General features: G+C 40.3%; 4 protein-coding genes and 3 pseudogenes across 4 annotated transcripts; 6 read left to right on the forward strand and 1 right to left on the reverse strand.

The window, feature by feature from the left end:
• Window positions 1-23,460: 23,460 nt before the first annotated feature.
• LOC137281693 (uncharacterized) lies at window positions 23,461-47,675 on the forward strand. The gene is made up of 9 exons (XM_067813100.1): window positions 23,461-23,537; window positions 30,116-30,195; window positions 30,954-31,005; window positions 31,604-31,721; window positions 32,263-33,013; window positions 35,378-35,538; window positions 35,964-39,103; window positions 40,026-40,109; window positions 47,629-47,675. Exons 2-7 carry the CDS (start codon window positions 30,116-30,118, stop codon window positions 38,963-38,965), a joined length of 4,164 nt encoding a protein of 1,387 aa, XP_067669201.1. The 5' UTR covers window positions 23,461-23,537; the 3' UTR covers window positions 38,966-39,103; window positions 40,026-40,109; window positions 47,629-47,675.
• LOC137281694 (perlucin-like protein) lies at window positions 43,246-51,776 on the forward strand. The gene is made up of 6 exons (XM_067813101.1): window positions 43,246-43,400; window positions 47,632-47,799; window positions 48,354-48,458; window positions 49,287-49,400; window positions 50,954-51,188; window positions 51,565-51,776. Exons 1-6 carry the CDS (start codon window positions 43,334-43,336, stop codon window positions 51,575-51,577), a joined length of 702 nt encoding a protein of 233 aa, XP_067669202.1. The 5' UTR covers window positions 43,246-43,333; the 3' UTR covers window positions 51,578-51,776.
• A 2,132-nt stretch (window positions 51,777-53,908) lies between these two features.
• On the forward strand, window positions 53,909-58,757 carry LOC137281019 (uncharacterized; annotated as a pseudogene).
• An 18,234-nt stretch (window positions 58,758-76,991) lies between these two features.
• LOC137281020 (uncharacterized) lies at window positions 76,992-79,161 on the forward strand (annotated as a pseudogene).
• Window positions 79,162-89,837: 10,676 nt separating this feature from the next.
• LOC137281021 (uncharacterized) lies at window positions 89,838-92,003 on the forward strand (annotated as a pseudogene).
• Window positions 92,004-93,588: 1,585 nt separating this feature from the next.
• Window positions 93,589-113,585, reverse strand: LOC137281696 (nondiscriminating glutamyl-tRNA synthetase EARS2, mitochondrial-like). Its single transcript, XM_067813108.1, has 14 exons — window positions 113,324-113,585; window positions 110,039-110,111; window positions 109,272-109,309; window positions 108,722-108,769; window positions 106,755-106,925; window positions 104,306-104,386; window positions 103,861-103,953; window positions 99,209-99,303; window positions 98,724-98,778; window positions 97,313-97,420; window positions 96,488-96,648; window positions 96,123-96,201; window positions 95,337-95,600; window positions 93,589-94,568 (listed from the first exon to the last, which is right to left on the reverse strand). The coding sequence occupies exons 1-14, from the start codon at window positions 113,552-113,554 to the stop codon at window positions 94,473-94,475; spliced, it is 1,593 nt and encodes a 530-aa protein (XP_067669209.1). The 5' UTR covers window positions 113,555-113,585; the 3' UTR covers window positions 93,589-94,472.
• A 3,980-nt stretch (window positions 113,586-117,565) lies between these two features.
• Window positions 117,566-125,729, forward strand: LOC137281699 (mitochondrial import inner membrane translocase subunit TIM14-like). Its single transcript, XM_067813111.1, has 6 exons — window positions 117,566-117,741; window positions 119,469-119,520; window positions 122,310-122,386; window positions 123,600-123,676; window positions 125,029-125,099; window positions 125,524-125,729. Exons 1-6 carry the CDS (start codon window positions 117,739-117,741, stop codon window positions 125,598-125,600), a joined length of 357 nt encoding a protein of 118 aa, XP_067669212.1. The 5' UTR covers window positions 117,566-117,738; the 3' UTR covers window positions 125,601-125,729.
• Window positions 125,730-137,515: the final 11,786 nt, after the last annotated feature.

Genomic DNA, 137,515 nt, shown 5'->3' on the forward strand with positions numbered 1-137,515 from the left:
CCATTGGGTGGCGACGGAAATAGTGTTCAGCTTTTTTCCGTGCCTTTCGAGCTTGTTTGCAGTCAAACCACGGTTTACGTATGTGTGGATTGGTAGAGGACTTAGGAATACATTCATCGGCAATTTTGTTTAGTTCATCAGAGAATAATTGTACAGAATCAGGAGCACCAATGAAACGAGCAGGATTTAGTTTGTCAGCACATAGTAATTCAAATAAAGGGCAGTTAGCTTTGCTAAAGTTCCATCGTGATGATGGAGGAATATCAGCCGGAATTGATGGTTTAAGAATGGTTGGAAAATGATCGCTGCCGCACAGGTCACTATGGACAGATCTGCATCAGTGAGGGACAAATCAAGAGATGAATATGTGAGTGAGTGAGTTTAGTTTTACGCCGCACTCAGCAATATTCCAGCTATATGGCGGCGGTCTGTAAATAATCGAGTCTGGACCAGACAATCCAGTGATCAACAACATGAGCATCGATCTGCGCAATTGGGAACCGATGACATGCGTCAACCAAGTCAGCAAGCCTGACCACCCGATCCCGTTAGTCGCCTCTTACGACAAGCTGAGTCGCCTTTTATGGCAAGCATGGGTTGCTGAAGGCCTATTCTACCCCGGGACCTTCACGGGTCAGATGAATATGTGCCTGTACCAGGATGCAAATATGTTTTCGAAGTATCATTGAATATACCAGATCGTTGTTTGAAAGAAAATCCTCCAGTATCTTTCCAGTTTGGTTTGTGTCAGAACTACCCCAAAGTGGATTATGACCGTTTAAGTCATCCATAATGATACATGGCTTCGGCAGTTGGTCATAGAGCGCCTGAAGATCAGTTTGGTGAAGATGAGTAGATGGTGGTATATATAGGGAGCATAATGTAAAAACAATGCCCAAAGTCAATCTGACAGCAACGGCCTGGAGTGTTGTATTGAGGGGAACAGGGCTGTGGATGACACCCTGTCGCACCAAAATGGAAGATCCTCCAGTAGCCCTAAATCCTGGAGGAGAAAAGAAGTTATATGAAGCATACTGCCGTATATCAAATTGATCTGTTGCTTTAAAATAAATTTCCTGTAAACAAAATGCCGATGGTTTGAAATCCTGTATTAGTAGTTGCAAATCATTAAAATTATTCTTTAGTCCTCTACAATTCCATTGAACAATGGTGTCTAAACTACTCATGGAGGCTCAATCGGAGTTCGTCAGTTGGTGTGGGGTCTACTCCCACAGACACAGGGGGAGATGGGGTGACCTCCATCTCCAAAGGGTCAAATTGATTTTGAACCTGTAAGGGGGACGACTGAGAGGAAGGCATCTCCAAGTGTTGGATGGTTCTGGTTCTTCTCGATTGCTTCTTTTCCTTTTGCACATTTTTAGATGATTTATGTTGTATTTTCGATGAATCTGTGATACATTCTGTTACAGACAAAGAATCAGCTGAAGGAGTCGATATGATAGAATCTGTCTGAGAGGCCGATGTTGAAGTATTGGATTCGACCATTTGAGAGGTCTCATCTGTGTCACCTGATGAAGTGGTTGAAATGGCTACCAATTTTCTAGCTTCAGCATATGAAATATTGCTGGTGTATTTGATATTTTGGATTTTATTTTCAAGTTCATAAGAAGGGCAAGATTTGGATGAAGCCAAGTGATCACCATTGCAGTTGGCACACTTGATGACATTTGTGCACTCAGAGAGTTCATGTGCATCACCACAACGAGAACATATCGTCTTGTTACGACAGAACTTGGCCCCATGACCAAACTTTTGGCATTTAAAGCAACGGAGTGGAGATGGTACATACACCTCAACTCCGATCCAGCTTTAACGTATTTTGCAAGGAAAGAAAGTGAAAACGTAAACAGGTAAGTGTTCAGCTTCATGATTGTGCCATCATCTTTCTTTTTAGTAAAACGCTTTACTCCGGTTACTCCCTGGCTTTTCAGTTCATTGACAATGTCATCCTTATTCATGTCACAAAGGCAACGTGTCCTGTCTCTGACTATACCTCTACTGGAATTCAGAGTTCTGTGCACTGAGACAACAACAGGTGTATTCACAAACTGTTTTAGTTTCAGCAGATTGTCCGATTGTTGTCTCCGTGCACATTCCACTAGAAGCGAACCATTTCGGAGACGTGTAACGTCCTTCACTTCTCCACAGACACCTTAAATGCCTTTAGATTTTGCAAAGGGGTTAAGTTTCAACGGAATATCGTTTGGAGATGAGATAACTATGTCAACAATATCAGAAGATCCTTCATCAGACGATGTAGACTCCACATATCTACGTTTATGTTTGGATGAATCAGATGGAATAGAAAGTGCCATGGTGTAGGAAAAGCGTTCGACATCCCTGCTCCCCACCCACCATGGAGTGTCAACGAGGACGGTGAAACCAGTCTGTACCACCAGGACTACAGGGATGTTATACTCCAGCTAATAAAAACTTGAAAAGCTATGGAATCAAACAGAAGAATGCCAGACTGGTTCGCCCTTGACACCTTTCTGGACAAACACAGAATTCAGAGGTCTTTATTGCCAGACTGGCCCATGAGCCACCGCCCTCTGGCATAGGACTCTAGGCAATTTGAAGAGAACAGGTTATGGATGATATTCATTCAAATCAGTCACAATACTTTTCACATTTGTCAATTTCAAGATGAATGTTTCCATGCTCAGTGCATGACGTGACCAGCCGATTGATAGAATCGGGCCGATTCTACCACCCGTCTAGGAGAAGTAAGGGCCAAAGTGGTGTGTTAGGCACCAGGAACACGGTTCAGGCTCCTGCTGCCCTCAACCACCAGACTACCGTCCTCCACCGACACGGGACGCAACCCACGACAAACAGGTTGCCCAATTTGGTCGCCTCTTACGACCAGCAATGGGGTGCTGTGGACACATTCTGCCCCGGGTCCACACGGGAGAAGAGCGCTTAGCGTGACCCAGCACCCACCACGAGGAGGTGGCTCTTCACGGGTGCACCTGCACACAAACTACTACTGAGCCTTCTTCAGGTAAACAGACTCCTGTATCATCATCTACTGTTTCTGTAACTCCAGTTCAACGAACAGGGACACAGAATCATCCGTCAGGAACTTCACAGCCTAAGGAAGGAAAAACTACGTTATCCAGATGTAAAACTGACTCTTCTCGAAACAATAAAACGGATAGTGTATCAAAAGGCTCTGATGATCCCATCAACCTTTATAACACGTTTGGATCACTTGAAGAGATGGATGTTTCAGAAAGCATCCCTCAGAGAACAAGAAGTTAATCTCCGAAACGTAGTGGGCGAGCAAGATCTCCAGTTCACCCACCAAGGAGATGAATAGTTCTCAGCCTTTGATTCAGTGGAACTGCAGAGGATTGAGGACTAATTTACATGAATTACAGCCATTAGTCCCAGATTGTACACCTTCAGCGTTATGTCTCCAAGAGACATATTTAAAACAAACAGATACATTTGACCTTCGTCATTTTAATGCATATCATTGTTATTCACCTCCGGGTGATAGAGCCACTGGCGGGTCATCCATTCTAGTCAGACAAAACGTTATTCAAAGCCCTGTGTCACTTAATATTAATATGCAGGCTGTTTCAGTGAGAATTGCTCTACATGTAGCGTTTACACTATGCTCTCTTTATATATCGCCGTCAGGCTGTTTCAGTGAGAATTGTTCTACATGTAGCGTTTACACTATGCTCTCTTTATATATCGCCGTCTTCGGCGTTTGCCAAAACCGATCTTCAAGCTCTATATGATCAACTCCCGAGGCCCTGTATTATAATGGGAGATTTAAATGGGCATAACCCACTCTGGGGTAGTGTAAATACAAACACTAAAGGTAAGTTGTTGGAGGACCTTTGTTCTGACAATGATTTATGTATTTATAATGATGGTTCAAACACATATTTACACTCTGGTACAGGAACGTATTCTGCTCTCGACTTGTCACTCACAAATTCAGAACTACTAAATGAATTTGAATGGTCTGTCCATGATGACCTCTGTGGAAGTGACCATTTTCCCACTATACTAAAATCTATAACTCCAACTGATGTTCCTCCATCATCAAGGCGGAATTTTAAAATGGCTTACTGGGCTTTATATGAAACACTGTGTGCTGAAAAACTTAAACCTGAACGTTTTATTGACGTTCCTGATGCCATTAAGTGCTTTTCTGGTGAACTGAACTCCATAGCTGATGAGTGTATACCACATCCCTCTGCAGTTCCACATATTCGAAAACCATGGTTCAACAATGACTGCAAACAAGCTAGGAAGGCAAGGAAAAAAGCAGAATATTATTTCCGTCGCCATCCTGTGGTGCATAATTTACATAAATTTAAAATTTTAAATGCTAAAGCACGGCGTACTTTTAAACAGAACAAACGCCAATCTTGGCAAAATTATGTATCTGAAATAAATTCTGGGACACCCATGTCCAAGGTATGGAAACATGGTCCAGAAAATTAAAGGTAAAGGTACTAAATCTACTGTCCATCATCTTGAACATGGAGATCAATTACGTACTGATAATTCAGATATTGCGAATAAACTGGGCGAAACTCTCGCTAAACATTCTTCCTCTTCTAATTATACACCTAAATTTCAACAATATCAAAAACAACAAGAAAAGAAAACTATTAATTTCAATTCTGATAATGGGGAAGATTATAATGAAACGTTTTCTATTCATGAACTCCATACTGTTCTTGATCAAGCTCATGACACTGCTACAGGAGCTGATAACATCATTATCATCTCCTGTAGCACTTACCAGAAACCTGTTTAGAGACGCTCTTATCAATTTTTGATGATATTTGGACTTCCGGGAAATTTCCTCCTTCATGGCGTGATGCCATAGTAGTACCAATACCTAAACCTGGACGTGATCATACGGATCCGTCCAATTATCGTCCGATTTCATTAACTAGCTCTGTTTGCAAGACCATGGAACGCATGATAAATAATCGACTTGTTTGGTACTTAGAAACTAATAACCTCATAACAGATATACAGTGTGGTTTCCGTAAAAACAGAAGTACTGTCGGTCACTTAGTGCGACTGGAATCATTTGTGAAAAACGCACTAATTCATAAACAACATGCTGTGTCTATTTGATCTTGAAAAGGCATGTGACACAACCTGGAAATATGGCATTTTGAGAGATTTACATGATTTCGGTTTCCGAGGTCGTTTGCCTGAATTCATAGCAAACTTTTTAAATGACAGACAATTTCAAGTCCGTGTGGGTTCTACCCTGTCTGATCATTACAATCAGGATTAGGGTGTTCCACAAGGCAGTATTGTGTCAGTCACACTTTTTAGTATAAAGATAAATAGTTTGTCAAAAGTTTTAAACGATTCAATTGATGGATCGTTATTTGTGGATGATTTTAATATATGCATACTATTGAACGGCAACTGCAGCTGTGTTTAAATAAAATAAATAAATGGTGTCTTGAAAACGGCTTTAAATTTTCTAAATCCAAAACTAATTGTGTACACTTTTGTAGAAAATATAAACCGCATAAAGATCCTGAACTGTTTCTAAATGGATCTCCCATTTAAGTTGTAAAAGAGACAAAGTTCTTGGGAATAATTTTTGACTCGCATTTAACGTTTCTACCACATATCAAATCCCTCAAAACTAAATGCCTGAAGGCACTTGACTTGTTGAAAGTCGTTTCAAATTCTAAGTGTGGAGGGGATCAAGCAGCTTTATCGATCACTGATCCGGTCAAAACTTGATTATGGCTCTATTGTATATGGTGGAGCCTGTAAAAGCAACCTAAAACTTTTAGATTCTGTTCACCATCAAGGTCTGAGACTTTGTCTTGGATCTTTTAGAACTTCATCTATTGACAGTCTCTATGTTGAGGCTGATTAACCTTCTCTTGAGCAGCGCCGTATAAAGTTAGCTTTACAGTACATTACTAAATTATACTCTAATCATTCTAACCCTGCATATAACTGTGTTTTCAATCCCCTTTAATTTTATGAGGATTTATACAACAAAAAGTCTTCTCTTGTCCCGCCTCTAGGACCCTTTCTTTCTGCTGCTGGCATTCAGCTAGAAAACATAGCTCCTTCCTGTCTTCTTTCTTCTCCTCCTTGGCAGTTGGTCAGGCCTCAAGTAGTCCTAACATTGACCACATTTAAAAAATCAGAGACTAATGAATTACAATATAAGCAAGAATATAATCAATCAAAACATAAATATAGCAATTATAGATCCTTATTTACAGATGGGTCCAAGGATGGTGGCGCTGTGGCTTGTGCCACTGTCATTGGATCCAGAACAATATCTTTTAGATTACCAGATAATAGTTCTATTTTCACAGCTGAAGCTAACGCCATATTAATAGCACTTAAATATATTCAAAGACACCCTAAACGTAAACAATATATAATCTATTCAGACTCTCTTTCTTGTCTTCAGACGATTAAAAATGTATCATGGAAACATCCACTTTTAATTGATATTATTGAATTGTATAATAATCTTGCTACTGGCCAATACGACATTGTTGGTTACCCAGCCACGTGGGCATTTCTGGTAACACAATGGCCGATCTTGCTGCCAAGGCAGCTCTCAAGAAATCTGTGACACCACTTCTTATTCCATACCCTGATTACAAAGCGAGCATTAGAACCTACATCCGTGATCTGATGCAGAAGAAGTGGGACACCCAAGTAGGCATAAATAAATTATATGAAATAAAACCGTGTATTGGTTACACCTACTTGGGCTGTCAGTCCAGATTTGAAGAGGTTAGTTTAAGACGATGTCCTATTGGTCATACACGATATACACATGCATACCTATTGAAAGGTGAGGATCCTCCGTTTTGTATCCCTTGTGATGAGAGAGTCACGGTCAAGCATATCCTGCTTGACTGTGTTGAATTCTCCTTCACAAGGGATAAGTATTATACAGTTAAAACAATTAAGGATCTTTTTACCAGCGTTAGATCTCATTTAATTATTGGTTTTTCAAAAGATATTGATTTTTTGTTTGAATTTTGAAAACTTGTTGTGTAAATAGATGTATTTTAATTATTGGAAGTTTGGATTAGTAACTTGAATTGTTGGTGGCTGTACCCTCAAAGGGGGTTGAAGTATTGTAAAATTATTGTCCTCCTGAGAGGGTACGTAAGTCCCAAAACATTTCCTGTACGTTTAGACTTCCACTCTTTTTAATCGTAGCATATGTGTATTTTTATTTTTGGGCTAGATGAGTCTAAATTGTTAACAGCTGAGGGGATGATGTAAACCCGGCTAGGGTCCATGCAGGTAGCAAAGGCACTGTAAGTCCCCATGGTCCCTAGTGTGGTGATCTACCTTCAGTTGTTGGCAATCTATAGCCTGATTTGATATTGTATTGTCCGAATAGTGATATTATTTTTAACTTTCCATGCTAGTTTTAATTGAAATTGTGATGTTCTAGTTGTTTTACTGTCCTTCGTTGACATACTATACATATATTTCATTTCAGAATTAAATGTTCTCGTCACGATATGGCTGAGACATTGCCGATGTGACGTTAAACATTAACTCACTCACTCACTCAAATACTTGTGCCCTGATTTGGCACTGAATGCGAGACAGTCACCGATAGCATGGCTGGCCTAACGAAAACATATCTAAAAACTCTGCCTGCTCAGTGTCCGTGTACACCGATGCAGGCGTCAGCGCGTGTTGCACGTTTTTCACGAATCCCTGGCCACCGTGTTCAAGTGGTGCGTTCGTGCGAATGTTTTGGGTTCGTTCGGACCTTCTGTCCAGGCGGTGTCTATGCCTGCTTGATGCTTAAGGTGAGTGAGTGAGTTAGTTTAGTTTTACGTCGCACTTAGCAATATTCCAGCTATATGGCGACGGTCTGTAAATAATCGAGCCTGAACCAGACAATCCAGTGATCAACAACATGAGCATCGATCTGCGCAATGGGGAACCGATGACATGTGTCAACCAAGTCAGCTAGTCTGACCACCCGATCCCGTTAGTCGCCTCTTACGACAAGCCTAGTCACCTTTTATGGCAAGCATGGGTTGCTGAAGGCCTATTCTACCCCGGGACCTTCACGGGTCTGATGCTTAAGGAGTCAAGTGGGAAGGTTTGACGATGTATGGAATAGAAATCTTTATAAGAGCCGATTCAGATCGAGGAGGTTTGGTAGTAGGTGGCGATAGAGTTGCTGCAACTGCCCTGTTCACTAACTTGGGTGGGTAATCTCATAGGTGGTTGATCTCCTCATGCAGCTTTATAGAACATACGTTCATAGCTCTTCTAGTAAGCGTGGAGATAATACCTGACTTCACAAACATTAACTCACTCACTCACTCACGGGATACAAGGATGTGTAGGGGCTCTGGTTGTTGGTTTCTGCCTCCATGGTGAAGCTGACTCTCGGATGGTGCTTGTTGAGGTGGTTTACGAGCTCTAGAGGGTCGTTGTCAGGTTTCAAGACAACAAAAGTGCCGTCCACCTTCCAGTACCAGCATATAGTTTGGGAAGGTGATGTGAGGAGGGCTTTCACTTCAAGGTCTGACATATATATCTCCGTAAGGATAGGTGACAGTGGTGAGCCCATCGGCAGTCCATGTATCTGCTCATATATATCGTCTCCCCATGTAAAGTATGTTCTGTAATATGGAGAGGCTGGTGTCAGGTGACTGTTCAAGTATTAAAGAAGTTGTCATCCATATACACTTATTATATTTGACTTCCAACTTCTAAATATGCCACTCAAACAAGACATGGTAAACATGTAAACAGGCCAGAAAATGTAGGAAGGAAGTCGAAAAATAATACAACTGAATTTGCCAATAAACTTGACGAAACTCTAGCAAAACATTCATCGTCTTCCAATTACCTCCCTGAGTTTCAAAACTATCAGAAACAACAATAGAAGAAAAGATTAAATTTTCCTTCGGACAATGGTGAAGACTATAACGAATTATTTTCGTTGCATGAGCTCCATACTGTCCTTGAGCAAGTTCATGATACAACAACAGGGGCTGACGGTACCCAGTACCGGCTGCTGAAGCATTTGAACGAACCATGCTTGGAAACGCTGTTAAACATATTTGATATGATATGGACTACAGAGTTTCCCAACTTCGTGACGTATTGCCATTGTAGTCCCTATCCCAAAGCCTGGCCGGGATAATACTGATCCATCTAACTACAGACCAATCTCTTTAACGAGCTGGGTCTGTAAAACCATGAAACGAATGGTAATCAATAGATTAACATGGTATCTTGAAACCAGCAATCTTCTAACAAATACTCAATGTGGTTTCAGGAACAATCGTACTACCAATGATCATTTGGTACGATTAGAATACCTTGTTAAGAATGATCTCGTACATAAACAACATGCAGCCTCGATCTTCTTTGATCTCGAGAAAGCATACAATACCACCTGGAAGCATGCCATTTTAAAGGATTTATATGATTTGGGTTTAAGCGGTCGTTTACCTCTTGTTATATCAGGCAGTTTCAAGTCCGCGTGGGTTCTACCCCGTCTGACCATTATAATCAGGATCAGGGTGTTCCACAAGGCAGTATTTTGTCTGTAACATTGTTTAGTATCAAGATAAACAGTTTAGCCAAAGTTGTAAATGATTTAATTGATGGATCACTTTTTGTGGATGATTTTAATATTTCTTGTCGCGGTAAAATGTGCATACTTATTCAAGTAATCATCTCTTGTTCCGCCTCTTAGGCTCAGAATTAAACCTTTCATTACTTCTGCCGACATTGAGCTAGGGAATATATCTCATTCCCGCCTTCTTTCTTTTCCTCCTTGGCAAATTGTTATGCCACAAGGTGACCTAACATTAACATCTCAATAAAAATAAATAAATGAATTACAATACAAACAATAATATAGTCAATTAAAACGTAAATATAGCAGTTACGAGTCCTTATTTACAGATGGGTCCAAGGACGGTGACGTAGTAGCTTGTGCCAATATGTTGCAAACACCACATAAATTCAAAAACATCCTAAACAAAAACAATACATAATCTATTCAGACTCTTTTGTCTTCAGGTCATTAAAAATTATCACGTAAATATCCACTTCAGTAGAAATTATTGAATTGTATAATGATCTTGCTACTGGCCAGTGCGACATCGGCTTTTGTTGGTAACCTAGTCACGTTGGTATTTCTGGGAATACAATGGCAAATCTTGCTGCTAAAACAGCACTCAGCAAATCTGTGACACCACTTCTTATCCCATACTGAGATTACAAAGCTGTCATCAGATCTTATATCCGTCGTAATCTCTGGTAACACTTTGGCTGAACTTGCTGCTAAGGCAGCGCTAAACAAATCTGTGACACCACTTCTTATCCCATACTGAGATTACAAAGCTGTCATCAGATCTTATATCCGTCGTCTAATGCAGAAGAAGTGGGACACCCAGGTAGCCATCAATAAATTACATGCAATAAAACCTTACATTGGTTACACCCACTTGGGCTGTCAGTCCAGACTTGAAGAGGTCATTATACGACGATGTCGTATTGGTAACACCAGATATACTCATGAATATCTATTGAAAGGTGAGGATCCTCCATTTTTGCATCCTTTATGATAAAAGAATCACCGTCAAGGATGTTTTTATTCCGTCACAAGGGATATCTATTTTAAATCACGTACTATGAAGGATATTTTTACTAATACCACTTCCCATTTCATTACTGCATATTTAAAGGAATTGGATTTGTTAAACGAATTGTAAATAGATAATCTTTATACTGGTAGTTTTGATTAGAAACTGGGCTTGTTAGTGGCTCAAAGGGGCTTGAAGTATTGTAAATTATTCTCCTCCTGAGATGGTGCGTAATTCCCCAAAACATTCGATGTAAATTTAAGTCTACCAGGTTTTTAATCCTAGTATTTATATTATTTTTTTTGGCTAGCATTTCGCGCTCTCTCTTGAAGGGATGATGTAAATCCAACTAGGGTCCCTACAGGTAGCAAAGTTACTGTAAGTCCCCATGGTCCCTAGTTTGGTGATCTAGTGACAATGGTCTAGATCTGTCTGTGAAATCTGTGAAATCTGTGAACTATGGACAACGTTCCTTTGCTTTTAATGCAGCAAAGGAATGGAACAAACTCCCGCTCTATCTCAGATAGTCGTCAACTCTTGCCTTTCAGTACATTAACTTTCTACACTAGTTTAAATTCAGATTGTGATATTCTAGTTGCTTTACTGTCCTTCGTCGACAGGTTTTATAACATACATATAGTCCTTTGTATTGTTAACTGTTCACGTCATGACATGGATGAAATATTAATGCTCGCTCGCTCACTCACTCACTCACTCACTCACTGATTCCATAATCAGATTATAAGGGTACCATTAGATCATATATACGTGATCCGATGCAGAAGAAGTGGGACACTCAGGTAGGTATTAATATATTACATGCAATAAAACCCTATATTGGTTATACCTACTTGGGTTGCCAGTCCAGATTTGAAGAGGTCATCATACGATGATGTCGCATTGGCCATTCCAGATATACACATCAATACCTGTTGAAAGGTGAAGATCCTGAGTTCTGCATTCCTTGTGATAAAATAATCACGGTCAAGCATATCTTGCTTGACTGTGTTGAATATTCCATCACAAGGGATAAGTACACTGACCCAAAAAAGAAACGCATAGCTGAAATCTCATTTTTAAAGTAGATTTGTTCGGAAAATATGGAATGGAATGACAATTAAAGTAAATATTAAGTGTTTTTATAGTCAATACAACCAAAACAGACAAACAAACACAACCTCTGGTGATTATTCGCCACACCACAGCACCTTGAAAACGCTTTGTATAATCTGCACGTGGGAAAATCTGAAAGCATTATGCACGTGCAAATGCAGGATCTCAATCTTGATTATGATGGCTATAAAAGGGGACAGGTCCTGTTGCGATTCATTCTTCGAATTTCTTTCTATGCGACGCGAAAAATGCCAAGGTTAAATGAAGAAAACAGAAATAGAGCCATTGGACGTCTGGAAGCTGGGGAAAGTCAGTCATCAGTTGCCAGACGTCTGAATGTGAGGCAGAGCACGATTTCCCGTCTCTGGCAACGATACACGCAACACAACTCGACCAGAGACCGTCCAAGGAGTGGGAGACCAAGGGTGACAACTCCAGCACAAGACCGCTACATCCGGGTGCTTCATCTGCGTAATCGGGCCGTCACTGCTACGTATACCGCTGATCACGTTCCTGGGCTGCGTAGAGTCTCTCCACAAACCATCAGGAATCGCCTAAGAGAGCATGGAATTCGACCTATGCGACCTCATGCAGGACCTGTTCTGCATCCCCATCACCGTCGTGCACGTCTTCAGTGGTGCAGGAACGTTCGGGCATGGAACCTCTTGAATTGGAGGAGGATCTGGTTCAGCGATGAGTCACGTTTTCTGCTGTACAGACATGATGGAAGGATGCGTGTTTACAGACGTCGAAATGAGAGATATGCTCGACAGTGCGTTCGTGAGGTCAACAGACACGGTGGTGGAGGTGTAATGATGTGGGGAGGCATATCTATGAACGGCAGGACACAGTTGGTGCATGTGCAAGGGAATCTCAATGCTGTACGCTACCGGGATGAAATTCTGAACCGTCCTACAATTGACGCTAGAAGGGAAATTTTCCAGCACGACAATGCAAGACCGCACACAGCACGCATTACCACGGATTTCCTTGCCAACAACAACATTACAGTTCTTCCATGGCCCTCAAAATCGCCGGATTTGAACCCAATTGAACATTTATGGGACCAATTGGGTAAACGGTTACGACGTCGACAGCCGCAGCCACAGACACGTCTACAGTTGGTGAATGCGTTGCGAGATGAGTGGAGAAGAATCCCACAAAGGCGGATACGACGTCTTATACAGTCAATGCCCAGGCGATGCAGAGCAGTGATTGATGCCCGTGGTGGTCACACCAGATACTGACTTTCTCACTATGCCATGGAAAATAGAGACGCTTAATACCACTGTGAATGATTGTATATGTCTTGACACACATTTGTTAATACCCGTGTGAATTATCATTGCTCAAGTTCCATTACTTTTTGTGCAATTTAAGTTAATAAATCATCTCTCATAACATTGGATTTTCACCTATGCGTTTCTTTTTTGGGCCAGTGTATTTCTAATCACGAACCATGAAGGATCTTTTTCATAATGTTAGTTTTCATGTAAATATTACATGTTTAAAAGAATTGAATTTGTTAACTGATATGTAAATAGGTAAATAATGTATGATTGGAAGTTTGAACGAGTAACTAAGATTGTTAGTGGCTGTATCCTCGAAGGGGGTTAAAGTACTGTAAAATTATTGTACTCCTGAGAGGGTACGTAAGTCCCAAAGCATTCAAAGTACATTGAAACTTTCCACTGTTTTTAATCGCAGAATATGTGTGCTTTAAATTTATGGCAATATTCGTGCCCATTCAACAATAACTGAAGAGATGATGTAAATCCGGCTATGATCCGTGAAGGTAGTTAGGGTGCCGTAAGTCCCCATGGTCTCGTGTCTGGTGATCTTCCTTTCAGTTGTTAGTGATCTTCAGCCTGTTTTCATTTTGTATTGTCCATAACAGTTTGTCAAATTTTACACTTCCACTTCCCTTTCTGTGATAATCTACTTATTTTACTGCTCGTTGCTGGCAGTGTTTTACATTCTAATTGTGTCCATTATGAATGTATAATTTTCAAGTCACGATATGGCTGAAATATTGCCAGTGTGAGTATAAATTTAAACGCACTCACTCGTCCGCTTCGCTTCGCTTCATGGAGGGGAATTTTGTGACACGTCAACTTGACACCTGCACGCTGCACGTTCATCTGCCTGACACCCTTTGTACACCCAGGAACACAACAGCGTCACCCCAGCACCCACCACGAGGAACTGGCTCGCCACTGGTGCCGACCTGGTTTGGATTCCCCTAACGGGTACAATGCGTGAAGCCAATTTCTGGTGTCACCTGCCGTGATGTTGCTGGAATATTTCTAAATGCGGCGTAAAATCATTGTCACACACTCATTCACTCGTTTGAAACCATTTACTGCAACTTTGAATATGACACAAGGAAACCCGTTTTTTCAGATTCGGGACAAACGTCGTTATGCAGCATGTCGTTTACATACAGCAGTGGAGCAGATCAAAATACACTACACTGGTCACAAGACTGTTCTGTGGGTTCAGCGTGCAGTCAACAATACTAGTAATTTAAATTCCTTATTACCGTATGTAATGTGAGTAGATGTGCTGTCATAGTTGGGTGAACGTGAAAAGGTACAAATGCAAGGTAGCTGTGTGTTTTGCCTAATGTTGAAGGAAGCTTCACCAGACTGGTGCGACTTAATAGGCATAAGAAGGCACATTAACCCTTCAAGAAACGTACGAGTGAGTGAGTGAGTTTAGTTTTACGTCGTTTTTAGTAATATTCCAGCCATATCACGGCGGGGGACACCAGAAAATGGGCTTCACACATTGAACTCATGTGGGAAATCGAACCCGGGTCTTCGGCATGACGAGCGAACGCTTTAACCACTAGGCTACCCCACCTCCCTCAGAAACGAACGAAAGAAGCGTTCCAACAATGTTAGAGTCAGTACACTCTTGATGCAATGTTCCGGGGACATGATACCCAGGTCGGCTGGTTTGTTAAGGATTTCGAAGTTTAAGATGTCAGTTATTGTGAACTTGTATGCATTAAATGCTTACATGTTTGAACATATCTTTCAAACGATGCTTGTTTAATTGTTGTATAACGCCGCTCTCAGCAATATTCCGGCTAAAGGACGCTGGTCTGGAAATAATAACTCAGTGGGGTTGCCGAGTGAATTAAACTGTTACCCCATTACAGCGTCCGATTGTCCATTATCTGTGAAAGCCATTTCTAGTGCCTCGAGTAGTGGGGCACGGAAACAACAAATACAATCTGTTTTAAATTGGATCGAAACACCGACGTTCGACATTCCCGTGTGACGTTCTAGGTACTAGACCATCGGGGTTATCTTTTGTTTCCTTGCTGACCCGTGAAGGTCTCGGGCTAAAATAGGCCTTCAGCAACCCATGCTTGCCATAAAAGGTGACTATGCTTGTGGTAAGAGGTGACTAACGGTGTCGGGTGGTGACACATGTCACCGGTTCACAATCACTGGATTGTCCGGTCTAGACTCGATTGTTTACAGACCGCCGACATATAGCTGGAATATTGCTGAGTGTGGCGTAAAACTAAACTCACTCACTCAATCACTCACTCACTGTGTCCTTGCTGCTGAACGTCGCACTCAATAATACATATGGCGGTGGTCCCTAATATCAATTCTAACCCGAATCTTCACGGGTACGGGGTTATGTTACACGTTTCACAGCCACCCGTCATGCAGCCACCCGTCATGCAGCCTTGTACTGTCAACTATTTGACCTTTTTTGGCACAACTCAAACAAACTTCCTTCATAGTGATCGTTCAAATACAGTTCCTAAATCCACCCCCTGCAACGTGATATTTATTACCCTTGGATAGGGTATCCTGGTACGATAAGAGGAATTACGTGAAGGTCCCTAACAATCGAGAGTGACTTTCCTGGCGATCAGGTTTAGTATTGGATTTATATCGTAGCTTGTCATTCATGAGTGTTTATTGAGGCACGTATGAGGAAAGCACCATGTTCACTCGAGTAGTGCTGTGTAAAGCCGTTTAAAACGGTACTTAACTACCCGCTAACCGCAACATAAAACAAAGAGGTGATTGTACGATTCCGACTACTCAACCAGCATTTCTCGGTGTTCTGTATTTTTTCCCAATGTATAACATTTTTTCCTCAAGGAACCAGGAGAAAAGTGTCTGAAAGGATCCTATGGTTTTGATTTTTTGTCCGGTGGTACTGACATTCTCAAATGACAGAATGTACTGACAGACCGCCGCCATATAGCTGGAATATTGCCGAGTGTGGCGTAAAACTAAACTCACTCACTCACTGTGTCCTTGTCGCTTAACGTCGCACGCAGTAATACATATGGCGGTGGTCCCAAATATCAATTCTAACCCGGATCTTCACGGGTAAAGGGTTATGTGACACGTTTTACAGCCACCAGTCTTGCAGGCACCCGTCTTGCAGGCACCCGTCATGCAGCCTTGTACTGTCAACTATTTGACCTTTTTTGGCACAACTCAAACAAGCTTCCTTCATAGTGAGCGTTCAAATACAGATCCTAAATCCACCCCCTGCAACGTGATATTTATTACCCTTGGATAGGGCATCCTGGTACGATAAGAGGAATCCCTAACAATCGAGAGTGACTTTCCTGGCCATCAGGTTTAGTATTGAATTTATATCGTAGCATGTAATTCATGAGTGTTTATTGAGGCACGTATGAGGAAAGCACCATGTTCACTCGAGTAGTGCTGTGTAAAGCCGTTTAAAACGGTACTTAACTACCCGCCAACCGGAACATAAAACAAAGAGGTGATTGTACGATTCCGACTACTGAACCAGCATTTCTCGGTGTTCTGTATTTTTTCCAATGCATAACATTTTTCCTCAAGGAACCAGGAGAAAAGTGTCTGAAAGGATCCTATGGTTTTGATTTTTTGTCCGGTGGTACTGACATTCTCAAATGACAGAATGTACTAACAGACCATCTAAAATTTCATTCATGATACTGGTAAATTTTGGAGAACGTAATTATGTAGTGTAGAAGCACATTTGTGGACCATGTAATACATCTCACTGTACACGGATGTCAAAGGCTCTTTGGAATTCAGTACATAAAGAGTATAACATGTCTGCAGGATGTGGTAATATGAGGAGTGTATTCACGTTCACGCTAATTATTTGCAATGAAGGAACATTATACATTTCAAGACACAACATACCACACCATGCATATTCCATTGTTCTCATGTGTGCCTGTGTGTTTTCGTGTGCGTGCGTGTGAGTAAAATATATATGTATTGATTTCATTAACGAACTACAATTAAAATGTGGATTATTCACCTATATAAAGCCGACATCAAGCCGACAGACGCTCCTTCACCTCCTATATGCCAACAATTGTAGCATAGGGGTGGACAAATTGTCGCCAAGTAGTTAAAAGAACTAAGAATAGAGATATTACAATTTGTAGAGTCAACGTGTGATTGTTTCCAGCAGTATGAGACCATACAGCGAATGTACTGTAAGTCCCCATGGTCCACATTATGTGGAGCTACCTTCAGTTGTTGGTAATCTAAAGCCCATTTCTATACTGTCTTGTCTGAATTTGCAATTCAATTTTTAGAGATCGATGCTAGGTTTAGTCTCAAATACTGTGATAGTTTGTTTTACTGTCCTTCATCGACACGTCCTTGGTCCCTAGTATGGTGATCTCCCATCTGGTGTTGGCGATCTATGGCCTGTTTTTATGTCCAAATGGTGATATTATTATTTTTTGAAGTTTCCACGCTAGTTTTAATACTAACTGTGATAGTCTAGTGGTTTTACTGTCCTTCGTAGACAGGTTCTTCATAATATGAATATATATTTCTTTTTAATATCACGCGTATACTCGTCACGATATGGCTGCAATATTGCCGACGTGACGTTAAATAGTAACTCACTCGCTCACTCGTCGACACGTTTTTATAATTTACCTGTATTTATGATGAATTTACAACTTGTTCTAGTCATGATATAGCTGAAATATGGCCGACGTGACTATGAAGTTTTACTCATTCATTCATAGGTTTGAGTCTGTTGTCAACATCGACGACACACTCCAGTAAACACAGGTATGTTGTTTGTTTCTCGGCTCACCCAGACATAGATAAAAGTGCCATTACCGAGCTTACTGTATATTGCAAGGGAATGTCAGATTACCATGCGTAGTACACAGTTGTTTGTGCAGTGAGTAAACTGTACACTAACTCACAATCGATAGCAAGCGCATTAAGTGCATGTTTAAAAAAAACTTGCTTTGCACGAACACACACACATTTCACTACAGCTCTTAATGTGCATTGCAGTTTACCATCAGAGGTGGATTACAGGCGCCGTCTAGACACAGGACTACACTGCATCGACTGTGAGTACTATTAACGTTTTAACCATTTCATGTTTCATTTAATTTGCTCTCGTAAATGGCATATATATGTTTGTTCTCAGAACATACAAGTGTACATCTCATGCATTTGGTCAGTTTACTTTTAAGGTGTCAGTTGTTTCCCGATGTATGCTTAGTGTGTGTGACCTCATATGACTGTGCATGTATTTGAATTACATGTGATCATAAGTGCTATATGGTATGTCGTACAGAGGAAAAACGTATTGTGTGATAGATCGTACCTGATGTCTGGTATGAGTTTAGGGAATCGAGGTATGTATATGTTAATTCGTTCTTGTTGTCTGTATGGAATACGAGAACTGAGGTATATATGTATTGATTCTTAGTTGCTGTCTGGTATGGGGTAAGGAACTGAGCTTTGTATGTATTGAATAGTACTTGTTGTCTGGTATGAGGTAAGGGAACTGAGGTATGTATGTATTAGTTCGTAGGTCTCTGGTATTGGGTAACGGAAGTGAGGAGTGTATTAATTCGTAGTTGCTGTCTGAATGGGGTAAGGGAACTGAGGTATGTATGTATTGATTCGTAGTTGTAGTCTGGTTCAGGGTAAGGAAACTGAGGTATGTATGTATTGATTCGTAGTTGTTGTCTTGTATGAGGTAAGGGAACTGAGGTATGTATGTATTGATTCGTAGTTGTAGTCTGGTTCAGGGTAAGGAAACTGAGGTATGTATGTATTGATTCGTAGTTGTTGTCTTGTATGGGGTAAGGGAACTGGGGTATGTATGTATTGATTCATAGTTGTTGTCTTGTATGGGGTAAGGGAACTGGGGTATGTATGTATTGATTCGTAGTTGTAGTCTGGTTCAGGGTAAGGAAACTGAGGTATGTATGTATTGATTCGTAGTTGTTGTCGTGTATGAGGTAAGGGAACTGAGGTATGTATGTATTGATTCGTAGTTGTAGTCTGGTTCAGGGTAAGGGAACTGGGGTATGTATGTATTGATTCGTAGTTGTAGTCTGGTTCAGGGTAAGGAAACTGAGGTATGTATGTATTGATTCGTAGTTGTTGTCGTGTATGAGGTAAGGGAACTGGGGTATGTATGTATTGATTCGTAGTTGTAGTCTGGTTCAGGGTAAGGGAACTGAGGTATGTATGTATTGATTCGTAGTTGTAGTCTGGTTCAGGGTAAGGAAACTGAGGTATGTATGTATTGATTCGTAGTTGTTGTCTTGTATGGGGTAAGGGAACTGAGGTATGTATGTATTGATTCGTAGTTGTAGTCTGGTTCAGGGTAAGGAAACTGAGGTATGTATGTATTGATTCGTAGTTGTTGTCTTGTATGGGGTAAGGGAACTGGGGTATGTATGTATTGATTCGTAGTTGTAGTCTGGTTCAGGGTAAGGAAACTGAGGTATGTATGTATTGATTCGTAGTTGTTGTCTTGTATGGGGTAAGGGAACTGAGGTATGTATGTATTGATTCGTAGTTGTTGTCTTGTATGGGGTAAGGGAACTGGGGTATGTATGTATTGATTCATAGTTGCTGTCTTGTATGAGGAAAGGGAACTGAGGTATGTATGTATTGATTCGTAGTTGTTGTCTTGTATGGGGTAAGGGAACTGGGGTATGTATGTATTGATTCATAGTTGCTGTCTTGTATGAGGTAAGGAAACTGAGGTATGTATGTATTGATTCGTAGTTGCTGTCTTGAATGAGGAAAGGGAACTGAGGTATGTATGTATTGATTCGTAGTTGTTGTCTTGTATGGGGTAAGGGAACTGAGGTATGTATGTATTGATTCGTAGTTGTAGTCTGGTTCAGGGTAAGGAAACTGAGGTATGTATGTATTGATTCGTAGTTGTTGTCTTGTATGGGGTAAGGGAACTGAGGTATGTATGTATTGATTCGTAGTTGTTGTCTTGTATGGGGTAAGGGAACTGGGGTATGTATGTATTGATTCATAGTTGCTGTCTTGTATGAGGAAAGGGAACTGAGGTATGTATGTATTGATTCGTAGTTGTTGTCTTGTATGGGGTAAGGGAACTGGGGTATGTATGTATTGATTCATAGTTGCTGTCTTGTATGAGGTAAGGAAACTGAGGTATGTATGTATTGATTCGTAGTTGTAGTCTGGTTCAGGGTAAGGAAACTGAGGTATGTATGTATTGATTCGTAGTTGTTGTCTTGTATGGGGTAAGGGAACTGAGGTATGTATGTATTGATTCGTAGTTGTAGTCTGGTTCAGGGTAAGGAAACTGAGGTATGTATGTATTGATTCGTAGTTGTTGTCTTGTATGGGGTAAGGGAACTGGGGTATGTATGTATTGATTCATAGTTGCTGTCTTGTATGAGGTAAGGAAACTGAGGTATGTATGTATTGATTCATAGTTGCTGTCTTGAATGAGGAAAGGGAACTGAGGTATGTATGTATTGATTCGTAGTTGTTGTCTTGTATGGGGTAAGGGAACTGAGGTATGTATGTATTGATTCGTAGTTGTAGTCTGGTTCAGGGTAAGGAAACTGAGGTATGTATGTATTGATTCGTAGTTGTTGTCTTGTATGGGGTAAGGGAACTGAGGTATGTATGTATTGATTCGTAGTTGTTGTCTTGTATGGGGTAAGGGAACTGGGGTATGTATGTATTGATTCATAGTTGCTGTCTTGTATGAGGAAAGGGAACTGAGGTATGTATGTATTGATTCGTAGTTGTTGTCTTGTATGGGGTAAGGGAACTGGGGTATGTATGTATTGATTCATAGTTGCTGTCTTGTATGAGGTAAGGAAACTGAGGTATGTATGTATTGATTCGTAGTTGTAGTCTGGTTCAGGGTATGAGAACTGAGGTATGTATGTATTAATTCATAGTTGCTGTCTGGTGTTAGGTAAGGGAACCGAGGTATGTATGTATTAATTCATAGGTATCTGGTATTGGATAACGGAACTGAGGAGTGTATTAATTCGTAGCTGCTGTCTCGTATAGGGTAATGGAACAGGGGTATGTATGTATTGATTCGTAGTTATCTGGTATGGGGTAACGGCACTGAGGAATGTATCAGTTCGTAGTGAGGGGTAAGGCTGAGGTATATATGTTTTAAAACTAAATAACACTATTTGGACAGTGAAATTTCAAAACAGGCTATAGATAGCCAACAACTGAAAGTAAATCACTATACTAGGGTCAACAACAAATTCAAAGAAACAGGGCACATGAAACAAGGAACAAAGAAAACATAAGTGAAAGGAGGAAAATGAAATCCCTAAACACTGGACAAGGACGCTTTTAACATGAACACAACATCGATGCAGAAAACATTCAGACAGTGAGTATTCACCTAATGATACAAACTATTGTATTTAGTTGGGACCGTATGTGAGTATTCAAATGATGTTCCCTGTTTCAAGTATAGCTATACACTAGATTATATGTTGTGACTTTTGTCTCAGTCAAGGTATGAGGAGGATATTTCATTGGTGAGCAATATGTCTGAAATATTGCCGATGTGACGTTAAGTATCCTCTCACTCACTCACTCACTCACTCACTCACTCACTCACTCACTCACTCACTCCATTTCTTGATGTAGAGTATCATGTGCTCGTTTGCAAGTGTTTCCGACATGGGCACGATTTTATTTCATAGTAGATCTGTGTCTTAAAACCAGTAAAATGCTGTATCAGTGAAATGGGTGCAACACACTCTAATATCATCGTGTATGTGATCCGGGTAGGTATGTTTGTGAAAGATCATCGGTTCTTTCTTGTATGGAGTTGGGCAACCGATATGCATATGAAAGATCAAGCGTGTTGCCTGGTGTGATCATCTGAGCCATGTCCTTGATACGATATTTTTTTGCATATCTATGCAGTCACATGGACTGTGGTATCGACTGTCACGTGTGTGTGAGCGTGAATAACTAACTGTGTTGTATTACGATCCCAACGCAATACTCGCTATTCAAATAACCCTATTATTAGTCAGTCCGTCGAGACTGCACCCTATCTCCTTTTATGTCAACATGCTACTTCGTAGGCATTGTTCACGTCAACGCCAGGAGTACTAATCAATTTTAGGTTGGAATTACAGCTCCATTGATATTAGTGTTTGCAATAGGCTTGTACGTGAATGGCGTGCTTTTGAAGCGTCGCTTTAAGTGCACCATGTTCAATAAACTAATGCTTAGTCTCTGGATATCTATAATTCTAACTGTAACAAACAAAAACCAAAACATATAAATTGTCCTGAACCTGGGGAAATCTAGACATGCTTAATGTAGTGCTTTAACATTGCAGAAGGGGCTTGGCAGTAGGGAAGACAATAAGGTTCAGTACTTTGTGATTAATTACCTGTTCAATACAATTCACAGAAAGTTACGCTCTTGAAATGGACAGAGCTAGTCCTCGAGAGTAGACAATGCCGTCTACCGATCTAATGCAACATGCTGCTTAACATGCATATTTTGATTGACATAGGAGAAAAGGACACCATAAAACTGCACCTAACTATTATTCACGATAAATTGTTCCCATACGTCGACTGCGTGTGTATTGTTATGTTTGTCAGTTCGCCAATATTCCAAACACTAATCGAGTTGAAATTATACTTCGATTGATATCGCTGTTAATAATATACATGTCAATGGCTCAATGGTGAAGCTGTGTTCAAACCTCTTGCTTGACTTAACATATTGATACATAGGGAACAGATTGGAAGATGCATAAATTATACGACCTATAGAACCTGCCACTATGAGTGAGTGAGTGGGTTTAGTCATTCGCAACACTCAGCCAAATTCCAGCTATATGGTGGAGTTAGGGGCGGTGGGTTAGCCTAGTGGTTAAAGCGTTCGCCCGTCACGCCGAAGACCAGGGTTCGATTCCCCACATGGGTACAATGTGTGAAGCCTATTTTCTGGTGTCCCCCGCCGTGATATTGCTGGAATATTGCTAAAAGCGGCGTAAAACTAAACTAAACTCACTCACTCACTCACAACTCGAGTTAATATTATGCTTCGATCAATAGAATGTAAATCTTAGGTTAAAGTTTCCTACTGAGAGACTCGTATCACCTGGGACCTTAAGGTTTGTGCTGACGTGATACTTTAGGCATGGGATAAGATTTTAAACACAAACAACTATTCCAGATTATACACTTAGGAACACAGACAGGGACCAGCGCTAAGGTGGTTAGATTTAGATGACGTGTGTACACGCACAAGGATGACATGTGAGCGTGTGATCTTATCAGGTAAGATTTACAGGTTAGTAAACTAGCACACTGCATCACGTGTCAGCATAATTATGGTCATATTTCAATGCATATTGTAACTGGCGTCCAAATCTTACTTGCAGAGGAATGAATTCTTTGGCCGTGTGTACACATTGTGGAGAGAAGCTTGAAGAGACTGAAGTGGATATTCATTCAGCTTGTAGAGAGTAAGTACGTGATTACACGATGCCATTTAGAAAGTGGTCAAATGCAACATATGTCATATTTGGGATTTCACTTTCTTAGAAAAGTACAAATTCTAGTACTTTTTTGGTTGAGTCCCATCCGGGATTCGAACCCGCACCCTTAGAGTCAGGTACCTAATCGCCAGCACACAGAGTCAGCCGCCTAGCCCGCTCAGCCAGGAAGTCGCGGTTGTTTTGTTTGTTTGTTGGTTATCACCGTACCCGTCAACTATGTAGCGGCAGTCTGCAAATATTCAAGTCTGGACCACACATCCCAGTGATCAACCGGATGAGCACCGATCCATGCATTAGGGATACGATGACACGTGTGTAACAAGTCAGCGAGTCTGACTTCCCGACCGATCATAATAAAATCATAGCATTTAGCTCCACTTTACTTTTCTTACGGTGTTAGAATGTTTGACAGATGACATGATATGTCATGGAGCTAGTACATTACGTTACGATCTGTACAGAGAAGGGCTAATCACTAGGGTAATGTATGCGAATATTTCTTAGAATGTGCTTTATACAATCACCATAGAGAGATCGTGCTTAAAGCTATTCAAGATGTATGTATACTCACGAGGGGGATGAGATTGATAATACAATGTATCATTTGTCATTGAGATTGACATTTGATGGAATAAATACCAGCGTTGGACGTGCTGTAGTTGCGTGAATACATCTAAACGATTGCAATTTTTCTATATACCTTTTATATTGTAACATTTCCCCTGAAGTATCAATCTTCTCCTGTCTCTGTGTCTAATATTTGCATGTAATTAAATTAGCCATTTTTTAAAAATGTTTGGAGAGGGGTTTTATAACTTTAACAACTTGTCCTCGATCCTTTTCACTTTGTAATAAAATACGTTCAAACAAAAGAGAATGAGCACCGATCCATGCAAGTGGGATGCGACAAGTCGAACTGCAACTGCTTGAGTGAGTGAGTGAGTTTAGTTTTACGTCGCACACAGCAATACTCCAGCTAATAATCGAGTCTGGACCAGACAATCCAGTGACCGACAACATCAGCATCGACCTACGCAATTGGGAACCGATGACACGTGTCAATCAAGTCAGCGAGCTTGACCATCCGATCCCGTTAGTCGTCTCTTTCGACAAGAATGGGTTTCCAAACCCCAATTCATACCCGAATCGCCACGGTATTCGACGGTTCATCTCAATGATTGTCATACTATCCAGTCTCTCAAATAAAGTTTGGTAGTTTGGCAAATGTTTTCGACTAATGTATAGAAACGGAGCGCAATGAGTAATATTTGAGATGCAACAGTCATCATTTATATGCATCAGACAAGCAAGAAGGAAATAAGGATAACATGAATGAACGCCGGCATTACAGAAATTAGACGCAACGTGTTAGTGTTGACTCTAACGTCGATCGTCATGTGTGACGTACAAGGGCATATATACGTGACGTACGAGGGCATATATACAAGCACGGGGAAGGGTTCATGCAGTTGAATTGACATGGACGTGGCCACAGTAAAGTGGTGACATCTGTTACAAACACAATACGGGTGATATAAAGTGAAGGATATTATCAGTTAGAGTCATAGTTATCAGGTAGAGATTCACTAATGATTTGAATTTGAGATGGATTGAAGGTAAACTGGGGCATGTACTAGGACTGAACCGCTTTGCTATTGCATCGCTCTAGCAATGATTCATTTTGCCATTTTGAATCCCATATCTGCTGTCCCCAGGCGTGATATATTTTTAAAGCTGGAATATTGCTGAAAGCTGGAATGTTGATAAAAGTTGGAATATTGCCAACAGCGAGGAACAACTGAATTCACTCCCTCCTTCATGACTATTTGACTGTCATCAATCCAACTGATATAACCGCAGACTGATATGACACCACCCTGGAGTGACATCGGCAGTGAGCAAAGGACATTTAGGTCGAAAGTGCCCATGAATATCTCGACTGAACTTTTCGTGAGAGATCTGGCCATTGCTTTTCTGTCTGTTTTAGGCACGTTGACAGATGCCGTGAAGCTGTTAAGTCATTTCAAGGTACAATGGCCACCAGCCCGAACATCCAGTTCATGGGAATACATGTTCACTATCTGTATGGCATCGACAAGGATTTAAATAAGAAAGAGAAATCTGAGAAAAGGGAGAAACGGAATTTGAAACTAACTGAACTCACAAAATATGTCTCTGCATTAAGAAATTCTAATGGTGGTTACTTACTAGTTCACATTGTAGGTCTAATCCGAAATGAAAATTACGTTGGCGCTTTTGATGAGTTTGCAGATGAAACCCTGTACAGAATGATAGAGGATGGGCGAATGTTTGAAAGCGTGTATAAAAAAGAAAGACTAAGCGAAGCGGATGGATGTGATAAGTTCCGTGATGTCATCAGTATCTATGTCGCCAAAGGCACAGAATTTTCAACAGCAGATTTCAACAGCAAAATATGCTTAGACTGGGGAATAATAAATCCTTTACCAACTACGGTGAAAAGGTTTATTGTTGAACGAAACGGTTCCAGTCACATTCCTCGTGGAGAACCTGATTTCAGATTCAATGGAAATTTTGAAAAAATTCACCTATTGCAAGAGAGTCGTGATTTACAGTTGAAAGGTTTCATTGAAAGCAAGCTCAAAGGTAACTGGAGGCAGTTCTCGGGCTACAAGAAAGCAAGAACGATATGGGATGACTTTCGACTGAAGGAGTATGTCAGTGCTTTTACCAAAAACAAGCGAGGTGGATCCTTCTTGCTAGGAATAGGGGAAAGAGATCAAAGCAAAGGCAAGTACAAATCAAAGGAACTGCTTGTCCAAGGAGTACCTCTTGAGGATGAAAATGCTTTCATGGACTACCTAAAAGAGGTAGCACGTGACGAGAGCATGGTGTGTGATTTTGATGGGGAAACTGCTAATTTGGATATGATGAAAGTGAGATGCACTCCTGTCCCTTCAGACAAGATGCAAGCAAGTACAAGACCTACACACAGTTGGAAGTACTACGTTGTAGAAATATTGGTTTACCCAATCAATGGAATGGCATTTTATGACAAAAATGGTCCCCTGTCATGCCGAATCGTCAACAACAAATGTACCCCTGTTGATGTGAAAACATGGTTCAAAAAGATTGTATTATTCAATCAAACATCGTTCAGGTGATTTACGTAGTGTCAAGAACAGAAGGAATATCGAGATCAATACAGATTGATAGACAGACATATTCTTGATGTACAAATATAATATTTGTTTCAAATATTCATCTTGAGAATATAACCGGCTTGTTTATCATGCAAAACTATGTTCCACTTGGGATACTGCTTGCGTGAGACTGAGAGAGGATTTTTGTACAATGTCTTGACGTCATTAATTACTTGGGACAATGCTATGACGTCAAAAACCTTGAAGACATCGCCCCTTCGTTTTGACAGTAGATTGTGTACAATGCCCTGACGTCATCAATAAATTGACTCACTATGCCATGACGTCAAAATCTTGATGACCAAACAAAGCTATGACATCGCTGCACTACATCTTGTGGCAGTGCCGTATTCAGAGATAACTAATGAAAAGTGTTTTTGTTCATAAGTAGAATCTCACTCTCATCTCTTCTGATATCAAATAAACACGCGTTGAAAAAAGCTATATCCTTTATATGTAACTATATGCAGAGTTGTTTCAACTCGTGTCGATATAATTGATATCATTAGACACTTGGATGAGGTTCTCAATCTGTATGACTTGTACATCCGAAGAAAACTGTCAGTACCACGCCTCTGCTTCTGTTAACGATTGTTCAGTTTGCGTTTCGTCCTTGTATTTTGTGTTTTCTGGCCATAACACAATGTCATGTTACAATAATTATCACATCATTTATGTTGAAGTCTTTGTCCGGTTTAAGTGATTATATTGGAATATCTGGCCTCGGTAATCCTCGTCTGAAAACTCAAAAATGTAGTCTTATACTGATGTTATATTTTCATGAATGTGACCAATGAAGATTTGGATTATAATTAGTCTTCAGCAACCCAAACTTGTCTTAAAAGGCCGCTCGCGAGATCTGGTGGTCAGACTCGCTGACTTGGTTGACACGTCATCGAATCCCAGATCGATGTTCATGCTGTTGATCACAGGATCGTCTGGTCCAGACTCGATTTTTTCACAGACCGATGTAATATAAATTGAAGATTTCTGAAATCGGCGTTAAACAGATAAAAAAATAAAAATAGTTTAAATTTTGACACCGATGTTACACTTTCCTTCATGGATATAATGAATTTGATTATTCAGCATTCCACCACTATTAAGCAAAGGCCACGGATATGGAATGCCTTGTTAACACAGACTTGATGTTCGATTAGCGAGGAGTATTATCCTACTGGTTATTTACACTATTTGTAGTTAGTGAGTTTGGCTTCAGACCGCTTTGGAAACACTGTTTCATTCGTACATGTAGCATATCTTGCCAGCTTTATGTGAAGTGAGTCGGGATGATTTTATATCGCTTGCAGCAATATACGAGCAATATCACGGCGGGGTACATCAGAAATAGGCCTCACATATTTCATGCACCAGGGGGATTGGCTTCAGAGTGGCAACTGAACGCTTTACCCTCAGCACTCAGCTTCGTGTGAAGGAAATGTATTAATGACATATAACTTTGGAGGAAACCACATGCATCGCCGCGTGGTTGTTCAGTGTGACTCCTAGATTCCCAACAATCGGCATGAGTTAATGGTACACAATTAGACGCATAGAACCTTAATGCCACTGTGTGTTTTTGTTAGGTATGCAAATAATTGCTCATGAGTCGTGTCTGTCTATTGTGGACTGATCTCGGTGGTGCTTTGAGCTTCGCACTTTTAATAAAAAAATGAACTGGCAACGACGGGTTGGTTTTAATTTGCACTGAAACAATTGTATACTATAAGTTATCACATCGTGTCGAGGGAAATACGGGGTTTTATCAGTCCCGAGTAAGGTTGTATTCCCCGAGCCGGAGGGACTGATAAAACCCCGTATTTCCGTAGACACGATGTGATAACGCATTTATCTATCTGAATGTTTTCACTAAATCAAAACAAAACAACTCGCATCGAATCGACTTGCTGCCATGTTGACACCAGCTGATCGTTTGACCTCAATGCACCGCACGTTACTAGAGGCTTGTCGATGCACGCTCTTCTCACTTCGCGTCGTTACCAAGGCGTAGCGGGGTGATATGACTTTCGCAGCGGGAGTATACGACTTTTATACTCCCGCTGGCGGATCGTGATGGATGTACATGGTATTTTAGCAGAGTCACGTGGACCAATCAAAACTCGACATTCTTACAGGAGGCTAGATAAATGTACTTTGTCATTTACCAGTGCAAGGAGCTTCCGGAAATACCTCATATAAGACATTTATTACACATAATGTTATGCCATCTCTTCTACTTCTGATGGGCATTACTCCGCTTGCAAATAAACCAATGCTATATGGACATTCCACGGGAATTCACATCAGCGTTGACCCGTGAAGGTCCCGGGGTAGAATATGCCTTCGGCCATAACCCATCTTGCCATAAAAGACGACAATGCTTGTCGTAAGAGGCGAATAACGGGATCGGGTAGTCAGGCTCGCTGACTTGGTTGACAAATGTCATGGGTTCCCAATTGTGCAGATCGATGCTGGATTGATGCTGGACTGGATTGTCTGATCCTGACTCGGGATCGATTATTTACGGACCGCCAGTTATAGCTGGAATATTGCTGAGTGCGGCGTAAAACTAATCTTACTCACTCACATCAGTGTTGTTATCAGCGTGACTATGTCCAGCTAGCAAATCAGTGCTATTACTTGTGAAATATCGTAGAAATCCTGGACGAATATCATCTATTCTCAGTCAGATCTGTAGTGTGTATTCAGGGCCTTACAAATACATTATAGTCCGGGTTAGAGTTGAAATCCAACAACCCATGATTGTCGTAAGAGCAACTGAGTGGATCGAGTGGTCAAACTCGATGACATGGTTGACACATGTCATAGTATCCCATTGTCGTGGATCGCTGCTGAAGCCTTTGGGCACTGGACATGCTCCAGACATGTAGCTGGAAGATTGTAAACGGTGATTGATCAGAAAAGCAAGAGGAGCATGTAACTCGATTCAGGGAATAAATACGCTTCACTGTGTGAATATGATTGTTTTATATTCGTTCCTGATCTATAGGACTCGGAAACTATATTCACTCAAAGGCCACACTGAAATATTGATGCACAGACAACCTCGTAAGTGTTTTCGTGTGGCTCCTGGCACACAATGTACTTGTAAATGACAATGGACCACAACGAATGAGCTTCCATGTTAGTTTTACAAATGACAATTAACAAACCTTTCCGACTTAAAACGTTTCATATTTCAAGTAAACCATGCACCATGATCCGAAAAGGACTGCGATATACCAGTGAAAACATCCAGCCCCATAGCTTTCCGCGGACAATGTCATAATTCAACCTTTTAACATGATGAAGAATGGTTATGCTAATGCCAATATAATTATGCACTTGATTAATTGTTTTCAGATGGCAATCGTCGCCGGCGAAAAGCTTAAACATATTGGTGAAAAACGAAGAGATGAACAAGATCAATTTGGCCAAGTCAAGTATGAACGATTGCATTCGCGTTCCTCATCTGAACGAGCGCGTTAAGTGTGGTACACATGTCTTGAAGCAAATCACGAAGGCTGGGCCACTTCCAATTTATCTTTATCTTTCCAAACTGCAGTACACAATATATGTTATTTATAGGATTACACTTTCTCAGTACTGAGTGAGTGAGCTGAGTTTTACTCCGAACTCAGCAGTAGTCCAGCTATGTGACGGCGGTCTGTAAAACCAGACAATCCAGTGATCAACAACATGAGCATCGATCTGCACAACTGGGAACCGATGACCTCTGTCAACCACGTCAGCGAGTCTCATCACCCGATCCTGTTAGTCGCCTCTTACGCCAAGCATAGTCGCCCTCAGTACTAAGAAAGTGTAATAACAGATGTAACGTGTTAGATTTACTTTCCCAATGATCCCTTCAGCGTCTATTTCTCACCACCTTCAGGGACATAGAGCATGCTCCTTTCAACCACGAATTCAAGGAGTGTCACACGGCTCTTGCTCAGAACACTATGGCTTAATCAAGCATTCCATTCAAGTGTTATGGTAGAGAAGTGATGGACATTTCACACTCTAGCTCTTCAGTGATACAAAAAGGCATGCTGCAATTCCCCATATCGATTATTATCAATGTTTCCGATATTTTCCCAGGTGAACTACAGTCTACAGTTTTTCGAATTAGTTTGTAAGTGATTATTATTCACATGCTCATGATATAGCAGGAACTGTACATCCGACTTCTCTTCTTCAGAGCAAGAAAGTATGACGCCCTGAGCTATGTCGCACCCCCATTTGAGCTTAAGGTGAGTTTTCCTTTCTTTCAGAAAAAAAGTCATCGTATCATAACAATGTACTCAGTTATATCAGATGTTTAAGCAATTAAGAGCAGTTATAATAGTTCCTATAACGGTATGACAATAGAAGTAGAAATAACAGTAGTAATAGAAGTAGCGATAACAGCAGTAGAAGTAGTGGCAGTAATTATAGTAGTAATATAGGTAGTAGTAATAGTAACAATCCTTATGGTAGCAGTAACAGTAGTGCTGATAACAGTAGTAGTAGTAATAGTAGTAGTAATACTAGTAGTAATATTAGTAGTGGTAATAGTAGAAGTAGTAATAGTAGTAATAATAACACTAACAGTCGTAGTACAAGTAGTGCAGACACTAGTAGTAGTAATATTATTAGTAATACTAGTAGTACAAAAGGTACTATTGTAACAACATAACTTGTTTTGCTGGTAAAAGCAATATCTGATGCCATGAAGGTCAGTGACGAAGACACTTTGCCAGGAACATGGTCCTGTTATCTAGCCTTACACAACAAATGGCATAATTGTGTTTCATACACGTAGATACAGACATGTCAGTGTAAACTAATTAAAGGTTTGGGTGTTTTCAGACTAACGTCTACCAGGAACCACAGCAATTCAACGCTCAAACGAAAGACTTCTTTCTTCCATCACTTCAACAGATTGGTGACAGTATCAAAGACATACGAGAATTCTACTGTCCTCGTGGTATGTTCTTTTTCTATCCACCAAAGAATGGTTGTTACTGCCAAGTTCCAATATACTGGCAAATTTAAGATTGAAACAGTACCTGAAAATAATCAATCAGTATGTCCCCATTGAATTGTGACATGTTACGGCCGCACTCTGCACTATTCCAGCTGTTTGGCAGCGGTCTGTAAATAATTCCTTCTGGATCAGACAATCCTGTGATCTACAGCAGCATCGATCTACTTCAAAAGTATCGATCTACGCAATTGGGATACTACGGTATGTATCTACCAAGCGGCGGTCTAAAAAAAACCGAGTCTGCACCAGACACAATCCAGTGATCAACAGCATGAGTATCGATCTACGCCACTGGAATGCGATTACATGGGTCAACCAAGTCAGTGAGCCTTACCACCCGACCCCATTAGCTGTCTCTTACGACAAGCATGGCTGGCTGAAGACTAATTCCAACCCACGTCGCAATCTGTCACAGTTGTAAAATGTATTCAGATGTTATTGTCAAATAACCATCACTGGCATTCATGATTTATACTTGCAGGTAAACTCAGCGTTGTGCCTAAAAACCTTCCCGCCAATCTAAAGAGGATCACGGATCAACTTGTAACTTTTCTTCAAAAAGAAACATTTTCTTTGTCCCCAAACAGTGAGCTTGTAGACACTGACAATCCAACACATGGTTTCATCTTCATCGCTCAGACATTGTGTTTTCCATTAAATATACAGTACAGTGAACTGCCATCTGATACCCACTGCGATGTTGTCTTGATGCTACCTTCTCAACCAGCATTTGTGTTGACCGTAGCTGATAAAGGCACCCCAGAAGCAAGGAAATACAATGTCAGTGTTGCTAGAGGGCTGATCACCTCCCTCAATAGGTTCACTGACGATGACTTTTCAGCAGTGTTCGGTGTTATGCGCATGTCTGATCTTGATTCACGGGATACATTTCAATCCAAGCTGAAGGAACTTGTGTATTCATGTAGTAGATTCGTTACCTTAGATTCCCTTTACATGTCAGAGTGGAAATATGATAAGCTCATTACTTCATTTTGGACTTCAGTAGCCAAAGTAGAGCCTGGCTCTCATTTTCCCGATGATGAAAGGATTAATTTCCTAACAAAAGAACAATGCACGGTACTAATAGAAAACATGAATTCCAAATACGTGTTTGTGTTGACGCTTCCAAAATGTGGTGGAACTACTCTGATGTTGGAAGTGGTCAGAAGACTTCAAAACTTTCTACCGACCTATCTCGTGGTCAAATCAAAAGAGGATACTTCGAAGTACAGGTCAGATCATTTCCCTATTTGACATGAATGAATGAATGGACATGAATGAAAGAATAAATGAATGCAAGTTTAAGGAGGCATGAGTGTGAGTGAGTGAGTGAGTTCAGTTTTACGCTGCACTCAGCAATACTCCAGCTATCTGGCGGCGGTCTGTAAATAATCGAGTCTGGACCAGACAATCCAGTGATCAACAACATGAGCATCGTTCTGCACAATTGGGAACTGATGACCTCTGTCAGCCAAGTCAGCGAGCCTTACCATCCGAGCCCGTTAGTCGCCTCTTACGACAAGCAAAGTCGCTTTTTATGGCAAGCATGGGTTGCTGAAGGCCTATTCTACCCCGGGTAGACCTTCACGGGTCAAGGAGGCATGAGGAGGATAATACCCATGTGAATCAAAATGTCCTTTGATATCATCAATACCCAATAGCTACTATTGAACCACAAACGAAACGGCTTCAGATCTCTTTACGTGTGGTATCAAGGTAGCAATGTGATAAAATAAATACAAGACACCCTATTTTGTCACAGACATAGTCATCTATTTAACGTATCATAATATACTCGGCGTCATTATTGAAGGGTCAAGCCAATTTTAATAGTGCTTGATGAAAGCGATAAATGACTTATAATAATGCTTCAAGTGAAATATCCAGTGTTTCATAACCTTTTTTCACAGCTTGGACAAAGACACCAGGTCATAATAATGAGGTTTTTGTCTTTAATCTTTAATGCCAATAAGTTCATATCACAATTGTGCCTTTTTGGTTAATTTCATTAACATGGAAAGCAGCCTGCAATTCAACGTGCATGGGTTGCAAGTGCTTTTCAAGACATGTGTGAAATGTGTAAATGATTACACGTCGGTACGCATTGTTCTGTTGCTGTTATCTGGTCAGTTTGATGGTTGAATTTGGTCCTCATTATGAGACGTTTTTTGACACCTGTTGAAAGAGGTCAAGCTGTTGCGTTCTTGGAAACTGGTCAAACAGAGCGAGAGGTGGCTTATCGATTCAATGTGAGTCAGAATGCAGTTGGTAGACTTTGACAACGATTTAGAGCTAATGGGACTGTGGAATAGTCACCAGTTCGTCAGGATAGACACGTGATTAATACTGCGTTACGTAACAGTTTCCTCAACTCTGCTGATCTCGAGACAGAACATTTCAATGTTAACAATGTAAGGATATCCAGGAGCACAGTTCGTCGAAGATTAAGGGCGTCATGACTTCAGTGTAGGCGGCCTGCAGTTCGCCCACCATTGACACCACGTCATTGGCAGGTGCGTTTGGGATGGGGTAAGCGTCATTGGCGGTAGAATCAACGTCAGTGGTCTTCAATTTTATTCACTGATGAAAGTCGGTTCAACTTGAGCTTCCATGATGGTAGGCAGAGGATTTACCGTCGTAATGGAGAAAGAATTACAGATGCAACTGTAGCCACACACAGCCGATGTGGCGGGGGGTCGGTCATGGTCTGGGCAGGCATTACCTCCACTGGTTGAACACCACTACACGTCATTGAAGGTAACCTGACAAGACAGCGGTATCGGGATGACATTTTGTCTCCTCTTGCAGGCCATGTATGGTTTCCATGCTCGACCCTCCACACTGCAAGATGACAATGCTAGGCCACACAGGGAAAGACTGGTGACGGAATTCCTTCAGGAATAGCATGTATATCGTCTGGAATGGCCAGCGTGTTCACCAGACCTCAACCCTTTTGAGCACGCGTGGGATGAACTGGGTCGTCGTGTTTACAGGCGCTATCCAGCACCAGTGGATTTTGCAGGACTCAGGATAGCTCTTTTGGAGGAATGGTATGCAATTCCACAAGCCTACTTCATGAACTTGATTAGGAGCATGATGAATAGGTGCACATGTGTCGTGGAAGCTCGAGGAGGTTACACACAATATTGACGCACTGACTGAGTAATGTTTGTTGTTTTCATTTTTGAGGGGTGGTCTATACAGCTCATGATTGTCGGTACTGTAGGAATTTTTTGTCATTTGCTTTCACTTGCTAACACAATACACCTTGATATGAACTGAATTGCTTCAATATTTGTAACTGCATGATCTTTCAATGAACTATCTACCATTTGGCCCTTCAATAATGACGCCGAGTATATTTTTTACCAATATATACTGTCTGAATTACAAACGCCCCAATCATTTCGATTTTGTAACAGGGACCTATCAAATATTAACTTCTGTGTAAATATTCAGCCATTAAAGCTGCAAACTCGATCATATTTATACAGTTCGGGCATTGTGTTGAGTTGAGTCATACAGTTGAGTCATGACCTAATGCTTTATCACTAACAATTTCTGTTCGGTACGTTCCTCGTGTACATTTGTTTCAGTTATCTGTGTACGAGTGTCTCAACGATACCCCCTTCTGAACGTCATGCCATAACACATGTCTTGGACAACAACCTCGAGGTCGAGAGAGCCGCTGTCACAGAGTCAATTTTACCCTTGCAAGATGACCAAACCATCAAAATTACATGGACCTTCTGTTCAGGTATATTTAACGAACAAAGTCATATCACAATGCCACCACAAATAAACATGTTAGATTAACGAAACAAATCACTGAGCAGTATTTTCACGTGACAATGTACCAGTACATACGGACGTACTAATGAAATGAGACACATAAACATGAAATAATGATGCAGTTTGTAGAAGACCATTAGTTCTCCCATAAACAGTATGCATTCAGGCATGTACCAGATTCCATCTATTTGCAAATTTCAAAAAATATACCTTCCCCGTGTTGAAATCTAAGGAAGGAAATGGATGGATCTGTCATGCACAGTAGTCTTTTGCAATTGGTATTTAGGGATGGTAATATTTCTTTAACTGACTATCTTGTAATCAACACCTAACTAATTCACTAGATTAATGCATTCGAGTTTATTTATGCTCACTTCATGTCTGCTGCAGACTTCATCAGACCACGAATTATGGATGAGATACTTGACTTGTTTGAATCATACCGGCATGTGTTGCTTGTTGGCTCAGCTGGTGAAGGAAAAACAGTCACGGGTCTTCTTCTACTTGAGCACTTCAGGTCAAGGGGAATACATGTACTCCATGCAACTACTGCCACTGAAATGAGGAGTGCTGTTCAAAACTCTGGGGAAACTTTCATCTTTTGCGATGACGTGTTCGGGAAATTCAGGTGCACTTTCACATTGACGTCAGATCTGGAAAATATTTTCGGTCGGCTCCAAACGAAGAGAAACATTAGAATGCTATTCACCAGCAGATGTGATGTCTACGATGATGCACGTCTGCGTTTGGGGAAGCTAAAATCACATTTTGCAGGTTCAAACGAATTGAATCTTACAAAGAGAACCCAGACAAGTGAGAAGACGAAAATGTTGGATAGATACTTAGAAGCAAGTAACAGACATCTTTCTGACATGGAGAAGGAAAATATAGTTTCAAACCCAAATACGCATGGATTTGCTCACTCGTGTCATTTGTTCGTCACTCTTGGAAAAGAAAATACAAAAGCCGGACAGTTCTTTGACAATCCATTGTCTTTCGCTGAGAAACGAATTCTACATCTTTTGAAGAATTCTGTTATGAAGTGCCTCCTCTATCTCTTAACGGCATTCAGAGGCACACTGGACTGGGAAGATCCTACCGAAGATTCTGCAGAAAAACGACGGAGGGTAATGAAACATGTTGGAGAAACATCTAAGTCTGAAGTTTTCTCTGCTGCTGCAGAGGAGCCATGCTTGTTTACAACAGAAGGTTGTGTGATGTTTTCTCATCCATCCTTCCTTGAAGTGTCGTCAAAGATTATAGCAAAATGTGACATTTCATTCATCATACAATATGGAGCTCTTGAACTGTTTGAAAATGCCAGCGATATAACAGACCAAAACTACAGCATTAACATTTCGGAAGACTGTCATTTCATCAAACTGGCAGAAAGGTTTTCTCACGAAATAAAACTTGGTGAGTTTGAAAGCTGCTGCTCACATCGACTGCTACAAAATCGAAGCTTTGTGGATCAAGTTATCTGTCGACTTCCCTCTTCGACAGAAGACATAGCTATTGAAAGGCTATTTTATTGGGCATCCAGCAATGGTTCGGATGCGATGATAAAAGCATTATTTCAGAAGTACAAACCTACACGGGAAATGTGGCACCATGCCGTCCTGGGCTGCTGTAGATGGGGCAATCATACTGCATTGGAGTACATTCTAGCCATTTTGAAACTGACTTCACGCGATATTGAAGACATCACTGAAGATGGACTGCCATGTTTGATTGTCGCAGCGAATCAGAATAACATTGAAGTGTGTAAACTTCTGATCCAACATCAAGTGGACGTATCAATCACGGATCCACGCATGGGAGCAAATGCTCTTCATTGGGCTTCAGCGGCAGGTCACTGCGATATTGTGGATCTGCTGTCAAGTCGCATATCACTTGAACGTGAAAGCAATGGTGGAGTTACGCCCTTATTTGCGGCTGCAGAAAATGGACATCTGGATGTATTCAAACTTCTGCTTCAAAAGGGTGCGGCTATCAATAAACAAATTAAAAGCAGGATTGTGTCATTAACAAATCCAAGAAACGAAGGCCGCGCATTGGTTAAACAACTAAATGTATCTGATGAAGGTTTTACACCTCTTCATGTGGCAAGCTATGAAGGACATTTGGACATTGTAAAACTTCTGATGACTAAAGGCGCTGATGCCAATTTGAAGGCTGAATTAGGACCTCCAGTAGCATTTGCTGCAAAAGCAAATGAAATGTGCATCTTTCGTCTGCTTCTGAGTGATGACAGAGTATCTTTCAGTGACGTTGTCTCTGCAGCATATGAATATGGCCGTACCGAAATGCTGAAAGAGGCTGTCCTACATAAACGGTCCCAAGCTAATGACATCATGAAAGCAACTTTGCGAGGGCAACTTGAAACTGTTAAAGAACTACTTGAGGAATCGGAGAAAGGTTTAACCTCACATGTCGAAGGATACACACTTCTCCATCTAGCAGCAGCTTTAAACCATGGCGATATTGTGGATGAGCTCCTTCAAAGACGGACTGAAGTGGACAAATCTTCTGAGGATGGATTCACAGCTTTGCACGGAGCATCTATTACTGGGTCAACTTCAGTCGTTGAAAGTCTCATAAGAAGGGGAGCCGATGTTGACCGGCTTGTTAATGGTTTCGGTCCTCTTCATTTTGCCTCAATGTATGGACATACAAATGTGGCCAGGATTCTGATAGAACATCAGGCAGATATCCATCTAAAAGGTTATCATCAGTGGAGCCCACTGCACGTTGCAAGCATCCACAATCAACCCGACCTTGTTCAGCTTTTGCTGGAGAACAACGCTGACGTACAAGCTTTGTCTACAGATCTCTCACCGCCCCTTGTATTTGCTTCATACCTCAACAATATGGACATAGCAGATATATTGTTACGTCATGGAGCTGATTTGAATCCCAGAGGGATGTCATACCACCCACTTTTAGGCACTGCTCTCTTGGGGCACCCTGAAGCTGTGAACAGTTTGTTGCAGAGAGGTGCAAAAGTGAATCATGTCAGTGCAGTTGGTGTAAGCGCTTTGCATGGAGCTGCATATATGGGGGCAATGGATATGCTCGAGTGTCTCCTTGAAAATGAAGCAAATCCAAACCTGAAACTGTTTGAAGGCATATCGCCCGAGGAGAAATCTAAAATTGCAAGTCACGTGGAGCAATGGTGCAAAAGCACCCCTGGGAAGGATATTAACTTGGGGAGATATGATGGTGGTACTGCACTCCATGTGGCTGTAGACATGGGCTACACAGACATGGTACGACTTCTGCTGAAATCGGGCGCTGATCCGAATCTTAGGAACTTGCACAATGAAAGTGCGATAGATATTGCGAGAGAGAAGAAGCACAATCTCATCCTGAGGCTACTGGAATCGTCTTAAAATATCTCTGTCGTTTACTGGACAAAGGACCAAGAAGCATCAACAATTGTACAAAGATGTAGTATATATTTTGCAGCATTGCTTTCAGAATACGATTAGCATAAGTTGTACCTTTGACGCAACAGTAGCTAATCTTTGGTAAGATATGATTACTTTTATACATTTTGTGCAGTTAAGTGCAATGTGTACAGATTCCGCGATGAGTCCCGTTTTCGTTAGAATGACTGCAAAACAAATCTGACTTGCAAAGTGTTGTTAAGTTGTGCTATGAATCGTACCTACCTGGGACGAGTGTCCTAATTTGTTCTTCGTGTACTCAGACGTTATAATGGTATCAAGTCAACGTTGAAGAACAACGTTGTTGGTTGATCTGAATGACTCTGTCATCGGTTCTGCCTTTGTGAGTAGTATGGGGGCTTTCAAGACAACCGAATGATATAGGCCAAATGATTTCATCCCAATCAGCAGATGGTACACCTGTCCATATATTTACGCCATATGTTTGTTTCTGAGCACGGAGGATTCACGACATACAGGATTGTATCGGCTGACAAATGAGCATTTCTGACGACTGTCAATATGGCCCAAGGGACTCTATTTATTTCAGCAGTCAGTTCAAAGTTGTATGAAGAGGTAGTTGTGAATGTTGTTATGATCTGGGACAGAACATCTTGTTTATTAGTGATCTTATGAATCTTAATAATCCCATATACATAATGTTATTCTCCTCATTATCAACATATATGCTCGACAAACAAACGATAGGCAACTGCAAAATATCGCCTTGACACGCTAGTAACACAGCAGATTTGAGTTACCTAGACACAATGTCTATGTAACTTGGATGGTCAGTCGGAAACACAAATAGAGCAGTTGTGTCAGAATACGTCTTCAGAGTACTAATGACGGAGTTTACACTTGCTCAATAATACCGTTTAATATCTACTGTGAAACGTTTAGGCTTACCGCTGTCCCCCTGGAAGGGTACGTAAGTCTCAAAACTTTCCAAGTTAAATTTATACTTATCAATATTTTAAACGTAGTATTTTTGTCATTTTAGATTTCTGCTACACTTTCCTATAATCGCCAGCGGCTGAAGGAATGATATAGATCCAGCTAGGGTCCATCCAGGTAGGAAAGCAATGTAAGTCCCCTTGGTCCCTAGTATGGTGATCTTCCTTCAGTTGTTTGTGATCTTTAGCCTATTTTTATATTATGTATTGTCCAGATTGTGCTATTAGTGTTTACTTCATATGCTGGTTTTACATTCGATTTGTGATACTCTAGTTATTTTACCGTACTTTGACGACGGGTCTTCTAACATCGACATATTCTGTATAATCATGTTTGTTTTTGTCACGATATGGCTGAAATATTGCCAATGTGACGATAAATTATAACTGATCACTCACTTAGGCTCACCAATGTAAATATAGCCAGCCACTTCAGGCAACTGTTCTAAACTAAATTTTGCAAAATATTTCATAGCTTTAACAGGTACACATCAACTGATGTCTTGAAAAAGACATTTGTGTCGTTGAAAAGATTATTGTCATGAGTTCAATGAATTATAAAAATAATTCTTAATAAAAATGTACACCAAATTACATTTGTTCACAGGCACAATATTTGCGCATGCGTTTCAGCAATTTCATGCATGATCCTCGTGCAGTTTCATCTGCATAATCTGTATTTGTTTTACAGTTGGTTTCCTAATCTGTCTCTCTGTCTGTGTGTGCGTGTGTGCGTGCGTGCGTGCTTGTGTCTGAGCATAACATATAGTGAGTCCAAAGTTTAGATGGGAAGTGTAGACATGGCGATGATCCTGTCAATAAATACATATACATATGGCTGTGTTTCCACATTCTTGCAAGTCTACACTGCTATTTCAAACGTTCGTGTTTCACACTAACACTGCCTGTCATTTCAAGGGTGTGCATGACAAGACCGCGGTACCTAATCATAATCACATACGGTTGTGCGGATGTAACTACGTATGTCGCTATAGCATGCGACCTCATTAAATCGCGGTACTTGATATATCCGTAATCGGAAATGAAATTCTGAACTTACGAGGTCTATTTTGTCGTGAAATGCGATTAGCATGACATTTAATCAACACATTTCTGAAACATAAATATTATAGCACGTATTTCTTGGATGGGGGTCAGACAGATTCTAGAGTTTAATGTTAATAATTTTGCTGGGGGATTCGATACACCCTGTCGGTTTCAAACAAGTAAACAAACAACAATATATGTTAGCCCGTCGATTTACATAAAAAATCATGTCTAAGAGGCGGGTCTAGCGGGTAAAACTATAATTACTGATTTGCCGCGATACTTATGCATAAACGTCGCGATACAACGAGGTCCGAGTCCGAGTCACATGAGATCACATAAAGAAAAGGCGGTTAAATGATCCTAACACACAATATTTGTACTCCTCTTAATTGTTTTCATTCAAATCAGTTTAGCTTTGGTGAAAGGTTTCGTACGTATTGTTTTCAGTCACCTTCTATGTAAGGTGTGTTTAGCTATGTAATGCCGGTACTGGAAAATGACACCAGGACAAGTCTGGACAATGAAAAAAGACTCCAGAACATATGTTCAAGTGAACATTCATGTAGGTGCGTTCACAGGTAGGTAGGTAGGTAGGTAGGTAGGTAGGTCACAATAAACATGCCAACTTAATTTTTTACTTCACTTAAGTTTGATGTAATTTCGACTTTTTAATTCGACAAGTATTCCTAAAAGGATTAGTTTGACAGCCATCTGATCCCATTCGGTTACTGCAGGTTGCCCCTATTTGTGTACACTATTGACATGTCATGGCACCCTAATTGCCTAGAGCGATGCCCATGCTGTTCATCACTGGATTGTCTGGGAGACCCGATTATCCCTATTATTTAAAAAAAAAAAGTAGAAATCCCCCATCATACAGCGGAGTGTGATGTTTAACAACAACAGAAAAAAACCCAAAAAACAAAACAAAAACAAAACAAAAAACAAAACAAAACAAACAAACCCCCCAAAAAACAACCAAGCAAAAAACAGACATAATTCTAACTTGAATACTGTGGCTGCTTGGTTTGCTTGGTCCGGTGTCATCAAAATGATGTTGTTTGGTTCATTGCATTTGGTTCAGTTTGTGCACGAGGCATACATTACCAAGCACGATTCTGCATCCTAGTCAGTAGAACAAAGCAAGGCCGCGATATAAAAGATGAATGCATTGATGGATTATAAAGTACTAGGGCTGTAACGATACATCCAGCTGTCGATGTATTGCAGTTGTTGAGTCTCCGGTAGTAATTAATCGATGGCAGAAAAGAAAAACTACAGATGCATCGATAGTATGTGTGACTATCGATAGTTTAGTAATTGGCTTCCGTTGATAAATGCGCAGCACAAAATGCGGGATATCTGGGTGTAGACAATTCAAGGAGAGAAACTATTGCAATACTATTTCAACTGCTTGGCACAACTGACTATCGCTATCGCAATAGTATGTTGCAATTGACTATCGCAATAGTTGTTTCCCTCCCTCTCGTGTTTCCCTTCCGTGTCTTTACATGACATCTTCCAGTCTTGGTTTCTGAAAGGTAAAAATATATTTATTTGATTCATTGCATTGAGCATGGAGCACAACGTACTGAAGGTGACATTACATCTGAGACAAGAGGACTGAGTAAGATACAAATATGCGAATATGAATACACAATGTTATTTAGCATATGAACCCCATGACCTAAATCTTTGAACACACAAAGATATTTAGAAAGTGATTCCCATGGCCCAAATCATTAAATACACAATGCTATTTAGAAAGTGGCTCCCATTTGTAACTTAGAAATAGAAAATTTGCAACATTTTTGCCATTCGCTGGCAGAAAATTTAGAATAAAGTTATCAGGATGGGGTGGGGTAACCTCGTGGCTAAAGCGTCGATTCTGCACATAGACACAATGTGTTAAGTCGGTGCCAGGTGCCGTGAGCTGGCTCAAATTTGGAAAAAAAACGGCTTAAATACTCTAATCATAGAGGAATTCAATGAATGTGAACTCAACCACATCGACAACATTCATGACGACATATTGCAGTACATATCTGTTACTTGGTGACGCTGACATAACACTCTGCCATACTTGTAATGTGAGCTTTCAAGCGGAGTATGAACTAGATACCGCTTCTATAATACACCACCACCCTGTTAGATAGCTAGTCTGCCATACTTCACTGATTGCCCAACAGTGAATAGAGTGCATTAGGCCATACGATATCTGATGAAGGAGATGTGTGTTTAGGACACCACGCAGAAGAACGTGCAGTTGCCGTAGTTGTATGTAACCAGTAGGAGGTGGCTGAATATGAAGAGGTTCCTATATGTACATGATATTTTCAACACTGCGATGGTCTTCCTGCTGATTTCACAATGTGAGTTTTGCGTACTCTGTGTTACAAAGTGGATATTTCATTGCGTCTGACTATATAGACTTGTTTTGCATGACTGCGCGCTGTGTTCGGTGTCTTGTTGGATAAAGGCTACACACCTGGGGTAAGGCATGTGTAGGATGGCATTCCCACGTCATGTGAGCGCTAGATTACCCTTGTCCTTAACCCAAATTCCGATTTATTCAGGTTACATGAATAATCTAAGCATTCGACTGCATGCAATATTTATTTAAGGATGTATAACAAAATGGGTGGAGTTGATTAATTGGATTTTCTAATATAAGTTATTACATCGTGTAGACTGAAATACGGGGTTTTATCACTCCCGAGTGAGGTTGTATTCCCCGAGCCGGAGGGACTGATAAAACCCCGTGATAACGCATTTATCTAGCTGAATGTTTTCACTAAATCAAAACAAAACAACACGCAACACAACACGTTTTATTGCTGCCATGTTAACACCAGCTAATCGTTTGACCTCGATGCACAGCACGTTACTAAAGGCTTGTCGATGCACGCTTTTCTCATTTCGCGTCGTCACCGAGGCGTTGCGGGGTGATGTGACTTTGGTAGTTACAGTTTATTGAGGTTTTAAGTCGGCTCTTAACGTTTAGCCAATATCGCCGAGGGGGTAGGTGGGGGTAGAATTAATAATAAATACTGGTAATAAATTAAACCACCTACCCAAAAAATGGTAAATGGAGGGGATAAACCTAAGTAATTTGGATGGGACCATGTTGGTAGGATGCCGAGAGGAAAGAGGCAAACTGGTGAGATGTGAGTGGAATGGTGCGATATTTTTGTTGTTTTTAAACTTTTTAAGAGTAGATTTTTCATGTTGGTGTATTTTGCTTTAATGATGTTATAAATGGGGTTATGTTGGGCCCCAGCCCAGTAATTGAGTGCGGTTTGGTTTATTGTGCTGATTGAAGGGATGCCTGTGAGTAGGAGGAGCGCGGATAGGGGGGTGCCAGTCCTCACCCTTAGGGCTAGTTTGAGGGCTTTATATTGAATGGAGTTTGTCTTTTGGAGGTTGGTGGGGGAGAGGGAGTGCAGGACTGGAGCGGCGGAGTCCAGTTTCGACTGTGTAAGACAATGGTATATGTTTATTAGTGTTTGTTTGTCAGCTCCGCATGTGGTGCCACGAATACATTTCATTGGATTTAGATCTTTTGACAATTGTTGACCAAATTATTAGTATGGGGAGTCAATGTTAGGTGTTGGTCAAACGTCATTCCTAGAAATTTTACTTCCATTTCGAGAATGATTTTTTGATTGTTTAAATCTAGTTTGGGGGTATATGTTTGCATATGCTGTTTTTTTTAAATAAGATGCCCACGGGTTGTTTAGACAACCCCCACTTATGGGCCCAATTTTGAAGGTGATTTAACATGCACTGGTCTTTAATTTTGTGTAACAGAAGTAGAAGAGATCCAAAATGAAATATCATCAGCAAATTTGGCGATTGTTGTTTCTGGCCACTTTTCAGGGAAAATGTCATTAATCATGAAATTAAAGAGAGTTTGTGATAGAATGCTGCCCTGGGGGTGCCGTTTTCTGGGGGATATGGGTCCGAGAGGTTGTTGTGAGTTTTGATGTGTATAAAAGTAAGTTCTTTATTTTTAATGGTGGTTTTTATGGCCAGGACTTCGAGGTCTAAAGTTGGTATATCAATTTCTGAGTAAGTTAATTGGTCTGAAATGAAGATGTCCAGCCCCCCTGAGGGAGGCCGGGGTCATTTACAGGCCGAGGGCGGTCTTTCCGAATGTAAAAAAAGCCTGGTATTTTGAAGGCATTTCTGGGGGATAATTTTGTTTCCTGTAAAAAGATTAACTAGGGGGCAATTTTGTTTTGGGTGATGAGTGCCTTAAGCTCATGCCCGTTTGCTCGGAGACTGTTGCAGTTCCATTGCATCAGAGCCATGATCGCAGTAATTTGGAATAGCAGTTTATAAAAGATCATGGGTGGGGCACATAATTTTGATAGACAGGGTAGGTATGCTAGAGCAGCTTAGTGGGGGTAATTTAGGAAAGAGTTTTGACAGCTATGAGGGGACTGGCCAGGGGCTTATGGTAAACATCGAGTTTGCGGGCAATTGTGTGTATTTTTTTGGCAGTGGGGTTTTGTGTGAGGGCTATTGTGGTTATAAATTTTACTAGGATGCTGAGGTTGATTGGAGGAGGTGGGTGGGGTGGTAGCTGGAGTGGGAAGGAGGTAGCATTTAGTGGATGTTTTAGGTTGGGTCGGTGGTTTGGGCTTGGGGTTGGGTTGGGGTTGTGTGGTGGGTTTGTGTGTGTGTGTGTGTGTGTGTACCCATTGGGATGTTTGGTGGTTGGTTTGATGAGCCGAATGGGGGAGAGGTTGGGTGTGATAGATGGGGAAGGGGGGGGAGGTTCTGGCGGGAGAGTTTGGTTGGGCGGGTTTGGTTGGGCGGGATGGGACGTGGTATGGGGAGAGGGAGGAGGTTGAGGATGTGGATGTGTTGGATGGGGTTTGTGAGGAGAGTGAGAGTAAGGTGTAGTGTGTGATGTGGCGGGGGGGGGGGGGGGGGCTGGTTGGGGCAGATCAGTGTGTTTGAGGTGCTTGTTAAGTTTAAGAAGTTGTGTCTGTTTTATGGGTCAGGTGTTTTGTTTGGCTGTGTGTCCTTGTGTTTTACAGTGTATGCAATATGTAGTGTAGGTGCATTCGGTTATGTCGTGTGTGTCTGATCCGCATTTGGGGCAAAGAAGTAGGTTTTTGCATGTGTCTGTTGTGAGGTGAGGTAAGTTTTGGAAATTCCTTTGTGGGGGTGGAGAATAGAGATGAGGCTAATAATGGTGAACTCATTGTGGGGCATGGGGGGAGGGTAGCGGATAAGGGGGTGGGGGGGAAGGGGGTAGATGAGGTAAGACTATGAATGAGATATATACAATGAGACAATTGATAAATAAAAGCATATGAGGTAAGTCATAAAAGGATATTTTGGTGATGACTATTTACAATTTATGGGTTTAAAATGGGTACATTTATGAAGGGACTTGCCCAGTGGGGAGGAGACCACAGGCTCGGCACTCCGTGGCCGCACTGGTCGGCGACTCTATAGATCGTCTCTGTTTGAGGAGGAGGTGGGTTGTTCAAAATGGCGTCACCTGTGTCAGGGTAAGGGCTGAGGGCTGAGGGCTGAGGGCTTGGGAATGTGCTCCGTTGAACATCCAATATCAGAATCCAAATGATTGTGAATGAACGATTTCGTAGCGGGAGTACACGACTTTTATACTCCCGCTCGCGGATCGTCATGGATGTACATGGTATTTTATCAGAGTCACGTGGACTAATCAAAACTCGACATTCTTACATGAGGCTAGATAAAAAGGTTTGTTACATGACCAACTAGTTTGTATACGAACAAACCAGACCTAGCACTCCAAAGCTTGCCCTTTGAATGCCATTATGAAATCATTCTATGAACAGTATTACCAAGAATACGGCAAACGTTGTAAAGAAGTCACAATTGGCACAAGTGCAGTAACATCTGCACCTCACTGCTCTAGCTGAATTTCCATCACATTACGCAGAAACACTTTATTTTTGGTTAGTACTAGAAACGTCACTGAATCAGAGCAGTAGTATATAATATACATGAGTTTCGCTATTAGTATTCCGCTATTACATGAAATTACACTCGTCCTCCTGCACCCGTTCCGCAAACATACAGACAACACAACAACATTATACCTGGCTGACTGTATAGTATTGCATTAACATTGCACTCCGACAACAAGCTACAATTACACACGTAATCAACAGTAATCTCGCTCTGACAGATCCGCACTAAAAACGTGTCCTTGAGCAGTTTTAGATATACCCAGCAGACCATTATCATAATCTCCACATACTTAATGAAGCCACAAACGACGCAGTCCATATACGGTATCGACACATACATATCACACAGTCCATAAACACCAACAACAGATACGTATCACACAGTCCATAAACACCAACAACAGATACATATCACACAGTCCATAAACAGCAACAACAGATACATATCACACAGTCCATAAACAGCATCTGCACATTCATATCAAACGGCCCATAAACGTTATCAACACATACGCATCACACAGTCCATCAACGGCAAGAACACCTTAATTGCAGTTTTGAAGGGTAAGTTGACAATCTCATACATATTTATACACTTTCCTATTTTGATATATTTCCTCTGCAGCAGCAGCAGCAACAACACTTTGCCCAGCAGGCTGGCAGAACAACGGAACAAACAACTGTTACTTCTTTACCTCTAACGGGAAAAACTGGCAATCTGCTGAGAACGACTGTCAACAAAGAGGCGCACATCTTGCAAGCATTCACGGCGAAGCAGAAAATATTTTTTTGTCAAGTATGGAATACGTTTGTTTTATGTGAAGAGTACATTTTTCTTACACATGGAATGCCGGTATAGAATGCGGTTATGACAGATATGAAATACAAGTATGATGTACATTTATACCAAGTATGGAAAACATTTGTGTCAAGTATGGAATATATTTGTGTCAAGTATTAAATGGATTTAAACCATGTAAAGAATACGTTTGTATTAGGCACTGAATACAAGTATTATGACATATATGTCAAGTATTATATATTTTATGTCAGCTATAGAATCTCATGTAAGAGTCTCATGTAAAAAGAATCATTTATCCCTTCCCTTACGACCATGACATTGGTGACCTCTCTGAATCCAGCTGTGGTCTGAATCCAGCTGTGGTCTGAATCCAGCTGTGGTCTGAATACAGCTGATTATTTTGCTTTATGTTTCGATAACAATGCTGAACATGCTGTTCAAAATCATACTGTGTTACATATCTTTAAGCACATGAAGCAGACAAATTATATTCTTTGTATAAAATGAACAATTAACGAGTGACCAATTCATATTCCCATGTGTTGAAGGTTTCTCAGCTGCGCGCATTTGGATCGGTTTAAATGATCTAATCCAAGAAGGTTCCTTTCGCTGGACGGACGGATCTGCACTGAATTTCTCTAACTGGGGATCAGGTATGACATTGCCTCAAGCCAGAAGTAACTTGGGTAGTGTCTTTCTTTTGGGTGAAATTCTCGCCGACTGAAAAGGTACTGACAGATCAAGGATCATGATAGAAACGATCCGGTTTGGTTTAAAACCAAATTACCCCATCCTGGCACATGTAAGGGACACACCTGTGGAAAACGAAAAGAAGCACCTTTGACAGTAACTTACAAACGCAAAGCGATGATGTGGAGCCTTCAATCGATCAAATAAATTGAATATCACATCATACGTGAAAGACGTTTGAGAGTTACCCCCAGGTTCAGCAAAACAGAAATGGCTCCAAATTATGTCAGTTTTCAATGTTTATTTCGGCATAGCCAGCGTAAGATAAAATTTGTATCTCTAAGCTGTAAGGCTGTGGAACGGTTGAAGAGTGTTGATAGTCATGTCCCACATACAGTTCTTCCGACCACTGTGATGTGTAAACATTTCGCTACTCCACATGGTGGTTCTCTAACAGAATATAGCGGTTTTGTTTTCAGGTTTTTAATAAATGTCAGTATACGTCCTTTCAGGTCAGCGACCCGTGAAGGTCCGGGGTAGAATAGACCTTCAGCAACCCAGGGTTGCCATAAATGGCGACTATGCTTGTCATAAGAGGCGACTAACGGGATCAGGTAGTCAGGTTCGCTGACTTGGTTGACACATGTCATCGGTTGCCAATTGCACAGATCGATGCCGATGTTGTTGAACACTGGATTGTCTGGTCCAGACTCGATTATTTACAGACCGCCGCCATATAGCTGGAATATTGCTGGGTGCGGCGTAAAGCTTAACTCACTCACTCATTTCAGGTCAGCCCGACTTCAAAGGCATAGAACAGTGCACTGGCCTGAACTATCTGAGTTTTGGAGTGTGGAACAACTTTCAATGCATCGATGAGTATGCGTATATTTGTATGAAAGAAGGTACCTATGATTTCTCATATTTCATTATTCTTATTGTAGTCTATTTTTATTGTACTTATTCATATTTACTTTTTTTGTACGTATTTGTGTACTGTTCTCTCAAACAGCCAGTTATGTCCAAATATCATTTCATATGAAAAGGCATACATTCAAGTTGACTACCGTCTATTTACAGTTTGTGTCTGCATGTAATATGGAGCATGTATCAAGATATGTATTGTGATACATTAGCATTATTGTACTATTGTAGTGTTAGCTTTACGAGAAGGGAAGTTCTATGTTTACCATCAAATGCAATATTTGTTGTTCACTGAAGATGAATTTGAAACCATGGATGCTGAGAGAATGGATGAGAGAGGAAGACAGAGAGAAGGAAAGAGAAAAGAGAGAGCAGTGAGAGTTGGATCGAGAGAGGAAGGATAGAGAGAACAAGAGAGGAAAAAGAAAATATGAGAGGGCGTAAGAGAAAGAATGAGAGATGGATGGGGAAGAAAGAAACAGAGAAAGAGATCATATTATATGCACACCATTTTCTTTTGCTATAATTACACATTACCATGAATCCAGCTTGTAATATTTCATGTCCCAACACATTGTCATTGGTGTCACGTCTGTTGTTTTAATGCTGTCATGCAATGTAACAAACGCCACCTCTGCTCTTCCAGTATCCTCACATAACATCCTGTGTGCTCCGTCTGTTGTTTTATTGTCCTAATACACTAACATGGGCGCCGCTTATATTGCTGTAAAGTCCCTAGACATTGTCATGGATTCTTCTTCTGAACAAAATGCCGCATAAATGGCGATAGGTTATCTCCACTCACATTGAATATTTAAACCTCAGTTTGTAAATAAAATTAAGAATGTGTGTTTTTTTTTTATGTAATTTAATGCTTTCGAAGATAGGATGACGTGCAGTGTTTTTCCATGCCAATACCGTAATATTTTTCGCTTCATGAAATATGTTTCGTTTTATGTACATTCAACGAGTGAAGGAGGACTGTTACTGTCGATGAGCAGCGATGAGTGTCAAGCAGTTACTCCGGGCTCAGCGTCCCTCCATTCCAGCCCGTTCTAGCAGAAATGACATGCATGTATGTATGTGTGTATGTGTGTGTGTGTGTGTGTGTGTGTGTGTGTGTGTATGTATGTTTGTTTGTATGAGTGTGTGTGTGTGTGTATGTATGTATGTATGCATGTATGTATGTATGTATGTGGAAGGTTTGAGATTAATGCATGTTTGCATTCATATATGTGAACATCGTCTCTCTGTGTATGCATGTATGTGTGCATGTATGTGTGCATGTGTTTCTCTGTTTGTATGCATGTATGCAAATATGAGAATACACACATTACGAGCAACTGAATTTTACCAAGGATGTACATGTATAAAGGAATACACTTTTTAGTGAAGTACAGAGCACTTTTGAGTACCAAGCGAACTCACGTCAGGAAAAGATCTTTAGCTGTGCAGAGCATTATTTATAGAGTGAATTCGAACCTGAAATGCCGTTCTCAAAATGAATGCCCGAGAGTCATGCTTTTGTTCTCAGACATGAGAGATGTACCTTCAACGCAATCACAGGGTACATCTGGTATACAGCACGATGTCCCTCTTTGTGCGGCCCAGATGTCAGCATGTAGAAAGGCACACCAGATACAATGCTGTTGTTGGGAGCCGGTGATGAAGCCGTCACTGTGCAGTTGGGTTGAACAATCACCAGTTGGCATACGAAGAAGAAAGTCGTCACCCACAGAACAAGTAGTCCACGTGTCATCACGCAAAGAGTGAGTGAGAGAGTATGGCCGTACGCCGATTTTAGTAATATCCAAGCAATCCCGTGGCGGAGGACATCAGAAATGGGCTTCACGCATACATGCACGTGGGGAATCGAACCCGGGTCTTCAGCGACACGAGCGAACCATAAGGCTACACCACCGTCTCAGCACACAAAGATGAGTTGTGTATATTTCATTGGTTAATACCTCTCCGAGAATTATCAGCATAAACTGTCTTTCAGTCTACTCCATCGCTGTTTCACTGCGAATGGGTCACGGTTTCGGAACTGTACAGCTTTCCGTGAGATCTCGTAAACATTAAAAAAAAACCCATCTTCAACAGACAGATACACTACCTTGAGTGTTCCGTTTCTTGTTGTTACAGGTACCACATGTAAAGAGCGGTCGAGCGGTCCAACGGTAAGGCTGCTGGACTGATGATTTCGACGTGACTTCTGACCCAGGGACGACCGAACTTGTGTGTTAAAACGTAATCTGACAACACAGTGTCAGGTCAGTGACGTCAGGGATTGGTTCAACTGGCTGACACTAGAACATCAGGACAAATCCAGTGAAATAAACCAGATGCTATATCAATGTCATTTCTTAATTTCTTCAGTCATCATTGTAAACCAACAGTGGGTGTTTCCTGCAACCTGACTGGTTAATTACCCTTGTTGAATAGTGTCCGAAATACCTGAAAACTATAGGCTAATAACCGCACATTAATACGTTGGCACTAACACGGTACTACTTTCGCTGCATGAATTTACACACTGGAGGATGATTACCACCTCAGTTTTCTTTCTCTTGGATTTTGATAGAATCTTCGAAGACGGCAAAGTCTTGGCAGAATCCTTCAAAGATGATGGGGATTACAATCCTGTGGCACATATGTATATGTGATCAGATAACAATAAAGTAATTAAAGAGTCATAAAATAATATGCAACAATGATCTTTATTCACAAATGAACTGTTCGGCAAATCCTAGGCATACCTGTACTTAAAAATATTCCAAATTTAAATTATGATTCAGGCAAAAAATAAGTCAATGATGTGTTTCTGCATATTGATCTTCCAGAGGACACCAATCAGAGCACTCCAGAAGTTTCCTCTTCCACTGGAACAACTCCATCTTGTCCAAAGAGCGTCCCTCCACAGTCCCGTTTTGCTAAGGTTGATAAGAATGGCCTGTAGGAAATAACTGATGGGTCATTATCGAAAGCAGCTGAGAGAAGTACCACTGGGGGCATAAATTCTTCTGAGGTGTGCAACGCTTAACGTTTTGTAAACAAACTTAAAGGAAGTTATATGGTAGTTAGCATCCTTCCGCTAGACTGTCACACAGCTTCTGAACAGAATTAACAAAGAAATAAAAGCAACTATAGATATTACTTCAGAATCAAAACAACTTTCAACATGTTTTACATCTGATCTAACACTGGATGATATAATCATTCTATTCTAAAATAAATAAATAAATAAATAAATAAATAAATAAATAAATAAATAAATAAATAAATAAATAAATAAATACTAATCAGTAATCATGACAAGTTACTAATACTGTCTAGGAAATCCCACTGACACAAGCCGAAGCATATCAAAACATTTAAAAAGGTTTAAATCTTACCTTTGTATCCGGTTGTGTTGATATCCGCGTCTCTGTTAGTTACACCTAACGGTGCGCTGGCAAATATTCAGCGTAAAAAATAATGACAAACTTCTCCAAAAACGCAAAGCTGACACACACGTACGTACACACATCACTGCCCTCCCGCAACAGCCGTCATCCTGCAATCCCATGCCGGAAACGAGTTTAAAGTTGAAAAGCATACTGAATGCTCTTTCACTTGTGATTCCTGTCAAGTGTTCAAAAATGAAAAGTATCTATGTAATTATGTCATTTTCCTCCCTCGTTGATTATGTAGAGTTACTTACCAATGCATTTATGTTTTATATTTAGAATGGGGCGGAGAAAGTACAAGCTGTCATTAAACAGAGTTAAACGAAGAGTTAAGCCTATCAACAAGACTGGACACACTGCAAAATGCACATTTATCCCTGAGCACAGCACGTGTTGACAATACCAGTAGTGGCCCAATCAAAGACACGTCAGAGGAAAACCACAGCGCTTTGGAATTTCAGTTATCACCAATCCACCAGACAGCAGAGGAAATCCATGGTGAATATTGCCTATGGTCCATATTCCGTGGCTGTTGATTCAGGTGACAATGTTCCACAAAACAGTTATTTTATGGATGATAATGGTTCATGTTCTGCCCATGAAATCAGTCGTGACATTTTTGTGAAAAGTGTGGCCAAAATATTCAGGTCAACTTGTCTTGTGTTCACAACTTTAACAGAGATGCAGTGTGTGACAGGTGTGGTTGTTTCATTGAGTGTACTCATCATGTTGTCAGGTCAAGTGGTTTCACAGAAACTGAAAGTGACAGATTATCAAAGCGGTACTCACGTTATCAAGATGAATCTGAAAAGAACTTAATCTCCCTCCTTATGGATGCAAATCAAAATGTGTTCAAGGCGGGGCATGGTAATTTTATTGAAGATTTCTTGAAGGTGTCTGAAAGACTTGACCTTGAGGGGCTGACATTTAAAATCATTCATGAGACAATTCAAGCCCTTCGTGTGGAGTCATTGACACAAATGAGGTTTTCGTGGCAAAGTAAATGTTTTTTGAAACTATTTATGTCTAAGTGTGGAGGGATGGCAATTCGTCTGCTCTGTGGGTGGCAGTGTATCGGATCCCTTCTTATGGAGAACTCTTTACCTGGCCATATCAACACTGAAGAGGCAGACATTATCTTGGCCATTCCAAATGAAGATGTGTTACGAAAATTTGATCCTTACAACGGCGACTGGCCGAATAGACTCCCTCGTGGATTTTGTGAAAACATTGCAGGACCTTTTGCTGAAGCAGCTAACGAAAGCAGTGTATGCATTTCACTTGATGGAATGAAGTTTACTCCTGCTCTCAAGGATGACAAGGGTGATATTAGTCTGCTTGGCAAGGAAGAAGATGGCATGACTCTGAAGATGAAGCAAGATAAATTCAACCATGAACAATCTGCAATTAAAGATTTACAAGCTTCCCTAGCAACTTTTGATCCTATTGAGTCCCTGTCGTTCAATACTGTTGTATCACAACTGAGATGGTTAGTGGCACTTTTGAGTGACCATGCCCTTCATCTTGAAGAAGAAATGACAAAGAAGCAGAATGCTCTTGAAAAGTTAAGTTGAAAAACATGGGTGGAGAACATTATAGATAATCTAAGTACTGTTTTGTAATTCAGATGATATTTGCCACATTGATGGAAATACAAGAATGTATTGACACTGGACAACAACTGCAGCATGACCTGTGTACGGAAATGGCACATCTTCATGGCAATCAATAATTCCTTAAAGATTCCCTTGTCCGTCTATCACACTTGTCAAATTATTGTACTTTGTATGATATTGATGACCTGTTGGCATCCTCAGATGATGAGAAACAAAGCCTGGCTTCCTATATTCAAGACTTGGTACCGCAGTACATCAAACAGCAGAGTTCACTATGGTTTTATCTTCGAAAGGAAGTATTGGTCACTGGCAGTGTTCTTTATTCAGCAACTGGAGCTGGGGGTTTGAAAGCTAATAGGGTACATGCATGTTGTTCAAGGAAAAGAACACGCTAGGTTTTCAGATGAAATTCAGGCAGCTATTGATCATGGGCAGAAGTATGAAAGATTTGCAATGGCAACATTTTGCACAAAATTCATGCCTGGTTTTCTGCCTCAACATGCACTTTATGAGATTGGATGCTTTCCATTAGAAAATAGAGGAGTGAAAATATTAGTATCACCAGATGGGGCAGTATGCAACACGAACACGGCAAATAGAAGCAGTTGTTGAGATCAAATGTCCTTATATAGTGCCTCTACTTTCTACTATTCCATCAAGATATTATCTGCAAGTTCAAGTTGAAATTTATGCAATGGATGATCAGTATTGTTTCTTTGTTTCTTTCAAAGAGAACAAAACAAGAGTGTTCAAGATTGACAGAGACGAAAAAATATGGAATCTAGCTAAGGTATGCTTGCATGAAACATATGGAGTACAACCACCAATAATCCCATCCAGGTTGTCTGAATCAAGCAAACTTCTCTCGGCTAAGCTCAAGTCAGCAGCTAAGACTAATCGCAAACTTGAGGCAAACTTTCATCTATTGATGCAATGAACACTGAGGAGACCATTGAACCTATTGTTCCTTTGACGTCTCATCACGTTCCACATCCTTTTGTGTCGGATTGTCCGAAGAACAATGGGAATGCTAACATAAAAGTTATGTTGTCTCTTGTTGAGACCGCATATGCCCACAACAACAAAGTTCATCAACTTCATCAGCCACAGAACTTGTAACATTAGTTGTCTCATGAAATGCAAATTCATGTTCCCTGTTGTTGTTGAGAGAAGACAAAAATGGAAAGCCACATACAGTTCTTCAGCTTCAAAAGCAGTACTGGAATGAAGTTTGTCAAAAGTCAAAGCTATCAATTCTTTCAGAAATGAAAAATGCAGGACTTGCCACGTCCTTTGATGACTTGTCTATTGTGTCAATCCCAGATTCAAGCAATGGACGTACATTGCAGTCAATCATTGTTGAAAGGAAAATCAAAGAGAGACTTCCCAGAAGCAGTTATCTAATACAGAATCGTTGAAAAACATAAACTTGTGATGGGAAAGAAACTATAGACAAGTTGGAAAGGTCCACAACAGAAGAACCAATCCCGGATGAAAATCTCATTGCAGAGCTTGAACTTCAGACCCCAGAAACACAAGAGGAAGAGCGAGAAGAAAATGTGAATAATGAACTGAATCCGCTAAACACTGATAGTGCTCATGAAATAGAAGCTATCACTAAAGTTGTCAGTGATGAAAAACTTACAATTCTAATGCATGACTTATCAAAATACCATGTTCGCTGGGAAAATAAAGGTTTAAAGGATGCAAAGAAAGTACTTCGGTAAAATAAATACGTTGTTCACTGGTCCCTCGGGGCCATGGGCTCATGTACCCTCGAGGGTTGTTTATGTTCCCCGTGCCCTGCGGGCTCGAGTTAGTCGCCTGTTACTCCAAGCATGGGTACTGGAACAAAATCTAACTGTGATCTTCTCGCCTGTTTGGTGATATGTGATCACACTGTTTGCTATCCTGCCTAAAAAAAAGAAAAAAAGGAGAAAAAAAAAGAATTAAAAATCTCATTTTCTAGCCTGTGTACAGGGAATGTCCCGCGGCTATATGACACCTTATGAGGTGACACCGCCTAAGGTTACTCACTGCTAATCAGTTCCATTCCAGTGCTCTGACAGAGAAGTTAGTTTCAGTTATACTACCACGTTGCGGGTACAAAAGTCTTGATATATGAGACGTATATATTGGGGCGTAGCTATCATTATGAAAAAAAAGCTCAGGCTTGGTTGGGCAAGTCCTCAAAACTATCTAAATATGACACTTAACAATGACCATTAAATTTAGTGGTCGGGATCAAAACAAACGTGGTTTACTGTCGAGTTCATGCTCTGGGAGCCGACCATCAGGTGAAGATTTACAATAAGCATCAATCAAGCGTACAGATTTTGTCAATATTTGCGCGTTCTTGGCCGGCGCCTATTTCATTTCGTACCTAACTACTGGTCGGTTGATTATATAGCTTTAGGACCACGTGGACCAACACAGTGACATGACTTACTATAAATAATAAGGTAATATATCGCCCAAAGGCACCAGAAGTTTCATTAGAGGTCACGACCTCACTAAATGATACTGAATCGGGTGTTCTGGTTATATAGTGCGTTTTGGTTTTATTTACGTGTTATATGTTGTTATTGTTTCCGGTCCGTCTTGATAATGTTGACCAAGTATGATTTCAGTAATTTTGAATCAGCAGCATCCAGAAATGAATTTTGTTTTCTGAGTCGGTGATGACAGGTGACAAGAATTATTGTACCTTCTTTCCATACCAACGGATGCTACATTCAGTTCATCCGATCTTATGTGGTAGGGCTTGAAGTAATAAACTCATATCAGCTTCCTGCTCGGGTATGTCTCTTTTGTCCCGTGGAGGGGGCATCTGACTTCCGATCAGAAGGTCCAAGGTCCGAATCCCATCACAGAATTCGGACGTTTTATGGCGGGTACACAAACAATCATCGATTGAAACTGAAATTCACGATCTTACGATTTTAAAAGATCGTTCGGAAGATTAGGTTTTGCTCGTTTCTTTGTTGTTTAACGTTATGTTTTGCAATATTCCATCGATGTGACGGGGGTTTGGAAATAGTCAGACAATCAGTGATTGATATCATCAGCATCTAATCAACATTTATGTGTTGTAGGTATACATCTGAAGTATGACACAGATGAAGTAAACCTTGTGAGCACACACAACAAAACGGAGGGAGACCTGGTTAACGGGACACCGTACACCAGAACTGAAACGGAAGGGAGACTGGGGGACATGCAGTACTGTACCCCTCGCCCGCGATAGCTGTTCCCAGTACTGGGAGACGAAGACCAAGGTCGGACTGGACAGAAGACTCATAGAGAACTCCATCATCCTGGAGGTTGGTGTCTGTGCTGAGGAAGAGATGGACGAAACGCCCTACGTAGCCCGTCGTCCTTATGCCTACAGTATGACCGTCGGCTACTGTACTGCTCACGAGGGTATCTGCAGGAAAACCTGGAAGGGTGGAAAGGAAGTGGTGCATCTACCTGACACCATCCCCAACACAGCAGGGTCATCACACACACTGCTCTACGGTGTTGTCTATGATGACTCCAGGAATAAGATTGTCTTCATTGATGTAAAGAAGAACAAAGTGATGTCAATGTTAGACAACGTGGACTCCAGTCAACCCTTGTGGCCGATGTTCGGGGTGTATAACCCATCTCCCCACACAGTCAGCATGCGACTTGTAGTGGGCAGCGATATCAACATGAGAGAGGACAAGAAAGCAATGATTGTCGAGACCATGGTGGTGAGTAGGAACACTCGGAGATATATACCAACGATATCAACATGGCGGGGAACAACAAAGCTGTTGTTATAAGACACTGTCATGATGTCATGTTATGACACTGCGGCCATGATGGTGACTAGGAACAGGTTGTTGACACCAGTTGTTGGCAGAGAAGAACGTTCTGGTTATTCTGTAGTGGGGGTGCTTCAGACTGATAATAGTTTATAACCTACTTAAGCAAAATGCTTCCCCCTGATTACTGCTTATCTCCTCATATTGTTGGAAATCTAGATGTTTGTATTATGGTTTAGTTTGTAACGAAGAGGAGACAGGGGTGTTCGGCCTTACTGTACACATTATGTGTAGCCCGATGCCATTGGCATCAACACGCATTAAAACAAGTCATGAATGTGAAATTTGGTTGTGGCATTAATTATATGTAAATTTCTGATTTCTGGAAATGTAAAACAATGTAAAACCTGACTTGTAAGCAGTATAGGAGAAAACACTCCTCCGAGGTTTTGGTAGACAATGTAAAACCGTAGGGGGAGGGATTACCCGACCCCGATGGTTTTACATTGTCTACCAAAACCGAGAAGTGTTTTCCCTAACATATATACCGTCAATGATGGGTAATTACAATGTAGATGATCATTTACTGAAGCTACGTAACAATAACTGAAGCACACGTGTAAAATCAATTTAATGACAGTAACTATAAGTAGATAATTCACCAGCTTTGTCGGCCTGGTGGCCGTGCCGCAGAGCGCCTGACTACTGACCTGAGACCAGCTTTGTATAGTGAGTTTAATCATGAACGAGATTTTTCAATTGATATCAAACCCTCATGTATCATTTGAATGTTGATGTTCATATAAAGTTAGAAAAAGTAAAACCTGGGAAGCGGTCTTACTAACGGAAAGTAAAACATGGGAAGGTGTCTTTCTAGCGAGAAGTAAAACTCCCTCCAAAACAATTACCTCAAAAGCGATTATTCTTGGAAAACACGAGATGACCTAATACATAGTGAGAAGCACACTTTAGATTTATTTATGTCTTTCTCTCTCACGCCTCTAGTATTCTTATATAACCTCTCTGTATTCTGTTTGAAAATAAAAACACGAAGACAAATATGGAAATTCAGAATTAGTTAATAACCACTCACATTATATCTTTCACTGAGGCATGTATCACCTTGTATCACTTTCAACCATATCATACATATATCTCAAGACGAAGGACGTTGGGGTAGACTAGCGGTTAAAGCGTTCGCTCGTCCGATTCTCTACATTGATGCAGTGTGCGAAGTCTATTTCGGGTGTTCTCCGTTGGAATATTGCGAAAAGCGGCATTGAAAATAAACCCACTCACTCCTCAAAGCGACCTTAGTCCCACAGAGAAACACATCTTGGGGTTGGTATCTCGTCATACCTGTTCACTGTCGCCGTTCTTGGTGGAAAGCTGTTTAAATTTACAGAAACTTTGAGCAGGTGGTACACCTGCACGTGTCCCGATAATTCCCGAATGCGCTCCAGGGGCTTCAGGTCTGTCATGGTGAGACAAAGAAGGCCAGTCACTGCATAATGCTAAATGAAAGCTGTCACTTCACAGTACGTGTGGATGAGGCTGGTTATCCATGAATACAGGTCTAACAGGGAGGGGATGACGTGCAAATTGGGGACAACAAAAGAGACACATCCCCAAACCAACACGAAGATGTCACCATACCAACTGGTTGTTGTTTCTGTTTCGACTGACCCGTCTTCAAGATCTGACCTCACATCATTGTTTTCCATGTAGCTTCTGATTAAACGAGTAACATTTGTTTAGTGGACATTCATTTCCCAACCAAAGGACGTACAGGTGCATCCGTATTATTTCCCATACCGTGCCATCTGATAACCTTCTTCGTAACATAGTGGCAGAAAAATTATTGAGTGAATGAGTGAGTTTATTTTTACGCCGCACGCATCAATATTCCAGTTAAATGGCGGTGGACTGTAAATAATCGAGTCTGGACCAGACAATACAGTGATCAACAGCATGAGCATCGATCTGCGCAATTGGGAACCGAAGGCATGTGTCAACCAAGTCAGCGAGTCTGACCACCCGATCCCGTTAGTCGCCTCTTACGACAAGCACAGTCGCCTTTCATGGCAAGCATGGGTTGCTGAAGGCCTATTCTACCCCGAAACCTAACGGGCTTGAAAACTATTGTATTAGGCGTTGGTAACATAATGCTTTAGATTTTTATAGCCTGTGGGATTATGGTCACGTCATGGAGAAGCTGATCTTTTTGCATTCTTCTCATTCGTTCTCGATTTCTTTTATTAAACAGCCTGAAGATCTGGTCAGGACGTAGTTAGGCACCAATTAACGATCACACAACTTAGACACACAAACAGAACCTGATTAATCTGTATCGGTTTACATGTACGATACCACCAAAGGTGAAAGCAGTTAAGGCATAACGTCGGCAACGTATCACATGTACCTACAGATTGTGTTACAGTATGTGTGTGATGTTATTCTACAGATTACCAGGCCGGGTTGTACATGTTGTAGGCTGGTAGCAAATTGTAGACATTCATTTCAACAGCAAAAAACAAAACAAAACAAAAAAAACAACAACAAAAAACAAAAACAAAAAACCCAACAAAGTGTAAGGTCTGACGCATCACAATGGCGGCCATTGTCACATTGCACGAATATCCTGGCTCCATTTGGATGGTTTGTATCTGATCTGTATCATTGACTTTTAGTATGCAATTATTGAGTTATTCGTTTTCCTTACATTATTTTCTACACGAGTTGAAATTACTTCTCATAGTTTAAATACCACTCTTAATGACGTACTCAGAATGATACGCGTTGCATACCCTGTTGTCCAGTCATAACAGCTGCTGTGGGGTAGCCTAGTGGTTAAAGCGTTCGCTTGTCACGCCACGTTCGATTCTTCACGTGGGCAAAACTATGTGTGAAGTCCATTTCTGGTGATCTTGCGAGAATATTGCTAAAACAGGAATATAGCCAAACCCACTCCAAGCATAACTGGTTCAAACGAAACAACAGTTAGAGATTCCGAGATTTTATTTGCGTAATAATTTTGAATTAATGAGTGGAATCTGTGTTGAGAAATATACGACCATGTCAGATTAACATTTCTAGCCACTTTGATACACACTGAGTATCTTGATTTATCAGTTTTACACACTTCAACTGCGACGACTTAATTGTTAAGGTTCTGTTATATACCACCTTTTACCAAGCGTTCATCCTTGAAGTTCTACACTGTGAATAAAACGTAAACTCATATACTTCTAAAGACTTGGACACTGAAACAGTAACATGCGGTTTCAAATTCAACCATATGCTCTGAAAATAACAATGAGCAAGTGAAATTATATAAAAATATACATCGGTCTACACTGATAAGAGGAAACTGGAGAGCCACGCCTTTAAATAACTACACACGCCTCAGCCTTGTTTGTCTGACTCTGCATTCAGTAGTTTTCCAGCCAGCGGTTTGAAACACAGTCTGGACCGGATAATCTAGTGATTGGCATCATGAACACTGATTAACACAACCTGGTGATTCCCAGTGCAGCCAAACTATCCAGAGACGGCGTCATGAGCAGCTCTAACAACTTTTCAACTTGTATGACCCTCTTCAGTCTGGCATCGTACCATGTTGCTGTTGACTTCAGGGCTGACACATTGACGGATATTGGGATGTGTACCCACATGCATCCTGTGATAATGTTGCACTAATATATATTTATGCATTTATCTGTGAGCAAACGAAGGTGTGCCTGTTGCATCTCTACGATTAGTTCAGCATCATTTGACAACATTTGAAATTCACATTTTCATAAATATCGTTTGGTCTAGCTGATTTATCTATCTATCTATCTATCTATCTATCTATCTATCTATCTATCTATCTATCTATCTATCTATCTATCTATCTATCTATCTATTTATTTATTTATTTATTTATTTATTTATTTATTTATTTATTTATTTCCTACACAAAAGAAACGTTAAGAGGCCAGTGCCATCAGGTAATATTTGCATGACGTCGGAGTATAATAAACATACCATCTGTGATTTTTCTTTGTATAAGACGGGAACTGGTATGGAAATTCACGTGCTGAGACCAGCGTAAGTCCTGTGTAGTCAAGCCTGTCGTCTCACAGTAGCAGTCATCATCCATCACTCGTCGATTGTGCATAAAACGAAAGCATGCAATATATTGTGATTAGCGTAAAGTATAAAGGTAAACATAAGAACGAAATGTTGCACGCCACCCTATACTGGATATTATCATCATCAATGGCGCTACAAATTAAAACAAGTGCAGTTTACAACACTCATTTAATTCAACAAAATAGTTACGAAACTCAGCAAAGTCTATTGCGATTTAAGTGATCTCTAATTTAATACGACTGTTTATTACGACATTAAAACGTCAGAAACGGCATCAATGACAATATATTAGGACATTGAAAGAACTTGGGCGGCTTAAACAACTATATATTAGGACATTCAAACAACGTACAAGCAGCATGCATGACATTGAAGTAGGACATTAAAACCACAGACGAAGCATCTGTGATAACACAATAGGACATTCAAAAAACGTACAAGCAGCATGCATGGCAATGTACTAGGACATTATTTGGGCTTTGAAGCAAAATACGTTACATGCACGATAATGTAAAACACCAGAAGCAGCATCCATAGCGTAACATTTATCATGTCGAAAGGAAAGAAGCGCTTTACACAATGTACACTTGATGTTTCTCTCACTTCCATTCTCTCAACACTCGTGTCTCCCAATTCATCTTTCATGAATTTCAAAACGTTTTACTTCAATGGTAAATAGTGAGTTAGTGAGTTTAGTTTTACGTCGCACTTAGCAATATTCCAGCTATATGGCGACGGTCTGTAAATAATCGAGTCTGGACCAGACAATCCAGTGATCAACAACATGAGCATCGATCTGCGCAATGGGGAACCGATTACATGTGTCAACCAAGTCAGCGAGTCTGACCACCCGATCCCGTTAGTCGCCTCTTACGACAAGCATAGTCGCCTTTTATGGCACGCATGGGTTGCTGAAGGCCTATTCTACCTCGGGACCTTCACGGGTCTCAATGGTAAATATAATACATACATGTTGTCTCATTTAATACATATCATGATATACGGTCCATGTCAAAATGCTTACGTAAAATGTATGGCCATCTTGAAATTCATAAGCATAATGGTTAAGCTCATTCTAGCATAGTAATCTTTTTCAGTTACAATAGACGTCAAGTTTCGTTGTTGTGGTTGCCCAAGTAACATTTACCAATGATGTCACTGCAGCAGTTGATGATGATGCTGAACCTACAACATTTATTACCATTCCAATATTGCGTTATACAAAACTGCAGCCTTACTCATAACGATTGAATACTGAAGCATGACCCCCATGCATGTAATGTCATTGTCTCAAAAGAAAAGAGGCGCCACTCAGCGTATACATTTAATATTTCTTTCGCTTCCATTCTCTCATAAATCCCGTTTATCTCGTGCATCCTAATTGAGACAGACATTATTGTATGAATGGCCATGAGGCTAATAGTACATCGACATTCATAATAGTACAATAGAATCCGGAGCGCCTGGATAGAGGGTTAGTAATTGACAGTTTCAAGTTTCTCATTACCGATGTGCCACGTTTCATGTTTTGATATTTTGCCCCCTTTTTAAAAGACTACGACCTTGGTTTTGTCGGTATTTATAGAGAGTCTTGCAAAACATTTCTAGAATATCAATTTTCTTTTGTAAATTTATGACACTGTCCCCAAACAACATTGTCGGCAAACAGGAGAATGGAAAGTGCGTTAACAGCTTCGTCAATAAACACACCACTGAGGTCACTGTTCAAGATATCTGTAACAAGTTCCTCGATATATAGAATAAATAAAATAGGTGAAAAGATGCAACCTTGTCTGACTCCTGTTGTAGAATTAAATACCTTCGATATTCTTTGCTTACTACACCGGACAGCAGACTTAACATTTGTATACATATTACGAAGTAAAGTGTTCATTTTGCCATGTAGGCCATTATTTGGGAGAACTGAAAGAATTTTCTTTCTATCCACTGTGTCGAACGTTGTCTTGAAATAGACGAAAATACAATATATAGAATTTGCCGCGTTCTTTCTGATATATCTATGCATTATAGAGTTGAGAATAAATATTTGGTCAGTTGTACTATATTCTTCCCTAAATCCCGCCTGTGACTCGGATATCACTTCTTGTATGGTAACCCACATTTTAATGCGTGATTCTGGTATGTACATGAATACATACATATGTATTAAGAATATCAAGAAGGGCAATCCCCCTGTAGTTATTCCTATGTAAGGGTACAATCAAACCCATATGCCATGATTCTGGAAGCCGACCTGTGTTCAATATGTCATTGAAGAATCGTTTGTAAAATGGCAATAGTAATGAACATGACTCTTTTAGAGCTTGTGCAGGAATACCGTCCGCACAGGGGATTTACCATTCCTAAGATGCTTAATTGAATTCAAAATTTCTTTGTCAGAGATCTCGGTACCTAACAGATCATCACGATTTCTACACGCGTCGCAGTTGCCAACGGCATGACCAACTCTCTGACATCTTTGACAAACTTCGATTTTTCAGCTAATTTGGGATTTAGGAGATCCCTAAAATAACCAAACCATATGTCGGCCTACATGTTTGCAGGTGCAAAGTTAGTTTTACAATGTCTTTTTACTGATTTCCAAAAGTCTTTACAACTTTTACTTGTCGCCGCTTTAGCAATTCCATTAGCTATATTCTTGTCATAGGTTCCTTTTTTGCCCTTGCATAATACCTTACAAGGTAATGTTTGCAGTGCCGTGTGTCATTGGTTGTTCTTTTGAACATGCATAATGGTTAAGAGTGGTCACGTATAGTTACCCTTTTCAGTTAACATACATGTTTCAGCCGGGCTTGACCAAGTTGTACTCGTCGGTGATACCGCTGTAGATGTTGTTGACGATGGTGTACCTACAAGATTTATTAGCATTACGTTTTTGTGCGGTAAAACATGTTGCAACCTTACAGAAAACGACTGCATAATGGTTTAGAGTGTCCAAGTATAGTTACCCTTTTCAGTTAACATGGTGGTCAGAGATGTTTCAGACGGGGTTGCCCAAGTTGTACTCGACGGTGATGTCGTGGCAGCTGTTGATGACGATGCTGAACATACATTTCTTACCATTCTAATATTGCTTTATATAAACTGCACCCTTACCCAAAACGATTAAATACTGAATCATGACCCTGTGCCTGTAATGTCATTATCTCAAAAGAAAAGAAGCGCCTCATACAGTATACATTTAACTTTTCGCTTACTTCCATTCTCGCAGCAGTCGTGTCTCCTAATTCATCCCTTTGGAATATGCGTCAAAACGAAAAGTAATACACAACAATATACCTGTGCTGTATTACAGAAGCCATAAACTCACTCACTGTATTACTGACCATATATCACATTATATGTTCCATATCAAAATACTTGTTTCAAAACGTATTACGTCAATGTTACAAGCAATAAAATAATGCTGCTGTATGAAATATGTATCATCATCTTACGTAACTTGTATGTAGATTCTAGTCAGCTTGAATGCTCACCTTAACATTTACATGCACTTCTTTTGAACATGCATAATGGTTAAGAGTGTTCTTGTATAGTTACCCTTTTCAGTTAACACAGATGTTTCAGCCGGGCTCGACCAGGTTGTACTCGTCGGTGACACCGTTGTAGAAGTTGTTGACGATGGTGTACCTACAACATTTATTAGCATTAGGTTTTAGTGCTGTAAAAATCTTGCAACCTTACAGAAAACGACTGAATGTTGTACAATCCCTCTTTGTTTTTAATGTTCCGTTCAGGTTTGAGACATTTGATCATCAAACGGTTCTTTACATGGAAAAGACACCGGTACGGTATCCTCTGCTGTTTACACATGGAACCTGTTCTCGATAGAAAACAAGAGACTCTGACAATCCAGTTCATGCTACTAGTTCAGGAAGCTCCCACTTGTGTACTTGAAAATGACTTTGAAGTGTTAACGGGATCCCTCGCAAGTAATTGAATGTTAGGACATTACAACACAGAAGCAACATCCATAACAATACAGGACATGGAAACCACAGAATCGACCTTCATGACAATATATTAGGACATTACACGATATAAGCAGCGAGACGATAATGCATTAGGACATTCAAACAATATACAAGAACCATGCGTGCCAATACATCAGGACATTAAAACAACGTAAGCAGCATACATGACAATGAAGTAGGACATTAAACAGGATAGGGGAATCTATAAAAATGTATCAGGACATAAACACACCAGTGCCATATGCACGATAATGTAAATACATGTAATCAGAAGCGGCGTCCATGGCACAGAATACAGTTAATTTTTCTCTCACTTCCATTCCCTCGGTACTCGTGTCTCCAAAGTCATCTTTCATGAATTTGTTTCAATACGTGTAACTTCAATGTTACAAATGATCCACTAATGCTGTTGTGTGAAATATGTATCGTGTTATACGTTCGATCACAAAATATATTTACGTAACCTGTATGTAGATTCAAAACGTATTACGTGAGTGTTACAAGTAATACACTAATGCTGCTGTATGAAATATGTATCATCTTATACGCTGGATATCAAAATGCTCATAATACGTAACCTGTATGTAGGTTCTAGTCAACTTGAATGCTCACCTTAACATTTACATGCACTTCTTTAGAACAAGCACACTGATTAAGAGTGTTCATGTATAGTTACCCTTCTCAGTTAACACAGATGTTTCAGCCCGGCTTGACCAGGTTGTACTCGTCGGTGACACCGTTGTAGAAGTTGTTGACGATGGTGTAACTACAACATTTATTAGCATTAGGTTTTAGTGTTGTAAAAATCTTGCAACCTTACACGAAACGACTGAAATATGTATCATCTTATACGCTCGATATCAAAATGCTTACACAACCTGCATGTAGATTCTAATCATCTGGAATGCTCACATCAACATTTACGTGAACTTCTTTTGAACAAGCATATTGGTTTAGAGTGTCCAAGTATAGTTACCCTTTTCAGTTAAAGGAGAAGCGAAAGATGTGTCTGCGGTCGAAGTCAATCTCGTTGTGGTTGCCAAAGTAACATTTACCAGTGATGTCATTGCAGCAGTTGCTGATGATGCTGAACCCATAACACGGCTTAGCACTCAAATACTGTGTTATACAAATCCGCAGCCTTACTCAAAACGGTTGAACGCTAACGCATGACCCGATGCTAGTAATGTCATTATTTCCATTTAACTTTTCTCCGCCTTCTGTTCTCTCAGCACACGTGTCTCCGAACTCGTCTTTCATGAATTTCAAAACGTGTTACTTCGATGGTAAAAATAATACATAAATGTTGTATTATTGACCGTATATCATGTTATATGTTTGATTACAAAATGCTTACATAAACTGTATGTAGATTCTAGTCAGCTCGAATGCTCACACTGGCATTTTCATTAGCCTCTTTTGAACAAGAATAATGGTTAAGAGTGTTCAAGCATAATTACCCTTTTCAGTTAACATAGTGGTCGGAGATGTTTCAGCCGAGGTTGACCAGGTTGTGCTCGGCGGTGATGTCGTTGCAGCTGTTGATGACGATGATGAACATACAACATTTCTTACCATTCTATATTGCGTTATACAAAACTGCAGCCTTACTCAAAACGATTGAATACTGAAGCATGACCCTATGCATGTAATGTCATTATCTCAAACGAAAAGAGACGCCTCATACAGTATGCATGTAACTTTTCTCTCACTCCCAGTCTCTCTCGGCAGTCGTGTCTCCTAATTCGTCTCTGATGGATATGCCTCAAAACAAGTTACTTCGGTGGTAAAAATGATACACAAATGCTGCATTATTGAGTTGAGATCGTTCAAGTATAGTTACCCATGTCAGTTAACATAGTGGTCAGAGATGCTTCTGCTGAGGTTGCCCAGGTTGTACTCGTCGGTGATGTCGTGGCAGATGTTGTTGACATTGGTGAACCTACAACATTCATTAGCATTCCGTTTTTGCGCGTGTCAACGAGTTACCTCGGAAAGATGTATTAGTATTCAAGTTTTGCGTTATTCACAAAATGATTGAATGTTGGAAAGTGGCCCACGTTTTTAATGCTTAAGCCAAGTTTGACACATTTATTATTGATCGATGTGCTTAACGTAAGTTAGTGACATGCAGTTACAATTCCGCTGCATGACTCGTAACGTTTCCTGCTTGGAGAGAAACCCATGACTCAAAACCTGAACATGAAAGAACTATGTTTACAGAAACTGAACGCTGATCTTGAATTTTCAATAATATCAACCACAAAATATGAGACTGAAGAATGAGCATTCAAATCAAAGTGACAAATCCCTACTGTACCTTTTGAGCAAGTATAAACACAAACGAATATGGCAGTTTTTTCATCTCATGACCTTGACCTTCGTCAGATTTATTATATGTACAAAATGTGTTCTAGTTTAGTTTAGTTTTACGCCGCACTCAGCATTATTCCAACTACTGTATATGGCCGTGTACAAAAAGAATTCCCACTTTTGAGAGACATCCACAGAAGACAAATACCTTATGTCATTAATGTACGTCTAGTGGGATTTATTATAGAGTTCTGGTCACGAATCAGTTGAAGTTGGTCATGGAGAGTTTTGGATGGGTGACCGTCTTCGGGAGTTTCGCTGCTAGAGGGTTCTAGGACTTCTGTCCTGTCCCACAATAACGCTCACTTGACACAAGTGGCCTCACCTTAGCCGAGTAAGATTGTTCAAAATTGCCTCTGTTAAAACAGCAGAGAATGGGTACCTGCTGGGACAATTCACATGACTATTAAACTTCACAGTGCCCCTGCGCCGTTGAGTTTAGTGCCTTGTAAGTGACCGTATCGTATCAATGAAAAAGTATTAGTAAAGAGTATGTGAGAGTCTCGGTCTGTTATTGGTCCTGTTCTTGTCTTCACCAGTTATTATTCTGAACGTAAAGTTAACAATGAATAAAGAAATAATACATGCATCTACAAAAATGACAGTCTACCTTTCTTAACACAAATATACATCCTCTGAAAGTCACAAGGAAAGTCATTCCACTTGCCAATACCCCGAAAGTTGATCGCAACGCAGTGCTCTCCTCCTGAGTTGTTAGGCTCACCTGAAAGCACATTTACACTCACCAAAAATCCTGAAAACAATGCATCGTGTACACAACACGTCATGCATAACAAAGCTACCATGTGGTGAAAGGCCATTCTATCATGGCTACGTGAAATGTTCGGAATTGGTCAATCAGTAAAATCAGACGGTATCAATTTTAGACGCGTTTGGCTTCAACTGAAAGTTAGAAGTTATCATTTGGGTCTAACATTCATCTTATTTCCAAACAGTAATTGATAAGTCACAAGGGTTATCTCCCAGCCATAACGTGCTACAACGTCACAGCATAAACGTAAAGAAATATCCTCTCACGATGAATATGCATTTCAAAGGTTTCTCTCAAGACACCTACCCATGCAGCATGAAAACGAACTGATGTCATTGTCTGAAGGTTCCACAAGTGTGGAGCTCAGTGGTCTGACTCGTTAATTGTTATTATGTCCCTGCAATTAATTCAAACAGTTTTATGATGAGTTTTCACTTGCCGTTACTGTATTAGTGTGTTCAGTTGTCACCCAGAAGAGAACAATTTCTGTATTGCTACAAGCTTACGATACTATGTACCTGACGCCCAGTTGGAGAAGTCAAGTGCAGACCCGTCCGTCCAGCGAAAAGAACCTTCTTCACTAAGGTCATTATATCCGATCCAGATGTTCGCAGAGGAATCAAAACCTGACACAAACATGTCAAATACACTGGTCAACCTAGATCCCAATCAGACGTGATTGTACACTGTATGCAATAGCTATAATTTGGCTGGTTTCTTTTCAAATAACTTTCCAGACGTTTATCGAGGTCAGAATATTACGTCATGGTACAGCATGGTACATATTTTCCGATACGCAATGAAAGCTTGTGAGATATGCAAGATGTGGGTCTTTTTCCGGACAATCGTCGTTAGAGGAATGCTAGTCCTGAAGAAGTGGCAGTTTGTTCAACTGAAATCTATGTAGGCAGAGAGTTGAGTCAAGGTACAGCGTGGTGTCAGAAAGTTACGTAAAATTTAAATTATGACATGTATTAAAATGGCTATTTCTTTATACAAAGTTCATCAATGTCATAATCATGCTGGACAGTTTAAATGATTCTATTACATACGTTAGAGCAGGATACTAGTGAATGAGTGAGTTTAGATCCCGATAGTCGCCTCTTGCGACAAGCATGGTCGTCTTTTATGGACACGCATGGGTTGCTGACGACCTGTACTACCCCGGAACTTCACGGGTCGGATCGGATACAAAGTAGAAATGATATATTCAGGTAGTGGTTATATAGTTAAGCTTCCATACTTGAGACATATGTATTTTCCGATTCACTATGAATGCTTGCCAGATGTGCGCCCCTTTGTTGACAGTCGTTGTTAGCGGAATGCCAGTCCGTTTCAGAAGAATTGAAGAAGTAGCAGTTTGTTCCATTGCTCGTCCAGCCTGATGGGCAAACTGAAGATGATGCTGTAGTTACAGAGAGAAAGAAACAACAAATGTAAATAGTATCTAGGTAAAACAGCGATCATCAGTAGAAAAGAGCCACTGTTTCCATACCGGCATCAATACATCAAATCATTAGCATCACAAGGGCTAAATATTTTACTGCAAAAACAGTTAAGGATCTTTTTAACACTGTTAGTTCTCACTGATTTACTGGGATTCTTTTTGGATATGTTCTGTATATAGTTGTATTTTAATGTTTAGTAGGTTCGATCGATAGTGGCTGTATCCACGAAGGGGGTTAAAGTACTGTGAAAATATTGTCCAAATAGTTTTATTAGGTTTAACTACTTTTAATTATAATTGTGATATTCTAGTTGTTTTATCTGTCCTTTGTCGACAGATTTTAATGATCTACAAATATGCCATTTTAATGTCACATGTGTTTTCGTCACGATATGGGTGACATATTGCCAGTGTGACATTAAATATTAACTCATTCACTCATTACATCAAATCATTAAGGTTTTGCTTTGCATTAAATGGCCTGCTAAAACAGCTTACTATCAGAATGAGCGAGCATAGATTTGAGTCAACGGTAAGACAGTGCACAAAATCTTGGAGTAACGTAATTTAGTCACTGCATGGCGACGTCTCGAAATATGTGCAATTTCGTATTATACCAAACATCCGCCATATTCCAACCATACAAGAATGGCCAGTTAATAACCGAGTAAAGAATACAATATCATAGGCAAGGATCCTCGCCGTCGGGATATGTAGTCATGCAAATAACTAGGATCCCGATCCACAAAGCGTTTGTAGTGATATGACGTTCGTAATAGAAGACTAACAGACAAGTCGTAAGTCTACGAATGCTTTGTGGATCGGGGGTCACCGAACTTAAATGCCGTGTCTTATCACTAGCTATCACACACACGCATACAAATATTAGGTGTCTGTAAAGCAGAGTACACAAAACTCACCTTCAGATATCAGGAAAAAGACTATCACAAGGCTGAAAATACCAGGGACAAATTTCAATACATGCATCTTTAGTGTCGCTTTAGGCGGTCTTCGAACTACCCAGACACCTCTAAGCGAGCTAAGCTCCGTGGTGACTCTGCGTGCCTCTTATTATACGGTGTCTTGTAAGGAACAAGCAGTGAAGTATGACACACTACGGGGTTGTCGTGCACGACGTGATACTGACGGTCTTTGTCGTGGAGCTGGCATTGCTCCTAGTCCTGGATAATACGATTCCGTGATTCTATACCGCATGGCAATACTGGCAAGCACTGGCCAGCTGCTGATATCGCGGCTTGTAAAGATTCCGGCTTGTTAGTATATGCAGGGGACCCACTACCCATTTGAAATCATGAACTTGCAGCAACCATGTGTTAGTTTTTACAATGAATATTTGAAGAAGCAGAGGTAGCATTTACGGTGGACAATGTTACAGGCGTATTTCATGATTGAACAGGTCCGATTACCGATAGTTAGTTGATATCGATACAAATCTACTGATGAGACATGTCTCCTCAACACTAATCAGTGGCTGTAGGCCTGCCAACTAGCGACACAGATTGCGTGTCCCTAAGCGAGTCACGATCCAGTGGATTCCCATTTCAAGTGATTGTTTTTAGTTCCTGTTTTCTTCACGATAATGACGTGCGGGACATGAAGTTCGAGTTCACGCATTACACAATCGTTAATGGCTTGCTTGTCAGCGTTATTTTTACGCTCTAATGTCCATAATTGTTATCAACTATTTATACATGGTAATGGAACGTGAAGGTGGAAAGGGAGAAGTCTTAATAATGTCTTTTCTTTAATGTTTGCTGATGATGAATCAGCATTCTCAGATACCTGCAACCAGATGCGGAGAAACATTAACCCTCTTGAAATGTTCTGTCAGGAAGCAAGTATGCAAGGTAATCATAACAAAACCAAAGTTTTTGATTTGAGAAATGGTGGTCCTTTTCGCTCTCATGAGAAGTGACTAAGGAGATCGGGTAGTCAAGCGGCTCAATGACATGGTTGACACATGTCATCGATTCCCGGTCGAGCAGATCGATGCTCATACTGTTGATCACTGGATGGTCTTGCTCAGACTCGATCATGTATTACCGCCGTGGAATGATTTAGTCCCACTTCTGGCAGTGAAATTACCACACATTTTAACTGGTCTAGCGAGTTGTCTCATTACTGGCAGTGCGATTTCCGTGAATCCATTTCTGGCAGTGTGCTGTCCTCACCGCTTTATTGACAGGTAATATATTGCTAGAAGAGTATAATACTTTATGGATGGTCAACGTCTTTATTTCTGTGATGCTTCGGTATAGCTTCTATACCACTTTCAAGCAGGAGTAAAGCAATACAGCACAGAACCGGCTTTTATACATATAACAGGGATTAAGAAAGACAACATAAGGGAATGCGTCAAAGGGGTTAACAATAACAACAAAGGGATAGGTAATAATATAGTAACAAAGCGTGGAGGCCAATGTTGAGGAGGTAAAAAAGGTATACATAGCAGATAGAGTAGGTAATAATGCAATAACAATTGGGAGGAAGCCAGTGTAGAACAAGGTATACATAGCAGATGGAGTAGGTAATAATGCAATAACAATTGGGGGGAAGTCAGTGTGGAACAAGGTATACATAGCAGATGGAGTTGGTAATAATGCAATAACAATTGGGAGGAAGCCAGTGTAGAACAAGGTATACATAGCAGATGGAGTAGGTAATAATGAAATAACAATTGGGGGAAGTCAGTGTAGAACAAGGTATACATAGCAGATGGAGTAGGTAATAATGCAATAACAATTGGGGGAAGCCAGTGTAGAACAAGGTATACATAGCAGATGGAGTAGGTATTAATGAAATAATAATTGGGGGAAGCCAGTGCAGAACAAGGTATACACAGCAGATGGAGTAGGTAATAATGAAATAACAATTGGGAGGAAACCAGAGTAGAACAAGGTATACATAGCAGATGGAGTAGGTAGTAATACAATGAGTCTGATTGGTATACAATAGGGTGGCTGATAGTGAGCTAAGATACTAAGGGTGGGGATGAAGCTGTTATAGAGGATTAAGAGGGGATTGGTGAAGTCTTGAGTCTAAATAATTTCGTAGCTGCAGGCGTTGGGTAGGTAAAGATCTGATTTTTCTACTGAAGTTCTGTGCTCTTTCAGCCTTATGTCAATGGGGAGAGTTGTCTCTCCTACACAGCTGCGGCCATAGTCACACATAAGCTTGTAGCTGCAGCCCCTGAGCTTGTGAGTGGTGTTGGTTGGTGTACATCTGCCATTGGCCTTCAGAATGGTCTTCAGTGTTTTGTCAGACCTGAAGGTCACATCTATACCGGCAGTTTTCTTGAACAGTGGACTTGAGGTAGGGAATGTTAAGGGGCAAGGAATAGCCCAGTATATTACAATACTGATTGTGTTCATATTTCATTTACAGTGGATAACATGATACATATGATATAGAGACATCAGCCAGGGTATTTGGGAGTGGAGGAAGATTCTTTCGTCGGTGTTGAAAGAGACCAGCATCGATGCTACCAAAGGAGGGTGTTGTTGCAGCTTCATCAACGGTCAAGGTTTTCATTTCATCTTCAAAGATATGTTGAATCGGTGTAACTTCTGTCCTGGCACGTGTCCTCAAGGTACTCATCAGTCGCAGAGTAGTCGGATCTTTTATGACACCGTGGTGATGTGGCGATGACGGTGCTTACCTTTCCACGGCAGCTGGTAAAGACACATTTCCAGTACGTCACAGTCTGTCTGCGATACCTGCACAGGTCTTGCTGGCCTCCTGCCTGGGAAGTGATAAACTCAACTCTCTGTAAACCAGCCATAACAGCAGTGTTACAGACAGCTAAACTCGGTTTATATATCATGTCCACTTTGCAGGTAACTTGAATGCACAAAGGGATTTAGTAGAAACTAGTCTGGTTATAAAGATAAGTAGTAGAGAAAACTAATTAACCAGACGAACAACGGGATAAAACGTGGAGAAGAGAGAAGCCAGTCTGGTCATAATATCATAAAGACACCTTACAGAGAAAACTAATTAATCAGAAGAAGAAAATGATTAAAGCTGGACAAGAGAGAAAAACAGTCTAGTCATTATTTTTCTGAAGATACTTAATAGAGATAACTAATTAACCAGAGGAACAAAGAGATTAAAGGAGGATCAGGGAAAAGCCAGTCTATTCAATGATTTTAACTGATAGGTAACAATAAGAAAAAAGTAAGTAAGTAAAGACACAAAAAATCAGATTGTTCCACTTTTTCTTATAGGGAGGTAGGGTCAAGCAGTATCTATCACTTTCTCATTCTGCCTACACAGTTGTAACCAACAGACCATGACTTGTGTTGTTTTTAGCTGTGGGCAGAATGAGAGGACACCTCCATAACAAGTGTCTTTTATTACCCTGCCAACTTCTAAATTCCTATCAAACATCTCATTGCTAAGTTGTCTCAAACATTCAGTATATTCAGTGTATATCTGCATATCTCTTGTAAGTTGGTCAAGGGTTTCATCCCACCGGTTTACATGTATTTAAGTCTCATTCCATAGTGTTCTACTGGACTGAGAACAGGACTTGGACTTTGCCAGTAAAGGAACTCAATTCTGTCCTCTTATTTGGTTTTCTGTACAACAATACCCAGGCCTTTCTGAACACATTGTGAACAGTCCATCACATTCCTTTCACTGGCAAGCAACAACCATCGTAGCATCGAACATCCATGATTGGCGACGACGCAAAATTTCAGAAACTATCAACATCAAGAGACTAGCCCCACAGGTGAGCAGATACCAAGGGGTTTACCACTGAGTGGGAAATTAATTTGACGCAAGGCTTCACCAATCACCTGCTAATCCACTGTTGCAGCGTCATCCCACCCTTCGTATAATATCTTAGCCTAATCTAGTGTTCTCGATGAGGCGAAGATGTCGGGAGGTGACTCCCATTAATAATTGTCATCATATCAATTTTGATTTGTGGAAACTATGTCATCAAACAGTCCATAGTCTACAGTTTGTGCTGAACAATCACATATCCCACCTTACACTTAAACGTTTTTATGTATGCTCAAAGATCTTTAGTTGCCGAAAAATTTACCATTTCAACATAACTCAGATTACGCCATAATGACTGGAGTTTGTCTTGTAATGATGTTTAGTACCTTTGTGTCATCACAAAGCGTCAGCAGTGAAAGTGGCACTTCATGTTCTTGCCTTTTGCCATCAGTATATTACTCAGAAACTACAACAATAATGAACAAAACTTTCCTCTCCACAACAAATATCACTAGCATAACGTTTGACGACATGTCGGTTAAAACTATAAACTGTCAAATCCCTGGACAGCAAAATCACAATGCAATGAACAGTTTGCTAACGTGAACAACCCCATAAGAAATGTACAGTTTGAGTTTTCGACGATAATTGAAAAATTATTCGCGCAATAAAGCCTGCGCTGTGAGTGAAGACCGAAAAGAACTAGAATTGACAGCTAAAAAGCGTGCCTGTTGATAAGGATATTACCTGCTGAAACGATCATTTTCCGCAATTTTGTTTCGATACTCAGGATTGAGTCGTTGCTTGACGGGCGACTGCGATAAATGTAGACGGTGTCAAGCCACTACAGAAAGATCTGTAAATTTCGTGTGCCAAATGGTAAAACCTAATATTCTTATAAAAGTGTGAAAATGCGGGGAACGACTTACGTTTACTCTTGCTCCACGTGTTCTTCTTTCACTCTCCAGAAAGGAAATGACGTTGTTAGGGTTCCTTCGGAGACGACTCCAAATTCCGTGTTGACAACGCTTCCACCCTGTGGTCATCATGCCATGTTACAACACGGCGGCCATGGTGATGAAGAGCAACACACAAAAAGCCATGGACATCGCCCTAAACATGGCTGTGAAAGAAAGTTCTGGTTATTTTATAAGGAGGATACTTTATATGAACGACAGACAATACTTTACACCCTGCCCAAGCAAGATGTGTTTGGTGTGAAGGGAATTCCTTTGACAACATGCTGGACATCGTCAACTTCCATCTAAGTCTGGAATCAACTGCCGAGTCAAATCCCCCAGAAGAAGAAGCTATGGATGTGGAAGCTGAAGTAAGGGCTTCTGATATATCTGACATTAACATATCATCAGCGTCACTGCCAACTCCAGACGACCATGATGACCGTGAACGAACTACGATTGAAACCACCATCCTCGATCCCCCTACAGCTGATATTCCAGAGAACGTCTTTACAGTCGTAGACACTGGCTCCCAGAAAGGAAAAAAAGAAGCTTGTGGATTCGTATGGATTCACATATGTCATTCGGGTAAGTACAGACACATCTTCCTAAATACATGTGTATGCAAATGTAATAGTTGATTATTAATATTTAAAATATGTTTGAAATAAAATGATATTTTTTGTTACAGAAATCAACGACCAACCGAACATACTGGCGTTGCAGTGTCAGAAACAAAACAACAACGTGTCCTGCCTCGGTAATCCAGTTCGGAGATTCTTTGAAGAGGGAAAACACCGTCATTGTCACCCACCCCAACCTGGTCAGTTGACAGTGATCAGAGTGAGAGTGGAGGTAATTATCGTGTTTGTTTAATGATTGTCCGAACTTGTTACCTGTGTAATTAATCCGAAATTGTGAAACTGAGATTAGTGTATTAACGGTTGTGTCATTGTGCAGTTGTTATATTCTGCAGGTGAAGGAAAAAGCCGTCAACAATATCTATATGTCGGGAGCCAGCATTGCTGAGGAGGCTCAGCAAAACCACGTCGATCCGGACAAGCCTGGTGGTCGTCAGAACCAAGCCACTTTAGTGAGGATGGCCAATAGAACGAGGGAGCTTCTTCGTCCTAAAGAACCTCGTTTTTTGGACTTTCAGGTACATGTTTGTTATATGGCTGTGTAAAAACTATAGTAATACATAAACATAAATATTTTTCTAGAACAACTTTGCCCTTGTGTAATGTTACTTTTCTTCTACTTTCAGTTGGATGACAACTTTTTACCTGACTACTTCTTGCGTGGTGACGTAAGAAACAAAGGCGAGAGGCATTTGGTGTTTGCCACTGACCGGCAGTTACAGCACTTGAGTGTGAGTAGGCAGTGGTTCATGGACGGTACTTTTAAGATTGTCAAAGGGCCGTTCCATCAGCTACTGACTATTCATGCTTTTGTGCGGGCTGGCAAGGACTTTAAGCTGGTGCCTCTTGTGTTTGTTATCATGTCAAGGCGGAGGACATCTGATTATGTCAAGATTTTCAAGAACATCCTAGAGGCTCTTCCGAAGAAACCAGTGAAATAGTGAAAACAATAATCTTGGATTTTGAGCTGGCTGCCTGGAAAGCTGTACGGAAGTCTCTGCCCGATATCCGTATCCGTGGGTGTTTGTTCCACATGACCCAAGCAGTTTGGCGGAAATGTCAAGAGGGTCTACAGGTACGTTCATATATATAATATATTCGTTGCATTTGACATTTGATAATCTTTATGCGTTTCATATTCACATTTTTCATGAATAATCATATTCATATGTGTATGTACTATTTCAGGTAGCTTACATGGAGGATGACAACATTCACAAGTTTGTGAGGAAGCTAATGGCGCTCCCATTTCTTCCTGCGGCTGATGTGACAAGGCTATTCAACAGAATATCGGATAGGGTTCCAGCTAATGGGATGTTGCGTCAACTCACTGACTATTTCGAAAGTCAATGGATCACCCACCCTATGTTCACCCCAAGCACCTGGTCCATCTTCAACATTGCTGTCAGGACTAACAACTTTGTTGAAGGTATACATTTCATTTCAAAATACATACATGTAGACATTATTATAATAAAAGTTACCGATATTCTTGAATAAAATAATAATACATTTATAGTAATAACCGTATGTGTTTTTCTGTTTAGGCTGGCACAGGTGGATGAACAACAAGGTGAGGGAGCAGTCGCTGGGAATTTACCGCCTGGTCCCAGAGCTATACCAGGAGGCTAAGCTCCTTCCCCTCCAGACGAGGCTCATCCAGGAGGGACGTCTGAAGGCTTATGTACGAAAGACGTCATCGGCAAGGCAAGATGAGGTTTTCTCACTGTGGAACCAGTTCAAGGATGGTGATCTTTCCTTGTCTCAACTCCTGACGAGATGTGCGGCAATTCATGGGCGCATCCATTGAGTTTAAAAAAAACTCTTATCTCAACGGTCCTTTTCAGGACCACCAAACAAACCCTAAAGAATGCTTGATAACTTGAAATAAACATCTAAACATTACAAACAATTAAACAATAAAGTCAACATAATAATAAAGTCAATAAAGTCAGTATAACAATGTTTGATATATGGTGACGTTTTAGCCCTTTAATCAGTATCCGCTTTCGCCAATTTGGTGCCGTTTTCACCAAACGATTTTGGTGCCGTTCTGCTGTGTTGCCGTTTTAACTATAACCCCCTCCTGATTACTACCGATGTCCTCATTTTGTTGCTGTCACGTAAGAAATTAAAATGCTTGTATTTTGACACCTTTCTCCACACTGGTAATGTGGAGGGCACAGGGATGTCTTGTCATGCTATGGACACGATGTGCATGATGTTGTAAGTGGCATAAACACGCGTTGAAAAAAACAAGTTATGAATGTGATGATTGATTATAACTAAACTTGTATGATTTCTAGAAATGTACAATCTAAAACCTGACTTGTAAATAATCTTCTTCACTTTTACGTTTCTATTATTCTTGTATACAAATCTAACCTCTCTGCATTCTGTTGGGAAATGAAAGCATGAACAGAGAAATAGAAATTTGAAATCAGTTAACAGTGACTTGGATATGAAGTGTGGATGAAGCTTGTTTTGTGTATAAACTAATCCAGCAGGACGTCTTCATGTATTTCTTTCTTAGGGTCAGGTGTTTTGTACAGATATTTTAGCTGGGGGATGGGGATGGGGGTGGTGGTTTGGTGGTCAGCTATTTTGCTTTTAATTTATTATTTGAAATAGGCAGGGGGTTGGAGGGGTGTGGTGGGTGTTATGTGTTTTGTACATAGAATGCGTTGGGTGGGCAAGGATCCTCGCAGTCGGGATATGAAGCCATGCAAATAACTAGGATCCCGATCCACAAAGCGTTTGTAATGATATGACGTTCGTAATAGAAGACTAACAGACAAGTCGTAAGTCTACGAATGCTTCGTGGATCGAGACACAGGTCACCGAACCTAAATGCAATGTCTTATCACTAGCTATCATTACGAGTGAAAAAAAACGCACAAAAAAGTGACCCGCTTGTAAAGAAACGACTTGTCTCAAATCTAGAGTTTGTTTGTCTCAAATCTCAAATCATTAACCTACGGATGTAGTAGCGTTGCAAAGGGTTTGTGGTCGCTGCATGGAAACACAACGAGCAGCCATGTCAGTGACCACCCGATCTCGTTAGTCGCTTCTTACGGAACTGAGGCTGGTCATGACAAATTTTTACCCCTCTTTTTGTTCCCTCCTAACAGTCACATTAATTGCATTTTCCTGAATTTGGAAACAGAACAAGAGTACAATTTGGTCCATGCGACTCAAACATGCAACCCGAGATGACTTCTGTTCAACCTAACTTCGTACGCCTCCCTAATATAAGACACCATGCAGCAACAGTTCCATCACTCAAAAACGATTACGATAAATCAAACGAAGATAGGGTGGGATCTTACATAGCTAATACCGCAACCGCAATGTGTGCACGTCATACTGCCTACGCGTTCTGGAAGCGTCAGAGTGATCATGCAAAACGGTTACAATATAAACGTGAGGGAACATAAAGTAGTAAATGCAGTCTTCTTTGTTTTAGGATTTTAATCTATGGATTGACTAGCGGTCACACGATCTTCAATGCCTTGGCACAAGTGAAAAGGTAAGGCACAGAACATCACCACCTGTTAGATTAACGTTAGAGGCGCCGATATTTGTTATACAGGCTTATATGTGCGAATCCAAGATTTGCAAGAATTTTCGCTCTAGGTGAATACCGTACCATTTGTCTTGCAGTAAAGTGGTAAATATTAAAGTCTGTATCACATCGTACCAGACTACAACAAAATGTCCGAAATACTGTTTGCTCAGAGATAACTCAGACACTCGCATACTTAATATCGGACACATTACTGAAGCAGTTCCGACTCTCTCTCTCGCTCTCTCTCTCTCTCTCTCTCACACACACACACATACATACATATATTAGGTGTCTGTAAAGCAGAGTACACAAAACTCACCTTCAGGAATCAGGAGAAAGACTGTCACAAGGCTGAAAATACCATGGACAAATTTCAATGCATGCATCTTTAGTGTGGCTTTAGGCGGTCTTCGAACTACTCTGACACTTCTAAGCGAGGTAAGCTCCGTGGTGACTCTGCGTGCCTCTTATCATACGGTGCAGTAACGTTCAAGCAGTGAAGTATGACACACTATGGGGTTGTCGTGCACGACGTGGCACTGACGGTCTTTGTCGTGGAGCTGGCATTGCTCCTAGTCCTAGATAATACGATTCCGTGATTCTATACCACATGGCAATACTGGCAGGCACTGGCCCACTGCTGATATCGCGGCTTGTAAAGATTTCGGCTTGTCAATATATGCAGGGGACCCACTACCCTTTTGAAATCATGAACTTGCAGCAACCATGTGTTAGTTTTTACACTGAATATTTGAAGAAGCAGAGGTAGCGATAACGGTGGACAATGTTACAGGCGTATTTCATCATAGAACATAGTTTTTACACCGAATATGCGAAGAAGCAGAGGTAGAGATTACAGTGTGTAAAGTTACAGGTGTATTTCATCATAGTAGAACAGGTCCGATTACCGATAGTTAGTTGATACAAATCTACTGGTGAGACATGTCACCACAACACTAATCAGTGTCTGAATGCCTGCCAACTAGGGACACAGATTGCGTATCCTTAAGTGAGCCACGATCCAGTGGATTCAAGTGGATTTCAAGTGATTTTGTTTTTAGTTCCTGTATTCTTCACGATAATGACGTGCGGGACATAAAGTTCAGGTTCACGTATTACACAATCGTTAATGGTTTGCTTGTCAGCGTTATTTTTACGCTCTAATGTCCATAATTGTTATCAACTATTTATACATGGTGATGGAACGTGAGGGTGGAAAGGGGGAAGTCTTAATAATGACTTTGCTTTAATGTTTGCTGATGATGAATCAGCATTATCAGATACCTGCAACCAGTTGCGGAGTAAGATTAATCCTCTTGAAATATTTTGTCAGGAAGCAAGTATGTAAAGTAATCATAACAAAACCAAAGTTTTTGATGGTGGTCCTTTTCGCTCTCATGAGAAGTGACTAATGAGATCGGGTAGTCAGGCGGCTCAATGACATGGTTGACACATCTCATCGATTCCAGATCGAGCAGATCGATGCTCATACTGTTGATCACTGGATGGTCTTGATCAGACTCGATTGTTTATTACCGCCGTGATGTAGGTGGAATTATTTAGTCCCACTTCTGGCAGTGAGATTACCACACATTTTAAGTGGTCTAGCGAGCTGTCTCATTACTGGCAGTGCGATTTCCGTGAATCCATTTCTGGCAGTGTGTTGTCCTCACCGCTTTATTGACAGGTAATATATTGCTAGAAAAGTATAATACTTTATGGGTAAGAACTTCTTTATTTCTATGATGCGACGTTACGGTAAAGGTTCTTATACCGTTGTCAAGCAAGAGTAAAGCAATACAGCACGGAACCGACTTTTATACATATAACAGGGATTAAGAAAGACAACATAAGGGAATGCGTCAAAGGGGTTAACAATAACAACAAAGGGATAGGTAATAATATAGTAACAAACCGTTGAGGCCAATGTTGAGGACTCAGAACAAGGTATACACAACAGATGGAGTAGGTAATAATGAAATAACAATTGGGAGGAAGCCAGAGTAGAACAAGGTATACATAGCAGATAGAGTAGGTAATAATGAAATATCAATTGGGAGGAAGCCAGAGTAGAACAAGGTATACATAGCAGATGGAGTAGGTAATAATGAAATAACAATTGGGAGGAAGCCAGAGTAGAACAAGGTATACATAGCAGATAGAGTAGGTAATAATGAAATATCAATTGGGAGGAAGCCAGAGTAGAACAAGGTATACATAGCAGATAGAGTAGGTAATAATGAAATAACAATTGGGAGGAAGCCAGAGTAGAACAAGGTATACATAGCAGATGGAGTAGGTAATAATGAAATAACAATTGGGAGGAAGCCAGAGTAGAACAAGGTATACATAGCAGATAGAGTAGGTAATAATGAAATAACAATTGGGAGGAAGCCAGAGTAGAACAAGGTATACATAGCAGATGGAGTAGGTAATAATGAAATAACAATTGGGAGGAAGCCAGTGTAGAACAAGGTATACATAGCAGATGGAGTAGGTAATAATGCAATAACAATTGGGGGGAAGTCAGTGTAGAACAAGGTATACATAGCAGATGGAGTAGGTAATAATGCAATAACAATTGGGGGGAAGTCAGTGTGGAACAAGGTATACATAGCAGATAGAGTAGGTAATAATGCAATAACAATTGGGAGGAAGCCAGTGTAGAACAAGGTATACATAGCAGATGGAGTAGGTAATAATGCAATAACAATTGGGGGAAGCCAGTGTAGAACAAGGTATACATAGCAGATGGAGTAGGTAATAATGAAATAACAATTGGGAGGAAGCCAGTGTAGAACAAGGTATACATAGCAGATGGAGTAGGTAATAATGCAATAGCAATTGGGGGGAAGTCAGTGTAGAACAAGGTATACATAGCAGATGGAGTAGGTAATAATGCAATAACAATTGGGGGGAAGTCAGTGTGGAACAAGGTATACATAGCAGATAGAGTAGGTAATAATGCAATAACAATTGGGAGGAAGCCAGTGTAGAACAAGGTATACATAGCAGATGGAGTAGGTAATAATGCAATAACAATTGGGGGGAAGTCAGTGTGGAACAAGGTATACATAGCAGATGGAGTTGGTAATAATGCAATAACAATTGGGAGGAAGTCAGTGTAGAACAAGGTATACATAGCAGATGGAGTAGGTAATAATGCAATAACAATTGGGAGGAAGCCAGTGTAGAACAAGGTATACATAGCAGATAGAGTAGGTTATAACGAAATAACAATTGGGGGAAGTCAGTGTAGAACAAGGTATACATAGCAGATAGAGTAGGTTATAACGAAATAACAATTGGGGGAAGTCAGTGTAGAACAAGGTATACATAGCAGATAGAGTAGGTAATAATGCAATAACAATTGGGAGGAAGCCAGTGTAGAACAAGGTATACATAGCAGATGGAGTAGGTAATAATGCAATAACAATTGGGGGAAGCCAGAGTAGAACAAGGTATACATAGCAGATGGAGTAGGTAATAATGCAATAACAATTGGGAGGAAGCCAGTGTAGAACAAGGTATACATAGCAGATGGAGTAGGTAATAATGAAATAACAATTGGGAGGAAGCCAGAGTAGAACAAGGTATACATAGCAGATGGAGTAGGTAATAATGGAATAACAATTGGGAGGAAGCCAGTGTAGAACAAGGTATACATAGCAGATGGAGTAGGTAATAATGCAATAACAATTGGGGGGAAGTCAGTGTAGAACAAGGTATACATAGCAGATGGAGTAGGTAATAATGCAATAACAATTGGGGGGAAGTCAGTGTGGAACAAGGTATACATAGCAGATAGAGTAGGTAATAATGCAATAACAATTGGGAGGAAGCCAGTGTAGAACAAGGTATACATAGCAGATGGAGTAGGTAATAATGCAATAACAATTGGGGGAAGCCAGTGTAGAACAAGGTATACATAGCAGATGGAGTAGGTAATAATGAAATAACAATTGGGAGGAAGCCAGTGTAGAACAAGGTATACATAGCAGATGGAGTAGGTAATAATGCAATAGCAATTGGGGGGAAGTCAGTGTAGAACAAGGTATACATAGCAGATGGAGTAGGTAATAATGCAATAACAATTGGGGGGAAGTCAGTGTGGAACAAGGTATACATAGCAGATAGAGTAGGTAATAATGCAATAACAATTGGGAGGAAGCCAGTGTAGAACAAGGTATACATAGCAGATGGAGTAGGTAATAATGCAATAACAATTGGGGGGAAGTCAGTGTGGAACAAGGTATACATAGCAGATGGAGTTGGTAATAATGCAATAACAATTGGGAGGAAGCCAGTGTAGAACAAGGTATACATAGCAGATGGAGTAGGTAATAATGCAATAACAATTGGGAGGAAGCCAGTGTAGAACAAGGTATACATAGCAGATAGAGTAGGTTATAACGAAATAACAATTGGGGGAAGTCAGTGTAGAACAAGGTATACATAGCAGATAGAGTAGGTAATAATGCAATAACAATTGGGGGAAGCCAGTGTAGAACAAGGTATACATAGCAGATGGAGTAGGTAATAATGCAATAACAATTGGGAGGAAGCCAGTGTAGAACAAGGTATACATAGCAGATGGAGTAGGTAATAATGCAATAACAATTGGGGGAAGCCAGAGTAGAACAAGGTATACACAGCAGATGGAGTAGGTAATAATGCAATAACAATTGGGAGGAAGCCAGTGTAGAACAAGGTATACATAGCAGATGGAGTAGGTAATAATGAAATAATAATTGGGGGAAGTCAGTGTAGAACAAGGTATACACAGCAGATGGAGTAGGTAATAATGCAATAACAATTGGGGGAAGCCAGAGTAGAACAAGGTATACATAGCAGATGGAGTAGGTAATAATGCAATAACAATTGGGGGAAGCCAGAGTAGAACAAGGTATACATAGCAGATGGAGTAGGTAATAATGAAATAATAATTGGGGGAAGTCAGTGTAGAACAAGGTATACACAGCAGATGGAGTAGGTAATAATGAAATAACAATTGGGAGGAAACCAGAGTAGAACAAGGTATACATAGCAGATAGAGTAGGTAATAATGAAATAATAATTGGGGGAAGCCAGTGCAGAACAAGGTATACACAGCAGATGGAGTAGGTAATAATGCAATAACATTTGGGGGAAGCCAGAGTAGAACAAGGTATACATAGCAGATGGAGTAGGTAATAATGCAATAACAATTGGGGGAAGCCAGAGTAGAACAAGGTATACATAGCAGATGGAGTAGGTAATAATGAAATAATAATTGGGGGAAGCCAGTGCAGAACAAGGTATACACAGCAGATGGAGTAGGTAATAATGCAATAACAATTGGGGGAAGCCAGAGTAGAACAAGGTATACATAGCAGATGGAGTAGGTAATAATGCAATAACAATTGGGGGAAGCCAGAGTAGAACAAGGTATACATAGCAGATGGAGTAGGTAATAATGCAATAACAATTGGGAGGAAGCCAGTGTAGAACAAGGTATACATAGCAGATGGAGTAGGTAATAATGAAATAATAATTGGGGGAAGTCAGTGTAGAACAAGGTATACACAGCAGATGGAGTAGGTAATAATGTAATAACAATTGGGAGGAAACCAGAGTAGAACAAGGTATACATAGCAGATAGAGTAGGTAATAATGCAATAACAATTGGGGGGGGGGGGGGGGAGCCAGAGTAGAACAAGGTACACATAGCAGATAGAGTAGGTATTAATGAAATAACAATTGGGGGAAGTCAGTGTAGAACAAGGTATACATAGCAGATGGAGTAGGTAATGATGCAATAACAATTGGGGGAAGCCAGTGTAGAACAAGGTATACATAGCAGATGGAGTAGGTATTAATGAAATAATAATTGGGGGAAGCCAGTGCAGAACAAGGTATACACAGCAGATGGAGTAGGTAATAATGAAATAACAATTGGGAGGAAACCAGAGTAGAACAAGGTATACATAGCAGATAGAGTAGGTAATAATGCAATAACAATTGGGGGGGGGGGGGGGGGGGGGGGAAGCCAGAGTAGAACAAGGTATACATAGCAGATGGAGTAGGTAGTAATACAATGAGTCTGATTGGTATACAATAGGGTGGCTGATAGTGAGCTAAGATACTAAGGGTGGGGATGAAGCTGTTATAGAGGATTAAGAGGGGATTGGTGAAGTCTTGAGTCTAAATAATTTCGTAGCTGCAGGCGTTGGGTAGGTAAAGATCTGATTTTTCTACTGAAGTTCTGTGCTCTTTCAGCCTTATGTCAATGGGGAGAAATGTCTCTCCTACACAGCTGCGGCCATAGTCACACATAAGCTTGTAGCTGCAGCCCCTGAGCTTGTGAGTGGTGTTGGTTGGTGTACATCTGCCATTGGCCTTCAGAATGGTCTTCAGTGTTTTGTCAGACCTGAAGGTCACATCTATACCGGCAGTTTTCTTGAACAGTGGACTTGAGGTAGGGAATGTTAAGGGGCAAGGAATAGCCCAGTATATTACAATACTGATTGTGTTCATATTTCATTTACAGTGGATAACATGATACATATGATATAGAGACATCAGCCAGGGTATTTGGGAGTGGAGGAAGATTCTTTCGTCGGTGTTGATAGAGACCAGCATCGATGCTACCAAAGGAGGGTGTTGTTGCAGCTTCATCAACGGTCAAGGTTTTCATTTCATCTTCAAAGATATGTTGAATCGGTGTAACTTCTGTCCTGGCACGTGTCCTCAAGGTACTCATCAGTTGCAGAGTAGTCGGATCTTTTATGACACCGTGGTGATGTGGCGATGACGGTGCTTACCTTTCCACGGCAGCTGGTAAAGACACATTTCCAGTACGTCACAGTCTGTCTGCGATACCTGCACAGGTCTTGCTGGCCTCCTGCCTGGGAAGTGATAAACTCAACTCTCTGTAAACCAGCCATAACAGCAGTGTTACAGACAGCTAAACTCGGTCTATATATCATGTCCACTTTGCGGGTAACTTGAATGCACAAAGGGATTTAGTAGAAACTAGTCTGGTTATAAAGATAAGTAGTAGAGAAAACTAATTAACCAGAAGAACAACGGGATAAAACGTGGAGAATGGAGGGGCCAGTCTGGTCATAATATCATAAAGACACCTTACAGAGAAAACTAATTAATCAGAAGAAGAAAATGATTAAAGCTGGACAAGAGAGAAAAACAGTCTAGTCATTATTTTTCTGAAGATACTTAATAGAGATAACTAATTAACCAGAAGAACAAAGAGATTAAAGAAGGATCAGGGAAAAACCAGTCTATTCAATGATTTTAACTGATAGGTAACAATAAGAAAAAAGTAAGTAAGTAAAGACACAAAAAAAATCAGATTGTTCCACTTTTTCTTATAGGGAGGTAGGGTCAAGCAGTATCTATCACTTTCTCATTCTGCCTACACAGTTGTGACCAACAGACCATGACTTGTGTTGTTTTTAGCTGTGGGCAGAATGAGAGGACACCTCCATAACAAGTGTCTTTTATTACCCTGCCAACTTCTAAATTCCTATCAAACATCTCATTGCTAAGTTGTCTCAAACATTCAGTATATTCAGTGTATATCTGCATATCTCTTGTAAGTTGGTCAAGGGTTTCATCCCACCGGTTTACATGTCTTTAAGTCTCATTCCATAGTGTTCTACTGGACTGAGAACAGGACTTGGACTTTCCCAGTAAAGGAACTCAATTCTGTCCTCTTATTTGGTTTTCTGTACAACAATACCCAGGCCTTTCTGAACACATTGTGAACAGTCCATCACATTCCTTTCACTGGCAAGCAACAACCATCGTAGCATCGAACATCCATGATTGGCGACGACGCAAAATTTCAGAAACTATCAACATCAAGAGACTAGCCCCACAGGTGAGCAGATACCAAGGGGTTTACCACTGAGTGGGAAATTAATTTGACGCAAGGCTTCACCAATCACCTGCTAATCCACTGTTGCAGCGTCATCCCACCCTTCGTATATTAGCCTAATCTAGTGTTCTCGATGAGGCGAAGTTGTCGGGAGGTGACTCCCATTAATAATTGTCATCATATCAATTTTGATTTGTGGAAACTATGTCATCAAACAGTCCATAGTCTACAGTTTGTGCTGAACAATCACATATCCCACCTTACACTTAAACGTTTTTATGTATGCTCAAAGATCTTTAGTTGCCGAAAAATTTACCATTTCAACATAACTCAGATTACGCCATAATGACTGGAGTTTGTCTTGTAATGATGTTTAGTACCTTTGTGTCATCACAAAGCATCAGCAGTGAAAGTGGCACTTCATGTTCTTGCCTTTTGCCATCAGTATATTACTCAGAAACTACAACAATAATGAACAAAACTTTCCTCCACAACAAATATCACTAGCATAACGTTTGACGACATGTCGGTTAAAACTATAAACTGTCAAATCCCTGGACAGCAAAATCACAATGCAATGAACAGTTTGCTAACGTGAACAACCCCATAAGAAATGTACAGTTTGAGTTTTCGACGATAATTGAAAAATTATTCGCGCAATAAAGCCTGCACTGTGAGTGAAGACCGAAAAGAACTAGAATTGACAGCTAAAAAGCGTGCCTGTTGATAAGGATATTACCTGCTGAAACGATCATTTTCCGCAATTTTGTTTCGATACTCAGGATTGAGTCGTTGCTTGACGGGCGACTGCGATAAATGTAGACGGTGTCAAGCCACTACAGAAAGATCTGTAAATTTCGTGTGCCAAATGGTAAAACCTAATATTCTTATAAAAGTGTGAAAATGCGGGAAACGACTTACGTTTACTCTTGCTCCACGTGTTCTTCTTTCACTCTCCAGAAAGGAAATGACGTTGTTAGGGTTCCTTCGGAGACGACTCCAAATTCCGTGTTGACAACGCTTCCACCCTGTGGTCATCATGCCATGTTACAACACGGCGGCCATGGTGATGAAGAGCAACACACAAAAAGCCATGGACATCGCCCTAAACATGGCTGTGAAAGAAAGTTCTGGTTATTATATATCTGACATTAATATATCATCAGCGTCACTGCCAACTCCAGACGACCATGATGACCGTGAACGAACTACGATTGAAACCACCATCCTCGATCCCCCTACAGCTTATATTCCAGAGAACGTCTTTACAGTCGTGGACACTGGCTCCCAGAAAGGAAAAAAAGAAGCTTGTGGATTCTATGGATTCACATATGTCATTCGGGTAAGTACAGACACATCTTCCTAAATACATGTGTTTGCAAATGTAATAGTTGATTATTAATATTTAAAATATGTTAGAAATAAAATGATATTTTTTGTTACAGAAATCAACGACCAACCGAACATACTGGCGTTGCAGTGTCAGAAACAAAACAACAACGTGTCCTGCCTCGGTAATCCAGTTCGGAGATTCTTTGAAGAGGGAAAACACCGTCATTGTCACCCACCCCAACCTGGTCAGTTGACAGTGATCAGAGTGAGAGTGGAGGTAATTATCGTGTTTGTTTAATGATTGTCCGAACTTGTTACCTGTGTAATTAATCCGAAATTGTGAAACTGAGATTAGTGTATTAACGGTTGTGTCATTGTGCAGTTGTTATATTCTGCAGGTGAAGGAAAAAGCCGTCAACAATATCTATATGTCGGGAGCCAGCATTGCTGAGGAGGCTCAGCAAAACCACGTCGATCCGGACAAGCCTGGTGGTCGTCAGAACCAAGCCACTTTAGTGAGGATGGCCAATAGAACGAGGGAGCTTCTTCGTCCTAAAGAACCTCGTTTTTTGGACTTTCAGGTACATGTTTGTTATATGGCTGTGTAAAAACTATAGTAACACATAAACATAAATATTTTTCTAAAACAACTTTGCCCTTGTGTAATGTTACTTTTCTTCTACTTTCAGTTGGACGACAACTTTTTACCTGACTAGTTCTTGCGTGGTGACGTAAGAAACAAAGGCGAGAGGCATTTGGTGTTTGCCACTGACCGGCAATTACAGCACTTGAGTGTGAGTAGGCAGTGGTTCATGGACGGTACTTTTAAGATTGTCAAAGGGCCGTTCCATCAGCTACTGACTATTCATGCTTTTGTGCGGGCTGGCAAGGACTTTAAGCTGGTGCCTCTTGTGTTTGTTATCATGTCAAGGCGGAGGACATCTGATTATGTCAAGATTTTCAAGAACATCCTAGAGGCTCTTCCGAAGAAACCAGTGAAATAGTGAAAACAATAATCTTGGATTTTGAGCTGGCTACCTGGAAAGCTGTACGGAAGTCTCTGCCCGATATCCGTATCCGTGGGTGTTTGTTCCACATGACCCAAGCAGTTTGGCGGAAATGTCAAGAGGGTCTACAGGTACGTTCATATATATAATATATTCGTTGCATTTGACATTTGATAATCTTTATGCGTTTCATATTCACGTTTTTCATGAATAATCATATTCATATGTTTATGTACTATTTCAGGTAGCTTACATGGAGGATGACGACATTCACAAGTTTGTGAGGAAGCTAATGGCGCTCCCATTTCTTCCTGCGGCTGATGTGACAAGGCTATTCAACAGAATATCGGATAGGGTTCCAGCTAATGGGATGTTGCGTCAACTCACTGACTATTTCGAAAGTCAATGGATCACCCACCCTATGTTCACCCCAAGCACCTGGTCCATCTTCAACATTGCTGTCAGGACTAACAACTTTGTTGAAGGTATACATTTCATTTCAAAATACATACATGTAGACATTATTATAATAAAAGTTACCGATATTCTTGAATAAAATAATAATACATTTATAGTAATAACCGTATGTGTTTTTCTGTTTAGGCTGGCACAGGCGGATGAACAACAAGGTGAGGGAGCAGTCGCTGGGAATTTACCGCCTGGTCCCAGAGCTATACCAGGAGGCTAAACTCCTTCCCCTCCAGACCAGGCTCATCCAGGAGGGACGTCTGAAGGCTTATGTACGAAAGACGTCATCGGCAAGGCAAGATGAGGTTTTCTCACTGTGGAACCAGTTCAAGGATGGTGATCTTTCCTTGTCTCAACTCCTGACGAGATGTGCGGCAATTCATGGGCGCATCCATTGAGTTTAAAAAAAACTCTTATCTCAACGGTCCTTTTCAGGACCACCAAACAAACCCTAAAGAATGCTTGATAACTTGAAATAAACATCTAAACATTACAAACAATTAAACAATAAAGTCAACATAATAATAAAGTCAATAAAGTCAGTATAACAATGTTTGATATATGGTGACGTTTTAGCCCTTTAATCAGTATCCGCTTTCGCCAATTTGGTGCCGTTTTCACCAAACGATTTTGGTGCCGTTCTGCTGTGTTGCCGTTTTAACTATAACCCCCTCCTGATTACTACCGATGTCCTCATTTTGTTGCTGTCAAGTAAGAAATTAAAATGCTTGTATTTTGACACCTTTCTCCACACTGGTAATGTGGAGGGCACAGGGATGTCTTGTCATGCTATGGACACGATGTGCATGATGTTGTAAGTGGCATAAACACGCGTTGAAAAAAACAAGTTATGAATGTGATGATTGATTATAACTAAACTTGTATGATTTCTAGAAATGTACAATCTAAAACCTGACTTGTAAATAATCTTCTTCACTTTTACGTTTCTATTATTCTTGTATACAAATCTAACCTCTCTGCATTCTGTTGGGAAATGAAAGCATGAACAGAGAAATAGAAATTTGAAATCAGTTAACAGTGACTTGGATATGAAGTGTGGATGAAGCTTGTTTTGTGTATAAACTAATCCAGCAGGACGTCTTCATGTATTTCTTTCTTAGGGTCAGGTGTTTTGTACAGATATTTTAGCTGGGGGGTGGGGATGGGGGGGGTGGTTTGGTGGTCAGCTATTTTTCTTTTAATTTATTATTTGAAATAGGCAGGGGGTTGGAGGGGTGTGGTGGGTGTTATGTGTTTTGTACATAGAATGCGTTGGGTGGGCGGCTATTTGTTTTTTCCTAACCAAGTATTGGGGGGTGGGGGGGAGGGAAGAGGCTACCAGATTTGTACAGAAAAAATCCTCATCGCTCCCCCTAGTGACAAATTATCAACGTCCCTTATCCACATCTACTGTTCATCAGCAATCTCACAGTGCCATCTGTCGTTACGCTCCAACATGTTTTGAGGGGCCAAGATGTATTGAGTTTCCATGTTTTAGGCAGCCAACCCGTATTTATGCTCCAACATGTTTTGAGGGGCCAGTATGTATCGAGGTTCCAGTGTGTTTTGAGGATCCAACTTGTATTTATGCTCCAACATGTTTTGAGGAGCCAAATGTACTGATGCTCCAACATGGTATGAGGGGCCACTGAGGCTCCAACATGAGGGGCCAATATGTATGGAGACTTCTACATGTACTGTGGCCCCAAAATGTCTGGAGGGTGGGGCTACCATGATCAGTTTTTTTTTCTCAGCAATGTGTCATTCAGAAAAGCACACATTATGTGTTGAAAAAGGTCGTAAGAATATTTGGATATTGACTTTCTACACGGAGTATTTTGTCCATCTGTGACATATGTACTCTGACAATATTTAACACCATGCTATCAGATTTGCCCTGTAACATTTACAAGATTAGTGTTCTGAGTAAACATTTCAAAAGTTGAAATATTTATTTTATCAAAGACAGATATATTTACAAACTTGATCACAAATAATTTATTTCAGTAGATATATCTTGTACATCAAATATACAAATGACATTCACTGTTTCTCCACTCTCTTTCACTCAGTCTTTAACCGCAAATATAATACTTTTATGCATTCACAATTGCACAAGTCTCAATCATGACTAAGGCAAGCACGTCAAAGTGAGGGGGTGTGGAGTAGCCTAGTGGCTAATGCATTTGCTTGTCACACCAAAGGATTCGGTTCCATTCTTAGAGGTATATTTGTGGTGTCATATGCCGAGATGGTGAATATTGTGTATATTACATATATCGTAATCAGCTTTCCATACTGGATCACACATGGTATCCTTGAAAACTACCTGGCAGTTTGTCATAACATCAGCTACAGTTGCGAATACGAATGCACTGTCAAAGTGTGTTGTGGCACCTTGTACATATCGTATGAGAGACAAGAGTGACAGCTGTCATGTGTGAGTGTGTTGTGGCACCTTGCATATATCGTATGAGAGACACGAGTGACAGTTGTCATGTGTCAGTGTGTTGTGGCACCTTGTTGATATTGCCCGAGAAGGTCCAGGTTAGAATATTGGACTTCAGTAACCCATGCTTGTTATATGAGGTGACTAACGGATCAGGTAGGCAGGCTCGCTGACTAGGTTGACACGTCATTGGTTCCCCATTGCGTAGGTCGATACTCATGCTGTTGATCACTGGATTGTCTCGTCCAGGCTCGATTATTTATAGACTGCCACAGCTGGAATACTGCTGAGTGTAGTGTAAAACTAAATTCACTCACTCAATCACTTGTATATATCATTTGTGTGACACATGAGTGACAGCTCTTGTGTGATATGGAACTTTGTAGATATCGACAGAGTAACACATGAGTGACAGTTGTCATGAGTGAGTGAGGATGTGAAGCGTGTGTTTCAGTCGCTGTACAGTGTGGTCCCTCCCTAGGGCCATCATCATGTCCACCACACGGGGCCCTTCCTGAAACAGGAACAAACAAATATCATCTATTACAGTGAGTCAGTTGACATGTATGCATCCATCCATCCATCCATCCATCCATCCATCCATCCATAACATTAATCCTCACTCTCCCCTGCCCACCAGCCCGCATGCACGCATCCCTGCATGCAGTCCATGAAGATCTGGGTTACAATTGGTCTTCAGCAACCCATGCTTGTCGCGCAAGGCAGTGGTCAGGATTAGGTGATCAAGCTTGCTGAGTTGTTGACACATGTCATCACATCCGAAATGCTCATCAATGCCCATACTGATCACTGGATTCTCTGTACCCATGCACACACATTTATACATACACACAAACATGAACACATTAATACTTACGTTTGTATATACTTCCGTACATCCATGTACACAGACATACATATACACAAGCACACGCACATGCACACACAATCTTCCAGCAACCACAACTAGGTTGGGAATCGTTGTAACTTATGCCATCTTGTCTTCCTGCGCAAGACCTCAACATGATCCTTGGCCCCAGGGGCTTTATGAAATGCCTCCTCAACATTAATAAACTTTGTTGCACAAAACAGACCCTAATTAACCCATTAAGAAGTTCTTTGGGTGTTCAGAAGTTCATGCCGGGAATTGAACCAGATCTACAGCATGACAAGTGAATGCTTTAACCATCAGGTTGCCCCATCGTCTAATATCTGAGTAGATAAACTGAGAGTGATAAAAATAGACTTCCATTCAGCCTCTTTTTGTATAAAATGTTATTACCTTCAAACCACTGAGTGCCTGCCTCAGGCTATGCATGACGGGTCTAGCTGAATGTCCTTGACCTCGTGCCAGGTCCTGTAACTCCTTCTGGAGATGATCAACATCAAAGCCACGAATCACAGACAGCCGGTGACAGCAGCACTCCAGCAAGTGAGTGACATCGATGGATGCACTTTTCAAATCCTGAACAGTCTCAGTCTGAGGAGCACTCCACAGAAATCTCCAGTCTGACTTCAGAAGATCCTTCGGTTTCATAATTCTGCCCTGAAACACATATTAGGGGACTCAACCACATACCAGGTAATTACTCTTTCAAAGTAGTCGAACACTGCTATATATAAGTTGACAGCACTAAGTAAATACTTAGTGCTATCCATGGCATTATCAGTTCTGAGGATTCTACTGTCAGGTGTGATTTTGCTATCATTGCCATCATCAAATCTATGCAGAAAGTAGAAACCTGTACATATCATTCTGAAGTCCTAGTTTGATATGTTAAAATCTGAAGCTATAAAATCAACGTCAGATTCGGGTTAGAACTGATCTTCAGCAACCCATACTTGTCAATAAACAACAAACATATCAGATCCTTGTTTGAGGATGATTAGTCAAAAAGGTGTATTCACAGAATATTCAAGTATTGAATATGTTTGGATGGCTCATATGGCTCATATGGCTGAAAGCCTTGATGCTCATGCCGTTGATCATTGGGTTGTCTGGTCCACCACCATATAGCTGGAATATTGCTATAATAATATGTAGAGACAGACGTGGAACTCTACCTACCTCCTCAAAAGCACAGTCCAGGATGTTTCCAATGTACTCTGAACTGAGGATTTGATCTCTTAACGCCCCTTCACCCAAGCTGAAAAATTAAAACATTTTGATACATAGCCATAACAACAAACTGGTTCTTGTCAATTTTTGACAAGCTCATGCACAGATGTTTTGTATTATATCTGTCTATCCTTGATATACATGGATCTGCCTTAAGATGACAAAAGTTTATGGATGATCAACTTCTATATATTCACAATAGAGACATTTCAATATAGCTTCTTCTATCGTTATCAAGCATTTGAATTTCGTCACCTCTGTACCACCCACTTCTAAAGTGCCACTCAAACAAAATCATCAGTCTGTTTCCCCACCTGCGGGCATGTTCGGCCTTTACAAGCATCCGGACATCTTCTATAACTTGCTGTCTGCTGCTGCTGCTGCTGAGCTTGGCGCCAAGATGAACACGGTTTGCTTCATCAAGGAATTCAGGGTCCAGTCTCCCAGAGTTGCGACGCAGTTTCTCTAAAGAGAACTGGAACACATTCATTGCGAGAGAAATTACAACTAAACTACAACATTACTTCATCATCTACACTGATAAGACATTGTTTGAGTTACATTTGTTAAAGATACTTTCGCCCATATAGAACCAGGAAATTCACCGGTCTTTGAGTGATTGTGTCTTTGAGTGAGTGAGTGAGTGAGTGAGTGAGTGAGTGAGTGAGTGAGTGAGTGAGTGAGTGAGTGAGCGAGCGAGGGAGGAAGGGAGTGAGCAAGTGCCCCAACATGGCCCATTAGTACCTTTTAACTTCGCCATATAAATGTTTAGGGCATCACACAAAGGTGTGAACACTGAATGTACACTGCCTGTGTTACATCCTGAAACATGGGCTAGAATGAACACTGCCTGTGTTACATCCTGAAACATGCGCTAGAATGAAGACTGTTTGTGTTACATCCTGAAACATGTGCTAGAATGAACACTGCCTGTGTTACATCCTGAAACATGTGCTAGAATGAAGACTGTTTGTGTTACATCCTGAAACATGTGCTAGAATGAACACTGCCTGTGTTACATCCTGAAACATGTGCTAGAATGAACACTGCCTGTGTTAACTGCTGAATCATGTCCTAGAATGTACACTGCCTGCCTTACCTGCAGAATCATGTGCTAGACTTAACTCTGCCTGCCTTACCTGCTGAATCATGTCCTCCAAGGAATAGCCAGTAGTTCCGTCACTTGAGAAACCACCTCCCACTTTTGTCACGTAGTTCAGCACTGCTTCTGGGTAATAACCTTCATTCTACAATCACACACACATATTTATTTATTGAGTTTCTAGCCACATCAGCAGAATTTCACTATTTTCAGCCATATAATTATATAGTGACTAAAACTAATTACAAATTCACGAAAAGAGAATATAAAGGCCAGTCGATGAACCACATTAAAATCAACCAGAATATCACAGATACACATGTAAAAATGTAAATGTAAAATTACAGATGATACAACTCATCACACCAGTAGCAGATCATCAACAACGGAGATCACCATATTAAGGACATGGGCAAGTGATTGAGTGAGCATTGTTTCATGTCAGTTTTAGCATTCAGCAATATTCCAGCTATACGGAGGCAGTCTGTTAATCATCATGTCTGCATCAGACAATCCAATGATCAACAGAATGAACATCAATCTACACAACATGGATACAATGACATGTATTAACCAAGTCAGCAAGTCAGACCACTAGTTGCCTTATAGAACAAACATAGGTTGTGAAGACCAAGTGGAACCTGGATCTTCATGGGCGACTGGACTTATCAACTTTCACACCATGCACCAATTAGGGATTTTGATAAGTGCTGTCAGACAAAAGAACTGTTTAAGCAAACACAGAAGAAAAACACACAGAGTAACACATTAAAATTCATGTACACAATATTTGTAGCAACATGTTTCATGCCAAAAGGGGAATTAATAATAGAAATGTTGTAATACAGCAACTTACTTGATTACAGTAACAGTACATGTCTAAAAATGGACTTGACAACAGGTATTGACCAAATTCACCAGCCAATAATTTTTTGTCATGTGACTATAAGGCTCCCAAAAACAAAAAACATGCCCATTTTGTGAAGAAAAGTAAATTTGTTTTCACTACACACCAATAACGTTATATCAACAATAATGTTAAAATGAGCTAAAATTAGTTGTCCCTACAACCCAAGTTTACTGTATCTAGAATGGGAGAAAAGACTGGCTTTGAAAATTTCAGACTTGTCATGTTTGTTTAACACAAGAAGAGGTGGAGTGGCCTGATGGTTAAAGGGTCTGCTCATGACACTGAAGTTCTGGGATCAATTCCCTACATGGGTACAGTGGGTGAAGCCTAGTTCTGGTGTACCCCACCATGATATTGTTGGAATAGTGCTACAAGCAACTAAAATCATGCACACTCACTGACAGTTACAACACAAAAATACCAATCCCTGACGATTGGATACAATCTTCATAAACCATACATCTTAAAACCACTTTAGCATTTCTCTTTCTGCTGACTATAGATGAGGATGTCGGCGCAACAGATGACCAAACAATACCTTAAAGTGTTCCACTTGGATGTCATTTCCTCGTTTAGAAAGTTTGGTTCCATCCCTAACCAAACAACAAACATATATCCATCAGAGATTGTCATTTCAAGAAAGTGTTCTCATGGAAAATGCATGACCATCATTAATTATCAGATGCTAATGAATTGAAGTTTTCAAGTCAGGTTTTACAGACAACAAAAGATCTGTATGTCTTGAAAACTTTACATTAAAATCTGTTCATTATAACCAATCTAAACATATTTGTGACAAAAAATTTGCTTAAAGGTCTACAAATATGGCAAGATACTATAAATAGCCATGTTAAGCAAGTAAATCTGAAGAGAAGGAAAAATTCACTGCTCAATACGTATGGAAATGGTGACATAAGTTTGAAAACAAACAACAGATAGTGATAGATTTATTCCCATATGGCACATAATAACACAGTGTTTCTTGGGATGACAAGACATGTCCAAGGCATTGTAGCTACTCACTTGTTGAGAATGAGAGGGAGGTGAGCGTATCTGGGAGGGTCCCATCCAAATGACTTGTACAGTAGCAGATGTTTGGGTGTTGAGGTCTGCCATTCCTAAACAAACAAAGGCAATGCAATGACACCCTACATTCAGCAAGACATCTTATCCTCTTCTGACAAAAATCCAATTTTCACACAGTGACATGTTATCCTCACATCACAACATGCAGTCACACACTGTGACATACGAGCGGATGTCAAAATTTAGTGAGCCTAACTATGTTCGTGATGTCCAATGTTTGTGAAGTTACCATTTTATTGTGAAGGGATCATTAGCAAAATCCATATTCAAAGTTTCACATATGTGGGTAAAGTGGTTTAAGTGATATGAGTCATCACAACACGTTGGGGTATAATATTAGTGAAATAATTATAGGTACCTCTTGGATAATGCTATGTCTTCAGATAATATCATATCAAATATTTCAGAATAGTAACATGATTTTCTGAATAAAATTGATATTAACTTATCCTGACGCATGCTTATTATGCTTATCTCCTCCCTCTATGCGAAGATAGTGGAACACTTGAAATCCCTTGAAGTTCCCTTCTAATTGAAACGGACGTACAACACACTCAACCATCAGAAGCGTCCCTTTCCTGCCAATATGGTCACATGACCAGCCATGCTTGCCACTGTCTCCGAATCTCATAAGCCCAACACGAGAATTACTGTGAATTCAGCGAGTCTGAGGGAGGTGGCTGGGAGGGCTTGACGCCATGAGTTTAAAATATCAATTTTCTTCAGAAAATTACATATTCTTCTTATCCTGACTCACGTGTATTATGCTTACAGTATCTGACAGAAATGGTGGTGGGACAGGCTGCTGAGTGCCATATAAGTATTTCTAGGGCTCCATACTCCCTTTCAGGAACTATAACGGCAGTAGTTCAGTTCTATTCTTCCCATAGCCATCTGTGTGATGGAGGGGATCACATCCAGTCAAACTTGTCTTCTCTAGAAGTATTCGTTGACTGGAATATGATGATACATAGATTTATAGCTAGTGTCTAATGCAACTGTATGTCAAGATTTCTAATCAAGACCAGTCACGACCCTTCTTCATGTACCTTCATTACACGTACAGGGTCATAATCACTCATACTAGCCTGTTCAAGATGTATACATGGACTCTCAACCATTATACTCCTTAGAGTGTCTTGGTCTCGACAAGTCACGTGATTAAAGGATACGTGAAACTCAGTGCCTTTGAGTACCCTTTACTTGTTGTGCAACAACAAGTGGTCCAAACAGGTGAATGCCAAAGACTTCCTTTGTGACAATGTCCCAGAGACAGTGATATTCTGTATTCGATTTCCCAAAGAAGCCCTCCATTATAGTTGATAATGAGTAGTTTCCATGTAGAGCAGGTGTTGATGCCAAGGGTCTCGCGTCAAGTGGATTGGGGGCTTGCAGAGACTGAGTCCTGCTGCTTTGAAGGCCCTCAGTATAACGGTTCTCATCCATACTGAGAAAGTGTTGCAGGATACTTCTGTAGGTGTCTCAGTAGATAGTAGCATGAATAGGCGCTTGAAACATTGTCTGCTTGTTTTAGTTCTTTGGAGATATATTTTCAATGCTATGACTGCGCATAATGATATATCCTGTGTATCATGAGGCCCGAGCACTGAAGATAATGCCGAGATGTTGAATTGTCTGTCTGGTGGTCCAGGCAGTTGATTTTGGGCAATAAAAATCCATCTCAGTCCCTGATATACAATCTCATGATGACTTGATTCGGATCGTGTGCGACTGACGTCCAGGGAATGTATTTCTGACGTTCGTGCCGCTATTGCTAGGGCATGTAGAACACCATTCTGCATCAATCATGTCAAGCAATGTCCAGTGGAGTGGCTTATAGACATCACTGGTGAGGTGTTATAGTACAACATTGAAGTCCTAAGCTGGAGCCTGAAGTCTGTGTTGTTGGGTCTTCAAGTTTGAACGAGCATAGTAAGGCGAGTAGTTCAGGTACTTTAGTCAGCTTGATCCCCTTTTTCATGGTGAGAGCTGTGTGCCGTCAAGTATGTTGAGAGAGTAAAACCACTGAGTCCTCTGGTATGTCGTAGATGACATAATTAGTCTGCTCTTTGAGAATGTGTGGCCTTAAATGCAGTGAAGCCTTTCTTTCTGACGTATGTTTCAAACCGCATCCATGTATAGTCATATAATGTGCGGTTAGATCTACAAAAAGCTAGGGTGATTGCCTTCGCCACTCTAGTACAATATCCTTGATGTTTCAAGCAGGTTTTGATACGATCCATACTCGAAGTTGGAAGGAATTTGGATTGTTTGTTTGGTGTGTGGATGGATGAGTAGGTTCTTCCACTCTGGTAGTTACAGTGTTGGTTGTAATAGATGCTTGATGAGTACTTGGAACCAGCCTCTCGCGGGATAGTTCGACCAAAATCAGTTGACTATCATTCCATGCGTGTCTTCCCTCTTTTCTACGTGATTCCATATCTGATGAAGATGACAAACGATAACCATGTCTCCTACGACAGTGAATGCTTGCGGTTGTAGCGGAATCTATGAGTGACAGCACTCGGCAACTCGGTGGAAGGAATGTCATATATACTGTGACATGAGGATACAGCTGATGATTTCCGCAAATGAGAGCATGCATTCAATGCCTCTTCTTCATCCGATGTACCTGTTGCAGCCAATGAACCATCGTGCTGGGCAAATGTAGTTGTAGCTGCTGACTGGCATTTTCATTCCTCCTCAAAACAGCGATTCATCAAGTTCACCATATGAGTGGTGAATTGTTGTATGAAGAGGCAGTGCCCAGTGACTGTGGTGCAAGCAGCAGCTGTGCGTTAGCAGAAGTAGACGTAGATGTCTGCGCAGATAGTAGACTCTCAGTAGGATGCAGCGTTGTTGGAGGCGCAGTTAACGTCTAGCAGACACTGAAAGTTGAACTGTCTTGTGGATACTCTGTACCTCAAGGAGTAGTTGTTGACAATGTGGTTGATGAAGATCTATTAGACGTTGCTTGTTGATCCTGCATGCTGATCTGTACCTTGGGAAGTAGTAGCGGAAGTTCATCGTAGATATGACGCTTGTCGGGAGGGATGATCTCATCGCTGAAAGACTTTGGTGTAGTTGTGGAGTGTTGTTTCAGTGCAGGTCTATGAGTTGAAGACTTAGTCTCTGAGGAAGATGACTTCTTATGTTGAGATGATCCCCATTCTGATTCTTTGTAATAATTTAGATTACAGGACCAAAATTAAAGCAAAAACTTATGTCCATATTGGAACCCGAAGTGACTCCAACTGCCCTCGTCTGGCAATGAAGGAGAGAGTGACAAGCATGGCAGGTCATTTTTTTTTTATTGTGATCATATTGGTGGGTAAGAGAGGCTCCCGATGGGTGAGTGTATTGTACGTCCGCTTCAATTAGAAGGGAACTTCAAGGGATTTCAAGTGTTCCACTATCTTCCCATAGAGGGAGGACATAAGCATAATAAGCATGAGTCAGGATAAGGAAAGATTTGAATGTATTCATGTCATAATCAACAGCCAAAGATTTGGATTGCTTGATTTAGATTTAGACACAGGCTCTTTCTTAAGAACACCCCCACTTTGATCTTTCAAAAATATTGTGTCCAGATATTCAATCTGGCACTGTTTACAATACACTGGGAACTGACAATTGTGTTACCATTCAGTATATAGCTTCAACCCTTGACATCATGTATGAATAGTACAAACATCAGTTATGTCCTCATGATGAAATCATCTGGTATAGAGTGGGTAGTGGCATCCAGTCACCACACCCACCATGACATCCAGTCACCACACCATGACATCCAGTCACCACATTATGGCACCAGTCACGACACCATGACATCCAGTCATGACACCATGGCATCGGGTCACCACATCATGGCATCCAGTCACCACACCATGACGTCCAGTCACCAAGCCATGACATCCAATCATCACATCATGACATCCAGTCACCACATTATGGCACCAGTCACGACACCATGACATCCAGTCACCACACCATGACATCCAGTCACCAAGTCATGACATCCAATCATCACATCATGACATCCAGTCACCACATCATGACATCCAGTCACCACACTCACCATGGCATCCAGTCACCACATTATGGCACCAGTCACCACATTATGGCACCAGTCATGACACCATGACATCCAGTCATGACACCATGGCATCCAGTCACCACATCATGGCATCCAGTCACCACATCATGGCATCCAGTCACGACACCATGACATCCAGTCATGACATCATGGCATTCAGTCACCACATCATGGCATCCAGTCACCACACCATGACATTCAGTCACCACACCATGACATTCAGTCACCATACCATGACATTCAGTCACCACATCATGGCATCCAGTCACCACACCATGACATCCAGTCACCACATCGTGACATCCAGTCACCACACCATGACATTCAGTCACTACACCATGACATTCAGTCACCACATCATGACATTCAGTCATCACATCATGACATCCAGTCACCACACCATGGCATCCAGTCACTACACCATGGCATCCAGTCATTATACAAACACAGTGTGGTACTGTATCTTTTGCTATCAGCACGTGACACAACTTACGTCTCCGCGAAGGACGTGCGTGATCCCCATATGATGGTCATCTACCACATTAGCCAGGTGGTATGTGGGAAACTTGTCACTCTTAAGTAGAACCTGGAACACAAAATATACAACCATTCATACAATTCCAGTCATCAAAAGAAAGATACTGGTTGTTTATATATACTGGACAAAAATATTTCCGGATATATGTAAATTTTGAATGATGATCTGTTTATTTAATTTTTGATCTGATGAAATATCAATCATAAAAATACCAATATCCCTAAATTATTTTGTCCAGTATATTTTTTTTGTTATATGAGTAACAATAAGAGAGTGAGCATGGATTTGGTCAAATGTTGTCAAACACAAGCATTGAGTATCTCTTCAGAACCTATCCTGACACATTTCCCTATAAATAAAGAAAGATGTGGTAATGCAGAAGTATTTGAATGTTCCTCACCGGATCCCCCTCAGCATCAGCTAAGTTGTGTGATGTTCGTCCTTTCAGCAGGTCATCCCACGGCTCTGCTACGTCTTCAAGCTACAACACCATAAAACTTACTTCCAAAGCACTGATTAGGTCACATGCAACCAAAAAATCAAACATAATCAAACACAATTATCGCTTATTCATGACTTATAATATACATTGCTGCTTGTAAAAAAAACAAATGAACAAAATTATAAGCGTACAATCGCGATTCAAAAGTGCAATATTTTGTACTTGGGCTTACTTCCCTCGAAATGAAGCCCTCACGTGACCGAACCCAGTCATAGCGGGCAGGGTTGCACTCAAGTGCAATGACAACTCCCGATTGGCTGGTTCATTTGCTGATACGCTGAGGGCTCATTGTGTGTACGGAAAGATGATCTTTTTGATGGACATTTAGAAATATGGTGAGTCACAAGAAAGTAAAGTTCTTTATGGATAACAACTTCATTTATTGTACTTGATGCATCGTTTCAGTATGGATTCATATACTGTTGTCAAACAAAATCATGTACACTAGAAATAGTTGTTGTCCATAAAGAATGTATGTAGAGATGTTGGGTTTTGTAAATAGTTCTCTGAATCTGCTTTCAATCCAATAAAAAATCATTTCAGTAGAGATGTTGAACTACTGCATTGCTGGAAACTGTCATTCGTCCAAGGACAAACCAGGACATGAAACTGACAAGAGTTTGCACCAGTTTCTGTCAGATCCAGTCATCCAAGAAATATGGATGTAGTTTGTTTGCAACAGACATAAAAACATGTCATGTTTACATGTGTATGTATGTTTGCCTAGTTACTTAATGTGGAAGAGACAGGACTGGGATGCACGAGTCATAAATCAATTTATTTTGTTTATGTTGTATAGTCTGATAGGTGTTAAATTCAAATTGCATGTGGTCAATGATTGAAGTTGTGTATTGCATATTGTCTTTAGCAGACATATAGGTGTCAATAAACCAGACATTGATTTTTCACTGTGACAGAAGCAGCTTACCACGATCAACATGTTTTTTATTTAACGAGTAGATTATTTACTTGTTTGTGTACACAACCAAGATTAGACTACTGCTCACGATCTCATACTCTAGGCATGCATACTGTTCAAGCTCCGCCAACCTATTCTCTGTGCATGCATTGAGGGTGCAGCGCAGCATAGCTTTTGAAACCACTTTTTCCCCCAGTGCTGGTGTAAATTTAGTGAATCCGATTTCGCGGGCTTTATTTTCCTCACAATTTTTTCAATGTTATAGGTTGAATTGGCATTTTTGATGATTTGTTTTGTTAAGTGCATACCGAAAGGTATCAGAATCTGCAAAGTTGTGTTTTACGTTGCATGTGACCTTTAAGTAAAGTTGCACAACAAGCTTTCTGCCTTGTCAAGAACCGGTTAAAAAATTCCATTCCCCAACACCCGAGCAAGTCAGTTTGTATTTCAGGCAATCAAATATTGGTATCTTAATTATCCATGGGTCACTGCATAAATTTCAGCTTACAGTTTCCAACTGCAAATGAAGCTGGATTTCATTTCATATCTCCTCGAAATGCAGCTATCAAAATTTTCAATGACGATAAAGCAGTGTTATCTTTCTTTGCTCTTTATCTCTACTCATTAGATAGTCCTGTAAACATTGACATAAAATACCATGTTGATTTATTCTTTCACAATTACATCATCAGAATCATGTCTTAAAAATCAGGGCAAGTGGAAATTATTCAGGACCAGTTACTTCCTTAAAATCACCTGCCCTGGGAAAGTGGCCTTTAAGGAATCATTTAAACTCTTGCCAAGCTGACTGTTACCTACACAACTCATAGATTACCATGCATGTTAAACTGAGTGTTTGTTGCAGGCAAATATTAGCTGTGTCCAAAGTTTAACACCTTATTCTGCTGAGTGCAGGGCCCCATTCCTTAAAACAATCATATAGCTACGAGTGTTGTAAGTCTGTGTTAAAGTACAGGTTATGATCATATTAGCGTTGTAATCACTTTGTGGAATGGGGGCCCAGAAGTCGTTGAAAATTTCTTCCTTTGTTGCAATGCTCAACTAATCACATATTTTTTCTTTTATATCACCAATATCAAGTGGTAGCCATAGTGGCTGAGTGGGTTAGGCAAATGATTGTGTGCTGGCCATTAGACTGCTGAATCTGAGGCTGTGCGTTTGAATTCCGGATGGAATTGAATCCAGCAAATGATCAAGAATCTGTACTGGGAAAGTACAATCCCAAAAATACCATCAACATCAAATCAACAATATCAAAGGTCATGTCACTGATAAGGCTGTCCTGGACTGAAATGACAAATCACAGGATTCTGTCCAAGGGATGCACCTCTGCATAGATATTCAGATCACAACTGATACCAGTATATAATAAACCCTTTTGTATCTGGTACCCATTTTCTCTCTCACCTTTAACCTGATAACATAAGGTGTATTTCTTGCTAACTTCTCCTTGACCTCTGAACTTGACCACTGGCGACACCTATTGTCATACCTCGGAGTCTCTCCTCTGCGAGCTGCCTCTTTACGAACTAGTTCCAGTCTTCTTGGCGTACAGAAACAATGGTATGCACTCTCATTCTGTAACAGATATATTCTGCCTTACACAATTAACATGATCATGAACAATGATTTGTTTGTTTGATTGTTTGTTGTTTACTACCACAGTCGGCAATGTTCCAGCAATATGGCGGCGGGCTTTATATAATCAGCATGAGCTTCGATCTACGCAATTTGATCTGATCTTCACTTTGTATACACACGGCATTTGTATAGGACAACTACAACAAGTGAACTATATCAGCACAGATGTTTTACAGATGTGATTTCTTTCCTTATTCTGACATTAAAACCATCAAATTACTTCAGTAAAACTCTTATGATAGTTTTGAGGGAGTGGGGAAGGCTCTGACCTATCTTAAGCTTTGTTTGTTTGTTTTTCAATGCTGAAATCAGCAATATTTCAGGTGTATGACAGTCGAGACAAGATAATCCAGTTAGTGACATCTATTCATGTTATAGTAAATGAAAAAAATGAAATGTTTCTCAAGCATCATCATGTCACATTTATTTGTGCGCGCAACAATTTTTTATTGACTTGGCTCCATCCTGATGATCCATTTGTCCATTATAAGAATGAGTATGACTGAATCTACATGCTAAACTTCCCAAGCTGTATTTCCGAGAGTAAAAAGAAAAATAGGTGTTCCTCCCTCATCATTTTTTTTTCTATCCAAACTTAAAAGGAAATTCTTTCCACCCCGTCACGTTTGAAAAAAAATGTACCCAAGAAACATTTGATTCGTTTTAAGCAGCCTAACTTAAGTGGGATATGATGATAAGCAGCAACCAAGTAAACGAGGCGGACCACCCTATTCCATCAGCTGCTTTTAACAATAAGCTATGAACAGAAGGAATAACAATAAAATACTTGATAATTGAACCAGCAGGAGATACAACAGTTTGTTTGCAGCATTTCCTGGACTGGTGCCACATGCGTGAAATACAGGAAAATAAGAGTTACCTCCCTTTATTTCATGGCCAAAGCAGTACAGAACATACATCTTAATTACAAACCAAGCTTAACAATATTATCTTTCAGATTACCAGACATCAAATTTTAGGGGTCTGGGGGCTTTTCAACCATTTTAAGTAACAGTAGAAACACACTATAGTTGTTTTGCAGTCTGAGTGTCCATGATTACGACCCTATCATGCCAACTCATGTACAAAACATAACACTGAAGTTAAGGGTCAAGTTAGGGGTCAGCTTATCTAAGAGATCAGCTTATCTACAGTAATATATGGCATAAGACATATGCAGCTGAATACACACATGGCTGGTCAAATGTGGGACCAACCATCAGAGGGACAGAACTCTCAGCTACATCATTGTACTGGGAAGTTGTACTACACAACTGAGATTACCTAAGATGTATTGTCAATGAAAGGTATTTATATTATGTACTAGTTTCCTGTAAAATGAAAAATTTACAAGTTTTGATAGATTTAGGGCAAATCACTAGCATTTAGAGCCTATTCAAGGCTAAATAAAATTTAGGGCCATTTAGGGTCAAATGTCGACCTTTCAGCTTTTTTCCATCCTTAATAATCTCCACGGTATACAGTTATCAGGCCGTAGATGCATCCAGGGTACTAGTGAAGATTTATCATAATATAGAGCCTGAAAATTATCGAGGATGGGATTTTTCAAGCCCTGTGCCAACCCTGGTGTTAAAACTCAGTGATCAGTATCATAGAATCTGTCTATACAGGGCAATCATGAGACTGTTAGAACACTGATTACAATAAAGATATAGATTAGTCAAGAGTCCAGTTAAGACTGATTCTGTGTGCGGTGAGGTGTTGCTACTTACTTGAATAAGCACTTTGATACTTTCTTGGTAAAGCTCAATCCTTTCAGACTGAAAAGATACATAAAGAATGACCATTAACATTGTATTGCTGGAATATTTCTTAATGCACCGAAAAAACTAACTCACTCATTGCATCCAAAAAATACTTTTAAGGCTGTAAAATCCAAAAAAGTAGAAGTTGTGGTCAGAAATAGGACCTGGGTTATTATCGTACTGAAATGATGATGAAACACTGGTTGGTTTGTTGTTTAACACTCAGCAATATTCCAGCTATATGGAGGCAGTCTTTAAGCAAGTCTGGACCTGACCATCCAGTGATCAACATCATGAACATCAATCTACACTATTGGGATGTGATGACATGTCAACCAAGTCAGTGAGCCTGACCACTCGATCTGGTTAGTCACCTCTGATGACAAGAATGGGTTATCAAAGACCAGTCTAACCCTGATCTTCATACACAGCATACAGAGGATGATTGTAAATGTTTTCCATGTGAAAATGTTAGCTACTAATGGATGTTTTTTGAAAACATTCAGACATCCCGTACCTGTTTGTATGGACCGTAGTTACCTCCCTGACTGGGCCCTGAAAATTAACAGACACTGATATACTCAATTATTGGAAAAGAGCAAACCATTCAAGATTACAGAATACAGTGGAAGCTGTCTAAACTGGCACTCATCGGGTCTGAGGAAATAATCCATTTTAGAAAACGTGCCAGATTGGAGAGCTGATGATAAATGTAAAAGCCACAAATGGGACTAAGATTTTATGCCCGTGTTGACAGTTTTCCGGCATGGACAGATGCCGGTATTGACAGCTTCCACTGTATTTGAAAAGATCCCCCACTGACAGTAAACAACATTTAATAATCAAACACTAGTTAAATTCACAATGGAGACAAGTTCCCCCATATGTCAAAGATATATTCATGAGTCAACAAAAGATACTAACTTAAGTCCATGGCTTGCCCAAGTGTTTGAAACTTCTTTTATCCAAAAGAACCCTTCCAAACAACTTTTACCTGTACATGCCCACCTTGGCGAGATGACCCATGGAGATCCGGGTTAGAATTGATCTTCACTAATCCAAACTTGTCGTAAAAAGTGACCAACAGGATTGGCTGGTCAGGCTTGCTGACTATGATGACACATGTTATCAGATCCCAATTGCATAGATCAATGCTCGTGGTATTGATCACTGGATTGTCTGGTCCAGATTCAATCATTTACAGCCCACCATCAAACAGCTGGAATATTGCTAAGTGCGGCGTAAAACTAAACTCAATCATTTGGTGAGACATTTCTTACCTACCTTCATCAGGTGAGATACCTGCCCACGACAGCATTTCTTCCAGCTTTTCCACAGCCTCTGGTACTAAGCGGGTCTGAAACACAATACCAAATATGTCACACTCACAAAACAATTATCAAACATATATTGTGAATGGAACGTTGCTTCTGAAAATAGAAACAGAAGAACCAGGCATGAAAACGTAATCCTGCAAATGTGATTTATCTGATGTAAAGGGTAGTAGTCTAAGTTTATTCGTTACACTTCTACACTGGGTCTCACAAAACCTAGTAGGATGGGCATGTCAGATAACCTTTGAGTGACCACGGACTGTCCAATCAAATGCAAGAAAGCTAAATGGATTTAACCAGTCAGACAATGGCTATTGTTTGGAGTTTGGTGGGACTTACAAAATACATCGGTTACTGACAATTATCTCTCAACAAACGAAAATCTGCATTTAACACTCATATTTGACCTGCTGTATATACCCTTTTTGGTTTCTGTTGACATAGTAAGCATTAGGTAATATTTCTGCAAGTTGACATCCTTGTATATTGCCCAAAACGCTATTTTCCACAACTGTTTATTCACTGATGCAGCATGTTCCATGTGCATTGCCTGAAAACAATCGTAGGGAGGATACCATTCGGAATCGTTTAGATACAAACCTTTGTGTGGGTAAAAGTTCAATAGACCGATCCAGTCTGTCAATCAAAGATGGCCCATGCATCAATTTCGAACAATCAGCAGGCCGGGTGCGCATTTTGGATTTGTCAGACTTATTTCCGGGGTCAAACGAAGCCTCCATAGCGATGTGCTTCAAATTATGCCACTCACACTTGCAATATCTATTATACATTGCTGCGATTTGATCAGTACCTTCAACAGAACCATTTTGGTGAAGACAAAAAAATTGAGGTGGATCAAGCAATGCGATAGGCTTCACGATCAGTTAATTGTCGGCACCATCGGTCTCGAAACCTACGTCTGCTCGAAGTTGAAAATTTGCATGAATTTCCGCATTTTCGCACATGTGCAAACCCATTACCAGTTAGAGGACAACAACTAACAGTTCAAGGCTTCGCACGTATTATAAACACGGATGTTTTTTTGTAACTACAACACTGTTTTTGCTTAACGGTTTAGTCAATACTGGGCATTGATTTGGTAGGCCATAAAACTGAAACGAGACAGACGAGAAGGCCGTGACACAATGTAAATAGATCTGACAGCGATCTAATTTCGGTTAGGGATGACCAGAATTGCAAAACATGTTACATTAAAGTACAAAGTGATGGATATAGTTGCCTTCGATCTTACATATTCTCAAATTTGTCACAAATTTTATGATGTTGTCAAGTTTCAAAAGCACAATCTGAATGGCTATGTGCAGTACAATATCTGTTAATATTGCAAACTATTTGAGGAGTAATATTTTTTAATCAAAGGGACAGTGTAAGCTGATGCCTATCATGCAATATCCAAAATATGAAAAGCATTTCAAATGAGTGTCTATAAAACCATGCCTTAATATTTTGGAATTTCTATAAACAGATGTGGGTCGAGACGAAAACTATGCAAGAAGAATAGTGAGTTTCTGGAATATTGGAGGGAATTAAATAAAATTGTATTTCTTAACTAAGAGAATATTATTTGTTTTTAATTTTTGTCACAATATAATTTTTTTTCATGCTGGAGAGGTACATTGGTACAACTGTCATTTTTATTACTTCCCTGGAAATGATAGCAAGAGATCTTTAAGAATCTTGAATCCTTTAGTAGAATGGTAGAAAGGTAGTAAAATAAAAAATACTATAATCAATTATAAATAATTATACCTAACTGACATATCAGATTCATGTGGATTGAAAGCAGAACCAGGCATGCTTAGACAACACTATCCTCATGTCATGGCAGAGCAATAACATGGCACTAACATAGTTTCTTGGCTCCTGCTTTACAATGTTTTTTTTTTTAAAATAATATTCACTAGTGAGATTCGTCTGAAAGTGATTACTTGTATCGAAACTCATATAAAAGTTATTTCAACATCCAGAGAGTTTGAAAAAAAAGACAACACCAAATGCTACCTTTTGGCCACACCCTGGTCTGGCATTATTCAGTCTTGGAACAGAATAACTTACAAGCTCACAGTTAACTATTCATGTAACGGGAATGAATATTGAAACATACATTTAACCCGGATTTGTCCTCTCGGGATATGTTCTCTGATATAATATATCAGCCCTGATACAGAACCACCCCTGTTTTTCACCACTTGACGGATATCTTGATTGGCTAACTAAAAAGTGGAATCGCACTAAAACGATTAGCGATAAATTGACTGTGGTTGCGGGGAAACGAACTTCAGGCATTTTTTCATCGTTTGTAGACATTTCTGGATCCCATATAACATCTCACCATTCACTGAACTCTTAAAATTACATTGATTACTCTAAAACGAAATGAATCACTGTAAGTAACTAAAATTCTTACACCATTATCATAATGGCAGTGTGTATGTAGTATACATAATGGGTCTTACGAGATGACAGTTTTCACTTTGTAAAGTTGATATATTTCCAAATTAGGATTTCTTCACTGATTCATTCAATGTTTCATTTCCTCTACGTTCTACATTTCTACACCATACAATTCCTATCCTTCAGTAATAAAGTGGCGCTATTACGCAAGTTACATGACGCCGAAAGAAGACATATTCAACAAATCGGTGAAAGTATTTCCAAGATAAGAAAAACTGTACGACACACGCTCTTGGGATTGTATTTCGTCAAGAATAATAAACCTGCAAAAATATCAGTCGATAGGTTGAGTTTTAGGTTTTGATTTTGCCTTAAACAGTTCCGCTCAAATTTCTTGCGGAAAGGTGCGTCAAAGAAAATGCATGTGCTGTATAAACTCGATGTAGGCCTTGGCTGGAATAAGAGTTTATTCATATGAACTAACACATTATACTGACTGTGTGCTTTTCCATTTCTGGTGTTCCGTGTGGAAAGAGTTCCGCCCATATCCCCATCTTTTAACACAGTAAATTTCCACTAGGGGGAGTCCTTCCCCAGTGTAATAATATCATAACAGTATTAACACAGGAACAAGTTCATAGATTGTTCTCAATACCTGTTCTAGCACACTGAATTATATTTAGGGTGAGGTATGCATGTCACTGTCAGTAATTTTGTCTTTTTTTTATGTAGGAGGGTGGTACGGGCGGAACTGTTACCGTCCTCTGCTGTGATATTGCTGGTGTCTGGCTAAAAGCGGCGTAAAACTAAACTCACTCACCTGATCTGTGTCTTCGATTCGTAGCAGGAACTTTCCTCCTGGGTTTGACTTCGCGAACAAATAGTTGTAAAGTGCCGTCCGGAGGCCGCCAAGATGTAACATGCCGGTGGGGCTGGGTGCAAACCTCACCCGAACGCATCGCTGATGACCCAGCTTCCGCGCAGTGTGCAATCCACGTCTTAGGCAAACTGTCAGTCTCGTCACAGGCCATGCGCCCGTGAGCGCAGCCATTTTGAAACAGACAGATAAATACGGTTCATATCTAAAACGGCACTTCCTACAAAATGGCCTTTAAAACGTACGTATTGGAAATGATTCATTTAAGATATCGTAGATCTATTTAAATTACAGACACGTGACAGTATCCGGACACTTGACGTTCATGTAATTTCCACATACTATCATGTTAATTTAGCGTTGCATAAATAATTTCCATAAATCTAATTTTATTGAGATCCAAGTCAAATATTACAAATTTGTTTTAATTGTCTTACTGGTCAACAATCTCATAATTTCTCTTTAATTTTCCGTTGCTTATTTGTCGAAAGACAATAATTTAATCAACATGCGTACAGTGAACTCTCATAACATGGCGACCTGTGGAGTTTGTGCATTGTGGAACCATATTTAAGCTGATAAATGTGATATCATAAGCTAAACAGCTGTCGGGAAATTGAGCTGGAATTATGTTTCTAGAGTAGAGATGATGTTACATTTGCCTGTCAAATTTTACAAAGATCAGTCCTAAACCCACTTCATGAAAATTATTTATGTAACTGGCACGTGTCTGTACTTTTGACCTATGCCAATGTTCTGTAAGTACCAATTTGGTATGTGTTTAAGACGCTCAAGAACATTGTTTTGGTTTTCTTGATTATCACATGAACAAGCAATTTTACAACATGTTGAATTATTAACTTGAAATAAATTAAACACAAATGAGCTATCAACACAGTATTTACAATGTCTGTGAGACCGAGCACTCATTGCTAGACAGCAAGTATAAATGCTGCAATCGGAAAACCCATGATTCGACGTTATTTAACGGGTCTCCTTCACCAAGGAGCCTTTACAAAGGCTAACCTTAACTTCCATTCTTTAACATTGCACTAAGGTTACCTTAACGACTTAGGATCATCTTAGTGCTTTGTGAAAGGAGGTCCAGATTATATATTTTATGTGCAATTCATATCAGGTGTCATATACTATTCGAGATACGTCCGGTAGTTACGTTTACGGTAGTTATAGCTATAAGCAGGGATAATCTACAACAGGGCAACTTCAGCTGTGTTTAACAGAACTTTAGCCAGTTTATTGTATCAGTCGGAATTTTACAATGAATGAATGAATGAATGAATTATAGTAAGAATTAAGAGCAAGAATTATGTGAATGAATGAAAGAAATAAAGAAAAAGAATAAAAGGCGGATCAGATAACATCGGGGAAATGTCATAGTTTTCACACAACTCAAATACACCTTACCATACTTTCTTAGATTATGAAACTATCACTTTTACTTGCAAACACATTTCACCTGATAGTATATTCCGCGCATATGAATTAAAGGTGTATGTGAAAGGTGGTTTTGAGGAAATAACTTGAAATACTCAAACAACTGGGTGTAGCATTTCAATCGCGGATCAGAACAAATCGGCGATATGTCATATTTTTCCCACACCCCAATTACACCCTAACACAGTTTTAAGTAAAAAAACTATCACTGTTACTTGCACCTTTCAACTAAAGGTATGTTTCCCTTCTAGAAATTAAACGAATGTATGAAAGAAAGTTTTATTGGCACAATTTAGTCATCTTCGCGGTGAATCGAGAATAGAAGCGAGTGAGCTATTACATACTGACTTGAAACTTTACTACAAATCTACTGTCCTAATATGGACACCAATACCAATTATTTGACCTAAACTGAAGTGACAAAATAGCTAACTTAACTTTTCCATGTAGGATTTCAGTTGTTACAACGCTCAGCGAATTTAATTGGCTGTTGAGCATAAATCGGGCTCAGTCTAAGTAAACTTCGTCTCAGTGTATTTCGTTACACTACAATACTGAGTCTAACAAAACCTAGTAGAAGGTCGCGTCAGGTAACCTTTGAGCAATCAATGACAGTCCAGTCAAATACGAGACGGTTAAATAGATTTAACCAATCAGACAACGGCTACTATTTAGGGATCGGAGGGACTTTCAAAATATTCAGGTCACCAACACAGATCTCTCCACAAACAAAAGTCAGTATATAACACAATTATTTGACCTGCAGTATATACGCTTTGGGGGTTCTGTTGACATGGTTATCATTAGCTAATACTTCCGAAAGATAACATCCTTGAATGTTGTCAAAAACACTATTTTCAGTGACTGTTTACTCGCCGTTGTCATGGCAGTAGGTATGCCGTGTGCATCACCCGGAAGCGATCGTACGCTAAATAGCATTCGGAATCGTTCGGGTATGAACCTTTTCGCGATAAAAATTTCATAAGGGATGTGCGAATGTGCACTTTCGCGATTTGGTAAGCTGTGTTCTGATTGGTCAATCTCAAAGGTTACCTGACGTGACCTCCCATGAGGTTTTGTTAGACTCAATGGTGGAGTGTAATGAAAAGTACTGAGGATAAGTTTACTTAGACTGAAATCGGGCTCAATCTCAAATACTACGCTGCCCCCATATTGGCTACACTTTTTATGTAACGACCCGAGACATACGTTCAGCGGCTTTTCGGGGGGTTTCCTCTCCCTCTATATATAGTCTACCTGCTATAAGTGAGTCATCATTAGTGTAATATCATTAGATTTGTATGTTCATAAACTCTTGCAAGAACAATTTTCGTAAATGTAGTTTCCGTCGAATTGGTTCCAATACTAATCAGCCGGGAAATCATCTCAGAAACATACACATAATTTTCATTCAATTTTCCGATGAATATTGAGAAAACTACAACTATTTAAACAAGGTTTATCAGACCATTCGGGTTTAACATTCCTGTCTATGGGATAGATTACGATGAAGTTGTGCTTACGGTGCTTAATGAGATGTCACTCGATAGCTAATCAACGGAAAGATGAAAGAAAACTATGTACACGTAGATGAAGATGATTTCGAAGATGTTTGCAAAATATCAAAATAAAATGACTTCTACTCAGGTTATGAAAAGTATTCTTGCAACAGTTCATTAACATGTAAGTCTATGGAAAATTCACTCATGATGACTAACTCATGGCCAGGTACCGACGTCAGCTCTAACTGAGCACAGTTGTGCGTCTTTATTTTTGCAAAAATGCAATCATAATTGGTTACAGTGTATCACCAAGAGGTTAACAATGGTCTGGCGTCATCGTAAAGAAGAAAAAAACATGAAGACCCCCTACCGTTTTGAAGTGTATGCTATAACACTAACGCAAATCCTAGATCTTACATGGATAATAGTAGACACGTAATTCAATGACGATGTATTCATGTTTGTAAATACTAATGTAATGATAAAATGACCATCTTGGAAACTCCTCTAAACTTTATGATTACAATGTGCATGTCTGCAAACTTGGTCTTGTGTGGCTGAGCAAATGCCGCAACGACGTGAAATATTACTCACTCGCAGTATTGTTGTAGAATCGTGCCATGACGTCACAAAATATTGTTGACGTCATTTTGACCACGTAAATTGTGGAATGACGCAAAGACGTATAGTCGTTGAATGATGTTTTGAATATGGAATACAAAACCTTCTACATACAGGTTGCCCTCAAATATTGATAAAACATTGCCATCGCTAAGTGTATGACATTACTACTGTAGAGAGCTGATATACCGGTATGCTGGCTCTAACATCACTCATTTCGCTGTATATTTGAGGACTGCCTGAAGAATTACTACACACACGATTTTCATATACTTCATGACATTACATATACGCCAACAGTCAACGGAATTTGTTTACGTTAGTAGAGGTTACTTTCCGATACAGCTGGTGATAGAAATGGAGTTGGGTGTTCTCGTGCATTTGAAATGAAAGTTGTTTCAACTCTAAACAGTTAAGGATGGTGGCGGATTTGGCAACGTACTGGAGAAAACCGGATGTCGATATGTCGCAAAATGTTTGCTTATGTCAGTAGTGTTGTATAATACCTGAGACAGTATTTTCAGTCTTAAATCGTTCAATATTCCTAGCGTTATTAGAAATGAAATAACTGTGAATGAAATAACCGAGAAATGTCATTACAACATCGCGCACCTGTTACCCATATCCGGACGTGCAAGGCAATGCACGAATTGCGTGTGATAACAGAACTTGAGTCTGAGGTTGAGATGTAAACGTTTCGAGAGCCCCTTAAAAGATCAGCTTTACTAAAGGGGGTTTACTCAAGAGTAATCTGCAGAAAAAAGTCACAGTCTGTATACGATGGTAAGTGCTGAGGCCTTACTCGCAGTGTTTGTAATTTGACTTTGAGCATGAACGCAGAGGGGGAGCGTAATGCTGATAGTCAGGTACATGGTTTCAAAAGCGTTTGTTTGCCATGCCGAAGACCCGACTTTGATTACCCACATGGGTGCAGTGTGTGAAGCCCGTTTCTGGTGTCCCCTGTCGCGACTGCTTGAATATTGCTAAAAGCGGCGTAAAACTATACTCACCCAATCTTACTTTTATTGAGGTAATGTTATGCATCAATGATCTAACAGATTGTAACGATGGTAACACTGTAACAATGCAGTTTGCAGTTTGCAGCTTAGTACCTCTACCGAGGTTGCGTCAGAGAGGGAAGTGCAGGTATGTACCTCAAGATATGGTTCTGTATGTATACACAAATGTACCATGTTCTAAGCTAAAATAGTGAAAGATATACCACAACCAAGAAGCAAATTCTGGTGCAGTTGTTCCTGTACAAGTTATCATACTGATTGTGAGTGTTACGTAACTGAAATATTCATTACTGTGTTTTGTTGTTTCTTATATAATGCAATTAAGTGTGCTTAATTCAACAGTATTGCAGTTCTGATCAAGAAAATGAATGGAATGTTCAAAGGGTATATTTCTGTATTGTGATTTTGGGTACTTCCCTTTGCTTAACATCATATGGTGCACATTTGTAGTACCAACGTTGACAATGACCCCACCAACACTACGAGAACAGTACTACAAATGTGTACCCCAGATACGTTTTGTTTGAAGGAACGTACCCTAGACAAAATCACAATACAGACACGTAGATTGTGACGAGCTCATTCCCCAGGTTGCTCTTCTTGATGTGATTATTATAATAAATTCACTCTAGATTCATATTTAAAAATAGCAAAAATTATGTTACCAAAGGGTATCAACATTGTCCTCAATTGAAATAGCATACTCATATTAAATTTCATAAGGGGAGATAACTCATGCTCAGGTTTACTGCAAGATAAATGCTTGTGTGGCCAAAATATGAAGTATAAATAGAATGAAGGCAAAGGGTAATAACTGCATATCAGAAATACACACTCCTACTGTCACATCTCGTTGCATACGGTATGCACACAAACTACGGTATCCAGTCTCTTAAAGGATGTGAAACTTTCTTTGACTCTGTGCAGCCTCTGGTACCTCGTAGTAAGTTCTAACTATTTAAAATAGTGGGTTGGGTTTTATGCCACTTTTAGCAATATTTCAGCAACATCAATTCAAGGGACACCAGTGATGGGCTTCCCACATTATGTTCATGTAGAGAGTCAAACCCGGGTCTTCAGCTTGATGAGCAAGCGTTTTATCCACAAGGCTACCCCACCGCCCTGTAGCCATGTCTTGTCAGAAATTTAAAATGGCATTAATTCAATGATACTTAAGCAAGATGAACGAGAAGGTATTTTCAAAGTGTCTTAGCACTTCATAATATTTTGAAGTGAAGTTTAAGTGAGTCCGGACAAGAGGCCTGTCATACAACTGTGAAACATATGCATAAGAATCTGACCAACACATTTTGGCGCTCATAACCTTTACCAAGTTTGAGAAGAGATGCTCAATGTCTGTCATGTTTATATATGGCCTTAGTCTTTGAAGGTTCATACTCCAGTGAATGTGCACAAGCTTAAAAGCACATCCATATCTATCTGCCTGCAAGGTGCTCAGTGAACTATTTAATTATTTTATTTGTTTTGCAGTCATCAGGTCTTGTCCTAGCCGGGCTTGGCCTTGCAGCGGTTGGTTTCGGAGGTAAGTCACTGTGAAGCTATGATGCTGCACACAAAGAAATACATGAGGTGAACATTGTAAGTCGTTCACTGGTCATGAGAGGGGCATGGGTTGATGTATCCTTGATGTTGTATATGTTCCCGTCACCTTTCGGGCTCAGGGAACTTAAACAAACATTGAGGGTATATCAACGCCCCGAGGGACCAGTGGACAACATATTTATCTAATAGAACCCTTTGATGTTATTGTGGAACTGTTCGAAGCATGGGTATTGGATCATCAGCCAACCTGTATGAATAGTATGATTTGAATTTTGCATCTTGCTGTTTTTCCCGCAGGTATTTTATTTCTAAAATCGCCACAGTGTAATACCCCTTCTTGATATTCACAAGGGGCTACATTTCAACATTTTGTCAAAATTTTTTTATTGCAATGCAAGGCAAACCTTTTTGTAGCCATTGCTAGGTTTTGCAGACAAAACATGAAAAACAGATTCAGAGTTATATCCCTTACATCAATTTGCATTTGAAAAACATTGGTAATTGCCATGCATCATGAGTGATTCAATGATTTTCGAGAAGAAAAAGTACTACCACGAAGTGCCAAATGAGTTGCCACTGGCAGCAGGCTACATTGAAATTACCTTTGTTTGTTAAATGGTGTACGTTCAAAATAATAGAAGAGCATTTAACCAACTAGAAACGACATTTATGTGTGAGGTAAGAAAATATATTAATCTTGATCCAAGAATAACAACATATTTATCTTACTAAACGCCTCAATGTTAATTTTGAATTGTTTGAAACACTGGTACAAATCTTTTTGTAGCCATCACTAGATTTAGCAGACATGAAAAGCAGATTTAGAGTTATTTCCCATCCATCGATTTGCATTCTCAAAACTTCTATAATTTCTGCACATCATACATGATTCAATGTTATTCATGATAAAGAATTAATACCACGAAATACCAAATGATTTTGGCATTCCTAGCAGTGTACGTAGAAATGTTGCTTGCTTGTAAGTGGAGTGCATTGAAAGTAGTAGAAGTTAGCTCAGCCAGTCTGAAAGTGACATTTATGTGTGAGGTAAGATAATATCACACGTATGTTGAAAATGGTGTTGCAATATGATACACACCCCAGTAATATGGGCATAACATATATCCCAATTTGGGTGCAATACGATACATGAACCACAGTGTTAGGATGCAATAGATATAGAAACTTACCCGAGTGTCTTTCAGTATCAAATATATCGCCACAAGTTGAAAAAATGCCAATATCTCGGGCTTGTTGAGGATATATTTACTTTTATCAAATTCTGCCAGTGTTGTTTAATGTTCTTTCAGAAATGAGATAATTAAGTTTATACACAGATTTTGTTAATTCGCTGTGTCTGACACAGGCCTTGATGCAAGAATTTTTGAAAAGGTTTACTTATGAAGGGAAAATAAGGAAGCATATATTTTAATCCTCAAACAAAAGTGAGACGTTTTTCTTGACAGATATCACAATTCGGCAATATCCCAAGTTAAACATCGATGTTTCATGGCTTATTATATGTATCATATCGGGATATACAACAATGTAAAGATATGTGGCGCATGGATCGATGCATTCAATGCGTATCAGTGAGTCAGCTGGGAGATCTGAATAACAAACTCCCATAGTAACTCACAGGAGTTAAGCTGTCAAACACAGTTATCCAGCCGTGGACTGTCCATGACCTGCAGACCATGGTTGTTTAACTGATCTGTGACCTGCGTCTAGATTTTTTAAGTGCTATTTGCGCTAAGATAGTCTAAGTGGCATACATTAACTTATGTCTATCTTAGTGCTAAGAGATAAGACCCGTGAAGGTTCCGGGGTTGAATAGGCCTTCAGCAACCCATGCTTGCCATAAAAGGTGACTCAGTTTGTCGTAAGAGGCGACTAACGGGATCGGGTGGTCAGACGCGCTGACTTGGTTGACACATGTCATCGGTTCCCAACTGTGCAGATCGATGCTCATGTTGTTGATCACTGGATTGTCTGGTCCAGACTCGATTATTTACAGACCGCCACCATATAGCTGGAATATTGCTGAGTGCGGCATAAAACTAAACTCACTCTCACTCACTAAGAGATAGTCTAAGTGGCATACATTAACGTATGTCTATCATAGCGCTAAGAGATAGTCTAAGTGGCATACATTAACATATGTCTATCTTAGCACTAAGAGAGCTTAAAAAAATCTAGGCCAGGGCCCATAATTTTGGAGCTGTCTTAGCGCTAAGATAGCTGTAAGTGTCATTCATTAACATTAATTTATGACTGTCTTAGCACTAAGAGAGCTGTGAAAATCTAGTCCCTGGTCTCTATGCACAAGACCTCACACCACCCATTCAGTATAATTCCATAAAATATGCAAATACATCAGCATTGCAAATTTTCTTTATTTTTGTTTGCTAAGAACTGTAGCAAATACGTCCCAGACAATCATAAAAGTAAGATTATTAATTATTGCCCCATTGAATCATACAGTTAAACATGTTTTCTGTTATAACCTGAGGTGTTGAAGTAACAATTGTCTCAAATTTATTTTACCGTCCCTGACATTTATTTCCAGCCTCCTAGTCCTAAACCTTGAGACATAGTGATTGTTCATGACAAAACAAGGCCTATTACTCTTGGACATATGCATTTTAATTATATAAATTGTTTGTATCTATGGATGTAGAAAACAAGTAAGTTGGATGTTCTGTAAACAAGTAAGGCAGCAATAATGACTGCACAGTGGTGTAAAGTAACAAGTTTCACTTTTTCCAGGTCGTTATCTTGTACGTTACGGACGCGTCGCTCAACAGACACTGAAGAAACAACTAGATGCTCTTCCTCAGTCAGGTGTAAGTTAATGCTTCATGGAATTTGGGGAGTGAGTTTAGTTTTAGCAACTTTTAGCAATATTCCAGCAATATCACAGCAGAGGACACCAGAAATGGGCTCCACACATTGTGCCCATATGGAGATTCAAACCTAGGTTTTTGGCATTACAGGCATAGACCTTAACCACAAGGCTACCCCATCACATATTAATGGAGAAATGAATTGGCCAAATACTGATCATATTGTGCCAAGACAAGACATACTGTCTCTGGACACTGGTGAAGTTTCAAAGGAGTCCCATGGCAAAATGATCCTTTTCCATTTCAAAGATTTCATCAAAGAGACTCTGTATTTAGTAGCTTGAATTGACATCGATCATATCAGGTGATATTTGTCATGACAGATTATTCTTTTGTCTGCATCTTCATGATCTGACCTCTGAAGATCTGTGGTAGAATTAAGAAATACAGTTCGTTCTACCACCATGTATAGTGTAATAAAGCACACTTTCGCCCTGAACTATTATAGTTAAAGCACGAGGACGCTTACAAAAAGTGCCCATTATCGTCTGATAAAGTACTGTCGGCGCCTTTGATCATTCACCGGAGCATCTTAGGATTGGTCCTCAGTAACCAGTACTTGTAATAAATGGTGACGAACGTGATCGGGTGGTCAAGCTGGTTTCTTTAGTTGACACTTTTCATTGTATCGATGCTCATGCTGTTGATCACTGAATTGTCTGGTGCAGATTTGATTATTTACAAACAGGTGCCATATAGCTGGAATATTGCTGAGTGCAACGTAAAACAACTCATTCGCTCACTCATCCTTCATCATCTGTCTCTCTGTGTCTTTCACTATGTCCAGTCTGGTTAAGGTGCTTGTCTCTCTTCTCTCAATCTCTTTATACTTTTCCCACAAAATTCTACACTCATTCTTTTACAAGTTAATTTTCTTCTCTCACTTTGTTTAGAAAAATCTTCCACTTCAGTTTGAAGAATAGGTAAATTTGAAACATTCAAAACGTGTCAATTGCAGGAATACACTACATTTAGACTGGGCAATTAATTTGTGTTAAGTTGTTTTCCTGTAACATGACATCTGTTACATCTATCTGAACCAACAGTGCCAACAATGGCATGTTTTTGAAGAAACGTACCATACTAAATTATTAATTTTATGGTTTTGAATTGCGATTGCTGGAAAGTGATTTCAACTTTGTAAACTCCCCAGGCCTTCAGCAAGTACTACAAAGGAGGCTTTGACCCAAAGATGACCAAGAGAGAAGCTGGGCTGGTACTTGGGATCAGGTAAGCCATCACCCACTGCCTGTTGCTGTTAGTCATGTTCCCATGGTAACTGTGCGGAAATCTAAGCATTGGGCCCAGTCCTTATACATGTTGCATCACCATGGTAACTGTTCATTTATCACTATACAGGTGCTGGTGGTCATGTTAGACCCCAGCTTTTGTTTGTCTGTTGAGTAACCATGGTAACTGTGCTACTCACATCTCAGCTCCTTGCAGGCAGGTGAGCCATACCTTTTGTAGGATTCTTGTGTAACCATGGTAACCACCTGTTCAAAAATCCCATCGCTCAATGCCCAGGACAAGTCAGTTTTCATTTCGGGCAATCAAATAATGGTATCTTACTTTTCTGTGGGTTACTAGATGATTTCCACTTATGGTTTCAAACTGCAAATATACTTGGATTTCACTTCATGTCTTCTCAAATAAAAGCGCAAAATCTGAAAAACTATTGATGAAGGACAGTAAAAGCAATTAGTATATCACAGTAATAAAAAATAAAACTAACATATGTCGCTAAATTAGGATTTCAAATTAGGACAGTACGGTGTGAAAAATGCTGAGGATCGCCAAACAACTGAAGATAGATCACCATTGAAACCTAGCTAGATTTATACCATCTCTGCAGCCATTTGCAGTTTTTACTGGTATTCAGCCATAGTAATAAATATTCTGTGATTAAAAGGTGTGTAGACCAAATTTACTTTGAAAGTTTTTGGACTACACGTGGGTAAAGCTGTATTAGCTACAGTATCTAAAAGTATAGATACTCACTCGAATTTGAAATACCTACACTGTTTCAAAAGTATGGGTATCATACCGACACGGTCAAGAGCTTATCTGGAGGTCTGCATACTTGGTATTATTCCCAGTCGTGAAGTAGGAGGGGGATATAGGTTTGAGCTCCATCTGTCAATCTGTCCAAGATGATGAGAACAGACTTTCTCAAAAACATTTATAGATGGGAAACCAAATGTGGTATGTGTTTTCAGGACTTGAATGTCACAGTGTAGTTGTAAAAGGAGGACCTGTGTTACAATATTTAATGGAGTCATGGCCCTGTGATCTTCTCTTTACTGACATGACAGTAATCCTCTCAGGAGTCATTTTAACAACTTACTTTTTGCTCTTTGTAGGATGAATGAATAGTTTTCAACAGTGTTCACAATACTTTAATTTGCCAGGTGGCTGTCAGTGCTTGCTGATGCCTGCAAGCTGTAAAATCTACAGGCCCTGAATGAAATTTGCAGGGCCATGTTATAATGTCAAACCATGATGAGTCATAGATGGTTCTCAAACATTAAGAAAACTAATATGGGAAAGTTTCTGAACATGTTCCAATTTGTTACTTTCAGTCCATCTGCAAGCAAGGCCAAAATCAAAGAAGCACATAAGAGAATAATGTTGTTGAACCACCCTGACAGAGGTATGTATCAGAAGCCCAGATTCAAACACTACATGCTTCATTGTATAGTCATCCATGAAGAACTGGGTTAGAACTTAATCTTCTGTAATCCTTGCTGGTCCAAACTTGATCATTTTTTGCAAACTGCTGTTATATTGTTAGAATATTGCTGAATGCAGCGTAAGACTGAGCTCATTCTTCAGTGTTTAACATGTGAAGAATGATGACAATTTTTATGGATATACAACTTCTTTTATTCTGTGAAGGACAAAATATTTGACATATATTCGTTGTTGCAAAGCAAGTTATATTACAATCTGTTTCAAAACGTCACCGTTCACAGAATAAAAGAGGTTGCATGACTGTAAAACTTCGTTCTTCATCAACTCATCTTCTAGAATGCCCATCAAAAAAGTCTTGTTTAAGATATGATGCATTATTCTAGGTGGCTCCCCCTTCCTGGCAGCTAAGATTAATGAAGCCAAGGACTGCCTGGACAACACGCGGCCGGGGAGTTCCTGATTTCAATATGAGTGTGTATGAAGTGTGACTGTTGGAGGTGGACAGTGTAGCAGGTCACCACCCCAGATATGTCAGTATGATCAGTTTATTGTATATAGCGGGATTTGACAATAAAATATATATGGATAATGGATGTTTTTAGTTTTAATTTAGCTCTGAGTTAGTTGGGTTTTATGCCACATTCAGCACTATTCCAGTGATATCGGGGCAGGTGACACCAGAAATGGGTTTCACCCATTGCAACCATGTAGAGAATCGAACTCATCCGTGTGAGGAGTCAAACCTTTAACCACTTGGCCTGCTTACAATATGTAAACAAATGCACATATACATAAATCAGAAGAGTCTGACCTTGTGCAGTCTTTTCAGTGTGCCCTTCATTTTGTTTTTCATTGTTATGTAGATATTCTTCTGGTAATGCCCGGGAGTGTGGGGCGAGCTAGCCAAAGCGCCAGGCTATTGTTCCAGCAATCAAGGTTTCGGTTTTGGAATTGAGTCCACCTGTTACCCAGTGTAACAACCGTGGAGTTGTCGACTTTGTGTGCAGACTCTTTCAGTGTTATCCCATAAACAACCCTGTGCACTTGAAAGAACCCACAAATCCATTGGTATATGACCAGATGCTGCACACATGAATATGTGCAAACACCAAGTTGCAGGAACAGCAACCTGTAGTGAACTTGGACAAAGTAACATGACTGAGTGTCCCAGTCAACCCAGCTGTGAATTGGGTGCCTCTTTAGGGTGAAAGAGCCACAATAAACCTGGTGTGTCTGGAGGCTGCACAAGTTGTATACTCCCAAGGGAGTGGAGATTGACTTCCAATGATCCAGGGGAAAATACCAGCGCCCTGAGCAAGCACTATTAACATGGTTTTGTGCGCTATATAAATATCCTTGAATAAAACTGCGACAGACAAAATATCACAATACATATTTAAACATCAAACTTACTCCATCCCTTGCTCTGCAACATTGATGACAGCCCTGTGTAACCTTAGTAAAGAAACTTTCACAGGATCAAATCGGAATAGTGTTACACGTTTTAGGATATTTTCTCAGTGAAACTAAATCATTCAAACAATGATGCTTAATTAGATGTGTAGACACATAAAAGACGAAAGTATGGAACTCGGAAACTAGGTAGGAGGGTGAATCAGTATAAGTAAGCATAGTCTACGGGCAAACTGTAGCGCAATTATGACTGCGCAGCATAGAGAATATGACAAGTCTTCTTACATGCGAGCGAAGGGAGCAAAGCTTGGCAACGTACTTCCCTCGCTTCGGTTTAAAAAATATATTTCATGTCAAAATAAAATACCACCACCATCAAAGGTATACACCCATTTCTTGATAGTGCTGACTTGGTTGACTGGTCGGTTCCCAATGGATTGTCTGGTCCAGACTCGATTATACCTGGCCATATAGCTGGCATATTGCTGTGTGCGGCGTAAAACTAAACTCACTCACTTGTCTATAAGACTATTTCCATAACGTTGTGCCGGGCTGAGATCAGGAATTTGACTTCCAGAGTGCAGGGACTGAATTCTGTGCTCTTGTTTATTTTTCCCGTAAGCACAACAGTAGCACGATGTGGGCGAGCTCTGCCATCTTGGCTAATGAATGCTGTGTTAGGTATGGTGTGAAGGAAAGAAATAACTGTCTTTTCATTAACACATTAGATCTGTATGCACAACTCTCTGGACTAAATAGCAATTATGATAAAACAGAACTGATTTGGATAGGAATTTGTAGAAATAGTAATGCTAAAATCAGTCCTGATCTAAATCTACGTTGGAACCCAGAAAACTTTAGGATCTTAGGGATAATTTTCTCGACTGGTATTAACAAGATGATTAAGCTAAATTACGAAAGTAAGTTCTATTAAGAAACTATTAAACGATGGATGAAGAGAACTATAATCTCTCTATGTAAAATGGCTATTATCAAGTCACTGCTCATTTCCGAATTAAATGTCCTTTTTCTTACTCTGCCCAATCCACCAGGTGTATTTCGTAACAAGTTGAATAGTATGTTATTCGGTATTCTTGGGATGATAAACATAAACAATAGTTTGTAGACCAGCTGTTGAGGGTGGGCATGGCATAGTCGACATATATGCCTATGTTATACCCTGAAAGTAACATGGGTTAGAAAACTACTGCAACAAAACTATGATAGAAAGGGGAAACACCTGCTGATAGAAACACTTCCACAGTATTTAAACCTTAATCTGTTTGGCAGTGACTTTCCACGCAAGCTTTAAAAATCTATACTGAATGTTTTGTGGAAAGTCACCCTGAATGCTTTTGCCAATTATAGCAATAAAAATAAACCAAAAACCAGTGAAGATTTTCTTGGGGAACCCCCTCCTGTATAACAGGAACATAAATATAGGTGGCAAATCTTTCTACAGAAAAAAAATCAAGAACATGACATAACAATAACAATGAGAATTTTATGACCCTTACACAGTTTTGTCATAAACATTACAATATCAATTTTACCGAATTTCATGGAATTTTAAAAGCAGCTGATAAGTACCACAAACATACAGGTATTAAAAGAAATTTTATAAATATAAATATGATTAACCTATTTTCACGTGAACAAGGATCAAAGATCTATTATTTCAAAATCATTGAAGGTGAAGAAAATTTGAAGATTATAGAAAAATTGGAGGATGAAACTTTGATTGATATTAATTGGAGCGATATCTGTATAAAACCATTAAGACAAGTCCTGATCCCAAATTAAGGTGGATGCACTGTAGGCTGCTTCATAGAATATTTCCAGTAAATGCATACTTGAGTAAGATAAATATTGTTGATAGTAATCTCTGCACATTCTGTGGGAGTGAGCCTAAATCTGTACTTCACCTTTTCTGGAAGAGCAGAAGTAAACATTTTTGGCAAAAGCTCGCTGAGTGGATTGAAGAAAACTGCCCATATACTGGTATTATTGATGTTCATCCACTTTCAAAACTGATGATATTTTTCATCTCATTTTGCTACTAGCGAAACACCATCATATAAATGCAACCTGCAGAAGAAACTACAAACCCTCTCTCATTTAAAAAAAGAATTACATTACTATTATCTGATGGAAAAAGCTAGACAGTGGAAAAAGGTATGTTAAATGACTTTGAAAGGAAATTTGCCATGTATCCAAATTTTAAGTGATGAAGAAATAAGATCGTAACTGGGAATGTATGAATCGGTATGAATGTGTGACTGACTGATTGATTGATTGATTGATTGATTGATTGATTGATTGATTGATTGATTGATTGATTGATTTATCCACCTTCATGAATTCAACGGATACCGTGAGGGAACCGCAGCCCTGACAGTGTGTGTTCAGTAGCTGCAGCTCATCCGTGGTTGCTCGTCTAACACGTAAATGACCGTCAGCAAATGTACAAAATGTAGCGTGAATAAAGTCTTTGGACATGAAGATTCCTTCTGTGAAGAAGGCATAGACCAGGTAGAATCTAACAGGTTGCATTGTAAATTATCCCTGCACAGACCGTGGCTGAGATGACGTCACAGTAGCTGCACGTCTGTAATCTGTGCAGCAGAATCTCCTCGTGCCAACACTTCATGATTTGGGATGGGTTCAGGAGAAGTAAAGTTTATTCATCTGATATTCAACAGAGACTCTGGTCGTGAGTGGTCTTTTTTTAACAAAAGCATAAGCGTCATTTGGGTAAACTGAAGGAATTTCTTAGCTTCATCATAGCTGATGTTTTGATAATGTTTTCTTTATTGACCTGAACAGCTGACACATTTCAAAGAGTCGTTTGTACAATCTTCTGTGACATGAGGCTGCTCCCCACAATGAGCACAAGTTATAGACTTTGAGCAGGATTTATCAAATGGCCAAATTTATGGCTTTTAAATTATAAGCACCTCAGTGGATTTGGAATATACAATTCAACTTGATGACTGTAATACCCAGGGTTGATTGATGCCGTAGGAGAGACAAATGAGAACAAAGTTTGTGTTTGTTAGAACTACTTCTGATTTGTGACGTTTCGTAGAACGTTTCCCGTACATGGCACCTTGATCCTTAATTTCAAGCATGAAGTCAACCTCATGTCCTGTAAAAGATGTTCTCAGTCCCTGACAATGCTTTTACTTGAATTCATTGTACGATGTATTGACACTGGGGACCCAGCCAGTGTATCAATTGACAGGTCAGTCGCTTATTGCCGTATTGTACATGGAGTTTTATTGGTTTTTGTACATGGAGAGTACATGGAAAGAAATCTTGGCTAGTAGTCTACTTGTTTTAGTGGTCTATAAATATCATCTAGGCTTTGATCATTATCAAGCTGACGTTTGTTTGTTTTCCTCAGGGGTTTTCAAGCTCCATGTTAATGTATAAAAGATTCATCATTCCAGCTCCCTACCTATCACGGACAATGCTATATACAGGTGGATTTACGACTTGCAGCGCCAAGGATACCCATCTAGGTGGAGTCAGGGACAAAGAGGTGTGTTGGGCAAAGGAACACTGTTCCCGAATCCAGTGTCCTCAACCAACTGACTCCCGCCCTCCACCGACACAGGGGAGCAACCAACGTTAAACAGGTTACCCAATTCCGTCCCAGGACAATCAGTGGGGTGATGTGGACCAGATATACCCACGGGTCCACAACGTGGATTTGAAGAGCTCTTTGTGTTACCTAGCACCAACTACGAGGAGGTAGCTTTTCACCGATGCCCAGAGCCATGACCTTGTAAAATAATTTGCTGTTTTTTAGAATGACTTTGCACTAAGAGGTACCCCATAAATCCTGGGCATAACATGAAAATAGGTATTACCATATTACGGCGATCGTAAATAATCGAGTCTGAACCAGACAATCCAGTGATCAGCAGTATGAGCATTGATCTGCTCAAATGGAAATCGATGTGTCAGGCATATCGGTGAGCCTGACCACCCGATCCCGTTGGTCACTTTTCACAAGAGCGAAAAGAACCAACATTTCTAAAATCAATAACTTTGGTTTTGTTACCTTGCATACCTGCATTCCTGACAGAAGATTTCAAGAGGGTTAATGTTTCTCCGCATCTGGTTGCAGGTATCTGAGAATGCTGATTCATCATCAACAAGCATTAAAGAAAAGACATTATTAAGACTTCTCCCTTTCCACCTTCACGTTCCATCACCATGTATAAATGATTCCTAACAAATATGGATACTACAGCATAACGATTACAGCAAACGGTAACGATCATGTAATGTGTGACCTTGAACCTTATGTCATGCACGTAATTAACGTGGAGAATACAGGAGACAAGAGCATTATCACTTTGTAACGGGAATCCACTGGATCGTGTCTCGCTTAGGGATACACAATGTGTGTCGCTAGTTGGCAGGCCTACAGCTACCGGTGACATGTCTCACCAGTAGATTTGTATCAACTAACCATCGGTAATCGGACCTGTCCTACTATGATGAAATACACCTGTAACATTACACATTGTAATCTCTACCTCTGCTTCTTCACATATTCAGTGTAAAAACTAGCATATGGTCGCTAAGTGTTCATTATTTCCATCAGAATCAACAGGTGATGAGTGATGGATTCGGTAGATTTTAAATGGGACTTCTAAACCCCTTAAGGGCTTATTTAGGCTTAATTTCGGTACCATCCCCCAGTCACCCCATGGGTGGTCGGGCCGGAGCCATCCTTGAATGTGTCCGTAAGTTGGTCCTTGGTTTAAAGGTAACCGCAATATATGGTGACGACTTAATTGAGTGGATCTGCCATGAATTCCCCAAAGAGGATGAGGAGTACGGGGTGGTGCCTTCTCGGGTATTGAAGCAAGCTCTGGTGGACCAAACAACAATTCTCCGCTTGCTACGTTTTCACGCGGGTGAACATCGATTCCTACACCAGTTTGCAGGGTATCAGCATGACCTTGCTCAGTAAAATTTTCTTACTCAACAAGATCCATCTTATGGGGTTGACGTGCATGTTAGAGAAATTATCCGAAAACTATTTCGTGATGGATGTTGTACACGATGAGCCACTTCATGCTCTGTAATCTCAAGGACTCCGAGGGATTCGATCTGCCAGGTGAGGAAATCACCTTGTATCTCCTGCACTTACAAAACAATGTATACGAGCCAGTGTGACTAGCCAGTTTCAAAGAGCCTGACTGGTTGCTCAACATCAACCTCACGGCATCATTCTTATTTATAAAAAAATGGTTACTTTGCTGAGGTCAGAAACAACAATATCCTTGTCTTATACGCCATCAAGAGAGAATACAGAACAAGTCGTGCTAATACCGGCTCATACGCGTACCTCCTGTCACCTACAATACATCTCTAACGTCCAAGATACCTGATTATCAACAGTATTATTTCGATTTGAATTACGATATGAAATTACACACCATGCTCGTCATCGAAGTCTATCTCGTCAACGCTTCTCCATCACGATCGGTTTTGAATGGACTGTCCACAGGCTAGGATGAAAGAACCAGCACTGACTTTGCCAGATCATTCTGGCAAAGTCATAGTTAGTATGAGGTGAGTTAGTATTAGGTGAAGAAAATTTGAAGATTATAGAAAAATTGGAGGATGAAACTTTGATTGATATTAATTGGAGCGATATCTGTATAAAACCATTAAGACAAGTCCTGATCCCAAATTAAGGTGGATGCACTGTAGGCTGCTTCATAGAATATTTCCAGTAAATGCATACTTGAGTAAGATAAATATTGTTGATAGTAATCTCTGCACATTCTGTGGGAGTGAGCCTAAATCTGTACTTCACCTTTTCTGGAAGAGCAGAAGTAAACATTTTTGGCAAAAGCTCGCTGAGTGGATTGAAGAAAACTGCCCATATACTGGTATTATTGATGTTCATCCACTTTCAAAACTGATGATATTTTTCATCTCATTTTGCTACTAGCGAAACACCATCATATAAATGCAACCTGCAGAAGAAACTACAAACCCTCTCTCATTTAAAAAAAGAATTACATTACTATTATCTGATGGAAAAAGCTAGACAGTGGAAAAAGGTATGTTAAATGACTTTGAAAGGAAATTTGCCATGTATCCAAATTTTAAGTGATGAAGAAATAAGATCGTAACTGGGAATGTATGAATCGGTATGAATGTGTGACTGACTGACTGATTGATTGATTGATTGATTGATTGATTGATTGATTGATTTATCCACCTTCATGAATTCAACGGATACCGTGAGGGAACCGCAGCCCTGACAGTGTGTGTTCAGTAGCTGCAGCTCATCCGTGGTTGCTCGTCTAACACGTAAATGACCGTCAGCAAATGTACAAAATGTAGCGTGAATAAAGTCTTTGGACATGAAGATTCCTTCTGTGAAGAAGGCATAGACCAGGTAGAATCTAACAGGTTGCATTGTAAATTATCCCTGCACAGACCGTGGCTGAGATGACGTCACAGTAGCTGCACGTCTGTAATCTGTGCAGCAGAATCTCCTCGTGCCAACACTTCATGATTTGGGATGGGTTCAGGAGAAGTAAAGTTTATTCATCTGATATTCAACAGAGACTCTGGTCGTGAGTGGTCTTTTTTTAACAAAAGCATAAGCGTCATTTGGGTAAACTGAAGGAATTTCTTAGCTTCATCATAGCTGATGTTTTGATAATGTTTTCTTTATTGACCTGAACAGCTGACACATTTCAAAGAGTCGTTTGTACAATCTTCTGTGACATGAGGCTGCTCCCCACAATGAGCACAAGTTATAGACTTTGAGCAGGATTTATCAAATGGCCAAATTTATGGCTTTTAAATTATAAGCACCTCAGTGGATTTGGAATATACAATTCAACTTGATGACTGTAATACCCAGGGTTGATTGATGCCGTAGGAGAGACAAATGAGAACAAAGTTTGTGTTTGTTAGAACTACTTCTGATTTGTGACGTTTCGTAGAACGTTTCCCGTACATGGCACCTTGATCCTTAATTTCAAGCATGAAGTCAACCTCATGTCCTGTAAAAGATGTTCTCAGTCCCTGACAATGCTTTTACTTGAATTCATTGTACGATGTATTGACACTGGGGACCCAGCCAGTGTATCAATTGACAGGTCAGTCGCTTATTGCCGTATTGTACATGGAGTTTTATTGGTTTTTGTACATGGAGAGTACATGGAAAGAAATCTTGGCTAGTAGTCTACTTGTTTTAGTGGTCTATAAATATCATCTAGGCTTTGATCATTATCAAGCTGACGTTTGTTTGTTTTCCTCAGGGGTTTTCAAGCTCCATGTTAATGTATAAAAGATTCATCATTCCAGCTCCCTACCTATCACGGACAATGCTATATACAGGTGGATTTACGACTTGCAGCGCCAAGGATACCCATCTAGGTGGAGTCAGGGACAAAGAGGTGTGTTGGGCAAAGGAACACTGTTCCCGAATCCAGTGTCCTCAACCAACTGACTCCCGCCCTCCACCGACACAGGGGAGCAACTAACGTTAAACAGGTTACCCAATTCCGTCCCAGGACAATCAGTGGGGTGATGTGGACCAGATATACCCACGGGTCCACAACGTGGATTTGAAGAGCTCTTTGTGTTACCTAGCACCAACTACGAGGAGGTAGCTTTTCACCGATGCCCAGAGCCATGACCTTGTAAAATAATTTGCTGTTTTTTAGAATGACTTTGCACTAAGAGGTACCCCATAAATCCTGGGCATAACATGAAAATAGGTATTACCATATTACGGCGATCGTAAATAATCGAGTCTGAACCAGACAATCCAGTGATCAGCAGAATGAGCATTGATCTGCTCAAATGGAAATCGATGTGTCAGGCATATCGGTGAGCCTGACCACCCGATCCCGTTGGTCACTTTTCACAAGAGCGAAAAGAACCAACATTTCTAAAATCAATAACTTTGGTTTTGTTACCTTGCATACCTGCATTCCTGACAGAACATTTCAAGAGGGTTAATGTTTCTCCGCATCTGGTTGCAGGTATCTGAGAATGCTGATTCATCATCAACAAGCATTAAAGAAAAGACATTATTAAGACTTCTCCCTTTCCACCTTCACGTTCCATCACCATGTATAAATGATTCCTAACAAATATGGATACTACAGCATAACGATTACAGCAAACGGTAACGATCATGTAATGTGTGACCTTGAACCTTATGTCATGCACGTAATTAACGTGGAGAATACAGGAGACAAGAGCATTATCACTTTGTAACGGGAATCCACTGGATCGTGTCTCGCTTAGGGATACACAATGTGTGTCGCTAGTTGGCAGGCCTACAGCCACCGGTGACATGTCTCACCAGTAGATTTGTATCAACTAACCATCGGTAATCGGACCTGTCCTACTATGATGAAATACACCTGTAACATTACACATTGTAATCTCTATCTCTGCTTCTTCACATATTCAGTGTAAAAACTAGCATATGGTCGCTAAATGTTCATTATTTCCATCAGAATCAACAGGTGATGAGTGATGGATTCGGTAGATTTTAAATGGGACTTCTAAACCCCTTAAGGGCTTATTTAGGCTTAATTTCGGTACCATCCCCCAGTCACCCCATGGGTGGTCGGGCCGGAGCCATCCTTGAATGTGTCCGTAAGTTGGTCCTTGGTTTAAAGGTAACCGCAATATATGGTGACGACTTAATTGAGTGGATCTGCCATGAATTCCCCAAAGAGGATGAGGAGTACGGGGTGGTGCCTTCTCGGGTATTGAAGCAAGCTCTGGTGGACCAAACAACAATTCTCCGCTTGCTACGTTTTCACGCGGGTGAACATCGATTCCTACACCAGTTTGCAGGGTATCAGCATGACCTTGCTCACTAAAATTTTCTTACTCAACAAGATCCATCTTATGGGGTTGACGTGCATGTTAGAGAAATTGTCCGAAAACTATTTCGTGATGGATGTTGTACACGATGAGCCACTTCATGCTCTGTAATCTCAAGGACTCCGAGGGATTCGATCTGCCAGGTGAGGAAATCACCTTGTATCTCCTGCACTTACAAAACAATGTATACGAGCCAGTGTGACTAGCCAGTTTCAAAGAGCCTGACTGGTTGCTCAACATCAACCTCACGGCATCATTCTTATTTATAAAAAAATGATTACTTTGCTGAGGTCAGAAACAACAATATCCTTGTCTTATACGCCATCAAGAGAGAATACAGAACAAGTCGTGCTAATACAGGCTCATACGCGTACCTCCTGTCACCTACAATACATCTCTAACGTCCAAGATACCTGATTATCAACAGTATTATTTCGATTTGAATTACGATATGAAATTACACACCATGCTCGTCATCGAAGTCTATCTCATCAACGCTTCTCCATCACGATCGGTTTTGAATGGACTGTCCACAGGCTAGGATGAAAGAACCAGCACTGACTTTGCCAGATCATTCTACGACCAGGATCGACACCCTTAGCAAGCCTCGATGGGGTCCGTGTTTTGACCACAGGGTCCACTCAGATCTGGACTATTCACTTGCATGAAGATCTCAACTTGATCGGTCTCAAATACATTAATCAACGACTGACAGAAAATCAGTTACATATAATGTTGTTATAAGCACGTATAACCATGGGCCAAGTGTCAAATCCGAATCAAAGCGCCACCATCGCGCCCTCAAATTTGAGGACATGTGCGCATTTGATGAACCCAATACGCAAAGCGCCTTGTATGCATTGCACTTACAAAATGATGTGTACCAACGTCGAGAAGTGATCGTCGAATCTCAATTCCCCGGATTATTAATTTGGTCCTGACCTACCTCTATCTTGTTATGGATGAGGATGGTGAAAAATAATGGGGTTCTACTGGATGATTCTATTCCATTCAAAAAAGAGTCGGTGTATCTATCACCATTGCCATATCAAACAGAAACCAGGAACCTGAATATAAACTCAGGCGATTATAAACAATACTAACTATGAAATCTAGAATGATCAAAATGATGCAAGGTTCTATACTTATTATTGAAGTTCTTCTCAGAGATGACCCTGCAAAAGATATACCGATTCCAAATGGGTTAAATAACGCCGTCATCATAAACATTGTCGTATATACATACAACCTGGAACAGTCCCCACCAAAAGCCGCGAGGTGGTCACAGTTCTTCTAGAGCCTCGCATTTGGCTCTACTATATTCATTTATCCGAGCATATGAACTTCATCAGCATAAAGTACATTCACCAATAGACCAATTAAATATTATTTCGTAAACTGTCCGTCTGTCTGCCTGATTTCCATCCCAACCATCCATCCCCCAACCAACACTTGGACTTTCTATACCAAACAGCTAAACAAAGGAGTAGTGCTTAATATTCAGGTTGGGCCTGTCTATTCCTAGTAGCATGGTAAACAAAGCTCTATTCATAAAACCTTTAAAATGAGTGAGTGAGTTTAGTTTTATGCCGCACTCTGCAATATTACAGCTATATGGCGGCGGTCTGTAAATAATTGAGCCTGGACCAGACAATCCAGTAATCAACAACATGAGCATCGATCTGCGCAATTGGGAACTGATGACATGCGTCAACCAAGTCAGCGAGTCTGACCACCCGATCCCGTTAGTCGCCTCTTACGACAAACTGAGTCGCCTTTTCTATTCATAAAACCTTGCCTTTGTCATGCATGTGTGGGCTAATGTGTGGACATAGCTGAACAGGTCACACTGACTTAACAGGCGAAACATCCATGGATTTTACTTAGTGCTGGGTCCGGAATTAAACCAAGGACGAAATTAGGGGCACATCCAAGGATGGCTCCGGTTACACCACCCATGGGGTGGCTGGGGGGTGGGAACAGAAATTAAGCCTAAATAAGCTCTTAAGAGCACATGGCCTAGACGCCCCACTGAACCATCTATTGATTGAGTGTCCACATGTCAAG

Source organism: Haliotis asinina, chromosome 4, assembly GCF_037392515.1.
Source record: "Haliotis asinina isolate JCU_RB_2024 chromosome 4, JCU_Hal_asi_v2, whole genome shotgun sequence".
Lineage (NCBI taxonomy): Eukaryota > Metazoa > Mollusca > Gastropoda > Lepetellida > Haliotidae > Haliotis > Haliotis asinina.

What these genes read in the sequence shown, in the direction of transcription:
- LOC137281693 (XM_067813100.1), top strand. Translation starts at nt 30,116, where the DNA reads ATGGCAATCGTCGCCGGCGAAAAGCTTAAACATATTGGTGAAAAACGA. An exon ending in CACCCCCATTTGAGCTTAAG is followed by an intron (nt 31,006 to 31,603) that starts GTGAGTTTTCCT and finishes GGGTGTTTTCAG; the next exon opens with ACTAACGTCTACCAGGAACC. An exon ending in TACATGGACCTTCTGTTCAG is followed by an intron (nt 35,539 to 35,963) that starts GTATATTTAACG and finishes TGTCTGCTGCAG; the next exon opens with ACTTCATCAGACCACGAATT.
- LOC137281694 (XM_067813101.1), top strand. Translation starts at nt 43,334, where the DNA reads ATGAAGAGGTTCCTATATGTACATGATATTTTCAACACTGCGATGGTC. An exon ending in AGAAAATATTTTTTTGTCAA is followed by an intron (nt 47,800 to 48,353) that starts GTATGGAATACG and finishes CATGTGTTGAAG; the next exon opens with GTTTCTCAGCTGCGCGCATT. An exon ending in TTTCTCTAACTGGGGATCAG is followed by an intron (nt 48,459 to 49,286) that starts GTATGACATTGC and finishes CACTCATTTCAG; the next exon opens with GTCAGCCCGACTTCAAAGGC.
- LOC137281696 (XM_067813108.1), bottom strand. Translation starts at nt 113,554, where the DNA reads ATGGCTGCGCTCACGGGCGCATGGCCTGTGACGAGACTGACAGTTTGC. An exon ending in CTGATGCTGAGGGGGATCCG is followed by an intron (nt 103,954 to 104,305) that starts GTGAGGAACATT and finishes TTTGTGTTCCAG; the next exon opens with GTTCTACTTAAGAGTGACAA. An exon ending in TGGAGGACATGATTCAGCAG is followed by an intron (nt 96,649 to 97,312) that starts GTAAGGCAGGCA and finishes AATGTGTTCCAG; the next exon opens with TTCTCTTTAGAGAAACTGCG.
- LOC137281699 (XM_067813111.1), top strand. An exon ending in GGGCTGGTACTTGGGATCAG is followed by an intron (nt 123,677 to 125,028) that starts GTAAGCCATCAC and finishes TGTTACTTTCAG; the next exon opens with TCCATCTGCAAGCAAGGCCA. An exon ending in GTTGAACCACCCTGACAGAG is followed by an intron (nt 125,100 to 125,523) that starts GTATGTATCAGA and finishes GCATTATTCTAG; the next exon opens with GTGGCTCCCCCTTCCTGGCA.